General features: G+C 40.6%; 2 protein-coding genes and 2 pseudogenes across 2 annotated transcripts in view; 1 reads left to right on the top strand and 3 right to left on the bottom strand.

Annotated features, from left to right (window-relative positions):
* Positions 1-5973: 5973 nt before the first annotated feature.
* LOC122563831 (large ribosomal subunit protein eL8 pseudogene) lies at positions 5974-6730 on the bottom strand (annotated as a pseudogene).
* A 5543-nt stretch (positions 6731-12273) lies between these two features.
* Positions 12274-21370, bottom strand: LOC148141884 (uncharacterized; annotated as a pseudogene).
* Positions 21371-41423: 20053 nt separating this feature from the next.
* hsf5 (heat shock transcription factor family member 5) lies at positions 41424-137149 on the bottom strand. The gene is made up of 5 exons (XM_087977097.1): positions 136585-137149; positions 128975-129388; positions 102932-103029; positions 49625-50170; positions 41424-41432 (listed from the first exon to the last, which is right to left on the bottom strand). The coding sequence occupies exons 1-5, from the start codon at positions 137147-137149 to the stop codon at positions 41424-41426; spliced, it is 1632 nt and encodes a 543-aa protein (XP_087833223.1).
* Positions 137150-140067: 2918 nt separating this feature from the next.
* Positions 140068-144179, top strand: part of supt4h1 (SPT4 homolog, DSIF elongation factor subunit) — an 18433-nt gene continuing 14321 nt past the window's right edge. Inside the window, exon 1 of the mRNA XM_043718661.2 lies at positions 140068-140187. Within this exon, the coding sequence (XP_043574596.1) occupies positions 140116-140187 (72 nt within the window). The 5' untranslated portion in view covers positions 140068-140115. The remainder of the gene's footprint in view (positions 140188-144179) is intronic.

Here is a 144179-nt window from a genome sequence, read left to right as displayed (position 1 = left end):
TCGATGTTGCGCCGATCCAAGCCCACCTAACCTACACTAGCCCACTATCCTCCATATGCCTATCCAATGCCCGCTTAAATGCCCATAATGAGGGAGAGTCCACCACTGCTACTGGCAGGGCATTCCATGAACTCACGACTCGCTGAGTAAAGAACCTACCCCTAACATCTGTCCTATACCTACTCCCCCTTAATTTAAAGCTATGCCCCCTTGTAATAGCTGACTCCATACGTGGAAAAAGATTCTCACTGTCGACCCTATCTAAACCCCTAATCATCTTATACACCTCTATCAAGTCACCCCTAAACCTTCTTTTCTCCAATGAAAACAACCCCAAGTGCCTCAGCCTTTCCTCATATGATCTTTCTACCATACCAGGCAACATCCTGGTAAACCTCCTCTGCACCTGTTCCAGTGCCTCCACATCCTTCCTATAGTATGGCGACCAAAACTGCACACAATACTCCAGATGTGGCCGCACCAGAGTCTTATACAACTGCAACATGACCTCAGTACTCCGGAACTCAATTCCTCTACCAATAAAAGCCAGTATGCCATATGCCTTCTTCACCGCACTATTTACCTGGGTGGCAACTTTCAAAGATAAGGCAGATTGAGTCAATATGCTTGACATAGTAGCTTACGATTCCCATATTGAAACTGGGATATTTCCAACTTTCAATAACCTGCTTCAATTCTTTCCCATTAATGTTCTACCACATGCCCCTTTTCAAATTGTTATACCCTCTGCATCCCAGCATGTTGCCACCAATCCCCAAAATTGAGTTCTCTCCCATTACACCTGTTAATACCCCACCCCTTTGACCTCGAATTGACAGAACTCCAAGACTGACCATGGCTCACATCTTTCATCTACTTAGATAGATAACCCAAATGATAAGTGACCACACATGACTGATCTCAGTACAGTCCCCAATGGGCTTATCACAACACACCGGACTGCTTATACTGGGCTAACTGCAACCCACACCCTGACCAGCAGAGCTCAGGGTTCCCTGATCCTGGTGATTCTAAACAGCAGAGTGACCATAGAATCCTTACAGTGTGGAAAGAGGCCATTCAACCCATCAAGTCGACACTGACCCTTCAAAGAGCATCTCACCAGACCCTTACCCTATTCCCATAACCTCCCATTTACCATGGCTAATCCATCTAGTCTATACATCCTTGGACACTACAGATAACTTACAATTGCCAATCCAACTAACCTGCACATCTTTGGAAAGGAAACCAGAGCATCTGTCAGAAACCATGTAGACACGGTGAGAACATGGAAACTCCACACAGGCAGTCACCTGAGGCTGTAATCAAATCCAGGTACCTGGAGCTGTGAACCATCATGCCATCCTTGCTCAAGTGCCTGGGTTGATATTTGGGTTGTTCTTGATTTACTGTGCCAGGATCCCCTGACTGAAGAGTGTTACCCTTGACTTGACTGATGACTACTCTACTTGGTTATGAGATATGGATATTTGCTTGATTTACATGCAGTGTGTTTGCCATATATGCAGTTGGCACATGGTGCAGATATGCAATTGACATAACATAGTGATGCACAATAACCACCCCCTTGACTGATCACTGATAGCAAGCATGACAAGCTGCCTCATTTTGTAAAACATCAAAAGGTAATCCAGTCCCTCTCCCATGCAGCAAATGTCTTTGCTTTGCCTGGCCTCATGTCCTCTCCCATCCTTTGACCTGATTGAAATGCCCATGGCCAAACATCTCTTCTCTTGATTCCCATCAGGTGCTCAATAAGGCACAGTGTCACAGCACTCTTTTACAATGAAATTTTCTGCTTGAATGTTGTTAAAATTTTGATAAATTATTCAAGATAAAGTTTTCCAGTATGTTTCTAAAGTTCACTTTACAACTCCCAAGAAACAATGATCATTTAACATCCCTTTAAGTAATGCTTGAAATTATAACAAGTTTACTCCAAAACAGCTCAGTACCATTTGGAATAAATCAGTTTTTCTTCCCTCTATACTACCACTGCATAGCAAGAATAACTTTTTTGTGTGTGTGTATGCGTGAGTGCTCTGATTCAGTGAAGATACCATGTGCAAAAATTTTATTCAATATTTCCACTACCAGGAAAGGACCCATGTGGATAATGAACCAGTAATAAGCAAACCCAATAACAAGCAATGTGAAGAACATGAAGGGGGAAGGTAAGGATTAAATCAAAATAGAATTGGAGGGGGAAATCAAGCACTCCATCCGCCGCAGTGCCCTCCTCTCCCTGAAGGCATTCAGAGCACTGGTAGACAGCCCGTACCCTCTCTCCAAGGATACCCGGGCTCAAACGTAAATCGCAGGAGGAGCAGGCAGTCAGCAGAAATGAGCCCCTCCATGGACCAGTTTATAGCCAGCCTGGCCAGTCCCCCAATATGCTTGCACCCCTCTGCACTGGATGCCCTAAGATCAAGAGCATGGGGCTGAAGTGCAACCAAAAAGATCATAACATATTTTTCAGGTAACTAAAAAGGGAGTGCAAATGCCCACAACTAATATAGGAATAGGTTTTAGTTTAAATGCTGGGCATAAAATGTGAGCTGCATCTTAATTGTAATTGAGCAGTCAAATACAAAGAAACATAGAAACTAGGAACAGTTGCAGACCATTGGCCCTTTGAGCCCGCTTTGTCATTCAATAGGATCATGGCTGTTCATCCAATTCAGGATCCCATTCCCATTTTCTCACATATTCTTTGATCCCTCTAGTGCTAAGAATTAGATTTAACACTTTCTTATATACTTTTAAGTTTATAAACTAACTATTCAACAAGTCTCTAGTTGGCCTTTCTGAGCACTGTTTTAAGCTTCTTCAAAAGGGTGATATATTGTGCTAAACGTGAACTAACCCAGTGTTTCAGCTTAAGACATCCATTTTGGCACCTTTCCACCTCTTTACTATCTAAAGTATTTAGTTAGAATTGTCCTATTATATATATTACTGTTCAAAAAATATTCTACATCTTGTAACTATTTAGCAGACTAAACTATCAGATGATCTGATGAGTGTATAATAAAAAGCAAACAAACGTACAAAGTGAACAGTAAAACATTTTATAATATGCTGTTAATTACACAGAAATAAATTAAATACTGTACAATATATCAATAAATTGATTCTAAAATTGATATACATCTGACATATACATTTTATATTAAATAGATGATGAATGTAAAATAGGCCATCACATAAAAACAATACAACTTTTTAAGCAGAAATTAAAAGGTTAATACATAACCTAGATGGTTCTGTTTTTCTTCATACTTTTTATGGTATACAGAAAAGCAATTATCTAGTTTTGCAGTTATACTTTTCATGCCTATGTACTGCCTGGTCGAACTGAGAGAAGACAATGTTGGAAAGCAAAACATTTAATTGCTTGCTCCCATTGATATTTAGAAATAAATTTAACCATATGTGGCAGTCAGCAGAAAAAGTAAAAGCTCATGCTAGAAATGTGGAAAATATAACCAAATATCTATGGTCAAGAGGTGGATTTTCCCTGTAACCAGCTTTTTTAAAAAATATAATACAGCCTCAGAATATTGGTAAGTTATGAAAAAATCCACTGCTTCTTAATTTCAAGCTTCTCAATGCAACCAGAACTCTTGTATATGAAATGTCATTACATGATAATGATGTTGCAGCTGAGAAAGTATCCAGCTGTGTAATACTGTAAAATCATTTGACTCGAAAAATTTCAGTTTTTAAAACTCACAGCTATAAATATTAGTATGTGAAAGTTCCATACTCCTCCATATATTACTTTATACATTCAAAATATATTCATAGCATTGAAGTTACTTTTAGCGACAAATCTTGCTATGTAATAAAATTGGCAGGCAGGATAAATTCACCGCAGTTTGCAAATGGAATATATTCTTGTAACAATATTAATGGAAAAATTATACTTTACTTAATGATGTCATTTTCAATTAATATTTTTACTTTTTGCTTTTTAAGTTTTATATTATTCCATGTAAGGTCAAGCAAAATATAAATCTACTTCCAAGGTGAGAAGTGCTTTGCCTGCAGGTTCTGCTAATGCTGCTCTATTTCCATTTGATTGGATGTTACACAAGTGACAAAGTTTGATTCTCTTGTGATTATGTAATTACATTTTATTACAAACTTCTGAGAATGCAAGATAAATAAGTACTCTCAATGTAGTTCTGGCATAACTAAATACAGTACACATTGCAGTGACAATGCAGTCAGAAGAGAAGGGCAGGTATATTTGACTCATTTCTCATACTTCTAATATGGTCTATGGGAAATAATCCAATAAGTACTCTAGTTGAGATTACATTTATGCTTACTGCTGCATTTAAATGGCATCAATACATATTTAAGATACTTTTCATTCTTTATACAAAGTTATTTAATCTGATAAAGAAGTACAGGAAGCTGTTATTTTACATTAATAATAGAATGTTGTGCACAGATCAAATTCTCAGTTTCAAGCTACACACTATTTGACTAAAATGCAGGATTGAGAAAGCTGGATACTTACTATAGAAGTCAGATATTGTTTTTCAACTTAAACGACAAAGAATAATTCAATTAATGTATTATTAACATGTGGTGTTTGAAGCCTTTAAGTATAATTTCAGCTCTGTTTAACAGTTCTTTCAAATATTAGCTTAAATGCAACTTATAAAGTTTCTAAAATAATGCAAGAAACTAAATCATAAATCATAAAGCAGAATATTAAATGCTTATAAAATAATGTAGTAAGTATGACATTCAGGCAATATGAAGTAACCAAATGGCTAAGGTGAGAGTTGGGGAGAATGATTGGTTTCTGTCTCCCAAACACACATATCCTCTTCCTTTTGAAAGTGATCCTGGTTACATGCCACATCTACTAGAAGATGAAGATCTAGAAAAAGAAAACTATTATTAAATTGTTTAGAAGTCTCAAGATGTATGCTCATTGTAGCAATAAATAATTTGCATTAAGTTTACAAAAAATCACATTGGTTTACATATTGCCAAAGATGTAATTTTTACTTGCATCAAATTTTGACAATTCTACACTGATGTAAGTTTGGTCTCAGAATTGTTGGGATTGGGAACAGTTGAGTGGGATGTGTTGGCGTGTGGGGGTTATGTTGGGTTGTGTCCAGAGGGAGGTGGCTCGCAGAAAATATAGGCGATAACTTTGTAAAAATTGATTTAGAAAGTATTCCTTGATACACTTACAAGTGCTAACTATGAAGTTTGATTAGCACAGCTGAAAAGCTGAACACAAAATATAAGCATTTATATCATAGTCTGAATCTACCACCAGTAAGTAACCCAATCATAAATTACTGAAGATGAATTTCAGAAAATATACAAAATGATTTTCCAATTACAGTGGAGTACAACAGTCAATTTCTTAGAAAATTTAAATGAAAAAAAAAATCAATGTAAACAGTCACTTGGCAATAGAGAACTAAAGTATTGTTGAAAAAAGACATTTTGTCAGATGACATTGGATACATAATCTGAAAACCAATGTGGGATTGTCAGTTGGACTGTTAATATGCAGGTTCTCCTCTTTGCAGGTAGCAAGACACTGCACATACACTGCACCTCTTTCAATGTAACAAAACAGATGATAGCCATTTCTTAGTTAATTTCTCAGGGCAATGCCATGACTGATTAGAATCAAGTGGTCTTGTTTAAAATTTAACAAAGCTTGGCAGTTAGTTGCTGGTCATCATCAGCTGATATTTTCTCAATCAGAGTTGATTTGGAATCAATCAACACTTCCCACTCATACATTGGTAGTTTCTTTTTCCCTTCAGTTTGATATTTCTTGTGAATTGCCCTGATAATTTCAAGATGAAAAGCTGAGACAAAATTTGCCTCTTTTCAGCAGTAGTTTATTTTAATGAAATATACACAATCCTTATATACACAATGAGCTGAGGGGACATTGAGTTAGCCCAGTTTGGTTGTCAGTTCCTTAGCTTTGGCCTTCTCCAGCTTTGCAATCCAAGCCACAGTTTTGGGACCCACAATTCCACTGCCCCAATGATACAGATCTCATCAAAATATATGTTGCAGTTTGTCTGGATGGTTTCAATCAGTTTGGCCATTGCTCCATTTTCCTCATGGTTGATCTAAGCCGGGCCAAGGCAAGTGGCGGTTTTTCGATGCCCGAGACATTGCCTTTGACAATGCTATAAGGAACTTTCACCTTCCAGCAGACAGTATGCAGAAACAATGGAATCAATATCTTGTGCAACAATCACCAGTGAAGCTTCCTTACTGTCAACTGGAGTCTTGACAGTGTTCCCACCTGTTTGGAGAATTGCTGGCCTCTTTGGTGGAGAGTCTGCCTTCCAGTTGCCTTACACAGTGCTCAGACATTCCAGCTTAGTCTCAGGCCTGACTTTATGGACCGGCTTGAAGAGCTGGGTGGCTGCCTGCCTGTCCAGGCCTTGAGTGAACTAGTTAATTGTTGGAGGCACCTTGAGACACTTGTACAGAATGGCCTTTTAATGCTGAAGTTGCACATACCGAGGCCATTTCACAAATCGTGTCAGATCCCTCTTGGGTTGAATATCCTGACCAATCCCAAAGATTTTGGGCCTCTTCTTGAACAAAGGTTTCATGACCATTTTCATCTCATGTTTCCTTACAATGGAAGAGGGTGGGGAACCTTCTTGTTCTTGGCTTTCTTTCCTTTCTGCATGGCAATAGTTTATTACTGTTCTTGTACCCAAAAGCTTCAGCTTAATTGTTCAAACCTCCTCAAAGACATACAAAAAAGTAAAATTAGCAGAATTTTTCAAATCATCATTAAATCATCTGGGAGAAAAACAATAAATTGATTTACATTGAACAGAATTTGCATTTAAAATTCTGTGATCTCTTGCGCTGATCACAGCGATTTTGGCTGAATTATAGTGAATAGCCAGTACAATTGAGCGGAAACTGCATGCTGGAATACATATTTCTTTCATACCTACTGTATGTTGTAAGCTCATAGATCATATCTGATATTCCCATCTTTAAGGTGTGACCTGAACGCAGTTGGATGGAGAAAATGGTCAAGGCTCACAACTTTTCTTGCAGTAGTTTGTTTTTTCTTAGAAAAAAATAAATTACTATAAGAAAAGTTTATTGTAATGTCTTAACAAACAGCAGTACCATGTTTCCATTTTAAATCAGCATTTCCAAAGAACTTAGAAACTTCAATGCCACACTCCTTTCCTTAAAAAACTCACAATTTAACTCTTACAAGTTCCTAAGAGCTCTAAGAGCTCTATGCCATTCAATGCAGTCACTAATTGTCAAATGCTTCATTCCCCTTGATCATTTGGGCAGCTCACTACTACATTACTGAACAGCTTGTTTCTAAATTGCACAAAAATCAACCATACCTTTGTCTGCCTAACATTTTTTTCTCTCTGGGCTCCCTCTCTACCTATCCACTCATTCCTTCCCCCTCCAACCCCTACCATCAGCATATACGCCATCGTTTCCCAGCTACTATCAGTTCCAATGAAGGGTCACTGGTCTCGAAACATTAACTCTGCTTTTTCTCTACAGATACTGCCAGAACCTATTGAATTTTCCAAGCAACTTGTTATTGTAGTTTCTTAAGAAAACCTGATGTTTCTCTTCAGAATGATTGACAAGTTATTAAGAGTATCATGTGCAAAGATAAGAGAAAGAAATGTCTCATGATGTCCATGGACAATTTCTCCACTTGACCTTTTGCTAAATAAAAATCGTCCTTTAGCGTATGATTATAATTATGGCATTTGTGAGGCTAATAGAAATTAAATGTGAGGTGCTGCATTTTGGTAGGGCAAATCAAGGCAGCACGTAAACACTTAATGATAAGGTCCTGGGGATTGCTGCCAAACAAAGAGACCTTGGAGTGCAGACTCATAGTTCCTTGAAAGCAGAGTCACAAGTAGAGGGTAGTGAAGAAGATGTTTGGTATATTTATCACTATTGGTCAGTGCATTAAGTATAGGAGTTGGGAGGTCATGTTGTGGCTGTACAGATTTTGTTCAGGCCACTTTTGAAATACTGCTTTCAATTCTGGTCTCTCTTCTATAGGAAAGATGTTGTGAAATTTGAAAGGGTTCAGAAAAGATTTACAAGGATGTTGCCAGAGTTGAAGGGTTTGAGCTTTAGGGGGAGGCTGAATAGGCTGGGGCTATTTTCCCTGGAGCATCAGGGGATGTGGGTGACCTTATAGAAGATTATAAGGTGGGGTGAAAAGTCAAGGTCTTTTCCTCAGGGTATGGGAGTCCAAAAGTAAAGGGCATAGGTTTAAGGTGAGGGGGGGAAAGATTTAAAATACAATAGACAATAGACAATAGGTGCAAGAGTAGGCCATTCAGCCCTTTGAGCCTGCACCGCCATTCAACATGATCATGGCTGATCATTCCTAATCAGTATCCTGTTCCTGCCTTATCTCCATAACCCTTGATTCCACTATCTTTGAGAGCTCTATCCAACTCTTTCTTAAATGAATCCAGAGACTGGGCCTCCATGCCCTCTGGGGCAGAGCATTCCACACAGCCACCACTCTCTGGGTGAAGAGGTTTTTCCTTATCTCTGTCCTAAATGGTCTACCCCGTATTTTTAAGCTATGTCCTCTGGTTCAGCACTCACCCATCAGCGGAAATATGTTTCCTGCTGCCAGAGTGTCCAATCCTTTCATAATCTTATACATCTCAATCAGATCCCCTCTCAGTCTTCTAAACTCAAGGGTATACAAGCCCAGTCGCTTCAGTCTTTCAGTGTAAGGTAATCCCGCTATTCCAGGAATTGACCTTGTGAACCTACGCTACATTCCCTCAATAGCCAGAATGTCTTTCCTCAAATTTGGAGACCAGAACTGCATGCAGTACTCCAGGTGTGGTCTCACCAGGGCCCTGTACAGCTGCAGAAGAACCTCTTTGCTTCTGTACTCAATCCCTCTTGTTATGAAGGCCAGCATGCTATTAGCCTTCTTCACTACCTGCTGTACCAGCATGCTTACCTTCATTGACTGGAATACAAGAACACCCAGATCTCTCTGTACTACCCCTTTACCTAAATTGATTCCATTGAGGTAGTAATCTGCCTTTTTATTCTTGCCACCAAAGTGTATAACCATACATTTATCCACATTAAACTACATCTGCCATGCATCTGCCCACTCACCTAACTTGTCCAGGTCACTCTGTAATCTCCTAACATCCTCATCACATCTCACCCTGCCACCCAGCTTTGTATCATCAGTAAATTTGCTAATGTTATTGCTGATACCATCTTCTATATCATTAACATATATTGTAAAAAGCTGCGGTCCCAGCATGGATCCCTGCGGTACCCCACTGGTCACTGCCTGCCATTTCAAAATGGAGCCGTTTACCACTACCCTTTGTTTCCTATCAGCCAACCAATTTTCAATCCAATCTAGTACTTTGCCCCCAATACCATGCGCCCTAATTTTACTCACTAACCTCCTGTGTGGGACTTTATCAAAAGCTTTCTGAAAGTCCAGGTACACTACATCTACTGGATCTCCCTCATCCATCTTCAGAGTTACATCCTTAAAAAATTCAAGAAGATTAGTCAAGCATGATTTCCCCTTCATAAATCCATGCTGATTCTGTCCTATCCTGTTACTACTATCCAGATGTGCCGTAATTTCATCCTTTATAACAGACTCCAGCATCTTTCCCACCACTGAGGTCAGACTAACTGGTCTATAATTTCCTGCTTTCTCTCTCCCACCTATCTTAAAAAGTGGTATAACATTAGCCCCCTCCAATCCTCAGGAGCCGACCCTGAATCTAATGAACTCTGGAAAATAATCACCAATGCTTCCACGATTTCCCGAACCACCTCCTTCAGTACCCTGGGATGCAGACCATCAGGCCCCGGAGACTTATCAACCTTCAGACCTCACAGTCTCTCCAACACCAAATCCTGGCAAATATAAATTGCCTTAAGTTCAGGTCCTTCAGCCACTGTTACCTCAGGGAGATTGCTTGTGTCTTCCCCAGTGAACACAGATCTGAAGTACCCATTTAATTCCTCTGCCATTTCTTTGTTCCCCGTAATATATTCCCCTATTTCTGTCTTCAAGGGCCCAATTTTAGTCCTAACCATTTTTTGATCTTGCACAAAACTAAAAAAGCTTTTACTATCCTCCTTTATATTATTGGCCAATTTACCTTTGTACCTTATTTTTCCTCTGTGTATTTCCTTCTTAGTAATCCTCTGTTGCTCATTAAAAGCTTCCCAGTCCTCAGTTTTCCCACTTATCTTTGTTATGTTATACTTTTTCGCTTTTAACTTTATATGTTTCTTAACTTCCCTCATCAGCCACAGCCGCCCATGCCTCCTCCTGGGATCTTTCTTCCTTTTAGGAATGAACTGATCCTGCAACTTCTGCATTATACACAGAAATATCCGCCATTGTTCCTCCACGGTCATTCCTGCTAAGGTATTGCACCATTGAACTTTGGCCAGCTCCTCCCTCATAGCTCCATAGTTCCCCTTATTCAACAGAAGTACTGTCACTTCCGACTGTATCCTCTCCCTCTCAAATTGCAGATTGAAGCTTAATGTATTATGGTCACTACTTCCCAATGGCTCCTTCACTTCGAGGTCTCTGACCAATTCTGGTTCGTTACACAATACCAGATCCAGAATTGCCTTCTCCCTGGTCGGCTCCAGCACCAGCTGCTCTAAGAATCCATCTCTGAGGCACTCCACAAAGTCTCTTTCTTGAGGTCCAATACCATCCTGATTCTCCCAGTCTACCTGCATGTTAAAATCCCCCATAACAACTGTAGTAACATCTTTACGACAGGCCAATTTCAGCTCCTGATTCAACTTACATCCGACATCCAGACTACTGTTTGGGGGCCTGTAGATGACTCCCAAGAGGGTCTTTTTACCCTTAGTATTTCGCAGCTCTATCCACACTGACTCTACATCCCCTGACTCTAGGTCCCCCCGCGCAAGGGACTGAATATCGTCCCTTACCAACAAGGCCACCCCACCCCCTCTGCTCGTCAGTCTGTCCTTACGATAGCACGTGTAGCCTTGAATATTCATTTCCCAGTCCCTGTCCACTTGAAGCCACGTCTCAGTTATCCCCACAATATCGTATCTGCCAATTTCCAAAAGAGCCTCAAGCTCATCCATCTTATGTCTAATGCTTCGTGCATTAGGGACCTAAGGGGAAATTTTTTCACAGAGCGTGATGCGAATATGGAATGAGCTGCCAGAAGAGGTGGTGGAGGCTGGTATAATTGCAACATTTAACAGGCATCTAACGGGTGTATGAATAGGAAGGATTCAGTGGGATATCAGCCAAATGCTGGCAAATGAGATTAGATTAATTGAGAATATCTGGTCGGCATGGACGAGTTGGACTGAAGGGTCTGTTTCCACGCTGTCCATCTCCAAGATTCTCGTGAAAATTCTGAAAGATGTAAGATGTGATATAAGAAGCATGACCTATGTCTATAGTCAATTTGTTCCTGTGTCTATAGTAACTTTTCCATACCGGCACATATCAAAGTGATTCAAATAAATCAAAAAGCATTGGACAAAATCTAATCATTTTGATGACGAGACTAAAGATGACTGTAATTAGAATGTGGATAAAAATTTGGGAAAAAATGGGTTGGATGTAGAACACCATCAAAGATTTTGACTGAAAATGGAGGTGAATTTGCTAACAGTTGAGAAATGGTTAACTTGAATGCGGGAACCTGCAGTCCATTCAGGAACACTCTTATGAAAATTAAGCATGCTGTAATTAATGATGTAGTACATAAAATGGTGGATGATCAACCAAAGTGTAAACTGTACAAACTGCATGGACAGTTAGGCAAGGAATTATCCTCTGACGATTGGAGGATATTCACCTTACCAGTTTACTCATACATTCCCAAATTATCTGCTATTCTTTGTGATTATGATCCTTTTCCAGAAGTTACTACACATAGTGTTAGCAGGCTCGATGAGCTCAATTGTCTACTCCTGCTTCTATTTTGTACATTCTTCATGCTATTTTTCTGAACATTTAAAATATGTTGCATACGGTAATACTAGCTTTTTGTAAAGCTGAAAATCAGAAAATTTGCAGGGAGCTGATTTCCATCATATTAATGGAATCAATTCAGCTGACAGGTATACCAAAAAAGAGAATTATTGAGATTGAAATGGCCCTGGTAACAAATAGGCATTAATTACCAAACATGTCAAAGTTTATTCTTCATAATTAATTAGATTTAATTCTAAAGTCTTAGACTTTGAATAGCCCTTGGAAGTGTACAAGGCATCATAATACTTTTCTTCTGTGACCAGCGTCCTAAGGAATAGAATGAGCTGAAAATGTGTTGCTGGAAAAGCACAGCAGGTCAGGCAGCATCCAGGGAACAGGACAATCGATGTTTCGGGTATAAGCCCTTCTTCAGGAATGAGGAAAGTTTGTCCAGCAGGCTAAGATAAAAGGTAGGGAGGAGGGACTTGGGGGAGGGGCGTCGGAAAGGTGATAGGTGGAAAGAGGTCAAGGTGAGGGTGATAGGTCAGACTGGGGTGGGGGCGGAGAGGTCAGGAAGAAGATTGCAGGTTAGGAAGGCGGTGCTGAATTCGATGGATTTGACTGAGACAAGGTGGGGGGAGGGGAAATGAGGAAACTGGTGAAATCCGAGTTCATCCCTTGTGGTTGGAGGGTTCCTAGGCGGAAGATGAGGCGCTCTTCCTCCAACCGTCGTTTTGTTGTGGTCTGGCGATGGAGGAGTCTTTCTTCAAGGACCGCAATTTCCCCCCCGACGTAGTCGACGATGCCCTCCACCGCATCTCTTCCACTTCCCGGTCCTCCGCCCTTGAGCCCCGCCCCTCCAACCGCCACCAGGACAGAACCCCACTGGTCCTCACCTACCACCCCACCACTCTCCATGTACAGCGCATCATCCGCCGTCATTTCCGCCACCTCCAAACAGACCCCACCACCAAGGATATATTTCCCTCCCCTCCCCTATCAGCATTCCGTAAAGACCACTCCCTCTGTGACTCCCTCGTCAGATCCACACTCCCCACCAACCCAACCTCCACTCCCGGCACCTTCCCCTGCAACCGCAGGAGGTGCAAGACTTGCGCCCACACCTCCCCCCTCACCTCCCTCCAAGGCCCCAAAGGAAAGTTCCATATCCGCCACAGATTCACCTGCACCTCCACACACATCATCTATTGCATCCTCTGCACCCGATGTGGCCTCCTCTATATTGGGGAGACAGGCCGGCTACTTGCGGAGCGTTTCAGAGAACACCTCTGGGACACCCGGACCAACCAACCCAACCACCCTGTGGCTCAACATTTCAACTCCCCCTCCCACTCTACCAAGGATATGCAGGTCTTTGGACTCCTCCATCGCCAGACCACAACAAAACGACGGTTGGAGGAAGAGCGCCTCATCTTCCGCCTAGGAACCCTCCAACCACAAGGGATGAACTTGGATTTCACCAGTTTCCTCATTTCCCCTCCCTCCACCTTGTCTCAGTCAAATCCATCGAATTCAGCACCGCCTTTCTAACTTGCAATCTTCTTCCTGACCTCTCCGCCCCCACCCCAGTCTGACCTATCACCCTCACCTTGACCTCTTTCCACCTATCACATTTCCGACGCCCCTCCCCCAAGTCCCTCCTCCCTACCTTTTATCTTAGCCTTCTGGACAAACTTTCCTCATTCCTGAAGAAGAGCTTATACCCGAAACATCGATTGTCCTGTTCCCTGGATGCTGCCTGACCTGCTGCGCTTTTCCAGCAACACATTTTCAGCTCTGATCTCCAGCATCTGCAGACCTCACTTTCTCCTTAAGGAATAGAATGATCCCATCCATAGAACAATCACCCACACTGGGCACAGTGGTAACATGTTCTAGACGGGACTAATGAATTGAAAGATGTGATAGTTGTAGGATGAACAAAAATAGCTACTGATATGTTTAAATTTTGGTTAATTATTGAAGATGATGGCCAAGAAGTAAGGACGTGGACTGACAGAATGGGATGAAAGCCAGAAGTAAGAAAGTGCCGTGCAAGTAGTGATATTGGTCCACATCTTACAAATTTGGGACAGAATCCCTAATTCCAAACCATCTAGGCCAAAAGGTTACATACTTCCATCTGATTTATCATGCCATCTTCCAATCAAGGATCCTGCAGAACTCACATAGCACAGGAATTCTCACGAGGGCAGTAAAAAGAACTTTGATGGAAGCAACATTACTTTTGACAATAGTTGCCATATTCCAGTAATTAAAGAGCTACAGTGTCCAAAATCTCATTTAGAAGATTCAGACAGCAGGCAAATTTGTCAGGTAAGTGGGTGATTGAGTGGGATAGTAGGTGGATAAGGAAGTACTTTGACGGATGGTGAGGTTGTAGGATAGCAGTTGAATGGGGGGGGAGTTAAGATGACAGTGGATAAGGGAGTATGATGGCAAGTAGATGATTGAGGGCAAAGGGTGGTCGGTGGAGACTTATATTAATCATGAGCTACTCTTACTCCTTTTATACAAGTGAACCGAAATGTATTACTCATAAATGTAACCTTTTATTTGTGGTACACGACCAAATGTATTTTCTTTAAATTCATACTAATTCCTTGATTTGCGTCAGCCCACTCTGTTACTTTGCAAAGAACTGAAGTTAGTCCAATGTGTTTTGTCTTTCTCAAATCCGTGCTTAGCTTCCATTTATTAATTCAATTTTGCAGTGTTGATCAATTTTGTACCAGATTATTGCCTTCAAAGGTTCCCCTGCTGTAAAAACCTGCACAATTTCAACATTATTTCCATCAGCGACCTCGGACACATCACATCTTAACAGGTGAACTTACTACTTGGAAGTACTTCCACATCACTTATATTTTCCAACTATATCTTTACTGATATTGGCAGCATGCTCTTCTTTACTTAAGGTAGATACTAAATATTAATTTAATATCTGACCCATTCCTTTTGCCTTCACAAGAACATTTATTTGATTCTTGGATGGCCCAATTCTTCCTTTGACTACTCATTTACAATTTATATGTATGGAATACATTTTTGAGGTTCCTTTTATGTTGCTGGCTAATGAATTCTTATGCACTGTTTTTGACCATTTTACTTTCTTTCTTCCTCTGTACATAGCTTGGTCTTTTGAACCTGGCATTTATCTTAAGTCAGTTTAAGATTAAAATAAATCATAACAATCAGCTAAAAATGAATTCTTACCCATTTTTGGTTCTGGGTCAAGATTCATGCTTTGTCTGTGGCCACCTAATTGAGGCAGAGAGCACACAATATTTGCATGCTGTTTCTTCATTCTCAATGTTTCTATGTGTAGTAGTGTATAACTGGCAGCAACTAGACATAACTTTACCCCCGAGTCAATGAAGCTGATACTCCACATCAGAGGGGCAGTTGTAACCTAGTCGATAGCATTTGGAATAATCACATATTGAGGATGTTACTTTCTTATCCTTCTTCTGAATTCCCACTTCATACGTAATGCACCATCTTTTTCAAGCTGCAGATGGTATGATCATGGACATTTTGCTTTCCAACTTCCCCACCCCAACACTTGTGATATTTTGTTTTCAGATATGCAGAAACTGGCCTATTGGGCAGTCACCATAGAGGCTGGAAGGAAAGGGAAAGAGTTGTGCCACAGCAGTGATGAAAGATAGAAATAAGGCCAAAATTTGCACAATGCTATATTTCTTTACAAAGTCATTACAAGTATTCACCTACTAACCCAACAAACAAAGTTTAGTCTGTGTCCCTTCAAAGTGCTCAGTCAATCCCAGTTAAAGCTCAACACATGCATTCAATTAATTTATAATTAATAGATTCCAATATGTCCTGATATTTGAATTATGTACAACCAAAATTTTCAAATCTTCACATGCTGTACAAAACATTGAATTACAAGACACTATTCCTCTGACAAATTCCTTTATATGCTCTTATTTTTTTAAAAATCAGAATATTAACTATTTGCATCTATTCATTTACTTTAGACATTTCCGTTCTCTAGAGCACGGTTAAAAGCCAACAAAGTCAACCTACGATCTATTCTCACTCACACTTTCATTGTGCATATATTTCAAAATAAAGAACTATCTACTCTACATAACTTTAGTGCACATCTTTTCAGGATGTCACTCTATATATATTGCTTCCACAGTAGCCAATGTTTCAGGAGCTAATGTACTTTAAGCAATCCTTTTAACTTCCTTATATTCATAAGTTAAATGAAGACATTTCTGTACATGTACTGCACATAGTACTGACATTGCAATCTTACTAATGATATGTACAATTTCACAATAATCTTTCTAAAGCCTCTTTGCTAATAAAGTAAAGAATTCCATATATCTTCTTGACCACGTTATTGATTTGTACTGCTACCTTCAGGGATCCATGGATATTCACTCTAAGGTCCCTCCAAAATGTTAATACATATCACAAAAAGCAGAAGGTTTTGGTACAATACTGTGTGGACAACACTGGAAACAGTTTTACTTATGGAGGCGAGAGGCAGTGCTGCAGTGATAATGTCATTGGGCTAGTAATTCAGAAGCCCAAATTTATGGTCTGTGGACACTGATTCAAATCCCATCAATGTAACTTGTAGATTTTTTTTAAAAGGGGAAGGTCAAACAGAAACATTAATAATTCTATGGATGATAAAGGAGATATAAATGAAGGTAAAGAAAGAAAAATGTGCTTATGATGAGAGTCAGGTGGAAAATAAGGATTAAGAATATCAATAGTTCAGACGGGATGTGATAATGTGAAGAGAAACTATGAGAAAAAGACTGGCAGCCAACATAAAGTGGTGTGCCAAAAGCTTCTGTGGGCATTTTCTGGATTGAATAGGATTTATGTTTTGGTTTTAACAAGGGATGAAACCAATAGCTTATTTTGTGCTCTAAGCCACCTTTTCTTTATCAAAAGAAATAAGTGACTTTGGAGAAAAGGCAAGCAAATCTTTCAATGAGATAAGAGGTGGAGTTTAAGGCCCTTAATTACTGGTGAACCAGGTTTAAAAAGATTAAGGATTCGTTCTATGTTAATGGTGGCCTAGCTATTTGTTTTGACATAGTTCATAGTTTTACAAACTTAAGTAGACAGTTAGGAACATGCCCTAGAAATTGTACCATATTTTGAGAAGATTTATAGCTCAGGTTGAGGTTCTGGATGTTGGTTTGCTCACTGAGCTGAAAGGTTCATTTACAGACGTTTCGTCACCATACAAGGTAACACCTTCAGTGAGCCTCCAGATGAAGCACTGCTGATGATTCCTGCTTTCTATTTATATGTTTGGGTTTCCTTGGGTTGGTGATGTTATTTCTTGTGGTGACATCATTTCCTATAGTGATGTCATTTCCTGTTTTTTTTCTCAGGGAGTGATAGATAGTGATTGTTGATAGAGTCCCGGTTGAAATGCCATGCTTCTAGGAATTCTCGTCCTAGAAGCTTGTCCTAGGATGGATGTGTTGCCCTAGTCGAAGTGGTGTCCTTCCTTATCTGTATGTAAGGATACTAGTGAGAGGATCACGTCGTTTTGTGACTAGTTGATGTTCATGTATCCTGGTGGCTAGTTTTCTGTCCGTTTGTCCAAAATAGTGTTTGTTACAGTTCTTCCACGATATTTTGTAAATGACATTAGTTTTGCCTGTTGTCTGTATAGGTTCTTTCAAGTTCATTAGCTGCTGTTTTAGTGTGTTGGTGGGTTTGTGGGTGACCATGATGCCAAGGGGTCTGAGTAGTCTAGCAGTCATTTCCGAAATGTATTTGATGTAGGGGAAAGTGGCTAGGGGTTTCTGAATGCATTTTGTCTGCTTGCTTGGGTTTGTTGCTGAGAAATCATGAGACTGTGTTCATTGGGTACCCATTCTTTTTGAATACACTGTATAGGTAATTTTTCTCTGCCTTTGTATAGTTCCTCTGTGCTGCAGTGTGTGGTAGTTAGTTGAAGTAATGTTCTGATGGAGCTTCATTTGTGGATGTTGGGATGATTGCTTCTGTAGTTCAATATTTGGTCTATATGTGTTCTTTTCCTGTAGGCGCCGGTTTGAAGTTCCACGTTGGCTGTTGGCTCTACTGTGACATCTAGGAATGGCAGTTTGTTGTTGTTTTCCTCCTCTTTAGTGAATTTTATGACAGTAAGGGTATTATTGATGGTTTTGAAGGTTTTCTCTAATTTGTTTCTGTTTAGTGACGACAAAGATATCATCACCTTAGTGGACCCTAAGTTTGAATTGGATAGTTGGCAGAGCTGTTTGTTCAAGTCTCTGCATTACTGCCTCTGCTAAGAATCCTGATATCAGAGATCCCATGAGTGCTCCATTGGTTTGTCTGTAAGTTTTGTTGATGAAGGTGAAGTGGGTGGTAAGTCATAGGTCCACTAGCTTGACGATACTGTCCTTGCTGATGAAGTTGGTGGTGTTTGGTGTATGTATCTTTGGGTCTTCTAATAATGTAGTCAGTGTTTCCTTGGTCAGGTTGATGTTGATGGATGTAAACAGGGCTGTTATTTCAAAGGAGACCATTATTTCATTCTCTTCTATCTTGGTGTCTTTGATGGTCTTCAGGAATTCTTGGGTAGAGTGGATGAAGTGGCGTGAGTCTTCTACTAAGTGTTTTAGTCTTTGGCATAACTCTTTGGCCAATCTGTAAGTTGGTGCTCCAAGTAGCGAGGCAATGGGTCTGAGGGGGGGCTCCTGGTTTGTGTATTTTGGGTAATCCGTAGAAGTGTGGTGTGTTGTATCCGTCTGGTTTCATTTTTTGGAAGTTGGTCTTATTTATTTCTCCAGATTTCTGACGTTTTTTGAGTAGGCTGTGATTCGGTTCTCTAGTTGTGAGGTCGGGTCAATCGCCACTTGTAGGTAAGTGTTGGTAACTGCAAGTAGTGCATTCACTTTTTCACCGTAGTCTCTTTGATTTAAAATTACTGTCAAGCGTCCTTTGTCTGCAGGTAGGATTTTTTATAGTCTTTCCAGTGCTTTCCTTTCTTGTGTATTGAGTCTATTGCCTTTTTCCTGCTTAATGTGGGGGAGATACTAAATGAGTATTTTGCATCAGTATTTACTGTGGAGAAGGATATGGAAGATATAGACTGTAGGGGAATAGATGGTGACATCTTGAAAAATGTCCAGATTACAGAGGAGGAAGTGCTGGATGTCTTGAAATGGGTAAAGGTGGATAAATTCCCAGGACCTGATCAGGTGTACCCTAGAATTCTGTGGGAAGCTAGAGAAGTCATTGCTTGGCCTCTTGCTGATATATTTGTATCATCGATAGTCACAGGTGATGTGCCAGAAGACTGGAGGTTGGCTAATGTGGTGCCACTGTTTAAGAAGGGTGGTAAGGACAAGCCAGGGAACTATAGACCAGTGAGCCTGACATCAGTAGTGGGCAAGTTGTTGGAGGGAATCCTGAGGGAAATGATGTATTTGGAAAGGCAAGGACTGATTAGGGATAGTCAACATGGCTTTGTGTATGGGAAATCATGTCTCACAAACTTGATTGAGTTTTCTGAGGAAGTAACAAAGAGGATTGATGAGGGCAAAGCAGTAGATGTGATCTATATGGACTTCAGTAAGGCTCCTCATGGGAGACGGATAAGCAAGGTTAGATCTCACGGAATACAGGGAGAACTAGCCATTTGGATACAGAACTGGCTCGAAGGTAGAAGACAGAGGGTGGTGGTGGAGGGTTGTTTTTCAGACGGGAGGTATGTGACCAGTGGAGTGCGACAAGGATTGGTGCTGGGTCCTCTACTTTTTGTCATTTACATAAATGATTTGGATGCAAGCATAAGAGGTACAGTTAGTAAGTTTTCAGATGACACCAAAATTGGAGGTGTAGTGGACATCGAAGCGGGGAACCTTAGATTACAACTGGATCTTGACCAGATGGACCAATGGGCTGAGAAGTGGCAGATGGAGTTTAATTCAGATAAATGCGAGATGCTGCATTTTGGGAAAGCAAATATTAGCAAGACTTATACACTTAATGGTAACGTCCTAGGGAGTGTTGCTGAACAAAGAGACCTTGCAGTGCAGGTTCATAGCTCCTTGAAAGTGGAGTCGCAGGTAGATAGGAGAGTGAAGAAGTCGTATGGTATGCTTTCGTTTATTGGTCAGAGTACTGAGTACAGGAGTTGGGAGGTCATGTTGCAGCTGTGCAGGACATTGGCTAGGCCACTGTTGGAATATTGCGTGCAGATCTGGTGTCCTTCCTATCGGAAAGATGTTGTGAAACCTGAAAGGGTTCAGAAAAGATTTTTAAGGATGTTGTCAGGGTTGGAGGATTTGAGCTATAGGGAGAGGCTGTACAGGCTGAGGCTGTTTTCCTGGAGGGAGGACCTTATAGAGGTTTACAAAATTATGAGGGGTATGGATAGGGTAAATAGGCAAAGTCTTTTCCCTGGGGTGGGGGAGTCCAGAACTAAAGGGCAAAGATTTAGGGTGGAGAGGGGAAAGATATAAAAGAGACCTAATCGACAACTTTTTCACACAGACAGTGGTACGTGTATGGAATGAGCTGCCAAAGACAGTGGTGGAGGCTAGTACAATTGCAACATTTAAGAGACATTTGGATGGGTATATGAGTAGGAATGGTTTGGAGGGATATGGGCCGGGTGCTGGCAAGTGGGACCAGATTGGGTTGGGATATCTGGTTGGCATGGATGAGTTGGACCGAAGGGTCTATTTCCATGCTGTACATCTCAATGACTCTATGACTACCTATCTGATAGTTTGCTGGGTTTCTTCTGTAAGTTGGTTGTCTTTTAGTGTTCTTTCTAAAGCTGCTAAGAAATTTCCTTGTCTGCATCCTGGAAGTTGTAATTTAATCTTCTTATGAAGATGGCCTTTTCAGTTGTTAAGGGTCGGTCAGATAAGTTTTTTTATCCCTGCTTCTGTGTTGTCAGTGTTGTTACTTTGTCTAAGTTTGTCTAGTTTTTTTTTTCTGCAGATCTAGTTTTTTACATTTTCTGTGTTTGTCACTATCTAAAATCTTTGGTTTGTTGCATCTTTGGTTTGTCCATTCATGGTCTGTTGCATAAGTGAGTAAATATTTTGGTGCAAAATTTCCCAGTTGTATTTATGGAGTCTGTTGTGGGCATCATTAATCATTTCTCTAAGCATTTTGTGGCCGTTTTGCTCTGCTATTCATTTAGTTAGTGGAGTGTTGAGGGGAGGTTTGTATTTGAGACATTTAAGTAGTACCTGTTTTCTTAGGCATTCGTGCAGGAAGTACAGCTTTTTGCAGGTTGCGCTCTGTTGGATGGCATTCGTTTCCCATTTTCGGGCCAGCTTTAGTGTATTGCGCCAATAGAAATTTTATGTTTTTCTCCAGGGAGCAGATGGCATTGGAGGATGGTGGGGGGGTTGCGGGGTGGTTGGGGGTGGATGGGGTTGCAGTGTGGGTGGGGCAGATAGGATGGGGGCATGGGTGGACAGGGTTGGGAGGGCAGGGGGGTGGGGGCTTGCACATGGTGTGCTGCTTCCTAGAATCCTGAACGGGGAGCAGACTTCACAGAAAACTCCGAGCCCCAGAGGAAATCAATTAATCGAATAATCAATTATCCGAAAGAAATAGTGCCCACCCATCTCATTCGGATAATCAAGGTTCATCTGTATAGATCTTGCTTCAATGGTATCATTGCTTTCTATGATTCCAAAGAGCCATTCTCATTAAGACTCTGTCCCGACTAAGTGGTATTGTCATACATAGTCGCATTGGCAGGGTATCATTTTAGATTTACATGAACATTTCCTTTAAACACTTCAAAATTCAATCACAGAACTTCCTGTTCAGGGCTATTTATTTGGCAAATAATATCTTTGGTGCACAACATTTTTCCCTGTCCAAGGTGGTGATATATGGGCGACACAGAGGCACAGTGGTTAGCACTGCTGCCTCACAGTGCCAGAGACCTGGGTTCAATTCCCACCTCAGGCAACTGTGCGAAGTTTGCACACTCTTCCCCGTGTCTGCTGGGTTTCCTCTGGGTGCTCAGGTTTCCTCCCACAGTCCAAAAATGTGCAGGTTAGGTGAATTGGCCATGCTAAATTGTCCGTAGTGTTAGGTGCATTAGTCTGGGGTAAATGTAAGGGAATGGGTCTGGGTGGATTGCTCTTTGGAGGGTCGGTGTGGACTTGTTGGGCCGAAGTGCCTGTTTCCACACTATCAGTAATCTAATATACAATTAGCAGAGAAAACTTAAGGGGGGATAGCCAAATCTTCATTTTGTAGCTGTGACCACTTTGGATGTACACAAATCTGTTGAGGCATTTGAAGGAATATTTTATACTGTCCTCTAGCTTTCAAGTAGTTCAGATAAAATCATTAATATACTGTTTGGGATAATAACTTAATTTACATTTGCCATATAGAAAGCACAATGAATTGCTGCTCATACTATGGCATAAATTTGTAATTTCTTTGTAAAATCTTGCTTGTTATTTAAGGAACAGAAAGGGAAGTTAAGTGTAGATTGTGGGGAAGCCCAATCCATGAAAACAAGAGTAACACAGGTCAGAAGTACAACATGTGGGACTTCAACTAATTATTCTAAGCTCTGATTTGGTTTTATAATGGCAAAAAATATCTTATTATCTTCTATTCCTGTGCTTAACCCTGAAACCAAAAATATCAAGAACATCATGAATACTGTAACAATTTTTTTATTTTGATGGTTTACCTCTTTTGTTAAAAATTTCAGTTGCCTTTAAAAATTCGGTAACATGACTTATTTGTGCATAACCTACAATTCAAAATTTCTTACCTGGAGACTTGGTCTGCTGGCCACTGCTTCGTCGTTGCCTGGATTTGATAGGGGTAGAGGAAGTAGTATTCACTGCAATTGTATCTTTAGGTATATCATAGTCAGAAAGTAATGCTGAAATAATGGTTCTTGATCGGTCAGTAGTCTGGATAGAGTCCAAAGAGCCAGTCTGATAGTCAGTGCTCTGTACTGTCTGCAAGAATGAAGATGTTAATTTAGAAAGCCTAACACCATTAAAACATGAAACAGTGTCCTTATCTACCAAATGGTCTCCACTATATAAGTGTTAATTGACTGTTTTAATTGCACTCTTCATTATAATCAGTTTTAAAGTTCATTTCAATTCACCTTAATATTAAACAACTATCAGGAATTTCAAAGACCAAATAAAAATTTCCATGTAACTTTAAATACTGTACATGCAAGCAGCTGTCAGTACACAATACTACTTAGCCATAAACAATTTAGCAACATCTAAAGGCTAACATCTAACATATATAAAACGAAAGGCTGAGAAGTTGCTTTGTGTATATGTATTATCACATTAGGAAGTACTTCTGATCCTGGTGGACAGATCTTTAAGGGGTGATTTGGGTATACTATTTCAAATCCCTTCAAGAAGATCCCCTGGAGGTCATACTATACAACACGACATCAATACTTACATTGCAATCCAAATAGAAGATAGCAAATATGCAAAATTTTTCAGGCATCTCTTCTGCATAAGCTGACTTTTTTCACCACAAAATATGTAGTCCACAACATTTGCTTCTTGGTTACAGAATGAGAAGAAAATATTTCCTTATCGGGTGAAGAACACAACTGCAGGGACGCAAAAGTTCTGCTCTAACTGTGCAGTGCATCCATAATGATTTAGCAATCCTCTTGGAAAAGTATTTGTTTTAGAGTGGGAGGAATATAAGTGAATTGTTTAAAATATGTTTGAGTTTGTGCTATGATACTCTGTTTGCACACTAACAGTGTACATCGTTATTGTAAGAACACCAGGTCATGTGTGACTTTATAACTTCACACAAGGCTTTGGTTCTTGATTCTTGTTCAATTTATTGTGAAACAGTAAAAGATATTGATATGACTGAGATTGGCGAAATAGCAATTAATCTAAGTTTTTGAGGTCTTCCTCATATTCACCATTATCCTACTTTTCTGGTACTACATTTTCGTATGGAAAAAATCATAGTTTCACAAAACATTAGTTCTTATTTTTCTTAATAAGCTGGCTTGTGCCTCAACAACATTGCAAATTATAGTACTTTAGTAAGTGCTTCCTCCTACACTTGGTTATTAACACCCCAGTGCAAGATATTAGCCACCTTGATGAAAGGGCACTAAATCAGGCACTAATTGAAAGTAAGGTGGGGCATGTTGAAAGATTGTCATTTCGTTTTTCTGTACTGTCAACTGTGGGCAATGGGAAAAGAACGGTCTTAACAATGAAGGCTTGCTGAAGGATTACTGCAGATTTAAAAAGCAAATAACCTGACATTCATTCTAAGTGCCATTTTCTTCTTTTTCATGTCGAAGCAACATTTACACACCTATTTGTTCAGGCAATATTTGAAGTGTAGTTTGCAGATAAGCTGAAGCTGACGATTGTGTACAAGTTGCTGATTGGCACGTGGACAAGTGACCAAGTATTGATGATAAAAGCCATCAGCCTGTAAACAAATAGATAATTAATTCTCAGGAAGCTGAACAGCGGGGGACTGTGAACAGGGCAGTGAGAACCTATCAGACCTCCACCAGCTTAGGAGAGCTCTCTGTTCTCTGTAGTAAAAGCTACTTTAAACTTGAAGAAAACCAGTTCTTTTTCATTAGCAGTTGCTGTAAACTGTAACTTTTAATTAATTGGTCAGAGATCTTTTATACGTGTGAAGCAACCATCTGGTATCTCCTGCAAATCAGCAAAAGTATCCAGAGAAGGAAGGTCAAGCAGCAGTGTTCTGATTAGCACAAGAATCATCTCAGCACATTCTCTAAATTGAGACCACTGAACTGTTTTCTCAATTTTCCCTCTATCTGTAACACCCATTATTTTGTTTTCTGTCTGCGTATATGTGTAAAGGGGAGTTCATAAGGGGGTTAGAGTTTCAACTTATGTTCATAATTCATATGGTTCATTGTTGTTTTCGTACAGCTAGAGTCTATTTACTTGTAACTAACAGTAATTCTTAATTTGGAGATGCCGGTGTTGAACTGGGGTGTACAAAGTTAAAAACCACACAACACCAGGTTATAGTCCAACAGGTTTAATTGGAAGCACACTAGCCTTTGGAGCGACGCTCCTTCATCAGGTGATAGTGCAGGGCTCAATCCTAACACACAGAATTTATAGCAAAAATTTACAGTGTGATGTAACTGAAATTATACATTGAAAAATTGATTGTCTGTTAAGCCTTTCATCTGTTAGAATACAGTGATAGTTTCACTTCTTTCATGTGTAAATCACAAAACCTTTTTTTTAAAAAGTTGCATTCTCAGGTTAGCTGTTAACAATGGTGATAGCTAGACAATATGTTGAAGGTGTTGGCCCCCTGTGTTCTCTGTCTATGCCATGATGTTTAGATTGATTCTAATCTAGAAAGTGAGATAACGGAGTTTTACATAAATTCATGCAGTTTTTGAGCTCAGAGTTCTACATGAATGCTTGCAGTTTTTGAGCAAAGTACAAAAGTAGTACTTTGCTCAAAAGTACTACTTGAGCAAAGTAGTAATTCTTAAGTAATTCTTAACCTGGTGCTGTTTGTCAGTTATACTATAAAATTTTGTGTACTTCTGCAAAATCCTTAAATTTTGTGCTGAATCTGGAAATAGCAAAACTTGATTTTGGGTTCCAGTGAAGTAAAACAGTGTGAATAGATTAGGAGAGGAAGGAAATTTTACTGGTTAACTTCTGCATCTAGGTATGATTCTATTGCATTATCAAGATATCAGGACTCTACTGAACAGCAGATGTGTGAGAGCATCATCACTCTCAGGTTCTCCTCTAAGTCATATATGATCCAGACCTGGCGCTATATTGCTGTTCCTTCAGTGTCATTATGTCAAAATCTGGAACTCCCTCTCCTAACACCTCTGCGGCGTACTTACCAAAGGAAATTAGGTTTGGGTAATAGGTGCTGGACTATTCAGCGATGTCAAAATCCCATGAGCAAATTAACTTTAAAACTCTGGGTTCTTTCCAGTTCTTTCTCTTTGATAATGTGATAACACTGTTGTTTTTGGTAAATAGTAAGTTACAACAGAATTTTGAGTCAGCAATCTGTTCAAATTCTACCCTGATGAATTGTGAATTAAACTCAATCAAAAGAATTTTCACCTTCTTGGAAGTGGCGAGAACCATGGCTGGAAGTGCAAATAATCAAGTGGGTCAGTAACAGGAAAATACCTGCCACTTAAATAATTCAATTGTGAGCAGGAAAACTGATGATAGACTTTCCTGATTTACTGCCAATTAAGGCCCTTAAGTGATCAATCATCAATTATTTAATGGCTTCAACCTGTCACTGGCATAACTAAACTTGTACCAAATGAGCAAGAGGAAATCACCCAACCAGCAAATCGGGACGACCTATCTACTGAGTTTGGGATGGGATGATTTACCCCTGTTTAGCATGGAGGTGGGAAACAGGGTTGCTACTGAAAGCCAACTCTTTCCCTTGCCTCTCTCCTTTTCCAGTGACGCCCAAGCTGTGAATAGTCATCTCCCCGCGACCTTCCCCCTCAACAAAATTACTTGCTGTCCCACTGCCTTAAAGGTGTTACTGCATTGCTCCTCACAGTGTCTGCTGGCTTCTGATGTGCCTGCAGGTTCAAACAAAGCAGGGCATTGATGTTTTGGGATTTGATTGGTCAAGATGTATTCAAAGCTAATACTTGTATATTAGCACTTTAACTGGTGACTTGGTGGGTCAGGAGGCTGTCTCACTCCTAAAGATGCCTACTCCTACATATAGACAAAAATATGCAAAATTGAGCTGGCACCATAAAACTAACCATTAAAACTGTCGAAGTACTACAAAGGTCCAGCTCATTCACTAATGTAGCTGCACACCTATGAGATTTGGCATATGTTTGTCTCAAGTTCTCCATTGCCTTTAATAATGGGATGTACCCAGGAAAATATTGACTGTCATCTTAGCCTATTGTAGCTGACTCCTGTTTCTGTATTATTAGAAAGTAATACCTACCTGTAACTTACCTGGAAACTGTTACCATAGCTGGTTGAGATAATGGGTGGAATCTTATAGTGATCTAAGCAATGTGAGCAGTGGTGAGATGAGTGGCACAGTCAGGTGACAACTGCAGCGAGGCCTAACTCTATGCCAAGATCACCTTGCTCTGTCTTTTTTACTTTTGACAAGCAATGTGGTGAAATGTTTGGTAGACAGTGGTGAGATATCAGTTGACAAGGACTAACACTTGTGAAATATCTTGTTAATGCCACAATTTGCCTCATTAATGTTCAGCCTTCCATCTTACCCATCACTACCATCATGGCACCTTTCCAGTATATTTGGAGGCTGCTCATAAGGCACAAACTTGCATTGGAGGACACATCAGCAACCAACATTGAGAAAGTTGCAGCAGAGATACTTTATGCATATGGACAAGAATCAAGCTCAAGAAATGGACTAGGCTGCATTTCAGGGCTGCTCATATGCTCTTTTAGTGCTCTTTCATTTGTGAAAACTTGCATGCTTGCACCACCCATGCCAAAACTTACCTTGCCTTGCCATGCATTGGCTCCTCAGCCAGAGCCAAAGGCTTTCACTGCTGGTGTTTAAGAGGCATTGTAGCACAAAAACACAGATGGGTTGCTTGTCATGCTAGTGCTACAACTCACTGGAGAAGAGTGTTGGAAAACAGGCCCTGCTATTTCCAGAGTCATCTCATAAGTTAAAGATTTTAAACGTTCCCAATTTATCTGATTTTCCACCCCAAGTTAATAGAAAATGTAGGAAGAACCGAACAAGAGCTATGATTTATTTAACATTATTGGATTCTAGTGACAGTTAAATAATTATAACAGATAGAAACTCTGACATACACACACACAGACGAACAGGCAGAGGAGAACAGACAGATTCTGGACAGAGGAGAAAGTCTTTCTTTCCAGCTAAAGTTGTTGAGATTATCTTTATAACTCTTCTGCTGGTCAGCATGTTACATAAGTAGTCTTTCTATGGTTGCTTCCATTGGTTGGTGAGAGAAACAAGATGGCTAGTTCCCTTATAAAAACTCTTTGACTTATCAGTTAAAAGTTACACTTTTCAACAACTGTTGCAAGACATGTAAACTGGTTTTCTTCAGAACGGGCAGGTTGCTCCTGAGCTGGGAAATAAACTAAACTCTGTAATTTGTTCCCAGCTCCAAGCTGATGTTACCTGAGGTATAATTAGATTGCTATTGGCAAGCATAAAGGTCTATGTCATTCGTCCGTAGACTAGTCAACTTCTTGTTGCTAATAAAAGCTGCATTAGTAAGCCTCCTTGGCTAAAAATCATCGACAACTATACTGTAATTACTGCTTGTTCTAACAACTGTTTGAATGCTGGCTGCAATAGGAGTCAATTTGCTTACTATCTAAACTGCACCCACTCTTTCAAACACTTTTTATTTAAAACAACTCTTTCTCATTTCAGTTTTTAAAAGCACAGAGACAAAAAGACATGGTCCTTACACTCATTAGTACTGAAAGATCCTGGGGGATGTGGAAACATAATGGTGAATAACATACAAAGTGCAATGCAGCATGTGCTAGCTGCCTACATGACAAACACACTTCATGTTAATTGAACCAATGGCTAATTTGGAAATTGGTGGAGGATAATTCTTCATTAAGTCAAAGTGGGGGCTTCTGTTAGTCAGGGGGTCCCAGTATCAACTGTCACAGGTGCAGTCTGCATGAAGGCAAGGGACTCCAACATAGTCAGTTGTCTGCTTATACTTTCATAGTCAGGGTATCTGTCCCAATACAGTCTGGGGAAGTTTTCAGTGGTCAGTCCTATAGGGCCAGCACAAGTCAGGATACTCTCAAGGAACTGCAAATGCAGTAGTCAGGGTTTGCTCATTCATGTCTATGGGCTGTTCATAAAAGTTAGTCAGGGATCTGTTATGAATACATCCTGGATATCTGTTCATTGATCTTCCAGTACAGCTCTAGAGGTGGCCTATAGGAACATCAAGGGGATCCATGACAGAGGGGTGGCTGTGGCAAGGAGGTGAAAGCAAGCAGATGCATTTATAATAATGAACAAAAAAATGTAATGGGGGAGACTCAAGTTGACTGGGGGAGTTTGAAACAGCATCAGAGGGCATGGTAGGCAATGGGCGAGGGTTTGATTGTAACCACCATAGGGGGAGCATAAAAGAACAGGATGGGCGTCAGTAATGCTGTGCTTCGGGAAGCAAGGAGAGACAAAGTTGGAAACAAAGTTCAATATGGTGGTCTCCACACTGGGGAGTGGGTTTAAATGGTCTTTTGGCAGAAGGTGAGGTAATAGGAGACATATAGGCTGTCACTTGGGACCAGCTGAGGCCTGGTGCTAATGGTGTCCAGTGCAATCTGCATTGCCAGCCATAGTGTTCCCTTCTCTAGATGTGAGGTGTTCCTAGAAAATAGCTAGAACAGTGCTCAGGATGGACAGTATGTCAGTTTGATGATTGTAAGTATGGAATTCATGTTAGGTGAACAACAATAATTTGTACCAATAAAAACTTGAAGTATCTATTTGCAAAGTACAGTTATATTGGATTTGCAATCATTACATCACCCATTTCATGTGCATTCAGATTGAGGATGATTAGATGAGGCAGATGCTCGTCAAAGGTGAGTTACTACATACTTGCAAATTGATCCAGGTATTTCAATAATGTTGAAATTAGCATCAAGGTACAAAACACCAGCGCTGGGCAAATGGAAACCACTATTTGTTTCAACTCCAACAGTCTTATGTGAGCCACGCAAGTTTAAGTCCTCATTTATTATGTGAGCCAAGCGAGTTTGAATCCTCATTTGTCATATAAGTGTACCAATTATCTGTGCTGAATGCAGTTTGAAGTTCAGTGTTTGATGCAAGTATGAGATTGGAGGGATGGAGTTGTGCTCCTTTTTTGCTGACGGGAGATGCTCACTTAGCTGGTTTGGCACCTTTAGTAAGTTACTACTGCTCATGCTGAGATGGAATGTGGATTTCCAATGCAGACATGTCTTTAGTCAGTCATGTGCAGTATGTCTCACTGTGTGGTGAAGCGTGTTCAGCCCTCATTTGCAGGGAATGCTACCGATTGCTGTTCAGAGATTTAAGAAATGCTTTTGCTCCTTTTGTGTCCAATTTAGACCTTTTCATAGAAAATAGGAACTGAAGTTGGATATTCAACCCTTTGAGCCAGCTCCACTGTTCATTATGATCGTGGCTCATCAACTCCTTATCCTGTTCTGCTTTCTCCCCAATTCTTTTGATTTCTTTAGTCCTAAGAACTATATAACTAACTCCTTCTTGAAAACATTCAACGTTTGGCCTAACCAGCTTTCTGTGACTCTCTCTAGGTCAAGTAATTTCTCCTCCTCTTAGTTCTAAAGGGTCTATCTGTTTTCTTAAACTGTGATTTGTGGCTTTGGACTCCTCCAGTCATCGGGAACATTCTTCCCAAGTTTTCCCTGTCTAATCCTGTTTGAATTTTATAGGTTTCTATTAAATCCTCCCTCATTCTTCTAAACTGCAGTGAATGTAGTCCTAACCTATCCAGTCTCTCTTCATGTATCCATCCTGCTATTTCAGTTATCAGACTGGTATATCTTTGTTGTACTCTCTCCCATAGCCAGAACATCCTTTTCAGATAAAGAATTCAAAATCGCACAACACTCCAGAAACAAAAACAGAAATTGCTGGAAAAAGCTCAGCAGATCTGGCAGCATCTCTGGACAGAGATCAGAGCTAATGTCTTGGGACAAGTGACCCTTCCTCAGGCTGGTTTCACCAAGGCCCTGCAGCAAGACATTCCTGTTCCTATACTCATCCTTTTGCTATGAAGGCCAACGTACCATTTGGTTTTTGCACCTGCACGATTACTTTCAGCAACAGGTGTACCAGGGGACCTTTGTCTCATTGCATTGCCACTGAAGACAAGGAGCATTCATCTTAGGGAAAAATTGCTATTGCAAGCCTTCTTAGGATATGTGGGATGTGTCGGAGCCCAGAATTTTCTGTTCCCCTTCATTTCCTTAGTATGATGAATGTAAGCCCTGGAGTAAGGTGACTCCCATGGAGTGGGAGACAACCCTCCCCCGATGGCTGTGGAGGTCACTCAGCACAGAACATCTATGTGGCTGGTTCCTTCCAGGGAGTGACAGGAGGCCTCATCCGTGCATGGCCACAATGCCAGTACAGTCACCTGTGTAACAAGGTTTGTTTTTGCCCTCCCCCAGTGTAAAGTTAGTGCCTCAACCCAAGCAGCATGATTTGGAAACCTAGATTTTTTTTTCTAGGTATGGGGTGCTATTGTTTGCACACTTGGCACTGAGAGGACCATATCACATTGCTGTAAAGCTCATTAATAGGAGAGGGTCTATTCAATTTATTTTTAGGTGATCTGTGATCACTATAACCAATTCCTGGAGCTGCATGTCTGCTACACTGGTAGCTGCCATGACTTATAAAATGTGGGGCACTCTTGTCTACCTGGTGCATTTGAGGGTCTGAGGCCTGACAAGGCCCATTGATACTGTGGCTCATGACAACATGTGCAACCACTCTGACTCATAACACTGCACGTATTTCACTGAGGCTCATGGATGACGACTCTCACAACAGCATGCATTATGACCCCTTAATTTTTAACTTACCTCATCCTCCCTTCCTACCCTCTGTTCTCTCTATTCACTGGGACACACCACCTCTGCTCCCACATTACCACTAACTGCTCTTTCATCCTCTTTCTTCATACTTGTCTCTACCTTTGATTTGTTTGCGAAAATATTGGCCCACAACTGGCTGAATGGTAGACCTCAGGCTGCTTGCTCCTTATGAGGAGCAAATATTCAATTTAGCCTGAGAAGAACACAACTGTTCCTGTGGAGCTGGAGAAACCTGTAACCTTAATAGCCACTGGGATAGAATTGCCACCCCGTCCTCTGTATCCATCTGATCTTGCAGATTACACATTTTGGTGATGATGGCCTGTCCTTTCCTTAATCAATACCTGAGCTCTTTTCAGAAAGTTGACGAAAATGATAACGAGGTGTGCAGATGTTGAGTCTCATCAATCTCCTCAGCCTCCTTGGTAGAGTTTTGCCAGCTGCTTTTCCCTCTGGAGGCTATGTGGCAGTTGCTGGAGGTTGCTGTTCTTCTTGGTCTTGTTGAGTAGTAGTAATTGCTATCTTCATGTATTTGTAGTTGCATTAAAGCTAGCAGCACTCCAGCCACAGTGATCTGCATGCGAGATGTGTAAGCAGATAATCCATGGGGAGTGTCAAAAAGATAACAATTTTATTTAAGGAATTTAAGAGTTCTCACATCCATCAAAATAAAATCATATGTTATGCCCTCACACAGTGTGGCATGGAGAGTTCCTAAGGATGTCACTGTCATTCCTCAAGAAGGAGCTTTGAGATATGTCATCATCTTATTCAAATGTACGTAGCACAATCAGCTTTTATGCTACGTTGGGGCAGTAGAATTCTGTCAGTAATAATGCTACCCTTCTACCAACCCCAAAGAAAAAGCTCACTTCTATATTACATGCCATGTTATAACAGACTTATAGGCCAGTGTGTGAATGGGGTAGCTAAAAAGTGTTGGCTTCCAATGCTACCTATGGAATGTGTTTGTGAAATAAAAAGACCAGGTGCTACTTTTCAATGCCTTTGTCTGATTACATTGGCATATTTGACATGACAAGGAGGAAATTAGTGCACACAATGTAATGTTTACAAATGCCTGAGGCCATAATTTTTCATGTATTTTTCAACGAAGTATGGATGAAATGCAAATTGAGCAAAATGAATGACATTGCTGGATCAGTGGAGGCCTGATTACTGCAACTGCTCCTAGCAGAGACATAAATTCCAAAAGTTTTACACTGCTCCCAGAGGAAAAAAAAGTAGAAACATACTCAATCCAGTTTTCATGTTATATCAGCCAGTTTGTCTAGTTATGCAAAGTTCACTTTTGATTCAACAGGGAGAAAGTGAGGACTGCAGATGCTGAAGATCATGCCTGAAGAAGGGCTTATGCCCGAAACGTCGATCCTCCTGCTCCTTGGATGCTGCCTGACCTGCTGCGCTTTTCCAGCAACACAGTTTTCAGTTTTGTTTCAACAGATCAAGATTCCAACTTTGCTTGTATGAATGACTTTGCAGACACTGCCTGTCATGAACAAAACTCCCCCCGAACTTTTATGTTCCCTTTCAAGTGGCTGTCCCTGTGGCCCCTATGACCTTTCAATTTTACCTCTGTTTCAGTTACTATTATTCATTCATGTCTGAATCAATGTCCCAACATTATCCCGAGCACCTATAACTACAAGGACCCAGGTCCTTGTAGCCTCTACACGCTACCTAAGTACAGTTCACAGTCACCATGACCTGTGTGAACTTCACTTCCATAACTTTCCATCCCCTCTCATTCACTGTGAGCTCCTACCTTACAATCCCCAATTGTCCACTATCACCATTCCCTCAGTGACCCAGCACAATGAAGCCAATCCTCAGATTTAAAGTTGCTCACTGCCTATGGCCTGCTTCTTGACAATTAGTGAACAAATCTCCAAGACTGATCATGACCCACCCCTTTTAAAGTAATAACAAATTCCAAGAAGCATCACAGGAGATTTATAAAGCAAAAATTGATACCAGGCTAACAAAGGAGATACTAAGAATTGACAAAACTTGGTCAAAGAGCCATACATGAGGAAGTATCTTAGAGATGGCTAGACAATCACAAGAGAGAATTCAAAACACAGGACATTTTAGCAAGACAGCCATGACTGACTGCAGTCCATCTCCTGGACTGATGTCTCCCCACCTATAATCCCAGACTGGTTTCACCTGACCTGGAGGATAGACCACAGTCTAAAGCTGAACGCTGCAATTATTAGTGTACAGACTCACTTCTTACTTTCTGATATAGGGAAGATTATTGTGAAGCAACTGATAATAGATAGCCTGTGATACTGTCCAGAGGAACTGCTGCAGAGATATGGTAGAAATTGATATAATTCTTCTCAATGTACACTGTGGCAGGTATGGCTACAGTCACTGGATTGTCCCCCATCACCTCTACTTTTGCTCTTTCTCCCAATATTTTCCAGTCCAAGCATGCGAAGTATATTCCCTATCCATTTACCTCCTCATACATCACTGCACAAGATGTCAAATACTCGTCTGAACTTAATGTATTGCAGTTGCACCACACCGAAATACAGATTATGGCATCTTCCTCAAACGCTCATATTTCCTCAATATGTACAGCTTTCAATTCTCTGTTGCACTCTTACACTGACTTCTTTATTTTCTTCAACTGTTTAAATGTAGCTGAATGTGTGCTCAAGCAAGATACTTTATAATTCTGAGATTCTTGACATACCCCAGCATAACCCACAACATTCTACCTCAATAACATCATCTCAGATCCAGCCTTACTTTAACCTATTGTTGTAAACACTCATTGTACCTTTATTAAATTGAGTCTTCGTTATTCTAAAGTACTTCTACCTGGCATCCACCATTCTAATTTCCATAAACCTGAAGTCATGCAAAACTGTGCTGCCCACATCTTTAATTGCATCAAATCCCATTCATTCATCATCCATGTGCTAGCAGACTTAGAATACCTCCTGGTTAAATAATATCACAGTTTTAATCTGCTTTCTTCTAATTCCAGATATTTGGGAATTCCTAAGTTTATTCATTGTACGTTGGCAGTTGTGTTATCTGTTGCTAAAAAGTCCTGTGTTTTGAATTCTCACTTGAGATTGCTCTAGCCATCTCTAAGATACTTCCTCATATATGCTCTTTGACCAAGTTTTGTCAATTCTTAGTATCTCCTTTGGTAGCCTGGTATCAATTTTTGCTTTATAAATCTCCTGTGATTCTTCTTGGGATTTGTTATTACTTCAAAAGTACTAAATAAAGTTGCTGTTGTTCAGCATTTTCCAGGAGTTTGGCCTTTGTATTGAATGTTACTATATTGCCCAGTTTCCTTTTGGCAGGAAATGGTGATATGGAATGTGGGTGCTTGGGGCCAGTCATGCCTAAGAATTGAATAGCATACAATATCCAGAAGTCTCAGCTTTAATATAGGTGTGTGTGTGTGTAATGATGCCGACGGTTGATGGATGCTAGATTGCTTGAAATTGAAGCTAGTCCCTCATGGATCAAAACGTTTATCCCATATATTCCAGGTGTGGTCACAATCATTTCCATCTCCACTGTTATTTTCTGCACAACAGTAGGAAACAGCAATAACTCCTCAAGCAGTGAGTTTCAGGATCAGCCTCTTAACATTAACAGATCCCAAAATGTGAATATTCCTTTCTTTGTAGCCCTCCCTATCAACCCCATTGGTTTTGAACTTCAAGTCATAGATAGACTCATAGAGATGTACAGCATGGAAACAGACCCTTCGGTCCAACCTGTCCATGCCGACCAGATATCCCAACCCAATCTAGTCCCACCTGCCAGCACCCAGCCCATATCCCTCCAAACCATTCCTATTCATATACCCATCCAAATGCCTCTTAAATGTTGCAATTGTACCAGCCTCTACCACATCCTCTGGCAGCTCATTCCATACACATACCACCCTCTGCATGAAAAAGTTGCCCCTTAGGTCTCTGTCATATCTTTCCCCTCTCACCCTAAACCTAAGCCCTCTAGTTCTGGACTGCCCGATCCCAGGGAAAAGACTTTGCCAATTTATCCTATCCATGCCCCTCATAATTTTGTAAACCTCTAGAAGGACACCCCTCAACCTCCGATGCTCCAGGAAAAACAGCCCCAGCCTGTTCAGCCTCTCCCTATAGCTCAAATCCTCCAACCCTGGCAACATCCTTGTAAATCTTTTCTGAACCCTTTCAAATTTCATAACATCTTTCAGATAGGAAGGAGAACACAATTGCACGCAATATTCCAACAGTGGCCTAACCAATATCCTGTATAGCCGCAACATGACCTCCCAACTCCTGTACGCAATACTCTGACCAATAAAGGAAAGCATACCAAACACCTTCTTCACTATCCTATCTACCTGCGACTCCACCTTCAAGGAGCTATAAACCTGCACTCCAAGGTCTTTTTGTTCAGCAACACTCCCTAGGATCTTACCATTAAGTGTATAAGTCCTGCTAATATTTGCTTTCCCAAAATGCAGCACCTCGCATTTACCTGAATTAAACTCCATCTGCCACTTCTCAGCCCATTGGCCCATCTGGTCCAGATCCTGTTGTAATCTGAGGTAACCCTCTTTGCTGTCCACAACACCTCCAATTTTGGTGTCATCTGCAAACTTATTAACTGTACGTCTTATGCTCGTATCCAAATCATTTATGTAAATGACAAAAAGTATAGGACCCAGCACCGATCCTTGTGGCACTCCACTGGTCACAGGCCTCCAGTCTGAAAAACAACCCTCCACCACCACCCTCTGTCTTCTACCTTTGAGCCAGTTCTGTATCCAAATGGCTAGTTCTCCCTTTATTCCATGAGATCTAACCTTGCTAATCAGTCTCCCATGGGGAACCTTGTCGAATGCCTTACTCTAGTCCATACTGCTCTCCCCTCATCAACCTTCTTTGTTACTTCTTCAAAAAACTCAATCAAGTTTGTGAGACATGATTTCCCACACACAAAGCCATGTTGACTATCCCTAATCAGTCCTTGTCTTTCCAAATACATGTACATCCTGTCCCTCAGGATTCCCTCCAACAACCTGCCCACCACCGAGGTCAAGCTCACCGGTCTATAGTTCCCTGGCTTGTCTTTACCGTCCTTCTTAAACAGTGGCACCATGTTTGCCAACCTCCAGTCCTCCGGCACCTCACCTGTGACTATCGATGATACAAATATCTCAGCAAGAGGCCCAGGAATCACTTCTCTAGCTTCCCACAGAATTCTCAGGTACACCTGATCAGGTCCTGGGGATTTATCCACCTTTAACCATTTCAAGACATCCAGCACTTCCTCCTCTGTAATCTGGACATTTTGCAGGATGTCACCATCTATTTCCCTACAGTCTATATCTTCCATATCCTTTTCTACAGTAAATACTGATGCAAAATATTCATTTAGTATCTCCCCCATTTTCTGTGGCTCCACACAAAGGCCGCCTTGCTGATCTTTATGGGGCCCTATTCTCAGCCTACTTACCCTTTTGTCCTTAATATATTTGTAAAAACCCTTTGGATTTCCTTAATTCTATTTGCCAACGCTACCTCATGTCCCCTTTTTGCCCTCCTGATTTCCCTCTTAAGTATACTCCTACTTCCTTTATACTCTTCTAAGGATTCACTCGATCTATCCTGTCTCTACCTGACATATGCTTCCTTCTTTTTCTTAACCAAACCCTCAATTTCTTTAGTCATCCAGCATTCCCTATAACTACCACCCTTCCCTTTCACCCTGACAGGAATGTACTTTCTCTGGGTTCTTGTTATCTCATTTCTGAAGGCTTCCCATTTTACAGCCGTCCCTTCATCTGCGAACATCTGCCTCCAATCAGCCTTCGAAAGTTCTTGCCTCATACCGTCAAAATTGGCCTTTCTCCAATGTAGAACTTCAACTTTTAGATCTGGTCTATCCTTTTCCATCACGATTTTAAAACCAATAGATTTATGGTCGCTGGCCCCAATGTGCTCCCCCACTGACACCTCAGTCACCTGCCCTGCCTTATTTCCGAAGAGTAGGTCACGTTTTGCATCTTCTCTAGTAGGTACATCCACATACTGAATCAGAAAATTGTCTTGTACGCACTTAAGAAATTCCTCTCCATCTAAACTTTTAACACTATGGCAGTCCCAGTCGATGTTTGGAAAGTTAAAATCCCCTAACATAACTAACCTATTATTCTTACAGATGAGATCTCCTTACAAGTTTGTTTCTCAATTTCCCTCTGACTATTAGGGGGTCTATAATACAATCCCAATAAGGTGATCATCCCTTTCTTATTTCTCAGTTGCACCCAAATAACTTCCCTGGATGCATTTCCAGGAATATCCTCCCTCAGCACAGCTGTAATGCTATCCCTTATCAAAAATGCCACTCCCCTCCTCTCTTGCCTCCCTTTCTATCCTTCCTGTAGCATTTGTATCTGGAACATTAAGCTGCCAGTCCTGCCCATCCCTGAGCCATGTTTCTGTAATTGCTATGATAGCCCAGTCCCATGTTCCTAACCATGCCCTGAGTTCATCTGCCTTCCCTGTTAGGCCCCTTGCATTGAAATAAATTCAGTTTAATTTATTGGTCCTACTTTGTCCCTGCCTGCCCTGACTGTTTGATTCACTTCTGTTCTCAACTGTACCAGTCTCAGATTGATTTCTTTCCTCACTATCTCCCTGGGTCCCACCTCCCACCTTACTAGTTTAAATCCTCCCGAGCAGTTCTAGCAAATTTCCCTGCCAGTGTATTAGTCCCCTTCCAATTTAGGTGCAATCCGTCCTTCTTGTACAGGTCACCTCTACCCCAAAAGAGATTCCAATGATTCAAATATGTGAATCCTTCTCCCATATACCAGCTCCTCAGCCATGCAGTCATCTGCTCTATCCTCCTATTCCTGTCCTCACTCGCTCGTAGCACTGGGAGTAATCCAGATATTACTACCCTTGAGGACCTCCTTTTTTAAATTTCTGCCTAACTCGCTGTAATCTCCCTTCAGAATCGCAACCTTTTCCCACCTATATTGTTGGTTCCAATGTGGACAATGACCTCTTGCTGGCTCCTCTCCCCTGTGAGAACATTCTGCACCCTCTCTGAGACAGCTTTGATCCTGGCACCAGGGAAATACACCATTCAGCTTTTTCTCTGCTGGCCACAGAAACGTCTGTCTGTACCTCGGACTGCAGAATCCCCTTACACAATTGATCTCTTGGAAGCCGACGTATCCCTCGTTGCATTAGAGCCAGTCTCAATATCAGAAACTTGGCTGTTCGTGCTACGTTCCCCTGAGAATCCATCACCCCCTACATTTTCCAAAACAGCATACCTGTTTGAAATGGGTATATCCACAAAAAACTCCTGCCCTGGGTGCCGACCTCTCATACCCTTCCTGGAGTTAACCCATCTCCCCACCCAAAATTATCTAAATTTTCATTTAGCCACTTTAACTGCCCAGCCCCATGCATATTCGAATAAACATGCCAGATTTAGTAGTTAGCTTCCCCCCCCCACCCCAATGAAGACAAGGTGCTGCTTGCTGTTGATGATCAACCCCCTTCGCATTATCCCTTTCTCTTCAATGCTCTATCTTTTACCTCTTATTTTGTGTTGAGTTGTCCACTGGATAAATGTAATTCTCTCTGTATCCCAAGATACTGCTTACAATCACCACACTTAATTTCCCCAATTTTCTTCCTACAACAGTGCCTTGGTAATCATCCTTTGCCTTTTAGTGGTTGTGCCTCGAGGACTGTCCATGGCCCATTCCCTTGAGTAACATAGCCGAAGCCCTAAATGATAAACAACCAGACTTTTGACCATGCCCAACCTATATAGTCTGGACAGTTGGGCATGGTCAGCCCTGTGGGTTGAGTGCAACCAGTCCAGGGAGTCCGTTGAAGAATTATGCAGATATCAGTCAAAATGTCACACTGAGGGGCAGAAGTGTGCTGTAAATGGATCAGAGATGTGCCATGATGTAGTGAGGCTGATACATGTTAGATATTAATATCTGCAGACGTGATGTTTATGCAGGTGTCACTCTTGAATTGTGCCTTCAGATGTTAATGCCAGGTGTCAATGATGGAAGTTCAGAGAAGCAAGCAGCAAACTGGAATCACCAGGCAACCACTCTGACTTCCATGCCAGGAATTCCCCTGTTTAGTTTCTATCTGATGGCTGGGAGGCTAGGTGGCTTAGTGATCAGAACTGCTACCTCACAGTGCCAGGGACCCAAGTTCAATTCTACCCTCGGGCAACTGTCTATGTGGAGTTTACACGTTCTCCCCATGTCGGTATGGGTTTCCTCCAGGTGTTCTGGTTTCCGCCAGGTGTTCTGGTTTCCTCCCACAGTCCAAAGATGTGCAGACTAGGTGAATTGGATATGGCCAATGTAGGGTTACAGGGAAAAAGGGGTGTGTCGGGGTGGGATGCTCTCTGGAGGGTCAGTGTGGACACATTGGGCCATTTGGCCTGCTTCCATACTATTGGGATTCTATGATATGAATGATTTCAATGAGGCTTAGTTAGTAAGTTTGTGGGTGATACCAAAATTGGTGGTATACTGGACACTGAAGAAGGTTATCTAAAAGGATCTTGATCAACTGGGCCAGTGGACTGAGGAATGGCAGATGGATTTTAATGCTGATAAATGCAAAGTGTTGCATGTTGATAAGGCAAACCAGGACAGGATTTACACAATTAATGGTGGGGTCCTGGGGAGTATTGTCAAGCATACTGACCTAGAGGTGCAAATACAATGTTCATTGAAAATTGGGTCACAGGTAGACAGAGTGGTGAAGAAGGCATTTGGCATGCTTGCCTTCATCAGTCAGAGGAACATTAAGCACAGGAGTTGGGATATCATGTTACAGCTGTGCAAGTCATTGGTGAGGCCACGTTTGGACTACTATGTACAGTTCTGGTCACCCTGCTATAGGGAGGATGGTATTAAACTGGAAAGGGTGTGAGAAAGATTTGCAAGAATGTTACTGAGGAAGGTTTGAATTATAGGCAGAAGATTGATTGGTTGGGAATATTTTCCCTGGTGCATAGGAAGCTTAGGGGTGACATTATAGAGGTTTGTAAAATCATGACGGACACAGATAAGATGAATAATTGAGGTCTTTTCCCCAGGATAGGGATTCCAAAACTACAGGGCATAGGTTTAAGGTGGGAGGGGAAAGATTTAAATGAGACCTGAGCTGCAACTTTTTCACATAGGGTGACACATGTATGGAACAAGCTGCCAGACTAAGTGGTAGAGGTGAGTTCAATTACAATATTTAAAAGACACTTGGACAGGTACATTGATAGGAAAGGTTTAGCAAGATAGGGGCCAAATGCAGACTAATGGGACATCTAAGGCTATTGAGTAAAGTGCAGGGATTAACATATTAGCAAGGATGGAAAATTGGTTGGTTGGCAGAAAATAAAGTGTGTATAGGTGGCAAAATGTGATCAGTGAAATCCTGCAGATACCTTTGCTGTGTCTCAGTTTTTAACAATTTACATCAATGATGTGAGTGAGGAGATTAAAAGCACGGTAATTGAATTTGTGAATGACACAGATAGGTAAGAAAATATGTTATGAAGAAGATTTAGGAGTTGACAGATGTAGAATAAGTGAGCAAACATCTGGCAGATACAGAATAACTGGGAAAATGTGAAGTTGTTTACTTTGACTGAAAAAAGAAAAATGCAGATAATTACTGAGAGAACAAGTGTGAAACTCTAAATTGCAGAGGGATTTATGGATTCTACTGCATGAGTCAAAAAAAGCTAATATGCAGGTGGCATATTACGGGCATGGATAGGATAAATAAACAATGCCTCTTTCCTAAGGTGGGGAGTCCAGAACTAGAGGGTGTGGTTTAGGGTGAGAGGGGAAAAATTTAAAAGGGACCTAAGGGGCAACTTTTTCAAGTAGAGGGTGATGCATGTATGGAATGAGCTGCCAGAGGAAGTGGTGGAGGTTGTTACAATTGCAACATTTAAAAGGCATCTGGATGGGTATATGAATTTGAAGGGTTTACAGGGATATGGGCCAAGTGCTGGCAAATGAGACTAGATTGGGTGAGGATATCTGGTCAGCATGGGTGAGTTGGACTGAAGGGTCTGTTAATGTGCTGTACATCTTTATGCTCTAAGAAGGCTAATGGAATGCTATCTGCTCTTAAAGAAGGAATTTAACATTAAAAAAATGCATGTTATGCTTCAGTTACAGACGGCATTTTCGAAACTACATCTCAAACACCATAAGCAGCGTTGTTCTCCTATTTATGGAAGAATATAAGTGCAATGGAGCTGGTTCAGAGGAGATATCATGCCCTCTTGAACTCTCTCTTCAAAGTTCTTTTTAGCTCTACTTTATGGTACTTGCTGACTATCAGTTCCTGACTCACAACATTAACCTATTAAAAATATTAGCCACCATACTGAATAGGAAGGGAACTTGGGAATACTAGACAAGTCAGATCTCTGAGTGAAATATAGATAGTTCATACCTTGTTTTTATTTTTATTCAATATGGTGGCATTTCAATGAAGTATAAGCACACACAGCTGCAGATTTAGTTTTAGCAATAAAACAAAATTTATTACACAAAATAAATAAAAGTATAATAAATTAAAACAAACTAATGAAATATAACAGTTTGAAAAAATTCAAAACCTGTGGCAAAACAAAATCTCATCTACTCCTCAACACCATCATTTTTCAATTAATCAAAATCCAGAGAAATTTCCCTTCTGTATCATATCTGTAGGTTTGATGTAACTGCCTCTTCTCAGTTTTAGTCCTTTGAACCGTGAGGCCATTTCCCTGACTCATCACTCAACTGATAGCTTAGACCTTCTCAGTTTTATAATAACTTGCAGAGTTCTAACCATACACTCCTGGTCTGGAAGTTTCACAAACTGAACTCTTTCACTAAAGTAACTTATTTCTTTAATTGTGTCTAATAAACTCCTTTCCTAGGAAGGACTATACTTGTATTTGGCTTTGGTCAAGATTTCTTCAAACTGAAATCTTACAAACTAACTAAATAATACAAATTGTTCATCTTAGATTCTGGTAAAGCCAATGTTTTCTCTCTCTTGTCATAAGGCCCCACAATATAAATTAATTATCATTATCCTTCCAGGAGTCCATGCAGTCATTTGGTCTCTGATACATATTAGTTTGAAATCGTGATTTTGAAAAGACTGACCAAGTTAATTTTCAAATATTTATTAATACATAAATCATACTTTTCACCACAGATAGTCACCAGTTTAGTGGGAATAGGTCCAAGAGAGCAGAAAGTTTTATCAATGACCTTCCCCCAATTAAAAGGTCAGAAGTGAGGATGTTTGTTAATGATTACACAGTGTTCAATGCCATTCATGACCCTTCAGAAATAGTCCATCCCAAATGCAGTAAGACCTGGATAATATCTGACTTGGGTTGAAAATGACCATAGTCAAAAAGTGTGGTGCTGGAAAAGCACAGCCAGTGAGGCAGCATCCAAGAAGCAGGAGAGTCGATGTTTCGAGCATAAGCTTTTCATCAGGAATGTGGGGCAGGTCCAAGGGGGCTGAGAGATAAATAGGAAGGAGATGGGGTGGGGGGTAGGTAGCTGGGCATCAGATAGGTAGATGAAGATGGTGGAGTGGATAGGTGGGAAAGAAGATGGACAGTTCAAGAAGACAGAACCAAGTTGGAGTGTTGAATCTGGGATAGGGTGGGAGGAGGGGATTTGAGGAAAGTGGTGAAATCAACATTGAAATTATGTGGTTTGAGGGTCCCACACATTATGACACCGATGTCTGGCAAGTGCAGTCCTCACTTTCTCCTAGTTGAAAATGACCATCTCTAACAAGAGAGAATCTAATTATTTCCCATTGAATGCCAATGGCATCACCATCATTGAGTCCCCTATTATCAACATTCTGAAGCTAACCACTGACCAGAAGCTGAATTAGATTAACTGACTATGAAGTTGCCATATAGATACTGTGGCTATCAGACCAGGTCAAAAGCTTGGAATCTGACAGTGAATAACGTACCTTCTGACTCCCCAAATCAGGTGCATTCAACAACACTCAAGAAGCCTGACATCATCCCAGGACAAATCTTGCTTCATTGGCTTTTCACATAAGCAAATATTCACTCCCTCCACCATCAATGGGCAGTAGCAGCAGTGTGCAGCGGACTGTAAAGGGCCTGTTTCCATGTTGTATGACTGACTCATGAACAAGGTGAGCTTCAAAAGGGACATGGGGAGTTATTAAAAATAAACAAAGAATCGGGAAGAGTCAGAATAGGGGAAAAAATGAGGAAGAAGAAATCATTGCATTGGTATGGCTAGATGTACAAAGAAAAGGGAGTGATGTGGCAGAGGTAGTTGGATGGATGATTTTAGTGTTGGTGACAAAGAAGTCCATGATTATGCTGTTGTATTCACATGTGTCAACACCTAGTTGGTATTTTCAATAAAACAATTAATTGAATCACTGGAAATCTAACTTTATATGAGTGGCATGGTAGGAGAGAAGGAGTGGCAGTGGCAATGTCTTAGACTTGTAACCATGACATCCAGTCTAACGATTTTAGTACATGGGTTCAAATTCCATCATGGCAACTTATATTCAATTAATTAATCTGGAATATAAAACTAGTCTTGATAATGGTGATCATGACAGTTACCATTGATTATGGTTACAAATCCATCTGGTAGATGAATGCCCTTTAGGGAAGAAAATCTGATGCACTTTCTTGGTTGATACAATATGCGATTCCAGGCCCACAAAAATGTGCTTGACTCTTGAGTGCCTTCTGTAATGGCCTTCCAAAGCTGTCAGTTGTATGTGATGTCCACAAAACCTGATAAAAGGAATTAACCCAACTGGCATTAACCAAGGCATGTTGTGCAATGGAATACTCTCAGTTTGCTTGGATGAATGTAGCTCCAATGACAATTTAGAAGTTTGATATTATCCAGGTCAAAGAGGCCCATTGCCTGGTACCCTATCCAACATCTGCAACATTCACTTCCTCCATCGCTGATATGAATCAGTAGCAATGCATATAATCTACAAGATGCACTGCAACAAGCCATCAGAATAGCTGTGACCTCCACCACCTAGAAAGATAAGGGAACATCACCATGCAAGTTTCACTCCCAAGCCACACACCATCCTGACTTGAAATTATACTGTCATTCCTTCACTGCTAGGCCAAAATCCTGAAACACTCTCCATAATAGTACTCTGGGTGTACTAATACTACATGGACTGAAACATTCAAGAAGGCAGGTCACCACCTTCTCAAGGGAAATTAGGAATGGGCAACAAATGCTCACTGAGATAGTAACATCCACATTTGGGATTTGAGAAGAAAAGGTTGATTGAAATGCAGAAGGAATGCGATGGGTGTTAGAATGCTAATGATGTCACAGCTAACAATGAGTGCACAGGATTTGCTTTGTACCATCTTATAGGAGATGCAAATTAATATAGAATCAACAGCAACCTTTAAATTGATATTGGATAAATATTTGAAGCAGGAAATATTGTATTAATATTAAATGAATGAGGCAATGACTCTACTTCGTTTTTTTTGAACAAGCAGGTACTTGTTTCAATTTTATGGACTGATTGTCCTCCTTCAACTTGTTGTCAATTAGTTGTCAACTAATCAAATTTAGTGTTGTTAGAAATGCATTAAGTAAACACTGTGTTTATGCAGGCTTAAAGTACAACTTATGCAGTGGTACGTCATACAGAAGTTTTCTTCTGTTTGAGTCAGTATGTTACTAAGATTTCAGTGACTACAGTGAAATAACATGGAAACTGTGGGAACTACACTATATATCTATCAAATCTGTGAAGAAATGATAGGTAAGCAATGTTTTGGATCGTGAAAATAGATTTGAACTGTTTTTCTGTCCTGTACAGAATGTAAGCACAGAAGGCCATATTTGTAAATTAAGCACAACAAATTAAAGTGGGAAATACAAGAGAAAGAAATACAAGAGTCTGCCATACAGTTAACTCAACATTATTACAGATACACAGCTCTTTCTTGAGACTTTTCCTTATCTGGTTAACGTTCTATAACTTTGGGCTGCATTACATCAAGCACTTTAAGGAATTCACTGCACTTTAAGAAGAAGGTGGCATGGTGGTTTGCACTGTTGCCTCACAGCGCCAGAGACAAGGGTTCAATTCCCGCCTCAAGCGACTTGGCTGTGTGGAGTTTGCACATACTCCCCGTGTCTGCGTGGGTTTCCTCCGGGTGCTCCGGTTTCCTCCCACTGTCCAAAAATGTGCAGGTTAGGTGAATTGGCCATGCTAAATTGCCAGTAGTGTTAGGTGGAGGGGTAAATGTAAGGGAATGGGTCTGGGTGGCTTGTGTTTCAGCGGGTCGGTGTGGACTTGTTGGGCCGAAGGGCCGGTTTCCACACTGTAAGGAATCTAATCTAAAAAAAAAGGTCACTGATCTTCTCCACCTCGTCAGCATCTTCTCCAATACCTCACACTCTATCTCTGCTCCTATATCCACCACCTACCAAGGCTCATGCTTTACTACTCACTTTAATCCCTGCAATATTTTCCCCCACTTGCTGTTACCCATACCAACCCTTGACATCACAAATTCTGCACACCTCAATGGTGCCAAACTCCTCACTCAGGAAACCTCCCGCCTGCACCAGAAGTAATAGCTGTGCCAATGACTTTCATCTCCCTAATACCTACCTCTCACTTATTCAACAAAGAAAGCAGACCAAAGTAGGGCAGAAAGACTCAAGATGGGTGATGGACTGCCCAACATTCAGCTGTGCCCAGTAAAAACCAAAAGGACTGCAGACGCTAGAAATCAGAAACAAAAACAGAAATTGCTGGAGAAGGGTTTCAAGCTCAGTGATGCTACCAAACCTGCTGAGCTTTTACAGCAATTTTTGGTTTAGTTTCTGATGATGATCACAAACAAGATGCTCGTCATATGAGTAGTGAAGAGCTGAATCAAAAACAGAAATTGCTGTAAAAGGGTTTCAAGCACAGTGATGCTACCAAACCTGCTGAGCATTTCCACATGGTGAGCATTTGACTGTGAGCATCATTTCTAAGTCCCTACACTAGAGTCAGACTTGACTAGACTTTCTATGCCAAGATCCCCTAAGCAAAGGCTATCCCACTTGACTTGACTGCTGCTAATAACCACTATGAGTTTTCTTAATTTATGTATCACAAAGCAACATACAAGTAAGATGAGCCTAGTATGTCTGGCTGAGGGGACAAATATAAAAAGACAAAGCAGTGCATGGCAGGGATGCTGTGAGCATCCAGGTAAGCTCAGAATAACTGTGCATTTTGACAAAAAGCAAAGAGCCTGGAGATATAACTTGGTCCAGTCCATGAGCTGGTGACATTACTGCAGAATTATAATTAATTTTGCTGGTACAGCCTGAGATGCAGCACTGAAGTGCAAAAGAATCCTGTGCATAGATCAGAGATGCGATAAGGATAGTTAACACCTGGCAATTTTCAGATGCCTAACTCCTTGGATATGACTGTATGTGTGTGGCCAGTGTGCTGTGATGTTGGTGCTCAGTGTCCAACATGAAGGTCATTCAGAGGTAGAGGCTAGCTAAAGTTGTTAGTTACCTACTCTGGATTCAGCTTTTCATCAAAGATAGATCTTTTTGAGCCATGTGCTATTTGTACAACAGTTTCAACGAAATCCACATTCAGAGATGGAGATAATAAAAGTAGAAAATATACATTGGATTATTTTTAGTTTTATTTCTGGGGCAGGGTATGTACCTGTAACATAGCTGTGTTTGATTCAATGCTCCTGCATCTTACTATCATTACCTGTTTTGCTTTTAGTTTTTCAATATTTGCACTTCTTTTAATTTTACTGTTCACTATGATAGTGATGAACACCCATATTACACCTGTGGCAATACTCTGTTTGTAATGGAACTAAGTTTCTTCATGCATAGTAAACATCAGTAGTGAAGTCAGCATTTGTTCCCTATTCCTAATTGACTTTGTGAATGTGATGGCGAGTTATCTTTTTGCGCTGTTGCAGTCCCTATACTGTAGTGTAGGTAGATCCAAAGTCTTTAAAGAAGGAAGATGCGACGGTATGAAATTATATTTTCACGTTCAGTTGGTGTATATTTTGGAGGGGATTTGTAGGTGATGGGTCCCAATGTTTCTGCTGTTCCCTGCCATCTAAGGGGTAGTAATTGTGAAGTTTGGATGGTGTTATCTAAGAGCTTTGGTGAGTTGTTGCAATGTCTTGGAGATGGTACACACCACTGCCCCGTGCCTCAGTTTTGGAGGGAGTGAACTTTTAAGATGGTAGATGGAATGCTGATCAGGTGGGCGGCCTTTTCCTGGATAGTGCTGAGCTGGTTGAGCACTGTCTGAGCTGCACTCATCAAAGCGAGTGGAGAGCCATCACACTCATAATTTGTGCCTTTGTGTGAATAGGCTTTGGGTAGTCAGGCAGAATATTAACATTGATTTTCCTGCTCCTCGGATGCTGCCTGACCTGCTGTGCTTTTCCAGCATCACTCTGATCTAGACTCTGGTTTCCAGCATCTGCAGCCCTTGTTTTTACCCAGAATATTAATATGACCAATTTCTGGCCTGTTTCAGGTCAATAGTACGATGATGATGGTAGAAGACTGAACAATTATAATGATTTTTCTCTTGCTGATGATAGTCATTTTCTGGTACTTGTGTGATGTAAATTTTGCTTGCCACCCATCATCCCAAACCTGGATGTTATTTTGGTTTTTGCTGCATGTGATGAGGTGTCAAGGCTATTATCTGCTTTTATTACTAAAGAATAGAATGGAAAGACATTTAATCTTATCCTTTGAGGTTTTGACAGCAAGGCAATTATTAACTTCTAGTGAAATCTCCAATATCTGCAGATTCATAATTGGTACTACTGCATATAAAACAGCTTCATGTATGATCTTATTATAGTGGGAAAGTCATTGGTAAAACAGCTGAAGATGGTTGGGCCAGAATATTACTGAGGGCTCCCTGTAGCAATGTCACAGGATGAGATGATTGGCCTCTAACAAAAACAATAAACTATCTTTGTGTTGAATTTGATTCCAACAAGTGGAGGCTCTTCCCATTTACTTCAGGATAGCTAAGCCACACTTTTAGTTATATATTGCCTTGCTGTCAAGGGAATTCATTTTTACATCACCTTACCAATTTACTTTGAATAGATGAATGCCTCCATTTGGTAAATGAGGGAATCATATGAATACAATAATTGTTCATCTACTATTTCTGATAATTGTTTTAACCCTAATTATGTTAATCTGTAGAATGAGCTGAAGGTACTCTCTTGGATGTTCTTTCCTGCTTAATTACTGGAACCACAACAACCATAAATTAGGCTTACAAAGAAAATGTTGAGTGAGAACTTGAATGAGGGAAATTAAATGCCAACTTTGTTTCACTGTTAATGTGACACTTTATTTTTGTATTTCATTGATTTTTGCTAATACCAATAAAGATGCAGAGTAATTTAATCCTGTCCTTTCAGACTTCAATACCATAGTGATTATCAATTTCTCATGATATCCCACATGATCTTGTGTTCAGATTAGTATTTGCACAATATATATTCATCTTTTCAAACAAAAACGTCAAGATTAACATTTATTATGAAAGATGACTGCGTTTATAGCTTTCTCATGATATCTTGTGATGATAAAGTTTACCACTGTATGGATGTTAACTATTAGACTATCTACTGCTGCCGAACATGATAAAAGCTGTTCATTATTTGCTAGCTACACTATATAGCTTATTTTATTTATCAATTATAAATATATGTTTATTGTTAAACTTACTCTTTCAGAGTTGGATTCCGGCCCATCCTCAACAAACACTATAGGATGGAGAGATGTATTGTGACACAGCTTGTGCATCTCTCCTTCTGGTGGGCACTGCTCAGAAGGAACTGATTCTGGAACAATGCTCATAGTGGTTGTACTTTCAGATGGCTGTTTGGTAGACGAGTGCACACTATCAGCTGCTGAAGGCAGTGCACAAGTAAGCGGCCGGTTTCCTGCTACCACAAATGACTTAATCTCTGAGACTGTAGAGGTGAGAGACTCAATTTCAATAGACTGAACGGTGGCTGCTGCATTGTCTGTATATGTTGGAGTGCTGGTAGCCTGATGAGTGCCCTGTGATTGTTGAATTTGTGTCGGATTCTCTACAGTATCCATTTTCACCAACTGAAGTTTTGGAGATGCCCTTAATTCATCCACTATCTGAAAGACAGTTTCCAAGTTAACTTCAGACTTTTTGGATTCATCTGTAGCAGTGCAGTGCCAGGCTGCTGCATTGCTGTGTAGAACATCAACAGGGTATGAAGACTGCATGGCAGCATTCTGAAGAGTAAGAAAGTTGAAATTTCTAAGTCTGTATGCAATATAAATTTGGTACCAAAAATACTGTTTCCATATTTCTTTAAAGCAAACTGAAGAAGTTTCTCACTAACTAGATTTGTACATATTTCTCTGATAATATGAATAGTCATTTTAAAGCATAGAACTTGAGTATTGCTGCTAAATGACAAAGTTTGTTGAAGCCTTGCATCTTGCACTTTGAGAACAATTCAGAAGATTACAAATTCAAGTTTAAAATCAACATTTATGCAGAATGAGAGGTCTGTGATGATTGATTGGCAAGTGGATTGTAATTGGGAGAAATGTTGCCGTAGCAAATGAACACACTATTGTTGATTGACAGTTAGCCATCAAGCTTTGTTTAAAATTTAAATCAGGCAGGCTGATTCTGATTGGACAAGGCATTATCCAAAGAATGAACCAGAAATTGGCAGTCTCATATTTTGTCACTTTACCTGACAAAGGAGCAGTGCTCCAAAAGCCTAGAATTTCAAATAAACCTGTTGCACTACAACCTGGTGTCAGGTGACTTCTGACCTATTTTGGTGAGTTGGAACAGGCACAGTGCATGTATGTTATTTCTATACACACAGAATCAGGCCCTGTTTATTAATATATGTAGTTTCCAGCGCATGCATGTGCACCAAGGCCAACGGACAATCCTAAATTATTTGCCAGTATAATTCTCTACACATCTAAGACATACATTTGCCTTCGCAATACATTCGTATGTGCACATTTCCTGTGTGCATAACCTGACTTCCTGTTGTTATACTTCTGTCAAGATTTACATGATCCTTTTTTGCATTTGCCAACCAACAGTGATCTCCTCTCATGCAGTATAAATGTTGTTTTTTTCCCTTGAATGGTATTCTTGTGCCTTGTCATCTACACACTGAAAAGCCTCCACAAATGTGTTTTTCCATCAATATATTTCTCTCTATTAATGTACATGATTATAAATCTTACATTTGTGTGCATTTCCAGTCTGCATAATTTAATATTCTGTTATCCACTGTTGTCAAGTTTTATATCAGTATTTTTGTATTATAAACATTTATCTTGTGACTTTTACCAAATTTTAATCAAGTAAACTTGTTGTGCTGCAAATGATCGGTAGGACCACTTGGTTCCTCCAAATGATGCAAAATGCTCTCCAAATTTGTTTTAATTCCTTTATCCCTAACTTCAAATGAGATTTTAAACAAACTATAATAAATGCATCTTATAAAATGATGGAATGCATCCATTTAAGTAATTTAATGCCTCTTAATGCCTTCATCAATGTTTGTACTTCAAGCTCTTTCCCCCAAAATAAGATTTGATATTTCTGTTCAATGCTGTGAAATTGTGAGCTGAATGTGGGGACAGCATGTGTAATGTATTTAAATTCCCTAGCTTGGTATCAATACTATTCAACATTTTATATTCATAATATTTACTGTTTTCAAACAGTTTCAACTAGTTGTTCACAAAGATTACTTGAAGAAGAACAAGAGGACAATATTCATCAGAGGCTCTGGGTAAGTGGTTTTTCAAATCACCCAGTCAGTAAAGCGCACATGTTCAGAAAACTATGCTTGCATGACATACAGATGGAGTGCTGAATTGGGAACTTGTTTCATGTGTCAAATCTGATATGTATTTTTCTAATTTAAGTATGGATTATGGATCAGATTCTGACCATAGAACTAACAACTTTCAAATTACTAAAAATTCTGAAGTGAATTAAATATCCAGATTAAAGAAGGAGTTGTCTTGTAATGGTAGTTGTCTGACAATCAGTTGAAAGTAGTTGGTTCAATTGCTGTTTATTATTGTAGCAGAAGCTAAAGTAGTTAGCGAGTCAGCAGAAGTTCTATATAAGAAGTACAGCTTTTATTTCATAAGTTCAGTAAGTGGCACATGGTCAGGAGCCTATACCTGAGTGAGATGTAGACAGAATGTGGAATTAGATAATTCATTCATTAGGAAATTCAGTGTATAGTGGTAAGAGGGGCTCAATCTTTCTTTTAAAATCAATCTCCAGTATTAATGTTTTTATTTGTCAGCTAGGGAATTGCACATTTCTATTACTTTACTTTCATGTATAAACTATTAAATCATTAACTAATTAAATAAATTTAGTAGGATGTATCAGTACCAACAAAATTTATTGGCCAGATCTATTCATACTGGTAACTGGATGTAGATTTGCTCGCTTAGCTGGTAGGTTCCTTTTCAGACATTTCGTCACCATACTGGGCAACATCTTCAGTGTGCCTCTGGATGAAGCACTGCTGATGATTCCTGCTTTCTATTTATATGTTTGGGTTTCTTTGGGTTGGTAATGTCATTTCCTAGGGTGATGTCATTTCTTGTTTATTTCCTCAGGGGTGGTAAATGGGGTCCAAGTCAATGTGTTTGTTGATAGAGTTCCAGTTGGAATGCCATGCTTCTAGGAATTCTCGTGCATGTCTCTGTTTGGCTTGTACTAAGATGGAAATGACTGCCAGACTACTCAGACCTCGTGGCATCATGGTAGCCCACAAACCCACCTACACACTAAAAGAGCAGCTAGTGAACTTGAAGGACTCTATACAGACAACAACCAAAACTAATGTCATTTACAAAATACCGTGCAAGGACTGCAACAAACACTACATTGTACAAACAGGCAGAAAACTAGCCACCAGGATACATGAACATCAACTAGCCACAAAATATGACCCTCTCTCACTAGTATCCTTACATACAGATAAGGAATGACACCACTTCGACTGGGACAACACATTTATCCTCGGACAAGCCAAACAGAGACATGCATGAGAATTCCTCGAAGCATGGCATTCCAACTCTATCAACAAACACATTGACTTGGACCTGATTTACCAACCCGTGAGAAAAAGAACAGAAAATGACATCACCATAGGAAATAACATCACCTCAGGAAATGACATCACCAACCCAAAGAAACCCAAACATATAAATAGAAAGCAGGAATCATCAGCAGTGCTTTGTCCGAAGGCTTACTGAGGAGTAATTTTGGTCACAGAATTTTGGTCACAGATACCTAGTATGGTGACGAAACATCTGAAAATGAATCTCCAGCTCAGTGAGCAAACCTACATCCAGAACCTCAACCTGAGCTACAAATCTTCTCAAAACTTGCTAATACTGTAGCATTTTCAACAGCAGAACAATTGACTAATAAATAAAGAAATGTTGGGGCTGCTTCAACTACAGCAACTATTATTCACATTGGGACTAAGAACATATGAAAAAACAAAAATGTAGTCCTACAGTCAGAATTTAGGGATCTATATGGAAATTAGCAGGTAGGACTTCAAAAGTAGTAATTTCCAAATTACTTCCACTGTCACCTGCAAGTGAGTAAGGGGCAGGAAATTAAAACTATGATGGATGACTAGAATTTTGTTGCATGTAGGAGAGTAGGTTTTAGGACTGGGGGAGATGCGACCTGTACAGGGAGGGTAGATTTCAGTTGAAACAGCCAAAATGTGTTTGGCTTATGGGATGTTTAGCTTGTTGGGGAGTATTTAAACTAATTTGGGCAAGGGCCAAATGATGAATTCAGTTGGGATAAAATCAGGAATGAAAACGGAAAGCAGAAAATTAGCTCACGAGTCTGAAACACAAAGGAAACAAAAACTAGATTGAAAACAAATTCATAGTACTCCAGGTATTTGTTTAATTGCAAGGAATATAGCCAATTAGGCAGATATAGCGACAGCTCAGATAGAATGTGATAGTATAGTATCAGTTTTTACCGAAACATGGTTTAAAAAAGTACAGAAGTGGAAGCTTAACATTTTTTCCAAATAGGAATTTCAGAGAAGATAGACAGTGGCGAAGAAAGGAGGAGTAATTTTGGTCACAGAAAAAATAACAGTTTTGAGGAATGAATAATATGTTCGAAGGATCATCAAATGAGGTCATATGGATTCAGCTAAGGAACAAAAAGAGGGCAGTCGCACTAGTAGACATGGTCAGAGGGAGAGAGAAGAGCAAATGCAGAGGCAAATCGCTGAACTGCAAACCAACAGGGCAGTAATAGTACAAGATGTTTACTCCTCCTATCCTGAGATAGTCTCAGTGTAAAAGAAATTGAAGGAGCAAAATTCTTGATATCTGGTTGTGAGTAGGAAATGAAACTGGGCAGACGGAAGGACTGGCAGTGGGTGAGCATTTTTGTGGTAGAGCTCATAATTCAGTTAGTTTTAACATGATTAGGGAAAAAAACAAAAGTTATAACTGGACTAAAGATTGGGGCAAAGTTAATTTACTAAGATAAGGAGAGTTTCTGCAAAAATGGACTGGCAACAGCAACTTGAATGTAAATCGGTGTCAGCACACTGAGAAGCATTCAAGGGGGAGATGCAAGATGTTCAGAGTAAACATGTTCCCACAAACAGAAAGGCTTGAACAGCCATATCTAGTGGCCCTGGATGTAAAGAGACTTACAGGATAAGACAAATCAGGAAAGAAAAGCTGCTGTTTGACATTGTAAACTCAATGGCCTGAAACATACTTTTTTGGTTAAATGACAGTTTCCAGTGGTTTTCATGGAGGATTTCTCTCTATGAAGCCTCATGAGATTTCTTGCTACATCTTATCAACCATGCCTCACCCCTACTTGCCATTTGCGAGATATCTGCCAAAAGACCAGCATTCCATCTTTAAAAGGCTACTATGCATTCAGACAAATGATGGCACTTCGATGTTGCTTTTCAATGGCAACATAATCGCAAAGCAGCCACAACACCATGTAACTCATAGGTGGCACAGCTGACACTTCATTACACAAAAAAACCCTCCATTCTCTTATCCTAGTATCTGTTTAACAACCAGGTCACACAGTTACTTGTCTTTAGCTATACCCTGTGTAACCACTACTTCTAAGTCACAGCTATTCTCTCCTCATGCCCATTGGGTGCCTGCACCTTATCAATGGACAGTAGGGGAATATCACATACAGACTTCCGACTGGATAATTCCAAAGATGGGCCTTTATTTACAGACAACAAAAAAACAACAAAACAAATAGATGCTGTAGTTTGACCCCACAATGCAAATCAAATATTAGCATGATGACCAATGATATTTTACAGTCCACAGTTGCTTGCAGAATCCAGCTCATACCTGATGAAACTGGGTGTTAAATCACCCTGATTACCTTGAAGCATTCTACTCAACCTAGCTCTGCCAAGCACAAGAGTTTTCTCCTCCTCAGTGTACGCATTCTCCTCCTTGAAAGATTGCCCCCATTCTGCAGTTCCTCAGTTCTGCAGTTCAAGACATTGCCTCAGTGCTTGCTTCAATTGTGCAGAGCATAGCACACTAAGATGTTGTGGCACATTGCCCAGCTGAACCAAGTACTTGAACAGCATCATCAGCAGCCCTACCGTCTGCTCCACCACAGCTGTGACTAAAACGTGGGATGCATTACATCTGCATCAGCCAGAGCATTGTGCAATCGTGTGATCAGCCGTGGTTGCACTAAGTAGCACTTGTTTCCCGATAATCAGCCTTGTAAGAGTCCAAACCTCAAAAACACCAGGTATGAGAGAGTGCTCCAGGATGTAGGATGGCAACTACTAGGAAACTGGCAATTCACTTTAATGAAGTGATGTGCAGGTTTCTGAATCCTACTGATGAGCTACAGTACTGACCTCATCATGGGAAACAAAATGAACCAATGTGATCTTGCACAGATAGCATTTGGGGAGGCACCAGGGAGGATGGCCTCAGGTCCCAGCATCTGTCATAATCTGCGTCCTGTGACATATGGATCCTGTCTGATAATGCCCCTTGTTCAACCTCAGGAAATGGACTTGGGGAGAAAATCTCAGATCCTCCTGTGAACACAATGCATCCTGGTGAGCCCTGTAACTGCGACCTCTGCTTGAGCTCGATGCTTCTCGCTGCTGCTCTTGGGCTTCCTATCAGATATGATCCTCCAGCATCCATTTTCACCTTTTTTAGGAAGGCAGACATAGTGACCAATATCTCACTTATCCAACTCTTACTGGCAATGATCTACACTGGCAACATAAGAAGCCAAAGAGGTTCTTAGCTCCGAAAATAGTCAGTAGTGACATACCTTGCAGATGAAGGCTTTCATGTTGTGCAACACACAGCATCCTGATAACCAGGGCCATGTCTCATTCAGCTTCACCTCAACTCAAAGTGCTGTGCTGGCTGAGCAAACCACACATGACAGCAAAAAGTGAGTGCCTGCTGCATTCCAACTCATTCATATTTGCCCCTTCATTACACAAGCGTTCAACAGATGTGGAGCCTGCATTTTCACTCATGAAACTGACACTGACTCCACTCACTCTCGGCATTTCCCCAGTCATCTTCCATTTGCAGTTAGCATCTAGTGAACAACAGTTGATGGCAGAAAATGCGGCTCACAGTGAGCACAGATAGCAGCAGGAGCAGCTGGTCACCAGATACTCACTGCAGAACAATGCCTTGTTTACAGCAAACTACCCCAGCAGCCCAATTCCAGTCATTCCCTTATCCAAAAGTGCAGACCCCACTAAATTGTACATTGCACTTTTTCTCCTACTTTCTTCTTTGCCCTGAGCTTTGACTTTACACCTTATTAATATGCACCATCGTCCTGTACAATTCCAAGTATAGATCACAGAGGTGATCACCATACCCTCCAGTATTTTACTGTATGTCGTCATTATATCTTGACTTATCCATCAGTTATCCTCTTCCGCAACTCAAAAAACCACTGCTTTCCTTCCCTCAAACTCTTGATAGTCTGAACTTCTTTTGGCAATGGGTTCCCCCATTTATCCCTACAAGCCACACTTGCATTCTCCCTACTGCACAACACAAGGATTCTATGACTATATTCGCTCCAGACCTCTGACCAACTTTGACAAACATTCCCTAGACATGACTGATGAGCTTCCCGTCTTTGCAGCACTACCACAGATGATATATAATTTCCCTGACCGCTTGCAATGGCCCTTCAGGACTGCCTACTCCCAGGCTATAGTTGAACATATCTCCTGTGACTGGCCTGAACAGTGAACTGACCATGGATAAATCCTGGATTGTGTGCGCTCTGTGCACATGACTGATAGTACCAAATCTCCTGACCAACAGCAATCCACATTTGAATTGAATGAGGACTACTTTCCACCTACATTCCAATGTGACCATTTGAATGTATAAACATGGGTTTGCTGTGCAGGCAGCTGGCAGATGCTGTAGATGCTCAATTGGTGTCTTAATGCATGCAACAGCATGTTGTCCCTTCTTCAGACAAATTCCTACCTCACAAACGAACATGTCTGTACATCAGTATTGATAGCCTTTAGACTCAGGCTTTAAAGTATTAATGCTCTAACAGGCTTGGTATAACAAGTCAATTCAAGGCAGGGATACTGTAAACATCTAAGTTAAGCACTAAGTGCACCACAGTTTAGAGAGCAGGCAAGTAGATCTGAAATGTAGCTTAATCTAAGCAATGAACTGGGTGCTTGACCAGTCAAAGTTTCTATCAAGCAGCCTTTCAATGCTGTTTTTTGATGCACCCCATAGTACGTTAGTTAACCAATGAGTTTTTTAAAAATACAGTGATAATTTCATGGTCGTTATTATTGACAGTAGCCTTATAGTCCAAATATATTAACTGAATTTAAATTTCATTAGCTGCTTTCGAGTTGTAAATACCAACAACCTGGTATCTGGATTACTGGTCCAGCAGCAATACTACAACAGCTTACATTAGAGAATTAGATTAATCAAGGCTTGTCGGTATGATGAGCTACTTTGATGAACTGCTGCAGTCCTTGAGGTGCTGGGACACCCACAGTGCTATTAAAAGGGGAGTTCCACGATTTGAACCAACAACAGTGGAAGACTGGCTCTATAGTTCTAAGTCATGGTGGAGTGTGGCTTGAAGGACAACTTTCTGGTGGTGATGGTGATACCTTTGTCCTTTTACGTGAGTTTGGAAGGTACTGTTGGAGGAGCCTTGGTGAGTTAAAGCAGTGCAACTTATGGATAATGTACACTGCTGCCACTGTATATCATGCTGAAATGGGGGAATATACAAAGTGGTGGATAGGAAACCAATCAAGTGTGATGTTTTGTCCTGGATGGTATGAACCTTTTTGAATGTTGTTAAAACTGCACTCATTGAAGCGAGTAGTGAGTATTCTATCTTGACTTCCCTTGCAGATAATGGACAAGTAATGGGGAAACAGGAGGTGACTGAATTCATAACTCTGATTAACAAGCATAGATTGTAGAGTTGGATTAAAGAGTAATTTACTAATTGGCGAAGTTGTCATTGTAGTACTACAATAAATCTCTATAAAATGTATCAATTTTACTTTGGGGAATGATAGAATGGTTTAAAAATATTAGCCTCATCAAGTCTGTTAGAATGAACAATAGAACTAAAAGAAATTGAAATGTTGCAGGTTGGACATCTTGAATTGTTTCTTGATTGTGTTATGACTACATTTCAGGCCAATAAAATCTGACAGGAAGAACAGTATATGCAAGAAGAAATAATGAGGTCAATTGGTAATCTGACACTGTGTTCAAAAACATAAGTAAAAATGAGGGAGAAGAAAAAAACGCTGACACGTTTGAACAATTTTCTTTAACAGAAATACAATAGACAGCTTCTGAGTTGAGTGAACTGTATCAAACAATGTACTCAGAAACTGAATCAGAACCCATACCTGAAAGTTATTATTTAAATGACAAAGTGCTAATGAGAAATTGGAGGCCATCTCAAATATCAACTGATGAGGAACAAATGGCAGATTCAGATGGCAATTCCATCAAGGTAAGATCTCTTAGCACTGTCTTAAGACATTGTTTAACACCTCTATCTAAAACTAGAAGGGGAAATCACTACCTTTTAGCAGTTGTGGATCCTTCAAGATTTCTTGAAGCTGGGCCTTTGGGAAAAGCTACAGCAAACATATTTGTGCAGATGTTACTTCAATATTTTACAAGATATGGATACCCAAGGAAATACAACCAGATCAAGGTTAAAAGTTTATCTCATAAAAATCCACAGAAATAATGAATAGTTTGGAAATCAAACAAGTTATGTATTCAGCTTATGATCCCAAGAAGCACTAAGAAAATGGAATCAAACTTTAAGAACTGTGATTACAGCTTATTGTCAGAAAGGATTGCGACAAAGGAATTTCCTTGTTACTGCATGTTATGAGTCTCTAATGAGTCCACAGAATCCAGTCATTTTAAACAAATAATGGACATAAGGTGGGAGGATCCCGTCACTTAATTAAAGAAGAAATATCAAATAAATTTCAAAATACACTTCCAACATATGTTAAACATAGCAGGAAAAGTTAAAATGTGAGAGTTGGCCAAAACACACTTAAACATGGATGCATAAACAATGAAACCTAGACTAGATTAAAAATGCCAAAACTTGTAATATCATCCAGTGAATATGCAGTAACTTATCAAGTGGAATCTGATTACAGCCATGCCAGCTGAGCAAGAAGTATTAAGAGGAGTTAGGGGTCAATCTTCACCGAAATCAGGCTGTCTGGAAGGATATTGGTAAGATAAATCCTATCTATCTTTTTTCTGATATTTGTAAATCAATAGATCTTAACTAGTGTTTTATATAATGTGTCTTTTTATGTAATGAACTTTGTTCTTTTGTTAAAAGTACAATGACATTCTCTTGTGAATATTTTCAGTGACTTATCCCCAGGGTGAAAGAAAATGAAGAAGAATAAAAAATATGGTATAGCAATCCAAATTTCAGTCTGGGATCTGTCTAGACTAGTATTACAATTAGCTGGGATTGATGACTCAAAGGGAATTATTGTTGGAGTCTATAATCAAGAATATGGTAAAAGATCACTTCAAAGTTTAAGTTAATCAGGGAGAGTCAGCATGAATTCATGAAAGGTAGGACATGTCTGACAAAACTCGTAGTTTTTGTTTGAAGAGGTGACAAATGTGGTGAATAAAGGCAAGTTGATGGTGTTTGATACAACCCCACAAAACAGACTGTTAGCTAAGATAAAAGCCCATTGAAATGAGGGCAAATTACTGACATAGCTAAGAAATTGGTTCAATGGCAGGAAACAAAATTGGATTAATGGGTAAGTACTCAAATTGGCAGAACGAGGCTGGTGATGTCCTGTAGGGATCTGTGTTGGGGCTTCAATTATTCAAAATATTCATTAAAAACTTGGATAATGGCATAAAAAGTCAAATATCCAAATTTGCTGATGACACAAAATTGTCATGATGTGGAGGTGCTGGTATTGGACTGGGGTGGACAATGTCAGAAGTTACATGACACCAGGTTATAGTCTAAAAGGTTTATTTGAAACCAGTAGCTTTCGGAGCACTGTTCCTTTATCAAGTGGAGTGACTTCATCTGACAAAGGAGCAGCACTCCGAAAGCCTATGATTTCAAATAAATCTGTTGGATTATAACCTGATGTTGTGTAACTCCTGACCTTGACACAAAATTAGACAGCATTTTATATAGAGTTGACGACAGCATAAAATTGCAGCAGGATATTTATAGATTGGGCGAATAGAATAAAATAGAAATTTATTGTCACGTGTACTTTTACACAAAAAATACAATGAAAGATTTAATAATAGCCCAACCATGGGGCCTACATCAATGACAGAATGTATCACATGTTAACTAAAAGCAAACTAAATATGTGTAAATATTTAATACATAAAATTTTATTCGTCCACAATAAGTCCATGGTTTATGATGTAAATTTAATCATTGTGAAATGTTACTGAATGAGTTTAGATCAGTTTCATGTGATTACACTATTGTTAACCGCATGTTAATATAACTTATGCAATATCAAATGGCATTATTGTAATACTTGAAATTATGCTTTGTGCGATTGAAGTGAATGAAATTTAACAATTTTGATTTCCAAATTTTGTTAAACCTCTTGTACTTCCCAATCATATTCCAGATAACCTCAATGATATGAAAAAACAAATAGACAAGAACAGGATTCCTAATGGAGTCTTGCTAATGAGTTAGACTATTGCACAAGAAAATGAAAACATTTTACCAACTTCCTCAGTATGGACAACTGTAGAAAGAAATGAAATGTTGCAAGAGGACCTGCAGGACACATTTTTCAGAAAGTGTTGATAATTGAGATGCACTGATTCAAAATAATGTAGTTAAAGAGCCAAATGCTGTCATCACACCACACAATTACTCAAATATACGTAGAAATGTAAACAACTATCAAAAAATTACAATTGTATATATTTGTGCCTGTCAGGTACAAATTATTTCTCAGGCACTTTTTGGCTTCAACCATTTGAGCATTTGCAAATAAGCCAAAAGGTTGGGTCTACGCAAGTAGTGGAACAGATTCTACTTGCAATTTGAGATTGTACAGTTGATGATGTCTTGTTACTGGCAAGCATAGTTTTATGCCATTAACCAAGACGCCAAACAACTTGTAACAAAAACCAGAGTGAGTCCTTTCATTTGCATTCTTCTAATGAGGAACCTGAAGAAGCCAAGACAAACATATGACTTAGTTACTACACTTGAAATCATATTTCAAGGCACCAGACAATTCCCAACCTGAATTTTTAATAAAGGAATTCAAAATCCAATAGAAATAAAAAATATAGTTTATAAAATAACATTCAAGTTGATTGTTTTTCCATCACAAAATAGTTTCAGCAAGTGTTGTGCCCTAAATATTCGGACTACTACAGTTTCAAATTCTTGGGACTTGGTGTGGCAAAACTAGATTCCTTGAGCACAATGGTGGGGATGACATTCAGTGCAGTGTTCTAGAAATAAAAACTTACAACTTCTGCAGAACAATTACAATCAAAAGGATTTAACACTAATTGCAATGTTAATGTGACTAATTTTTTAAAAAATTGCTGAATGACAGAGATGTAAATGACCGTAAATAGAGGAATTACAAATAAACAACACAATAGCAACTGATCCATTAAACAAATGCCTTAGTCAATTTTTACTTTAAAATAATTTTGTTAGCAAAAGGGATGTTGTATCAGACAATGGCACTGCTCTGAATATTTCATCATCCAGCACAAAACAAGTTACAAATGTACCATTAAAACCCACCACTGAATGATCTGAGTAAGGCTGCATCTATGCATGGGAAAACTTATCAAGTCAATACACACTGGAAAGAAAGTTACTTTTAACATCAAAATCTTTTGATTTTCAATGTTAAATAATACTGAAAAACAATACAAAATTATAAAATGTGAAATCTTTGAATATTTGGAGCCCATGTCCACAATATGCAATCAAGCACGATCCAAATTGATCATTCACCATTTGGTGAATGGGCAAAGCTGTGGCAGATAAGTTTTAATATAAGCAAATGTATAATTATCCATTTCAGACCAAAGAAAAATTACAGTATTGTTTAGAGGACACAAAGTTAAACACAGTGAATGTCCAACAAGATTTCTGGGTTCAGGTACACGGCTCTTAAAAATGCCATGAACGGTGCAGAAAATAGTCAAGGAGGCAAATGGATTGCTGGCTTTTGTATCTAAAGAGCTGGAGTATAGGGATGTAGATGTTATGCTCCAGTTATACAAAAGCATAGTTAAGTCCACTTAGAGAACTGTGAGCAGATCTGGGCACGACACCTTAGGAATGACGTTTTGGCCCGGGAGGGAATTCAATGCAGGTTTACCAGGATGATACCTGGTCTTTTGGGGTTAAGTTATGAGGACCATTTAGACAAATTAGTCCTTTATTCTCTATCTAATTGAGGTCTTCAGGATACTAACAGGGAAAGACAGAGTAGATAAAGATAAACTGCTTCTATTGGTTGAAGATTCTAGAACCAGATGACATAGTTTAAAAATTAGGATCAAGCCATTCAGGAGAGATGTTAGAAAGCACTTCTACATGCAAAGAGAGGTGGAGCAGAGAAGTGGAGGTTTAGAAATCCCTTCCTCAAATAACAGTTGATGCTAATTCAATTGTTAAATTTAAATCTGAGAATTTGTTTTTTATTGAACAAGGTTATGAAGGGATAAGGGTCTAAGGCGGGCAAATGGAGTTAGGCCACAGATCAGCAATGATCTTATTGAATGGCAGAGCAGACTCCAGGGGCGAATGGCCTACATCTGTTCTTATATTCCTATAATTATTGATATTTGTGTATGAATTTTGTTTTGGCAGGGTTCCCAACTATCTTTGGTATATATTATTAATATAGATATTAATGTAAAGGGGCATGATCGAGGAATTTGCAGTTGACAAAAAAAAATGGCTGTGCAGTTGATAGTGAGAAGAATAGCTGTATACAGTACAAAGAAAGCAATGGGCTATTCAATTGGACAGCCAGCCAGAAAAAGGTGAAATGATGCACTTGGGAGGTGAAGTAAGGCTAAGGAATAAACAAGGGAGAATACTGAGAGCTGTATCGGAAATAAGGTACTTTGGAGTGAATGCCCATACTTCCTTGAACGTAGCAGCATAGGTGGTTAAAGTGGTTAAGAAGGCATAGCGAATCCAATCCTTTTTTAATTGAGATGATATGAAGTTGGACTGGGTTGGACAAAATTAAAAATCACATGACACCAGGTTATAGTCCAACAGGTTTATTTGGAAGTACAAGCTTTTGGAGCGCTGCTCTTTTGTCAAGTAGCTAGTGGTCCAGGATCATAGGACGCAATTAAAAGTAAAAGATCAAATAATCATACAACTGATGCGGGTTGCAGGTTTCGATTGATAATATGTAAATCACAGAACTTCTTTCAAGTCACATTCCCGAGATAACTTGAGGTTTTATTTTTTAAAAAGTGACATCTCAGCTCAGACAATACATTAAAGGTGTTAGGTTAGAGTCTGTCTGTATCCCAACCTTGAGTCAGATTGGTACTATCTCCAAAGTAGGAATTGATAAAATGTAACATGGAATGATAAAATATAACATGGAAAAACTGCCGACAGATAATGTGCTTTTGGACAAAATAAGATGTATCTGCAAATACAAATTCATCCCATTGACATATATAGATATATATGTGTGTGTGTGTGAGGGAGTGAGAGTGTTTGCGTGTGCCTGTGTGTGTGAAAGAGGGGGAAAAGAGCATGTGTGTGTGCACGTGCTTGATAGAGTGCATGTGTGCGTGTGACAGAGTATGTGCCGGTGAGACGGTGTGTGGGTGTGTGTCTGAGAGCATGTGCATGAGAGAGGGTCTGTGTGAATGTTATCGTGTGTAAGAGTATGTGTATATGTGTGTGTATATGTGTGCTTCTGTGCAAGTTTATGTGTGAAGTGTATAGTATAGTGGGTATGGCATGAACCCAAGATCCGAGTTGAGGACATCCTCATGGGTATCGAACTTGGCTATCAGCCTCTGCTCAGTTTGCATTGTGAGGCCCGAAGTTCACCTTGGATGACAGTTGCCTAAAGATCCGAGGCCGAAAGTCCTTGACCACTGAAGTGTTCCCCACTGGGTGGGAACATCTTGTCTGGTGATTGTTATGTGGTGTCTATTCATCCATTGTCGTAGTGTCTGCTTGGTCTTGTCAACATACTGTGCCTCAGGGCATCCTTGCCTGCATTGTACGAGATAGACAAGGTTGGCTGAGTCACAAGAGTACCTGCCACACACATGGTGGATGGTGTCCCCATGTGTAATGGTAGTTTGCAAGTCAACAATCTTATATGTCTGGCAGTGGTTGCCATGACAGGGTTTATGGTGTTATGTTTGATGTTGTTCTGAAGGCTGGGCAATTTGCTGATAACAATGGTCTGTCTAAGGTTTGGCGGTTGTTTAAAGGTGAGAGGTGGAAGCGTAGAGAAGATCTTGGTGAGGTGCTTATCCTCATCAATAATGTGTTGCAGGCTGCGAAGAACATGGTGTAGTTTCTCCGCTCCTGGGAAGTACTGGACAACGAAGGGTACTCTATCGATCGTATCCTGTGTCCATCTCCTGAGGAGGTCATACAGTTTCTCACTGTGGCACATCGGAACTGGTGATTGATGAGTTGAGCATCATATTCTGTTCTTATCAGGGCGTCCTTCAGCACCTTCAGGTGTCCGTCGTGTTCTTCCTCATCTGAACAGATCCTGTGTGTGTGTAGGGCTTGTCCCTAGGGGATGGCTATTTTAATATGTTTAAGATGGAAACTAGAGAAGTGAAGCATCATGGGGTTATCTGTGGGCTTGCGGTAGAGTGAGGTACTGCGGTGCCCGTCCTTGATGGAGATGTGTGTGTCCAAGAATGAGACTGATTCTAAAGAGTAGTCCCTGGTACGTCTGATGGTGGGATGAAACTTGTTGATATCACTGTGTAGTTGTTTCAGTGAGTCCTCACCATGGGTCCAGAGTAAGAAAATTTAGTCAATATATCTGGAGTACAGAGGAACCTTGATTATCCAAACAAGATGGACGGGCAGTATTTCGTTCGGATTATTCATTATTCAGTTAATTGATTCAATGCCTCTCCTCTAGGTCTTGGAATTTTCTGAAGTTTCCTTTCTCCTTGCTCTGCCTGCCTTGTTCCCTCTCTCTGTCTCAGGGTTTGTTTCTGAGTAGACACACACTTGTGTGTAAGGGACCTGCAGGATTGCTAAAGCCTCCCGCTCCCCCCGCACCTCCCTAACCCCATCAGTTGAATGGGATTGACACAGTAAGCACTTGCTAAGTCAGCTCCCCGTTTAGGAGACTATGCAGCAGCACACAGCGCATGAGACCCTGCCCCCTTGACCGCCTCCATCCTTTCCCCCTGACCAACCCACCCAACCCCCATCTGCCCTCCCAACCCCGCCTCCCAACCCCGTCCAACACTGTCCCCCTGCCATCTTCCCCTGCCCCCGAGAGCTTTCCCCTTCTGCCCCCAACCCCTCTCCGGGGCAGCTGGACTGGACACCAACAGTAAGACTGCTGCTGCCTTTGGGGGGGGGGGGGGGGGTGAGTCTCAAAACAGCACACACACACGCAGCCACACACACAACTTTTCATTGCAACTTCTTGACAGGTTCCACCTTTTGCTGGAGAGGTTATCTGGGAAGGGGAGTTTAGGGTACACCCCTGTGTAAAACTGCAGGGAAAGTGTTGGAACAGAGAAGAAGAGCAAGAGAGAGAGTAAGAGCGGGCAGTCAGTCATTTGACGGTTGCCTGGGCTCCCATTGATGTCCAGGATGGTTCTCAGCAGCATTTCAGTAAACCAAGTTTATTTTTAATCATTGTAAACAAAAGACTCAATCAGTGTTGAAACACCTCTTTGAGAACTTCTTCGGATAATCCGAAATTCAGATAATCGAGGTTCTTCTGTATAGTATTGGTTGGAGGTGCTGTGCAGCAAAGAATTCTTGTTCAAACTTGTGCATGAAAATGTTGGCATATTGGGATGCAAATTTGGTCTCCATGGCTGTTCCATCTTTTCTCGATGAAGAACTGGTTGTCAAAGATGATGACGTTGTGGTCGAGGATGAAGTGGATGAATTGTAGGATGGTGCCTAGAGATTGGCAGTTGTTGGTACTGAGTGCTCAGACTGTTGCAGCGATGCCTTTGTCATGGGGGATGCTTGTGTAGAGTGCCAAAACATCCGTTGTAACAAGGAATGTTCCTGGGTTGACCAGTCCGTGGGTGTTGAGTCTCTGTAAGAATTCTGTAGAGTCGCGACAGAAGCTGGAGGTCCCCTGTACAATGGGTCAATGGGTTTCAAGATATCCTCGACATAGCCAGAGAGGTTCTCACACAGGGTCCCACTGCCTGATACGATGGGACGTCCAGGTGTGTTGGCTTTGCGCATGTTCAGAAGGCAGTAGAAGTCCCCTACGTAAGAAGTACATGGGATGAAAGTGCATATGGTACTTTGAAGGACTGGATTACAAGTCTTGATCAATGTATTTAGTTCACAGGTGTGTTCTTGGGTTGGATCAGCTGGTAATTGCCTGGAGTGTTCCTGGTTGTTTAGTTGTCAGTATACTTCCTTGCAGTAGGCTATTCTATTCTGAATGACAATAGCTCCTCTTTGGTCTGCTGGTTTGATGATGATGTTGCGATTGGTCTTGAGAGCTTAGATGGCGTTGCGTTGTGACCAGGTGATATTTTGTTCTAACTTGAAAGTACTGTTGATGAATCTGGCATTTACACATTTCCTGACAGTTTGAGCAATCATGTCAAGCCCAGGGCAGCAGCCTGGGTTTATTCAATACATCACATCAGTTGTATGACACTCTCATCTTTTACTATAAATTATGTCCTATGATTCTGCCCCACTAGCTACTTGATGAAGGAACAGCACTTCGAAAGTTTGTACTTCCAAATAAACTTTTTGGATTATAACCTGGTATTGTATGATTTTTAACTTTATTAATTGAGGTACAAGAATATCATCTGTATTGAGGTAAATAATCCAAGAGCAATGTGGTAGGATAGATCTATATAAATCATTACCTTGAACACATTGAGTACTGTGCAGAGTCTGGACACCTCATTACAGACAGGATGTAATTGCACAACAGAGGGTACACAAGAGATCTCCAAAATTACAAGATGTGGAAGTGAGTAGCTGAAGAGGTGGTTACGTTAGAAACTCTTGTACCATTTTTTCCAATATATTCATATTTATAAGCAGACAAAATGAGACAGTTTTCATCATGCTAACGAAAATTATTTAGAATTTTTACACCATTTTTGGTGTAACTGCCACATTTAATTAATGTAAATGTGTTTTTGCAACTAGAGACATGTAAGTGGTTTCCCTTCCCAATTTGCTACCACCACTAAACACTCCAATCCACCATCTTCCTACTGCTAGCATAAAGATAAACTTGATGAATCTAAAGAAAATTGAGAATTTTAACTTGTTTTTTGCAATGGTAACAACTTTTCTCAGTTATAATTTTAATAAATTGCTTACAAAATGTGGACTTACTGCTCACTGATTTTAGCAGAGAAACCAGAAACTTGTTCTAATGAAGAGCCACCGGAACTCTTTTCTCCCCACAGATGCTGCCAGATTTGCGGAGTTTCTCCAACAATATCTGTTTTCACCATACTGTTACATGTTCAATGTGGCTTGTACTGAGTCTTTATTAAAACTGCTTGTGAGATGGCTGTCTGCAATGAGTGCATAATAGCAGAGGTCACATGGCCATAGCAAGCCAGATGCACATTGGTACAATTTTCATCAAACAACCCACTCTTCGTAAAAAAAATACATGCACTATCATTTACATCAAAAGTTACCCATTATGCAAACAAATCTTCTCATGCATTTGCTCACAGTTTTTCCTGTTAGTCACTTTTTAAAAATCAGTCTCTTTACACTTGTGGCTTGCGTGTGGTAAGCAGTTTTTTCCTTCAATATCGTCTGAGTGGAATGATGTGGTGTTTGGTTCTGTTTCGAAATTTTCTCAGTTGATTCTGCTGACTTATGTTTTTCCCTTCATTTTCTTTAGCTGTCCAGTATTAGCCATGCTCAGCAAAGTAATCATTTCATTTTTTAACTTTGTAATCAAGTTCCTTTTTAATCCTGCAGTCAGACACTTCCTGTCTAGCACTCTTTATTTGTTTGTTTGTCAATTGAAATGGCTTGCGAAACATTATAGGTGTCAACTGGCATAAACAGGGTTACCAGTCAGGCTTTATCTTGTTTTTTTCTGAGTCCCTTTCGACTTGTTACAATTAACAAGAATGTCAGATCTTCAGTCCTGTCTTTTCATTGTGCAAGAACTAATTTGTCCTCTCAGACCTTAAATATATCTCTGAGGGTTCCACTTTTGGATCGAGATCTGGTATACTGTAAGCTTAAACAAGTCTATGAAGGATGCAAGTTTGCTCGCTGAGCTGGAAGGTTCATTTTCCGACGGTTCGTCACCATACTAAGTAACACCATCAGCGAGCTTCTGGTGAAACACTGGTGTTAGTGACCTGCTTTCTATTTATGTATTCAGGTTTCCTTGGGTTGGTGATATCATTTCCTGTGGTGATGTCATTTCCTTTTCTTTTTCTCAGAGGTTGGTAAATGGGGTCTGAGTCAATATGTTTGTTGATAAAGTTCCAGTTGGAATGCTATGCTTCTAGAAATTCTCGTACTCGTCTCTATTTGGCTTGTTTTAGGATGGATGTGTTGTCCCAGTCGAAGTGATGTCCTTCCTCATCTATACGTAAGGATACTCGTGAGAGTGGGTCATGTCTTTTTGTGGCAAGTTGATGTTCATGTATCCTGGTGGCTGGTTTACTGCTCGTTTGTCCAATGCAGTGTTTGTTACAGTTCTTGCAAGGTATTTTGTAAATGACATTAGTTTTGCTTGTTGTCTGTATAGGGTCCTTCAAATCATTAGTTGCTGATTACCATGAGGCCAAGAGGTCTGAGTAGTCTAGCAGGCATTAGAACGTTATTTCAATGAGCCACCATACACTGCAGCACAGAGAAACTATGAAGAGCAGAAGAGAATCACCTAGACAGCGCATTCAAAATAAACAGGTACCAATGAACACAGTCCGCCAATTTCTCAGCAACAAACCCAAACAAGCAGACAAAACACACCCAGAAGCCCGAGCCACTCTCCTCTACAACAAAGACACCTCGGGGATGACTGCCAGACTACTCAGACCTCTTGGCATCATGGTGGTCCACGAACTCACCAACACTCTAAAATATCAGGTCGCCACATATGTTCAGGAACACCACCCACACCCTCCATCTCCTCCAAGACTTTTATTTCCCTGGCCCCCAACACCTCATCTTCACCATGGACATCCAGTCCCTGTACACCTCCATCTGCCATGATAAGGGCTTCCAAGCCATCTGTTTCTTCCTCTCCCGACGTCCCCACCAGTACCCTTCCACTGACACTCTCATTCATTTGGTTGAATTGGTCCTCAGCCTCAATAATTTCTCCTTTGAATCCTCCCACTTCTTTCAGATGAAAGGGGTAGCCATGGGCACCTGCATGGGACCCAGCTTTGCCTGTGGAACAGTCCACCTTCAGCAGTTACACCAGCACCATTCCCCAACCTTTCCTCCGCTACACTGATGACTGTGTCGGCGCCACCTCATGCTTCCATGAGAAGGTTGAACAGTTCATCAACTTCACTAACACATTCCATCCAGACCTTAATTCACCTAGACCATCTCAGACGCCTCCCTTCACTTCCTGGACCTCTCCATCTCCATCAACGGTGACTAACTCAACACTGACATCTTCTACAAACCCACTGACTCCCATAGCTATCTGGACTACACATCCTCCCACCCTGCCTCCTGTAAAAATGCTATCATTTATTCCCAATTCCTCCGCCTCCACTGCATCTGCTCCCAGGAGGACCAGTTCCACCAAAGAAAACACCAGATAGCCTCTTCTTTAAAGACTGCAGATTCCCCTCCCACTTGGTTGATGATGCCCTCCAGTGCAGCTTATCCACTTCCCGCACCTCCACCCTTGAACTCCACCCTTCCAATCGCAACAAGAACAGAACCCCCCTGTCCTTACCTGCCACCCCACCAACCTCCATATACATAGCATCATCCTCCGCCATTTCCTCCACCTACAAACAGGCACCACCACAAGGGATATATTTCCCTCCCTAACCCTATCCACTTTCCGCAAAGACTATTCCCTCCACGACTCCTCGTCAGATGCACAGCACCCCCCCCCCCCTTCCTGGCACCTTCCCTTGCCACCGAAAGAATTGCAAAGCCTGCGCCCACACCTCCCCCCTCACCCCTGTCCAAGGCCCCAAAGGAGCCTTGCATATCCATCAAAGTTTTACCTGCACTTCCACATGTCATTTACTGTATCCATTGCATGTAATGCGGTCTTCTCTACATAGGAGAGACTGGATGCCTACTCACAGAGCGCTTTAATGAACATCTCTGGGACACCCGCTCTAAGCAACCCCACCGCCCCATTGGCCAAACACTTCAACTCCCCCTCATCCATCACCACTCCCTAACCACCCGATGCCTGGGGGAAGAACGTCTCATCTTCTGCCTCGAGACCCTCCAACTCCATGGCATCAATATGGATATCACCAGTTTCCTCATTTCCCCCCCCCCCCAACTTATCCCAGTTCTAATCTTCTATCTCAGCACTGCTCTCATGACCTGTCCTACCTGTTCATCTTCCTTGCCATCTATCCGCTCCATCCTTCTCTCTGACCTATCACCTTTTCCTCCACCTGTCACACTCTCAGCTACCCTCCCCCCAGCCCCACCGCCCTTTGGCTCACAGCCTCATTCCTGATGAAGGGCTTTTGCCTGAAATGTCGATTCCTCTGCTCCTCGGATGCTGTCTGACCTGCTGTACTTTTCTAGCCCCACACGCTCGACTTTAACCTCTAGCACCTGCAGTCCTCAATTTTGCCTCACTGATGATGCTACTTAGCAAGGTGATGAAACCACTGAAAACGAACCTTCTAGCTCAGCGAGCAAACTTACATCTAGATCCTCAACCCGAGCAGCAAACCTTCTCAAAACTTGCTAACATCTGTGAAGCTCATAACATTGAAAGGAAACATCCATATCTCTGGCACTTCATATTCTTTGATATTGTTGTTCTGCTGTCGTCATTGCAACAATCACAAATTAATTTTCTCCTTTATACTTGACATTGTCAATATGCTGTAGGTTGAAATTTTCATCCAATATTTTAGTATCTACACTAGATGAGCTGGAATCATTGTCTGACAACTGTGACAAATATCTTGGCAGGCTTTTCTTCTTCTCAGCTAAATACTTGGTGAAAAGTGGTTTAGATTTCGAAAGTTAAATGTTTTCCCCACACAGGACATGGTTTCTCTGCAATATCTGCAACTTGACATGGTCAAATGGTCACTTTACGCCAGGAGCACATTAGTATGATTCCATCCAAGCACATAGGTAAGATTTTCCTGGAGCAGGCTTGTCATCATAAAAGGAAACTGAACAGGACAGAATGGAGGACAGAGTAGTACAGTGGCATTTCAGGTGGATTGACTCCATCAGATATTACCTTCAGCAGACCATACAAATAATGCTGTTTATACAAATACACTCATATGAAGCTAAGTATAAGAAGTCTATAGTTCACAAAGAAGTAGTTAGGGAAGTTCTGTCACCAATTGATGAGGACCTGCAGTCACATCTGTCTACAGCTCTCTCTCCCTTTCTCTTTCTCTGTGGTTATGAAGTTGACAAGTGTCTTCAACTTTGACTACCAAGTTCATAGTGTGACCAGCTGAGGAAGGACAAATTGGTTCCCTTTTTAACTCCTTCCCCACTTGGTTGGCTATAACAAAGATTTTTAATAATTTTTAGCACACAGCTATAAAAACCCTTCGATTAAAACACAATATTCATCATAATTAAGAATCCAATTACTCAATCCTTGCATGAAAGAAACGGAAATTACTTGCCATCCCTAGGAATTATAATTAACGTGACATTAAACATGCACATAATCATAGATGTAAAGTTTAAAAAGGGAAGTGTCTCGTACAAAAAGGTGGATGAAAGTAGACAATTTGCAAAATAAGTCATTAAAGTCCTTAAAGTGTTAGCTTTTTACATCATACCACATCTTGATATCTTGAATCCTTAGCATTGCACAAATATGATGATATCTGTTGAGTTCTTGCTGACTGGATGTTTTTCCAGTTTGCTTCATATTTGGGAACAGTTTTGAGAGAGACTAAGGGAAACAGTGAGAGAAAAAGCTTTCTAGTTCTGTTGTTACAAATCCATTTTTTTCCTTCTGCTGTGTCCTCAAAACAATTGCCTGAAATATCTCATTTATGTATGTCTAGTTTTAGTGTCGTCCCTAAATTGGACAACCTGCTGGCAACTTAGATCCCAAAGTATGAAATTTCCAGAAAGGTACAAATTAAACAGAAGATACAGATGAGAATGAAGAGGTTAAATACTTTTAATGACATGTTAATTTCAGACTAGGTCTTAATTATTATTTATTTCATGAACTTGGCTCAACATGGTCAAGGAAAAGGCCTTGCTTTTAAAATTGTACAATAGAAGTCAAAAATTAATAGTTTTTTTTACCATTACCATAATATTTACTCCGGGCAGCTATGTGGAACCTTGAATATCAGTCAGGATATAGCATAGGAATAATGTCAGATGACTGGCACACTCTGTATTCATCATCATTGGAATCACTGCAAATGGTGGGGCCATCAATTTTATTGCATTGATGTCCTTCCCAAGATCTTGGCTACAACTGATGACACCACATTATTTTATAGCTCTGACATGAAAATCCCTCAACTGACTCAACAAAAAGGTACTCGAATCATTGCATTGTGTATTGATTTTGTGCAATTGCATAAAATATACATTTAGTTACGATCTATTTATCCTTAAATATGAAAGCAATGGAACTAGAGGTAACATTGATATGATTAGGTAATTAGATGGGATCTAGGAAACAACAATAAAGCTAACTGATATGTACTTCAATCGCCAGGATAAGACTAGTGGCACTCTTTGGGTACCTGCACTCAAGCCACAATTTTTCATTTGGCTTTCAGTGAGACGGAAGAATGTTTTGATGATGCCATGTTTCAGTATTTCTGTTTAGTGTCAGTTCTGACCAGACCAGTGCCAAAAAACTACCCACTTAGTTGCCCATTACAGATAGCTGCATTTTATGGACCAACTTCTAATGTTGGCCTCTCCCTGAAACTTCTAACATGCAAAGATGGGTAGGCTGCAACACAGCGCAGGGGAAATGAAGCCCATGATGCATAAGGAGCTGAGAATGCTCGAGGAGCTGAGAATGCCCCTTAAGGGCAGCAAACTGCAAGGTCATATTTTAAAGAAAGTTCAGTTGTATTTCTCAGCATTACATCAATTTTAATATTTTTCCTCTATTTCTTTAATTTTTCAATGTTTTTGTTATTCACCAATTGTAAATTTAATGATTGTTAAATTTCTTTTAGAGATTTAATGACTCTAGACTAAATCTTACTAAAAAGTTGATTTATTGTCAATTTCAGAAAGTTTAATAGACAGTTTCTTTACAAGTTCTAGCAAGTTATCTCATGCAATTTTCTACTGCTCACCTCATTTTGTACGCATTACTCCTCTGTGACACTGTGCTCTTGCTATTGTGCAGTCACCAGCAGCAGATGTACTTTCTACTGCCAGGACTTTTAGGCATTTATCCCATATTTAAGCCTAACTGTACACCAAGTCAATTGGTGCTATCATATTATACAATTCCATGTGACTGGCTGCTTCCATATTGAAATAACTGCATAGAGGCCAGTACTTTGTTACCTGGTCACTCTTTATGTACTTGTTCACAGTACACTGGCTATGGCCAGCCAGCTCATAACCAATTCCTGAACTGAGGAAATTCCAAATTTCCTGTTAATTTTTTGTTTAAGTCTTCTTGGAACAGGGGGAAGAGAACAAAGTAAACTGTTCTCCTCAGTAGGAAACCCAACAGCAGTAATAACACACTGTGTGGTACAGACAGCCGAAAGGTCAGTCCCCTTCTTAACACAAACTGAAGAGTCCTTCAACACTGGTCCAGCTCCCACAGAGCCAGCTCTCTGAGTGAACAGAACCTCTGATCGTTCTGTTTTTTCCCTTTTCTTTTTTTCTCTTTCTTTAAGTTTCCTTTTAATATTGATTAGACAGTGCCTCCTGATTGGCCCAGGTTAACAATCCCATTCAAGGACCTCATTGTCATCGAGATCCACTGGTTCCAATCATTACATCTCTCAACCGATAGGTCTGGAGTTATAGGCCTGATCTTTCTCTTTTAGCTTTTTAGAGTCATAGAGATGTACAGCATGGAAACAGACCCTTCAGTCCAACCCGTCCATGCCGACCAGATATCCCAACCCAATCTAGTCCCACCTGCCAGTACCTGGCCCATATCCCTCCAAACCCTTCCTATTCATATACCCATCCAAATGCCTCTTAAATGTTGCAATTGTACCATCCTCCACCACATCCTCTGGCAGCTCATTCCATACACATACCACCCTCTGCGTGAAAACGTTGCCCCTTAGGTCTCTTTTATATCTTTCCCCTCTCACCCTAAACCTATGCCCTCTAGTTCTGGACTCTCCGACCCCAGGGAAAAGACTGCCTATTTATCCTATACATGCCCCTCATAATTTTGTAAACCTCTATAAGGTCACCCCTCAGCCTCCAACATTCCAGGGAAAACAGCTCCAGCCTGTTCAGCCTCTCCCTGTAGCTCAGATCCTCCAACCCTGGCAACATCCTTGTAAATCTTTTCTGAACCCTTTCAAGTTTCACAACATCTTTCCGATAGGAAGGAGACCAGAATTGCATGCAATATTCTAACAGTGGCCTAACCAATGTCCTGTACAGCCGCAACATGACCTCCCAACTCCTGTACTCAATACTCTGACCAATAAAGGAAAGCATACCAAATGCCACCTTCACTATCCTATCTACCTGCGACTCCACTTTCAAGGAGCTATGAACCTGCACTCCAAGGTTTCTTTGTTCAGCAACACTCCCTAAGACCTTACCATTAAGTGTATAAGTCCTGCTAAGATTTGCTTTCCCAAAATGCAGCACCTCGTATTTATCTGAATTAAACTCCATCTGCCACTTCTCAGCCCATTGGCCCATCTGGTCCAGATCCTGTTGTAATCTGAGGTAACCTCTTCACTGTCCACTACACCTCTAACTTTGGTGTCATCTGCAAACTTACTAACTGTACCTCTTATGCTCGCATCCAAATCATTTATGTAAATGACAAAAAGTATAGGACCCAGCACCGATCCACTGGTCACAGGCCTCCAGTCTGAAAAACAACCCTCCACCACCACCTCTGTCTTCTACCTTTGAGCCAGTTCTGTATCCAAATGGCTAGTTCTCCCTGCATTCCATGAGATCTAACCTTGCTAATCAGTCTCCCATGGGGAACCTTGTCGAATGCCTTACTGAAGTCCATAAAGATCACATATCCTGCTCTGCCCTCATCAATCTTCTTTGTTACTTCATCAAAAAATTTAATCAAGTTTGCGAGACATGATTTCCCATGCACAGAGCCATGTTGACTATCCCGAATCCTGAAGAAGTGCTTATGCCCGAAACGACGATTCTCCTGCTCCTTGGATGCTGCCTGACCTGCTGCGCTTTTCCAGCAACACATTTTTCAGCTATCCCGAATCAGTCCTTAAGGTTTCTGTGAGGTTTTAGCCCCTGGTCCGGTTCCTTTGATTCAGGCTCTGACACAGGTGGCGTGTACCAGAGTGTAGCCCATCTCTTGCATCTGGAGCAACTCTGGAGGGTTTCCTCCTCTTCTTCTGGCATTGATGGTATAGGATGCATCCATCTTGGACTCGAAGGTTTCCTCGACACTAGATGCAGGGGGAGAATCTACAGTTTTTGACAAGCCTTCTGACTGTTCTGAGGGGCCAGTTATGTTTTGCTTCTGCCACATTTGAGAGATCATAGCTTTCAGGTGATCCATGTGTTTGTTCAGGACAGTATCATCTACCTGAACTTGTAAGTCATGGGACCTGACCTCACGTTAACCTTGCTTTGAACCCACACAGGGCTCCAGCACCAAAATTCATCCCCTGAATTAAATTGTTTCTCTTGCTTAGAGGAGGCATGTGATTGACATTGGCATTCCTGTTACTGTTTAACGCTTCCCTCTCCAGAAATGTCAGGTTTAGCCTGGTCCGGAGTCTTCTCCCCATTAGCAACACAGCTGGAGCTATCCCTATTGTTGCATGTGGGGTGCTCCTTTAAGCCTGCCTTCAATGTTTGAACAGTTCTTTCCACTGGACCATTGGACAAATAGATGGTAAGGAGCTGTCCTTATGTAACAAATGCCATTGCACTTTAGGAAATATTCAAATTCCCTGTTGGCAAATGACATCCCGTTGTCTGTGACCAATACTCCCAGAGGTCCGTGTATCGCAAATGGTGCTCACAGATTCAATTGTCATCCCTAAGTTTGCCAAATGAACTTTATGCATGTCCAATCACTTTGAATGGGCCTCCATAATGACCAGGAAGGGCAAAGTTAAAAAATCACACAATACCAGATTACAGTCCAACAGGTTTATTTGGAAGCACTAGCTTTCAGAGCGCTGCTCCTTCTTCAGGACAACCACCTGAAGAAGGAGCAGCGGTCCAAAAGCTTGTGTTTCCAAATAAACCTTTTGGACCATAACCTGATGTTGTGTGATTTTTAACTTTATCTACCCGAGTCCAACACTTGCTCCTGCCCAAAATGACCAGGAAAATTGAGCCCATGAAAGGTCCGGTATAGTTGGCATGCAAACAAGTTCAGGGTTACCCAGCCATTCCCAACAGTATTGGGGTGCTGCTGGTTCCAATTTTTGTCCTTGTTGGCATTCTGGACACAGCCCAACTAATGCAGCTATGGCAACATCCAAACCTGGTGAACAGTCATAGCTTCTTGCTAGTATGTTCATCTTGGAAATCCCTGGATAATCATGGTGGAGTTGAGTCAGCATCTGACAGTGACCTTTACTCGGGACAATCACCCTTGCTCCTCATAGTAATATTCTGCCCTCTGGTCTTGCTGTGTCCAGAAGGATTTCAATTCTGGTTGCCGTGGCCCTCTCTTTCCCTCATTATCACCAGCTGTTTTAATTTTGCTAGGACAAGACCTTTTTGTGTCCACAGTCAGATATTGTCAATGGTGACTGGAATGGTGTCCAGAAAGTTTAAAACCTAAAGGACTCTTCCAGGGGAGGCATCACCAGTGGAGTATCTGCCAGTGGTAGGAGACACAAGGTATTTGCATTTGCCATTTGGCTTCCTGGACGGTGTTCTAACTTGTGCTTGTACCCGCTGAGAATAAGGGCCCAAAGATGAATTCTACTGGAAGCTATGAGCGGCACCAACTTGTCTGCCTTCAGTGGCCCTAGTAAAGTTTGTGATCTGTTATTATGCCAAATTCCCATTCTTAAAGGTACTAGTGGAATTTCCTCACTCTAAAGATGACCACAAAACCTTCTTTATCTATCTGGGCATAGTTGCATTCAGCATCAACCAAAGTTCAGGAAGCAAATGTTATTGTGCATTCTTTCCATGTGGCCACCAGTGAGCCAAGACTACCCCAACACTATACAGGGAGGCTTTGGATATCAGCACAACTTCTCACTTCAGATCGTGGTGGACCAACACCTTTGATGATAACAGCTGTTTTGCCACATCCCTAAAGGCTGCTTCTTGGCTACATAACCATTTTCAATAGCAGGTGTAAGTATGCCAAGATGGAGGCCAGGTTATGTATGAATTTTCCATGATGATTCACTGACCCAAGGAAAGACTTCAGCTCCAGTATAGATATGGGAGCCAGGGCTCACTTTATCTTCTAACAGGTATAACCCAGCTTTGTCGACTCTGTAACCCAAGTAGGTCACTTGGGGTGCCTGGAATACACATTTTTGCCATCTAAGGTGCACTCCTGACTGGGAGAAATATTTAAGCACTATGTCCAAGTTTTTCAAGTGCTCTTTATTGGTCTTACCTGTTATTAGTATGACATCCAGATAAATGGTAACCTAGAGTGGCCCTTGTAAAATGTTTTCCATGGTCCATAGGAAAGGGGCACAGGCTGGTGATACCCCAAATTACAGTCTTGTATATTGATATAAACCCTCATGGGTATTAATTTTGCGTACTTCTGAGAATTGCCGTGACTTATGTCCAGCTTCATAAAAGACAGCCTCCACCCACCCCCAACTTTGTGAACAAGTCCTCTGTGTGAGGGACTTGGTATTTATCCAGCTGCGAGAAGTGGTTTACCATTTGCTCAAAATCCTCATAAAGGCAAACTAAGCCATTAGGCTTCACAATCAGTACAACCAGTGCTGCCCATTCTGCAAAACTGTATTTGTTTGATGAGACCTTTTTTCTCCAGCCTCCTGATTTCTGCCTGCAAGACAAATGGCACCCCAGTAGGACTTGCAAAATTTCAAAATTGCTTCCTGGTCAAAATGTTAAGTGCCTTTGATTGTCCAAGTACTTCTTGGAAAAACTCCTGAGTATTTCACTGGGACATCATTGAGACAGCCATTTCCAATCAAAAAACTTTAAGCCAATCTAGGTGAATCTTTCTTACCCAATTCTGCCCCAACAGGCTTGGGGCCAAGCCTTTTACTACCATCAGTGGTAACTGCACCACACTGCTTCTCATAGGAGACTGGAGCCAAAGGCGTAGCCTTAATCTGCAACAGTTCCCCGATATATGTTCTCAATCTGACTGAGATCTTGCACATAATTAAGGTTTAGGATTATAAGCGAATCTTGTAAAAGACAGATTCTGCAACCTCAGATGTAGCTGTGTCAGTAATGACCTCCATGGGAATTGGGTGACCAGTTAACCAAACATTCATTTTAATCGGTTCAGATTTGGATGCCCCTAAGCAATTTAATTGTTCAACCCCACATGTAGGGGGACATTCTACGTTGTGCACTTTCCTGGTTACCAGCCTATAAGTTTCTTACTCAAGTCAAGCCTTGTAGGACTCATTTGCTCTCCGGAGTCTGCATTCCAGCAGCAATTACAATGGCTTGCCAGCCCAGATCCTGAAGAACTTTTTAGTCACTTGGCTGAGGATTGACTTTGTAGTGTGGTTCTGCTGTGGGCTGGCCTAAGGTCCCCTCTGCTGAGGATATGCCCTGTCTGAGGTTCTGCAATTGCATACACTCAATTGGTTTTCCCCAAGCTCAGTCAGATAGGTGACAGATCTCACTTCCACTGTGATGCACTGTAGCTCCCATGCTCCATTTGCCACATTTTCTAATGGCAAAGCCAGTTGTAGTGCCGATTTGAAGTCCAGTTGGGATGAAGGTAGTAGGCAATTCTGCATGGTTACGTCACTAATCCTACATACCAAATGGCCTCTCAGCATTCATTCAAGGTTAACCCAAAATCGCCTGCCTCTGCCAGTTGTCTCAATCTCTTCAAAAACACAATATGGATTCCTCCGATTCTCTAACAGCCAAATAAAATGAATGGCATCTCAGAATTAAAGGAGGTTTGGGGTCATAATATTCCTTACCAACTGGAAAAGCAAAACCCCTTATAATTGAAAATACCGCAAGCCGTCAGGAGGATTATTTGTTGCTTTTCATTTTGCCTGGAAAAAATATTGCATTATTTCCTCATACTGGGCCAAGTCTTCAACAGCAGGATCAAACCAGTTAAGGTTCCTAAATTAAGGCATGATGCCAAAAATGTTTATCCCATCTCTAAGATGACTGTCACAAGCAATGTTTTTCAGGCATGTGGTATTTTGTCCCATGGCCACTGAAATATCTGCATAGTAGTCAGTATCCTGTCACTAAGTCACCCTTTATTTACTTGTGCACAGTACACTGCCTGTGGCCAACCCCTGAATTAAGGAGATTCTAAATACCTCATTAATTCTTTTTTTTTAGGAAAACACCCGGGTGGCCAGTGACAAGCACTGCCCTTCACATCAAAGGGCAGTGCTGTGTGATCAAAACAGTGAAGGGGAGGGTAGGGACTAAATCAAAATAGAATTGGAGGGAGAAATAATGCACTCCACTCCCTGCGGCGCCCACCTCTCCCTGAACAACTCCACGGTGTTGGTCGACACCGCGTGCTCCTTCTCCAAGGACACCCGGGCCCTAACGTAACCGCGGAAGAGGGGCAGGCAAAATACTTCATTAATATTGGTCAGCTAGTACCACTTGATTGGACCACGTTACCAACCTCAATCAAGAACGCCATGATCAATGAGGTCCACCTGGTTCCAATCACTACATAAGAAATAGGAAATATTGTATTGTTAGGGGATTGTGTAACAGAGTCATCAGCCACGATCACACAGTAGCCCTTGTCTCCCAGTAACCATCCTTGTAAAGCAATCAGCCTTAAACTGATGCAGGAACATGAAGGAATTTCCAGGGTACCTGACATAGATATCTGTTAGTGGTACTGATGATCACAGATAACTTGTACTTTGATTGAATAGAATCCTTTTCTGTTGATGAAGTCAGCTGTTATATATTTGTGTGTTCTCAATGTAATGTACCTGGGCAAAGCAAACTATGTTGCCAAATTGTATAACCTGAGCTGCAGCAATGACCTCATCACAGGGAAACAAGGTGATAGTTGTGTGATCTGTCACAAATTGCATTATAATAGCTTTGTTGCATTGGTGAGTTGAGCATTGAGAGATCCCACATAGGTTCCCAGTGGATCCTTGGAAGCAGCCAGTCACATACAAATTTTGTGCAATTGTCATCTTGAGGCCATTGTAAGAGAGTGGTCATCCACCCCTTCAAGTTTCAAATCTTGCTCCAGCAAATAGCATTATTCTGTGGCAACACTCCAGGACATCCTCAGACTGCAGTGGCAATGCACCTCACTCATCTGTCCTCTATAACTCTTGTACCTCCTCTCCATATCATGAGGGGACCTTCAGCTACAACCTCTTCTTGTGAAAGTTGCTGGCAACGCTGCAGGTTTGTACTGACACATTTGTTCTTCCTCAATTTTTTTACTATTTTGCTAAATCCTGGCCACAGTGATTATGACTCTGGCTGTGATTGAATTCATTGGTCATGATTCCAATTGACATGGGTGAAGAATATCAGAAACAGAATTCGGAGTAATGTGAGCAGTCAGCTTTCACATAACACATTATTGACAATTAAACACATTTTTCTATACATTGGAACATGGAAGGCTCTGGCAAGAAGCTATTGAATGCCTCTAAATTGACTTTTGCTGCAGTGGACTGACATAGTGAAAGGGCCACTAGTCAGATGCTGCCTGAACTGCTGTGCTCTTCCAGCACCACTAATCCAAAAAATAGTGAAAGGGCCTCACATAACTCACAAATTGAGACCACATACTCAGACCGTTCACTCCAGCATGGTTGTAGCCATTTTCCATTTCCATTGCCCATTTGCAATTTGGATGAAGATGGAAGGCAACACAGATCAAGATTACAGAGTGAATATCAGGCTCAGACTGGTCTTCTGGATGATCCCCAAAATACCTTCATGTTTCTTTCTTCCTTGCATTCCCTGTTGACTCCATTGGTTCTTAGCTTCCACATGTTTCCACTCAACTTCTTCACTTACATCTTCAACTCCCCCAACATTACCTCCTGAGCCTTGGACCTGTAGATTCGCCACGCAAACCATGTTGATGCACTGTCTGCTCAAAGGCAGGGTGGCAATGACGGTCAATTATACCCCTTCTCTCAGTCACCACGTTCTTCAATGCACAATCATCTCCTACCCAAATATGTTCACAACTGTTCTCTGCTGTGTATCCCAGAATGCTGCATTCAATTCCAATAATTGCCTTCTCCAACACAGCAAACAGTCATGCTCCTTGATAACTTCTATCTGATTGATCTCTGTGCAGCTTCCCAACTGATGTACTGGTTGCATTAGACCTGTGAGAGTCAACATGGCCCACTTTCTACATTACAGTAATATGGAATCCTGAGACCTTGCTCATTGTAAGTGGCTGATTGAACATGTCCAAAATTCTGGGCTGAGATCAGATGCTGCCCTTAACTTACTGTGGTAACGTCCCTTGACTGATGACTCTTAGCTTGACCAAGATTGCTATCCTTAGACTTTGATACATGACCGTTTGTTGAAGCACATGCAGTGTGTTTGCCATATAAGCTACTGGCAAATGCTGTAGGTACTGCAATGATGTAGCATGTTACTGTACAGCAACACACCTATCTCTTTCACTGATCACTGCTGAGAGTTTCACAAGCAGCTTGGCTTTGTGTCTGTGCTGAAAGGCAAGGCAAGGCACAAGGACTGTAAGCCTGTATGTTCTGAATCCAACAGTGAAGTGTAAAACAGGCAAGACAAGACAGAGATGTTATGTGTATCAAAGTAGACATAACGTTAGTGAGTACTAAGACAGAAAGTGAAGAATGCCATGGCACATCCTTTCTGTTGCATGACATGGGTGCTCATCCTTGCAAAGTGGTGTGACAGTAGCATTGCAATATTAAGACATCAAAGTGGAGAACCACATTCCAAGTTAGGCTGAAAGGTGCCATGGGAATGTGGCAAAGCTAGAGGCCCAGAAGAGCAAAGGGCCAGCTGGAGTTGCATGTTCTGGTTTTTATGCTGAGAATTGTCACTATCTAGTTTCTCTCTGCTGTATCGAGGAGTATGTAATTCTATATAAATGAGGCAATATTAGATACTAATAAGATGTAAATACTGGCAAATAGGCCTCTTACCACTCACTGGTGAAATTATCTTCTTGCCATTAAAATATTGAATGGTATTTCAGACATTTTTTTCCCATTCTTCCGATCTCGCCACATTTTCCCAATGACTTGTTATTTTCAACTTTGTTCAAAAGGCTGGGAAAGTTCAACCCATTGTCACTTAAACATTCTAAAAGTAATTAGTTTTTCTAATTTTACATTTCATCTTATTTAATAATTTGTAATGAATAAGTGTGGTGGATGAGGGAAGGGGATAGAGTGGCACATGGATGGTGTCACATGTGAGTAGGATGGCTGGTAGTTACCAGGCTCCTGAGGACCAACAGGTGGGGTGCTGAGTACAGGGGATTGTGCCTCTTCAGCAGATTTTGAGATTGTTGTACCCCCATAGCAGCTGCTGACCTATCCATGGAGGCAGTTATGTTCACGTGAGTTGCTGCACTGAGCAGCTTTTGAGCAATTAGGGCCATTGCGTCCCATATACATTCTGCCACTCCTGTTCCTCCCTATGCACATGGATGAAATCCCTGAATTCTGGCACTATCAGTTACGTTCCTACCTGGGGCTGAGCAGTTAGCTGGTGTTTGGCAGCTTTTTGAATGCCAAAAGCTTTGGGCTTTTCTTTCTCAGTCAGTTGAGGATCTATTGCAGTGAGGTAATCAGCAGCTTGAGCTCCTAACCTTTCTAAGACTGACCATTCCAATGAGGTGTCGGTATCTGAGCTGGTGGGGAATGCAGGAGGTAGCCTTGCCAATGCTTCCTCCATAGGTGCAAATTTTCCATAGGTGGGAGTAGGCTGTCTACCACAGAAGTGGAGACATATTGATGGTAAAGAGAGAGAGAGAGAGAGAGAGAAGGCAGCACAGTCACTTGTTAGAAATGGTGTGCAATGGATGGCACTGACAATTGAGTAAGTGTGAGAGTTGCAGATAATGAAAAGTTCTACTCAATTGGGACATGGATGTTTCAGCATCTCTATAGGAGCAGCCCTTGCCTTCTCCTGTAAGAGACAGGATTTTACCCTCATATTGGGTGCAGAGCCTAATGTTGGGCACTCCTTTACCCATATGGGCTCTCTCTGTCCTGCTATGGACTGGTTTCACATCTAATGAGATAAATAGAAGAAGTGAGTGAGATGGCAATGATTGGCATGATTGTTGGTGCAGGTGGTGTGGTGTTCGAGTTGGAGTGACTAGGCAGTGCAGAGTGCATGCAAGCTCAATAGTGTGCATTTCAGAGTGTTAGAGAAGGTGAGAAAAGACGTTTCAGGCAAAAATGAGAATGGCATAGCATGATGGGTGGGAAGTGGGTGCGGTAGAGGAGATAATGTGAGATAGCAGAGAAAAGAGCTGGGTGTTGCGCGGGCATAATGAAGAAGGCAACTGACCTTTTTACAGCATCGTTTCCTTTGTTCTGTATCTTGAAATAACACTGACCCAGCTGGTGACCTTGGATCAGGTTTGCTGGTTCTGGTGGCATGACCTTTTTTGCTGTCATCCTGGAACAGGACTTCTCTGCTTTGCTCCACACCCTTGACCAGGCCCCCCCAACGTCTTCTTGCAGAATTGCTTAGTGAATATCCCCTTCACCAACATTTTCTGCAAATGTCCTTGACTGAGCTGGGCAGCTTGACCAATTGCACTATGGTGTTTTTTCAAGATGGTGTGGACACTAGGAATGTCACTCTTTTAGCAGATACCTACTGAGTGTCGAGTTGTTCTAGAATGTTGTGTAGTAAGATGAGGCCAAAATCAGATGTGATGGATGCTAGAGGGGCATAGTAAATTGTTATTCAGACAAGTAAACTTATTAACCAGAACGAAAGTAGAGTGAAAATGATGATGAAGACAAACTGGTCCAATTTGTCTTGTATATTTCAAGAAGGAGCTCCAGTATACTCAATACATTTGTTTCCAAGTATTACTGCTTTTTTTCGTGCAATCACTCCAATATGTAGTAGCAAACCCAGGAGCCACTGTCTTTCACCTAACGATCCCATATTGTTTTCCCTTTGGTTTTTCTGTAAGTGGAATTACAATTTTTATTTTACGTTATAGGAATATAGATAGATTAAACAAGTGAGCAAATATCTAGTTAAAGAAATACAATGTGGGAATAAATAAGTGCATTATCTAAACAATGTAAAATTGTGGGCCTCTGAGGAAGCTGGATGAGTCACAAAAGGTCTGCTTTGAAAATTAACATATTGGACATTTTAGGACACATAGCCATAGCCATCATATTTTGAGTGGAATTTCAATGTGGACATACAGGCACAGAGGTAGGGACAATAGCACTGCACTACATGACTCTAATTCCAAGAGGTTAGTGCACAGGTACAGCAAGTAATTAGGAAAGCTTTTGGAATGTTATAATTACATTCCAAGTGGTAGGGGTATGGGTGGGTTTCGCTTCGGCGGGTCGGTGTGGACTTGTTGGGCCGAAGGGCCTGTTTCCACACTGTAATCTAATCTAATCTAATCTACATGTGAGGGAATTTGAGTACAAAAATATGAAGGTTCTGCTTTGGTTATGCAAAGCATTGGTAAACCATTTCTGGAATACTACATATAGTACTGGTCCTTATTTAAGAAAGGATGTAAATGCATTGCAAGCATTTCAGAGGTTTATTAAACGAATACCTAAAATGGATAGGTTGTCTTATGAATAAAGTTTGGACAGGCTACTTTCATTTGCTGGAGTTCTTATACTGTTCTAAGGCAATTTATTTGAAATATACCATCCTAGAGGATCTTGATAGGGTGGATATGGAAAGGATATTCCATGTAGTGAAATAATTTAGAACTAAGTATCTGTTTAAATGCAGAGGAAACAGAGTCTTTATATATTTTTAAGACTGAGAAAGACAGATTCTTAATAATAAAAGGGGTGAAAGGTTATCTGAGTGTAGGTGGGAATCTGAGTGTAGGTCGAGTAATCTTATACTCTTAATTCGTGTATTCATATGTTTTCTGGTCTGTTTCCCCAGGCTGTTGCTATCATAATAGGAGAGTTCCTTAAGAATTTTAGGGCCTAGGTTGTTGTTCTTAACTTATTCTTTCCAAATATGAATAATTGGAATTCTTAACCGCTGTAAATACTAAATTAATACTTGTATTGGCCTATGTTACAGCAGAAGTAAATGCTCATGTAGCAGTAAAGGAAAGATAATAGTATATTGAATAGCATTAAAGTGAATAATGAAGAGATACATAAAAGGATTGAAGCACAAAAAGGTAAAAAGTCAGTTTGTCTACGTAGAAGGATAAGGGAAGCAGTTCTACGGAAACACAACAACCTCTAAGTTCCCCTTCAATACACATATCATCCCAACTTGGAGGTATATCACTGTCATTTCTTCGTCATTATCGGGTCTCAACCCTGGATCTCCATACCTAACAGCACTGCAGGAACGTCTTCACCATATCAACTACAATAATTCGCTAAGGTAGCTTGTTTCCACCTTCTCTCAGTCAATTAGGAATTCCCAATAATTCACCCACCACTTCCATGTATTCTTATGCAATGTCATACCTATCCCTCATACCTACTTTCAACAAATTCCCTCCATTCATCCATAACATTACAATGATCCATAGTTCTTTTCTTTTAGAAGAGAGCACATATATAAGTGTGAAGCAGAGAATTAGGAGTTGGGAGGTCATGTTGTAACTGTACTGGACATTGGTTAGGCCACTTTTGGAATATCGTGTGTAATTCTGGTCTCCTTCCTATCGGAAGGATGTTGTGAAACTTGAAAGGCTTCAGAAACGGTTTACAAGCATGTTGCCAGGATTGGAAGGTTTGAGCTATAGGGAGGGGCTGAATAAGCTGGGGCTGTTTTCCCTGGAGCGTCAGAGGCTGAGGGGTGACCTTATAGATGTTTAGAAAAAGATGACGGGCATGGGTAGGGTAAATAGACAAGATCTTTTCCCTGGGGTGGGAAGTCCAGAACTAGAGGACATAGGTTTTGAGTGAGAGGGGAAAGATTTAAAAGGGATTTAAGGGGTAAAAATATCACACAAAAGGTGGTGCATGTATGCAATGAGCTGCCAGAGGAAGTGGCGGAGGCACAACATTTAAAAGGCATCTGGATGAGTATATGAATAGGAAGGGTTTAGAGGGATATGGGACAAGTTCTGGTAAATGGGACTAGATTAACTTAAGATATCTGGTCGGTATGGACAAGTTGGACTGAAGGGTCTGTTTCCGTGATGTACAACTCTATGACTCTATGACCCTCCAACTCAACTGTTAAGTAAGGACAGCTGGTGCTGTAAATCAATGTGCCTGGTTATCAGAACTGAGAAGATGAGAGCTTTCCAGCTCCTTGATAGCATGATTAAATATTAGAGAGCTACATGATATAAAATATTCATTCATTTTGACATGATTGCCACAGTGAGTGATATTCGATCAAGTGTACAATGGTAACTTCAAAAGTCCATAGTTCCACAGTACTTGTGCCTTTTTTTTAATATTTCTCAAGGTTTTCTTACATTCTTTATCAGGTGGTCTGATTGCCAATAACAGCTTCTCAGTGACAGTCACATTCTTCAAGGGAACTGTCACAGAAGTCATTAAGACCATGCACCATCAGCTCAAGCACAAAGGGGAATCAGTAAGGCAGATAAGTAATTTTCACTTGGTGATGCTAACATCACAAACAAGCAAGAGTGAACGGTGGAGAAATGGAAAATGGTGGAAAGTCTGTATCAGAGCATGCAGGATGCTCCAAGTTCTGCTCAGTTTGATACAGATGCTGTTCAAAGGAGGAGGGGGGTCAATGGAGGCACATCATGCCTGCTTCTGGAAAGACTGCAGGAGTGTATTTCAGGCATGAATGGTATGAAAGTAGCCCAACTGCATGAAGCATCATATATGGAAACCATGAGCAATGTAGGCCTTCATTTATGGACTTGGCGAAAGTGAGGACTGCAGATGCTGGAGATAAGAGTCGAGAGTGTGGTGTTGGAAAAGCACAGCAGGTCAGGCAGCATCCAAGGAGCAGGAAAATCAACGTTTTGGGCAAAAGCCACATGCTGCATTGTGTCCCTGTGCATAGTACAGTATTCAACAGGTGTCCACCTTTACTAAATTACATTGATCAAGAGTATCTCAGAAGTCACGACAGTGATTAGAGTAGCCAACTTTCATCTCTGCTAAAACCACAGAGATTGCACCATCAAGACTGCTAGGAAGAGAAAGCATAATAAACTGTAGGTGCTCAGTGGCAAGTGGAAGGGCAAGTTTATCATTGTTAGAATCTTAAGCTTCTGTTTAATATGGGAGCCACATAAATATTACTCTTTTGCATCATAAGCATCTCATCGATTCTTAATTATTGATTGGAAGTGACTTTTCAGTTGTGTGATAATGAATGAAAAGACATGACTTGATGCCAAGTAATAGCATTCAATGAAGCAGAAGTTTGGTTGTGTTTTCAACATTGCTTTTTGAGAGTAGTATTGGGGACTGCGAGACAAAAGTTACATTTTGTGGGAAAAAGATCTGCCACCCTGCCCACCCACAACATAGCTACATAAAAAACAACAGAAGCTGCCTGAAAAACACAGAAATTAAGCCTGCCAACACATACAGAACACATCCACAATGCCCCAGTCTTGGCCAAACAGGCGAACAAAAAAAACAGATATTGCCAAGCTATTTCCAGACCAGAGAATATACTTCCCAAACAACCTTCACAGTAAAGCTCCCAGCCCCGATTATTACTGCGGTCCCAATATCCTAAGGGCAGTCTAATTTCCCATTGAAACCAATACTGCATAAACAAAGAGGTAGAGCAAGAGACCCTGGAAGACTTCGTTCACAGGAGGAACACAATGGATACACCTGAATGCCAGGAGAAGGGACATTTACATATATTCACGCAGACAGGAAATACAATGAAGATTCCTCTAGAAGACATTCTCACCCACTCATGGAGATGGCTAGAATCTCCTGTGTCAATTACAAATTGAATTGCTACTGCCGGACGTTTGATTAACTTCCAATCAGTTTATTCTTATTTTAATCATTTTACAATTTTCGCCATTGTGCTGTATCTGCTTTACAATTATCACCTTTGTGTTGTACCTCGATAAAGCATGCCTGTACCTTCTGTTCTGGGAAGAGCATTCTGGCCATCTGTGCAGAGAATCAGTTCTGTCTCAGCCTGGTCAATTTCTCTTCCACAATATCACTTTGTTCAATAAGCCGCTTATCAATTTCACCACAATCCTTATTTGTGGTCTCTGATCTATTGGGCTGAATTTTCCCAACACATTTGTATGTAGTTGTTAGTGAAATCTAAGTGAACCTTGCAATGTACACCACTGGTGATCATTAACCATATCATCAGTCTTTCTCCAACTTTCCTCATTTTCCTTAGAATAAGGTGAGGAAGTTCAGTGTGCGCTATTCCTTACTCAGATCCAGACCAGACAGCACTCCACTGCTTTGCACAAAGCAATATATCATGAACATTCCAGAGATGCTACCTGGTCTTTACTGAAGGACAACTTCAGATTGTCCAGGCACATAAGTTATGCAGCCACTTGTCAATGTCTTGTTTGATGATACATCTGACAAAAGAAATCACAGTCAATAGATTTCTCCTGGAGCTCATTACCTAGACTTCTTGGACATATCATGAAAACTGCCATAGTCACAGAGATGTACAGCATGTAAACAGACCCTTCGATCCAACTCATCCATGCCGAACAGATATCCTAACCCAAGCTAGTCCTATTTGCCAGCACCTTGCCTGTAGCCTTCCAAACCCTTCCTAATCATACACCATCTAGATACCTTTTAAATGTATTAATTGTACTAGCTTCCACCACTTCCTCTGGCAGCTCATTCCATATATGTACCACCCTCTGTGTAAAAAATTAGCCCCTTAGGTCTCTTTTATATCTTTCCCATTTCACCCTAAACCTACACCCTGTAGTTCTGGACTCCCACCCCAGGAAAGAGACTTTGTCCATTTTCCTATCCATGCCCCTCATGATTTTAAAAACCTCTATAAGGTCACCCCCTGAGCCTCCGACATTCCAAGGAAAACAACCCAAGCCTATTCAACCTCTCCCTGTAGCTCAAATCCGCTTACCCTGGCAACATCCTTGTAAGTCTTTTCTGAACCCTTTCAAGTTTCACAACATCTTTCCGATAGGAAGGAGACCAGAATTGCATGCAATATTCCAACAGAAGCCTAACCAATGTCCTGTACCACCACAACGTGACCTCCCAAATCCTGTACTCAATACTCTGACCAATAAAGGAAAGCATACCAAATGTCGCCTTCACTATCCGATCTACCTGTGACTCTACTTTCAAGGAGATTTGAACCTGCACTCCAAGGTCTCTTTGTTCAGCAACACTCCCTAGGACCTTACCATTAAGTGGATAAGTCCTGCTAAGATTTTTCTTTCCAAAATGCAACACCTTACATTTATCTAAATTAAACTGTGCCCTGTTTGATACAAGTGATTTATCTAATTGGCTTGCTTTCAGGCTATATGTAGGGGAATGGGTCTGGGTGGGTTGCGCTTCGGCGGGTCATAGAGTCATAGAGATGTACAGCATGGAAACAGACCCTTGGGTCCAACCTGTTCATGTCGACCAGATATCACAACCCAAACTAGTCCTACCTGCCAGCACCCGGCCCAAATCCCTCCAAACCCTTCCTATTCATATACCCATCCAAATACCTCTTAAATGTTGCAATTGTACCAGCCTCCACCACATCCTCTGGCAGCTCATTCCATACACATACCACCCTCTGTGTGAAAAAGTTGCCTCTTAGGTCTCTTTTATATCGTTTCCCCTCTCACCCTAAACCTATGCCCTCTAGTTCTGGACTCCCCAACCCCAGGGAAAAAACTTTGTCTATTTATCCTATCCATGCCCCTCATAATTTTGTAAACCTCTATAAGGTCACCCCTCAGCCTCCAACGCTCCAGGGAAAACAGCCCCAGCCTGTTCAGCCTCTCCCTGTAGCTCAGATCCTTCAACCCTGGCAACTTCCTTGTAAATCTTTTCTGAACCCTTTCAGGTTTCACAACATCTTTCTGATAGGAAGGAGACCAGAATTGCATGCAATATGCCAACAGTGGCCTAACCAATGTCCTGTAACAGCCGCAACATGACTTCCCAAATCCTGTACTCAATGCTCTGACCAATAAAGGAAAGCATACCAAATGCCGCCTTCACTATCCTATCTACCTGTGACTCTACTTTCAAGGAGCTATGAACCTGCACTCCAGGGTCTCTTTGTTCAGCAACACTCCCTAGAACCTGACCATTAAGTGGATAAATCCTGCTAAGATTTTTCTTTCCCAAAATGCAACACCTTACATTTATCTAAATTAAACTGTGCCCCGTTTAATACAAGTGATTTATCTAATTGGCTTGCTTTCGGGGTATAAAATTAATTTTATGAAGTTGGAGGCCATGCCTGTGGGGGACCTTATAGAATATCCAATCTTGGGGATGGAACCCATTTCCCTTTCAGGTGGTCACAGGGAGGTTTCTTATATTTAGGCATTTTTATCACCCCGGACTTCAATCACTTATATAAAGCTAACTTTTTGCAGTTGCTGAAGATGATTAGACAAGACATTCAGCGCTGGGAGGATCTTCTGATATCCTAGGTGGGTAGAATAGCTCTGGTCAAAATGAATATTCTTCCTCGCTTATTCTTTCCCATCCAAATGCTCCTTTTGATGCTACCTTGGCAGACACTATCGAGGCTTTATAATTGGCTTGGATCTTTCATCTAGCATCATATGCGGCCTTTTATTAAGCTTTCCAAGTTGCAGCTTCTGCAGGGGATTGGAGGTTTGGATTTCCTGGATTTTAAAAAATATCAATTGAGTTCCTTACGATCCTATGTGGCTGACTGGGCTTGCCAGGACCCGTGGTCAATCTGGTTGCACATCGAGACCTCCCAGGCAAAATGCCCCCTTGTTAATTCATTGTTTCTGGACAAGATGAGGACTGTTATGGACCATTGCAGAAACCCAATTGTCCTTAACATGGTTAAAGCATGGGGAATGATGCTACAAGGTGATGGCAATTTACAAAAAACCTCACCTTCCATTCCCATAATAGGAATGTTAGGAGTTCGGCTGGGGTCGATGGTCTCTGGCTTTAAGCTCTGGGAGTCTGGAGGAGTTTCCTGTTTGGGAGATTTAATTGACGGGAAGGTCATGATGTCTTTTGAGCAGCTGATTCAGAGATATGAGCTATCTAGGAGGGACCTTTATCGTTACTTTCAGGTTAGGGATTTTATAGAGAAAAAGCCAACACTGATTGTTAGTCCCTGTAAGTTAGTCTCTACGGAGAGGAGAGTGCTTCGGTCTACGGGGTGCTCTCTTGATTTGCACCCTATAGTTTGTAAGTTTGCAGATGACACCAAAATTGGAGGTGTAGTGGACAGCAAAGAGGGTTACCTCAAATTACAACAATATCTTGATCAGATGGGCCAATGGGCTGAGAAGTGCTAGATGGAGTTTAATTTAGATAAATGAGAGGTGCTGCATTTTGGGAAAGCAAATCTTAGCAGGACTTATACACTTAATGGTAAGGTCCTGGGGAGTGTTGCTGAACAAAGAGACCTTAGAGTGCAGATTCATAGCTCCTTGAAAGTGGAGTTGCAGCTAGATAGGATAATGAAGAAAGCATTTGGTATACTTTCTTTTATTGGTCAGAGTATTGAGTACAGGAGTTTGAAGGTCATGTTGCAGCTGTACAGAACATTGATTAGGCCACTGTTGGATAATTGCATGCAATTCTGGTCTCCTTCCTATCAGAAAGATGTTGTGAAACTTCAAAGGGTTCAGAAAAGACATACAAGGATGTTGCCAGGGTTGGAGGATTTTAATTATAGGTAGAGGTTGGAGCGTCAGAGGCTGAGGGGTGACCTTACAGAGGTTTATAAAATCATGAGGGGCATGGATAGGATAAATAGACAAAGTCTTTTCCCTGGGGTGGGGGAGTCCAGAACTAGAGGGCAAAGGTTTAGGGTGAGAGGGGAAAGATATAAAAGATATCTAAGGGGCAACTTTTTCACGCAGAGGGTGATACATGTATGGAATGAGCTACTAGGGCAAGTGGTGGAGGCTAGTTTGATTGCAACATTTAAGAGACATCTGGAAGGGTATATGAATAGGAAGGGTTTGGGGGGATATGGGCTGGGAGCTGGCAGGTGGGACTACATTGGGTTGGGATATCTGGTCGGCATGGACGTGTTGGACCGAAGGGTCTGTTTCTGTGCTGTACATCTCTGCGACTCTATTTATACTGCTATTCATGATCATCTTGTTCTTTAATCACCACCACATGCAGAAAGCCTTGGACAACACACAGGGTTGGGCTGACGACAAGTGGCAAGTGACATTCATGCCACAGAATTTCCAGGCAATGACTATCTTCAGAATGAATCTTCCCTTGATATTCAATCACATTACTATCACTGAACCCTCCCACCATCAACATCCTGGGGATAACTACTGACAAGAAGCTTAACTGGATCAACTACATAAATACTATGTCTACAAAAACAGATCAGACGTTGGGAATTCGGCAGTGAGGACTGCTAGACTGCTCCAAAACTTGTCCATCATCTACAAATTTGAAATGTGACATGTTCTCCACTTGCTTGTATGAATACAACTCTGGCAACAGTCAAAAATATTGATATGACCCACAGCCCTTAATTGTTAACATATTCAGTACTTGAAACATGCACTTCTTCCATCTCTGATGCACGAAGGAAGCAGTATGTACTATCTAAAAGATGCACTGCAGCAACTCACCAAGGTTTCTTTACCTTCCAAACCTGTGTCCTTACCTATAAAGAAAAAGGTACCAAGTTTGCAGAAGCAATGCCACCTGGAAGTTCCTGTCTAAGTCTCTTACTGCCCTTTCTTCAAACTGTACTACCATTTCTTCAGTAATTTTGAAATTTTGAAAGCCTTGAAAGAAAGCTCTGAATCCCAAGTGAACATAACTTATTGAAGGTGCATGTTACATGTTAGGGCCCAAGATGAAGAAGATTGCTTTTGTCATTATGTGACTTTACTAATGCAGCTCACAGAATCCCATGATTCATGTAACTAAAATATCTAATTGGGGACATTATTGTATTAGGCATAAGAGAACAGTGACATATGTCTACAAAGAGAGGAGAAAATGACCCTCGGGAAAACAGTCCGCACGTACAGAAGTACTAAGTATGTAAATCAGCAACTAGAGCATGTTAATGGCAGAACAGACCAGGTCTTGTATATGATGATAGATAATCCTGGCATAAATAGAAGAACAATCAATGATAAAGACCAGGTTGGAAGTTCTGTAGAGGATATCACTCAAATGAAGATACGTTCAGTGTGAGGAAACTGCAGGTATCTGAGTAATTATGCACACATATATATAGGCTCAAAAAAAGAGACCATAGGTACAATGGTGATCAGTGGATACATATAAGCCAAAGATTCTGATGAATCAGTCTACACCATACAACAGGTTCATTCTGTCAAATCTACAGGCAATAAACTGTTGGAATGATGTTTGTAGTGGGAGAACAACAGGTGTCAGATCAGTAATGGTGCATGAACCAACATCATGATCTCCACTGACTTGTGCTAATTGGTGATCCAAAGATCAAGCCCTCAGAGTAAATTTGAAGCTATACAATGGCATCATACTTCTGCTGAGAGGATAGGTTAATCTCTCAACCCAATAACAATGACAAGAACAAAAATCTGGAGTTCCAGATCATGAATGCTACTTGTCTCAGTTACAGCAAGTCCAAAGCTTGGAAGACAACACATAATATGCCAAAAGCACATGCAGCATGTCACAACATTTTAAACCTTTGACCACAGAACAAATCAAGAGGTGTGCAACCATATGTTTAGAGGGTTAGACTGTCTTCCTGGAGAATATACTTCCTGAAGTAAATGAGAGTGCATGATGAATTCAGCATCTACTGAGGAAAGTTCCAATTACTCTCAAGGCTAGCCTGAATGATGAAATTGAGCAGCTGCAAAATAAAGGAGTAATTAAGAAAATTAAACTCTTACAGCGTGGATTAGCAAAATAGCAACAGTTAAACAACCTGAAAAGTTGCGAATGTGCAACAGCTCAAAGGAATTAAATGAAATGTTGAAGATTTCTCATTAGTCCATGCCAGCCATCTGAAACAAATTTGCTACATTTTGCAGATACGAAAGCCTTTAACTACTCAGATGCAGAGGATGGTTACTGGCAAGTGAAACTGGATGTAAATACCAGCTTTCTAAATACATTCTCATCACCATTTGGAGATACAGCTGGTTTCACATGCTTTTTGACAATCCCATGGCTCCAAAGAATTATCAATACGGACAATAAAAAAAGTTGGGAATTATAATGGATGATCTGTACATTTATGAATGTGGAGACACAGTGAAAGAAGTCATTGTTGACCATGATCATAGTCTAGTATAACAACCAGATAGAGCTGGCCAGATGGACCTCATTCTGAACAATAAAATACTGCAATTAGAAGTGAGGTATGGATGTCACATACCAACAGCAGAAGGTCTTCCCCCATATTCTGAAAAGCTGAGAGCTGCACTTTTAATTTAGCAAACAACAGATATAAAAGCAGTGTAACCATTTGTTGATTTCTAGTTTATTGTTGGCATGGGAACTATTATGTCAAATCATTGCCAAGGACTGGAATATTGGAACACAAATGAAAAGCACTGTTTACAGAAATCCAGCAAATAGCAATGACAACATCTGTGCTGAAATGCAGTGATGTATATGATGAGGCCGCCCTGCAGCACGATGCCAGAAAGACAGGTCTTGAGTAATCCAGATACAGAAAAGACATGCAGTTGCATTTTCAACCAAGGCATTGACGCAAATAGAACAAAACTATGCTCTGATTGAAAGAGTGATTGGCCATTGTTACTATTTGTGCGGTTTCTCCAATATCTACTTGGAAGAGACAAAATCAGGCAGGTCCAACAACAAACCACATCAAAGCATTTTCCTCAATCCACGAGCATCTGCTTCAAAGTGTCTAAAAAGATTGTTACTTTGGTACAGATACACCACTTAGATATAATATACAAGAAAGGGATGCAGGTATATATTGTTGACATCCTGATAGGAGCTGCACGCTCATTGCAGAAAGTAAAGATTGCCATGACTGAGCGTGAACTCTTTCCAGATCCACCATGAAGCAGCAGCTCAAAATGTGCTGGAAGCTATCAACCCAACAGGGACATTAAATATAACAAATAAGGGCTTTACTCAAATCAAGTGAACTACACATCAAGATAGAATTCTCCAAATGTTGCAAGAATTATGGATGAAAGGATGGCACAAAAACATCGAGAGTTGCTATAAGAGAATCAGTGTCCTGTTATTCAGAAGGAGTAGACTCATTATTCCTAAGGAGTTGAAAAGAAAGATGTTAAAGTACATCCATGCAAGCCACCAAGGAATTGAGTCAAACCTGAGAGAGGCAAGAGATGTACTTAATGAGACAAACAAGAAGAATGAAATCAAAGGTCAAATCAGCCAGTGCAGTGCTCATAATGAAGTAAGCTAGAAAGTACATGACAACCTTAAAAGATCATGGATGAATTCAAGAACAAACCTCTTCATTCTCACAGAAACTACTTATATCATTGTCATAGACTATTATTCTAACTATGGGAAATAGAACAGCAGACTACAACACTACAAATGGGATTGTCAAATGCCTGAAAGCACAGTTCAGTCATTATAGTATTCTCAATATTATGATGGTCAATAACAACCCTCAGCTACACAAGTGAAGAAATCAGCTGCATCATAAATGATTGGACAATTGAACATTGTACATCATCTTCACATTGTCCACAGCCAAATGTAAAGACTGAGATGGAAGTGAAAATCGCCAAGGAATTAAAGAAATTAAGCAAATGCAGTACAGATGTACACAAGGCAATTCTCTGGTAGAGAAACACACCAGACAGGATGAAAAGTAATCCAGAGCAGAGATTAATGTCACATACCCAAAGTACCCTTTGAATAGCTAAAAAGCTACAAAGCCAGAAGCAGTAACAGGAATGAGAGATAAAACAGATGAATGGCAGAAAACTACATATCGTTTTGACAAGACTGTAAGACCATTGTCAGAGTTGAGCATTGTCGACCTAGTCAGGATACAAAATATTTTCATCTGAGCAACAGTCAGCCCACGTGGCAACTTGGAACCTACACAGAGCAATTTTCACCTCTATAGTTTAAGTGAACAGCCAGATAAACCAGCTTAACTTTAGGCACATGTGCAAAAGTGGAGAAGCTATTACTCAGTTTTATGTATCTCATCAGAATTGGTGAACTCACTTCCTTACAGACCACAGTTTGACCAACAGTCCTGAGGTCCACAGATCCTAACTATGAAAATGGAACATCAGGAACAACGGCAAGTCAATACCATGGGAATAATAATCCCCATGGCAGGAAGATCACCCAGATATTAGCCAATGATACTGCACATACAACATTAACAGATCAGCAAAATTTAAAGGTGTTAGATAGAATCTTATAAAGTCTTGAATGATGCCTATTATGGGAGAGGTATGGCAGAATAATGTGAGAAGTACTGCGAGGTCCATCTTGACATTAAACAACTCACTGGATATTTTAACTGAGTTCTGGAGAGATTATCATTGGGTTGTGGTTAGTTATAAGACCATAAGACATAGGAGCAGATGGATTATTGCTTGTTAACCATCTTATAAACTGCACATCTCACCTCATTAATTTGCAGTTTTTTATCAGGCTGTCATGAGCAAACTAGATGGTCAGAACTCTAGACATGGATATCAGTGTGGGTACTCAGCTTGCTGCTCACTCCAAAGTACCTCCACGTTGGACCTCAACATCTTGGTACAGGTTTCAGGGAAACCAGCCATGGACATTGCTGTCTGATGTCAAGATTAGAGTGGTGCTGGAAAAACACAACAGATCAGGCAGCACCCGAGGAGCAGGAAAATTGACGTTTCGGGCAAAAGCCCTTCATCAGGAATCATTCCTGATGAAGAGCTTTTGCCTGAAATTTCAATTTTCCTGTTCCGAGGATGCTGCCTGACCTACTGTGCTTTTCCAGCACCACTCTAATCTCCAGCATCTGCAGTACCCACTTCTGCCACTGCCTTCTGATGTGCCAGCCTTAAGAACCATTATGCCACATCTCCAATCCACATACAGTATGCTTCTACATTTCAATCCTGCACCTTGGGAGACAACAGCAACTATCATTGTAATGCTTCAGCAAGGACACTTTGCACTTAGGACATACACCAGCTCATGGAGGGACCAGGTTGTGTCACTGGGCTGTTTCTTGTTATCTTAGCATTCACTCACTTGGAGCCTACCTGGAGGCTCACAGCATCCCTACTTTCTTTGGTTTTAACTTTTTTTTTTAACCTTAGTCTTCTCTTTAAAATATCAGGCTTAAAGTACGCTGCATTGCCATACCATTCAGTGCAGACACAAAGCCGTAAAATTTGTCATCGCTGTCAGCAGTCTACAGTCTCTTCAGTCAGGGGGTCTTGCACAATAAGTCAAGTGCAATCTCTGATACCAGTTCAGGGCTTGGATACTACAATTTGAGGCAGCAGGGATCAGGATCCTCTTTTTGTAAGGGGCAAAGAGCCAAATGTCAGGCAGACATCTTCTCCGGCCCTATACTACTCGCTAGAATAGTTGGATAACAAGGACACTGATATCAGACTTCTAATGTTGACTTTAGCTCCGCCTTCACCACCACAATTCCACCCAAGCTCATCTCCAAAATCTGAGACCTAAGACTCTGCTTTCCCCTCTGCATCTGGATCCTCAACTTCCTGACCCACAGATCACAATCAGTAAGGACAGGGGAAAATACGTCAACAATTATCGTCAACACCGGTGCTCCATAAGGCTGCATACTCGGTCCCTTATTATACTGCTCCATGGCCAAATTCAGCTGTAATTCCATTTATAAATTTGCTGATGACACTGCCATAGAGGGTTGGATCTCAAACAACAACGAGACAGAGTACACGAAAGAGATAGACAGTTTAATAGCATGGTGTAAAGACAACAATCTCTGGCTCAATGTCAGCAAAATGAAGGAGCTGGTCATCAACTTGAGGAAGTAGCGTGCAGGAGATACCCCTGTCTATATCAGTGGTGCTGAGATGGAGTTGGTTGAGAACATTGTGCTGCTGAGGTCTATCATGATTGAATAGTCAGCAAGCAAGTTGGTCTACAGATAGAACACAAGTCAACATCATGCTACACTGCATGAGATAATCATCAATGCGTTTGTTCATGATGGTACTGAAGAAATTCAAAAACACAGCCTGTTTGAAAGCAGAAAAATCCTTATTGAAAGGTCAGGTTAACTCACATGGGAAAGGCAAGTGATCAATATGTGTGCCATATTGATAGCAAATAACCACACTAGCATCTTGTCAGAATGCTGACAAAATTCCCAAATTTAAATTGGGATATTGAATACCACATAATGGAATTCAAAATTTTTAACCAGTTTGGAGATTTGGGAGTGTTCAATGCAGAAACATTGGGAACAAAGATTTACATGGACTTAACATGTGAGCATTATGAGCTAAAGGTAGAAAAGACCTCTAAAAGATTTGGATCATGTTAGGAAACCAATTCAGTGTCAGGTTAAACTTTGTATTCATTGACTACAATTTATGTAATTTAGACAGAAGTCCACAGAATTCATAAACCACTTCATGTGCAGAGACAGGTAAAAGAGCTCATTTTGTGACTTTTCAAGTGGGGAACTAACAAATTGAATTGCTAAACTGTGATCTCATTCAAACCCATGAAGTTTTCAAGAAATATTTGCTAGATACACTAAACATTTATTGTCTCAGAGCTAAAGGATTGATGTGCTTACAAATTGATCATTATAGGTCTACAAAGCTTCCAGGTCATAAGTACAAGTGCAGCAAACATGAAGAACAAAACACTTCAATTTTCTCTGAATTCATGAAGCTAAAATCTCAGCTCTCTACTTTGGAGAAAAAAATGAAATTTTGTGTAGAAAAGGCTGCACAACTAACTCAGGATAAATGCAAAGTTGAGAATGCCATTGTGAGAATGCTGGCATCTTTGGGGGGCACATTCACTTAGCTCATAGATATGACTAAAGAGCTGAAAGGGAAATAAAAAGAACAGAATGAACTACCAGCTCTGTATAATCAATCATATCACAAGATTGCCTGTGTGTTGAAAAGTCTAGAGTAACATAGAACAGATCAGGCTCAGCAGGAACAGCTACAGAAATGTTGGTTTGAGCTCCAAGCAATACTATAGAAAATGAGAGACCTGCAAAATCAGATGGAAATGCACAGTGCTCATAACAAGGAGCTGCAAATCATTCATGACACAGTCCTTTTGAGAAATAAATGTTAATAATTATATTCTTCAGAAAGAGCTCAAGCAGGATATAAAGGAAATAAAACAATCACTGAAGAAGCATGAAGAAGTGGTCCAGGCTTCAGAGGAGAAGAAAGAGTTGGAGAAGATGTATAGTTATTACAGCAGGTTATGACCAAGAAAATAAACGTATCTAACAGAACGTACCAATTTGGTAGAATTTTTAAAAATGCAAGGTGTAAAATTAGAAACGTTAAAATGAGCTGGAAGCTATTAAGGAACAAAACAATATATGCCAAGAAGATTTGATACATTTGAAACAGCTTGAGCAGCTAGATCATTCTGTATCTAACCTGGAACAGATGTTGGCTGTAGCGCATCAGGATAAGCAATTCTGGAACAGCACCTGCATTAAATCCATGAAAGAAAATCTTGACAGAAATAGGAACATCAGGCAACATCACTGATGACTGTGGAAATCAACAGCACCTCCAGACAAAGTCACCATTACATAATTTGGGCATATTAACAACTACTTATACAGGCTCAATAAAACACTTGTGAATTTTTTGTTTTAGAAAATGATTCATGGAATTGGGGCATCACTTGTAGAACGAGTACTTATTGCCATCCCTTCTTGCCCTTGAGAAGGTGATGATGAGCTGTTTTCTTCAAATGCTCCTGTATGTGTGTTGTTGATACACCAACAATTTTGTTAGGAAGGGAGTTCCAGGATTTTGATCCAGACACACTGAAGGAACAGCAATACATTTTCATGTCAGGATGGTAGTGGATTGGACAGAACCTTGCAAGTGGTTGTGTTCCCATGTATCTGCTACCCCTATCCTTTGAGGTGGAAGTGGTTATGTTTTTAGCAGGTGCTCTCTAAAGAGTTTTGGTGAATTTCTGTAGTGCAACATCTTGTGGAGCATCTACTGTAGATCTACTGAGCATTGGTCATGGACTGACAGGCTGTTTGTTGAAGCAGTACCACTCAAGTGGACTGCTTTGTCCTGAATGGTGTCAATTGTAAATAGTTAAATGTTATTTTGCAATAGGGCCGCATGGTGGCTCAGTGGTTAGCACTGCTGTTTCACAGCACCAGGGACCTGGGTTCAATTTCCACCTTGGGGGACTGGCTCTGTGGAGTTTGCACACATTCTCCCCGTGTCTGCGTGGGTTTCCTCTGGTTGCTCTGGTTTCCTCCCACAATCCAAAGATGTGCAGGTCAGGTGAATTGGCTATGCTAAATTGCCCATAGTGTGAGGTGCATTAGTCAGGGGTAAATACGGATCTGGGTGGGTGACTCTTTGGAGGATTAGTGTGGACTTGCTGGGCAGAGGGCCTGTCTCCATACTGTCAGGAATCAAATCTAATTTAATCAAAAGAGGGGATTGTTTTTTGCGTATATTGCTTTTGAGGATTCCATTTGCTGTTTGCCTGCAATGCTGTTATCTTGCCTGTGAGTTAGACTGCTTTGGATTTGCAAGCTGCCTAGACAGAAATCAGTTAGTGTGTTGTAATATCTGCTTCATAATTTGTAATGAGGCTTAATGTCAAAAAAGAGTTAATTAACCTCTGATGAGCAATTGATTATTACATCATTATCATTAACATAACACTGTCCGCCAATTAAAAGTGATGTAAGTGGAAACAGGAAGAATTATATTGCAAGCAGTTCTGTCTGCATATCCATGAAGTATTGATAAGAATATCATCTAATCCAATATTGTACTGTCCAAGAATGATCTGACAAGTTTTAAGCAAAACTTATGCTATTATATTAATTGCGAAACTAGGTCTTGACACAAATTTGGGAATTCCACAAATGAGTAGATCTGTATCTCCGTAAATATATTAATGTTTAATATGTTTGAATCAAATTCCTCCATCACCACTTAAATGGATACATTAAGCAATTAAAAATAAATAAGTTAATTACTTAAAAAAGCAGAACAAGTAAAACGAAGTAAGAACAAGAAATGTGCATTATTCATTGTATTATATAATTTACAACCACTTCTGATCCAATACTGCGTCAACTACAGAATTTTCACTGACTAAACGCACCTGATAATAGTTGTAGTTAGGATAAGAAGAAGTGTTTGTGTTAGGACAACCTGTCATTGGATCCAGATGGGAGTTAGGAGGACAGCATTGCAAGACAGCTAGAAAAAGAAAACCCAGATCAGTAAAATGCTGTAAAAATGTCATGTGACAGTTTTCATAAGAGTATAATTCAACAAGTGAAGCTTAAAAAAATTAAATAAAGATTATTTTCATAGATCATAATGAAAAAAGTGTGGGTATCGAAGTTATTTGTGAAACAATTTAACAGACACTGAGAGAAACATCGCAATAACATGCTGATATTCACATGCTCATTTGGGGATTACAGAAAAATGCCAGGATAATACCCAAGGAATTTGGCCATTTCTGCAAAGATTTAGAGATTCTGGTAGGATAGAACACTAAGAAGTTGTAACATTTATATATTCATACACAATAAAATTAATTCATTCAATGACACAATTTGTCATCTGCTCAAGACGTTTCCTTTCATTCAATCTTGGGGGGTGGTTGCTGATCTAAAATTGCTCTTGAGAAGTTGGTGGCAAGCTACCATCTTAAACTAAAATAATCATTGTGCCAAGGATACTCTGGCAACACTGTTACTTGGGGGTTCTACAGAATTTTGAATCGCAAGGATGAAACAATGACAATATATTTCCAAATAAGGATGGCATATAATTTGAAGGGGAAGATTTAGTTGCTGGTATTTACATATTGTTGCTGTTCACGTTCTTCTAAGTTACTTTAGGATTTTGGAAGGTGGTACTGTGATATGAAGCCTTGGTGAGCTATTGCAGTACATCTTATAGATGATACATATAGACACTATATGTATCTATAGAAGCTAATGATGAATAGATTACTGCATAAGACAACTTGTGGAATGTCAATTAAGTGGATCACTTTGTCCTGGATGGTTGAGTTTTTTTAAATTGGTTGAAGGTACACTTCATCCAGGCATCACATTCCCAATTTATGTTTTGTAGATCATGGAAAGACATGATCTACAAGGCGAGGCAAGAGGTTTACCACTCATCACAGAATGTTGAGTCTCTGACCTGATATTTTGGCCACAGAATCTAAGTAATTGGTCCAGTAAATTCCATGTCAATGTGACCCCAAAAATATTAATAATGAGAAAATTAGATTACAATCATGCCATGGAATTTCAAAGTTAGATTCTCAGTTCTGAAGAAGGGCCACTGGACTCAAAATGTTAACTCTGCTTTCTCACCTGGGTTGGACAGGCTGGACTTGTCTCTACGGGTGTTTAGAAGTGTAAGAGGTTACTTGATGGATGTGAGCAAGATTTTGAACTGCCTTTATAAGCTTGACGTTGAAAGGGTGTTTCCTCTAGTGGGTCAATTCAGAACTAGTAGTAACTGTTATACAAATAGAGGTCACTGATTTAGCACAGAAATGAGAATATGTTTCTCTGAAGAGAGAGAAACCTTGGAACTCTGCCTCAAATGCCAATGTATTAAGGGTCCTTGAGTATTTTCAAGACGATAGTGATAGATTCTTGATAAGCCGGGGAATCAAGGGTTTTTGTGGTAGATTGAAATGTGGAATTTGAAACAAAAACAGATCAACCATGATGTTATTGAATGGCTGTGCAGACTCGAGGGCCGAATGGTCTACTTCTGCTCCTATTTCATGTATTCATAAATGCCTATTTCTCAGTATTATACATTGATGCAATTAGCCCCTATAATGTCAAGTTATATTACTTTGGCTTTGCATTTTTGGAATCTAAGTATTTTGTAAAGTGAACAGCAATTTCTTTGCAATTTGATGTCCTCAGCCTTGAATTTGAAATTGACTGAATGCCTGTTACCTTGTACTCATGTTTCTTCAGTGTCTCCCATGAAGCACTGATGAATGTTATTGCAAAGAGGAGAGTTGTGCTCTTACATCTTTCTGCAAGAAAACATCTTCTCAGAGGCACAGCCTGGATGTTGTCAGTAGGTGGGGAGTCATCCACAGAAACATAGAAAATAGGGGTAGGCCATGTGGCTCTTTCAGCCTATTCTGCTATTCAGTATGATCATAGCTGATCGTTCAATTCAGTACCCTATTCCTTCTCACTCACATCCTTTGACTCCTTTCGCTCTAAAGACCGTATCTAACCTCTCTTGAAAACATTCAATATCTTCCTCTCAACCTCTCAGTGTTTTGCAGAGAATTTCACAGGCTCGCCATTCTCTGGGTGAAGAAATTTCTCCCAACCTCAGTCCTAAATGGACTACCCTCTTTTCTTAAACTATGAGCTCTGGTTCTGGAAGCTCTAATCATTGATAACATCTTTCCTGCATTTACCATATATAGTCCTGTTAGAATTGTATAGGTTTCTATGAGAGTTCTCCCTCATTCTTCGAAACTCCAGTGAATATAGTTCTAACTGATCAAGTCCTCTCATTCAGAAGACATGAGTAATTAAGTCATTAAAGTTGCAGGACAGGTAGAGAGAGCTGTTAAAAGTGCTGTAGCTTTATTAATAGGAGCATAGAATACAATATCAGGGAAAGTATGAGGAACTTATATAAGACATTGGTTAGACCTTAGCTGGAGTATTGTGCAGTTATAGATGCCACACTAAAAGAAGGATGTGAATGCATTGGAGAATGGAAAGAGGTTTGTGAGAATAATTCCAGAGATGAGACACTTCAGTTACAAGGAAAATTTGAAGAAGTTGAGACTTTTTCTGGGAGATGAGAAATTTAAGGGGAGGTTCTCTTGACATTTTCAAAATGATGACGGGTCTGAACAGAATAAACTGTTCCTGCTCATAAAAGGATCAAGTACCAGAAGAAAGCAAATGTGCGGTGAGAGAAAACATTTTCACACACAAGTCGCTAGGATCTGGCATGCAAAGCCTGGAAGTGTGGTGGAAGCAGGTTCAATTCAGGCAATATAGCATTAGGTTGGTTCTACTTAAATAATAATGTGCAGGGTTACAGGGAAAAGGCAGGTGATGGAACAAAGTTAAAATGCTCAAACTGCTAATTCATAATGGGACAAATGGCCTCCTACTGCACTATAACAATTCTGTGACACTGAAAGCATTTTAGTAATCTACTAAGATTTTCAAGTTGAGTGACAACAGACACCAAGATGGCAGGCTTCTAACTGTGTATACAACAGTATATACACAACCTGAATAGACTGAATGTCTATAGTTCTCTTGAACGTTATTAAGTCAAATAAACAGTTGCATCATTGAATCATCAGCAGTGGTCACATATAGAGCACAATTAAGCAGGGGCATCACTGAGGAGTGCAACATATCATGTAAATGTCATGTTGCATTAGATGAAGGAAGAGAGCCTTCGGAAATCTTTTGCTCTTATCCTGTAGGAGAAAGGAGTTCATAATCAAAAGGAAATTAATTAGGCTTTGAATTGCAAGGATGAAGCAATGACAATATATTTCCAAATAAGGATAGCATATAATTATAAGGGGAAGATTTAGTTGCTGGTATTTACATATTGTTGCTGTTCGTGTTCTTCTAAGTTACTTTAGGATTTTGGAAGGTGGTACTGTGATATGAAGCCTTGGTGAGCTATTGCAGTACATCTTATAAATGGTACTCATAGACATTACAAGCTAATGATGAATAGATGAATGCTTAAGACAACTTATGGAATGACTGATTGGAGTCATACCTGGCAAACAGGAAGATGGTTATGGCTGTTGGAGGTCTCAGCTCCAGGACATCTCTGCAGGAGCTCCTCAGGGTAATGTCCTAGGCCCATAATCTTCAGTTGCTTCATCAATGACCTTTCCTCGAATATAAGGTCAGAAGTGGGCATGTTCACCAACGAATGTTCAATGATCAGCACTATTTGCAACTGATACTGAAGCAGACCATATCTAAATGCATCAAGATCTGGACAATACCCAGGCTTGGATTGAAAACCACTTGTATCACACAAACACAAGGCAAAGACCATGTCCAGTGAGAGACAATCTAACTATGGCACATTGATATTTGTAACTATTCAGTGTTCTCATAACCATTGCTATATTGTCCTCCAACAACATCCTTGGGATCATCATTGACCAGAAGCTGCATTAGAGTAGCCATATAAATACAGTGGCTACACGTGTAGGTCATAGATTAAGAATACTGCAGTCAGTAACTTACCTTCTGATTCCCCAAAGCCACAAGTAAGGAGTGTAATGGAATACTTCTACTTGCTTGGATGAATGCAGCTCCAACAGCTTGACATCATCTAGAATAAAGCAATCTACTTGATTGTCAACACATCCATGCCCTCCATCACCAATATTAAATAGCAGCAATATGCACCATCTACAAGATGCACTGCAGAAATACCAAAGCTCCTTAAACGGCACCTTTCAAACCCACAAACCCTATCATCTAGAAGTACAAGGGCAGCTGGCACATGGGAAGACACCATCTATAAGTTGCCCTCCAAGCCACTCACCAATATCTTGACCTGGAAATTTAACACCATCCCTACACAGTCATTGGGAAAACATCCTGGAATTCCCTCCCTCACCACATTCTGGGTCTTTCTACAACACATGAACTGCAGCATTTCAAGAAGGCAGCTCACTACCACTCTCTCAAGGGCAAGCAGAATTGGGAAGAATTGCTGGCTCAGCCAGTGTGTGAGGTTTTTTAAAAAATAAAAATAGATGAAGGGCATAGAAATCATTCCTCTACAACGTATTCCATGGCTCTACACCAGCTGTTATCTATTGAGTTGACTGTGCTGAGGCATACGGTGACTGGGCCGAATCCATCTCCACTGTTTCCTACTGGACAAGCAGTGGTCCACAAGTCGCTGGACCAGCTCAATCACTGCCTTCTGCTTTAGTGGGCAGAGATATGAATTAGGCTGCACAGTCACATCATCTCTTTATACTACCTACAAGCAGAGACAAATTAGCTCAGCTGGGCCTTAGTCAAATTTAGAACAGGGATGTCTTCTGTGAAGCACAAATTATGAGCATGAGACAAAGTGGAGTCAGCTGTGGGCATAATCCTTTAGAAAAGAGAGGAGAATGAATCTTGGCTGTCACACTCAAAGAAAGTATGCATGAAGCATCAAAGGCATCCCATTTCAGTGGTATTTGAGATGTTGCAGAGTCATGGGCAGACAATGGAACAATCCATGTAGCACAAATGCCAATAAGTGTCATGTTTTGTACACATGAGTTCCTCCACTGAGTGAGTGGCAAACCTTTTGGTGAATCACATGCAGCTCCAGTCTAAATAGTTGTAGGAGCATTGAGCTGAAATATATTGTTTTAGCTCATGAGGGTATTGTACTGGAAGTCAAGCCCCGTCATTCCCAAAGTCATCACAAAAGTTAAGGATGCAATTACAAGTAATTAGGCTCTACTAAAAGGCATATAATTATGATTCATTAGCATATAAGTCTACTAATTGAAACTTTATTTTCCATATAAACTCTCCTTACACAGAAAAACACAGACAGTGATAAAATAAATTGGTGTTATGATTGGAGGAAAGTCTGGAAGGAGTTCAGTGGTTCTTGTGATAATTCATTTGACTCTTCTGCTGGTCAGAACATCGTTTCTCGGTTATCCTTGTCTGGGTGCTTCCACTGGTTTGTAAAGGGTACAGTGTCTGATTCACTTATAAAAGACTTCACAACTGAAAGTTCCAGCTTACAGCAATGGCTGAGGGAAAGGTAAACAGATGTTCTTCAGGCTTGGGGTAGTTTTTATTGCAGAGAACAGAGAGACCTCCTGAGCTGGTAGAGATCCTAATGACCTCTACATCTTGTTCAGCTGCCTACGAACCAATCACATAGTTGTTAGCAAGTAGAAAGCTTTGCCAGTAATTATCGTCACTAGTCCACAAAACAATCAGCTACTTGTACCAACCAAAAATCCATTTATACACAAATCCTGTGATCTGCAATCAGTCTGAATAAGCAGCTGTGCAAATGGTGCTTACAATGAATGTCAGATTACTTGATTTCAAAACATGCAGTACCCTTCAACAATTCATGCTTTATAAGACAGTTCTTTTCTCATTCCTTCCACAACTCGAAATACAGGAAAATTAAAAACATAGCCTTATCAGATATGAAGGACATTAAGAGGAGTGAGGCAGTTGAAGCGGAAGATAAGGTGGTCACTTGTAAGCAGGCACCAGTATCTTCCCATGTGTTCTTTGTCATTCTCACTCAGCAAACAATCCAAACTGCATGGCTGTAACAGAAGAAGCCTCACAAACAGAAGCAAAAACAAAAAGCTAGCTGCCTCAGCCTCATCCTCAACTACTGGGAATGGGGAATCCTGGATAACGTAATTAAATGCACTTTATGGATCACTTGTTAATATTTGTGGAGTTTGTTCACTGCCTTTTCTTTATTATATTAATGATTATGTCAATGAGCAGACTTAGTGTATTATAATTAAATGAAGTCAAATGGGCCATGGAGTGAAAGGTTACGATTTGAGTTTCATGGGATATCAAAGTCTATGTTGGGGGAAACTATTGGCAGTGGTACCCTGGGTTTCATTTAAACTGGGTGGCAGTAGAATTATGTTATGCATCAAATGGATAATTTCAATTAGAAGGTGAAGGACACAGTCATTTGTCATGATGGTTGGGAACCGCTCAGACGAAATGTTGCAACCTTTGCAAGCATACTAGTTTGCTGATCACCATGAATCCTTGGAGGGCTTGGCTGACCATCCTCAATGACTAGAGAACCTACTTCATCCTCCTATTCTTTGTCCTGTCTGTCCATCTCTGAAGAAGAAGAGCATACCAGGTCCTCTTAATCTCTCAGCTCAATGCCTCTTTGAATACTCATTGTCCAATGTACAGCAATGGCTATTATATGAGACATCCCAGTTAGCTCATTCTAGGTCACCACTCAACTGGTCAATGTAATGGAAGTGTAATTTCAAGTTGTCAATAGTATTTTCAATTGTTAGTAAATAACTTTGCTTGAAGTGCCTTTCTGCATCTGTTCTTGAGTACTGGAACAGAGTCAGAAGCCATTTCTTTTTTGAGTTTAACAGTTACTTGCACACGAACATGAACCTGAAGACTTACAGCAGCAGGGTCTCTTGGAGGCTACAGCAACAATGACGGCTGTAAAGTGGAATGCAGGCTTGCAAGATACACTTCCTTTGAAACATACTAGCTTGACATTCATTGAGTGGAAGTATTTCCCATTCAGGAAGGTGACTGATTTGTTGGCACTTTGAACAGCTATTAACCATCGCAAATGTAATACCTTCTATTTTTGCATTGGCTCATTTGTCTTAAAATATTTGCAGTCCCCGCTGTTTGAATTAGGATGTAATTAACCCACCTGACCATGTGATGCACTGTCTGAACACAAGATACCAACCTGGTCTACAGCTGATCTTTGGAACAATTAGGATGCACAGACGTTCAGCATCACAATGACGCTGACGACTGCAAATGGGGGACTACAACATCAACTGTAAAACCTCAAGTCAATGTGGTCCAGAGCACAAATATCTGGATAGACAATTTTCCTACAGCACAAGCACTCTATCATTTTGTAGCTGATTCTTAGGTGGCAAACCGGCATGGCACAGTGGTTAGCACTGCTGCCTCACAGCACCAGAGACCTGGGTTCAATTCGCGCGTCAGATGACTCTCTGTGTGGAGTTTGCACATTCTCCCCGTGTCTGCGTCGGTTTCCTCCGGATGCTCCGGTTTCCTCCCACAGTCCAAAGATGTGCAGGTTAGGTGAATTGGCCATGCTTAATTGCCCGTAGTGTTAGGTGAAGGGGTAAATGTAGGGGAATGGGTCTGGGTGGCTTGTGCTTCGGCGGGTCGGTGTGGACTTGTTGGGCCGAACAGCCTGTTTCCACACTAAGTAATCTAATCTCTAAATCCTATGTTGTATGCAATACTTTCTTCGCTTGCTTCACTCTGCTTCACCTGATTAGAATAAGGCATTTACTGATGTTTCTCCTTGCTACTTTCTGTAATATGGAGAGGTCCGCTCCTATCTCAGCAGCCTAATCTGTTCTTCATTGGTGTAAAGCCAATAGCCTCACATCGCTCTCAAGAGCCCAAGCGCTCACTCCTCAGAAATTGAAGCTTGTCAGCATTAGCAACAGTAACTCTGTGCCACCATAAACATCTGACTGTGATTAGCTGTATCTCCAACATAAAAGCTCCATTTAAAATCACCAAGCCTAGATATAATTGTTTATGAAATTGGGATTGAATAAATAAATTCATACCAGTTGCTATTTCAAACGCTCAATAGAAAATGTACCTGAAGATTAAGTAACAAAACAAAATTAAACATTTAAAGCAAGATTTGCCATTCAATAATATCATGGCTAATCTAGTTGTAATACTCAAATCCACAAACATATCTACTTGTTTTATGTATTCACTCGTGGAACATAGGTATCTCTGGTTAGCATTTATTGTCTGTCCCGAGGTATCCTTGAGAACGTGGTGGTGAGCTGCCTTCTTTAACTACTGCAGTACATTTGGCGCAGGTAAAACCACAATGCCGTTAGGGAGGAGATTGCAGGATGTTTATCCAACAACAGTGAAAGTACGACTATATATTTTGTGGTGGCTGGGAGGGGATTTTTAGGTGAAGTTCCTATGCATTTACCATCTGTTACCTTCTGTTTTAATTCTCAGTTGGTTTTAGCTTTTAGTTTTATCCTTTTACCCTCACTACAAATTTGAGTCATAACTGTTGGTTGTCTCTTAAGATTCATAGTTTCTCTGCCTTTCCGTCATGGTGTGATTATCATTCACCATATCAGTACTTTTCTCTTTGGCCTTGACTCTGTTCTTGATTGACCACATTTTTCCAAATTTAATCCCTGGCCCCCACTGTATACTTTAAGATCCCTTCTATATCTCAGAAACAATGTTGGCAAGAACAGCAATCCCGGCATAGTTCAAGTGGATTCTGTTCCATCAGTACAAATTTCAGTGGTCATGGATTAGGAAGGTGCTAAGCATCTTTGACAAATTTATGCAATGCACCTTGTAGATAGTACACAATACTGCTGCTGAGTGGGGGTGGTGGAGTGACTGAATGTTTGTAGATGTCAAACAGGCTGCTTTTTGGTTTGAAACTTATTGACTGTTGTTGAGACTTCACGCATTCAGGCAAATGTGGAGTTTTCCTTCACATTCCTCACCTGAACCTGGTAGATAGTGGAAAGATTTGGGATCAGGAGGTACGTTACTTGCTGCAGCTACCCTGATGTAATGTCTCTCTCTTTCAGAATACATAGATCTCTCTCTCTCTCTCTCTGTCAGGACACGTGCATAGACCTCTCTCCTATCATTTCTAATTTTTACCCAAACTATTTTCATCTCTCAGTTGCTTTTAGCTTTTAGTTTTATCCTTTTACTCTCACTATAAATTTGGGTCATAACCGTTGGTTGTCTCTTAAGATTCATACTTTTTCTGCCTTTCCGTCATGGTGTGATTATCATTTGCCATATCAGTACTTTTCTCTTTGACTTTGACTCTGCTCTTGATTGACCACATTTTTCCAAATTTGATTCCTGGCCCCCACTGTATAGTTTAAAATCCCTTCTACTTCTCAGAAATGTGGTTGGCAAAAACAGCAATCCGAGCATAGTTCAAGTGGATTCTGTTCCATCAGTACAAATCTCAGTTTCAAATTGGAACCCACTTCAACCTCATTGGTCTTTGAGCAATGCAATCTTCTCTCTGATCGGATTTGCCCTATGCCAAAAACTGGATCAAAAATCTTCTCAAAACTCACTGGATCTATTAGACAACACCCACAGTTTAAACAGGCCCAGCGTGGAAACAGGCCCTTCGGCCCAACAAGTCCCGCCAAAGCGCAACCCACCCAGACCCATTCCCCTACATTTACCCCTTCACCTAACGCTACGGGCAATTTAGCATGGCCAATTCACCTAACCTGCACATTTTTGGATTGTGGGAGGAAATCGGAGCACCCGGAGGAAACCCACACAGACAGAGACAGAATGTGTAAACTCCACACAGAGAGTCGTCTGAGGTGGGAATTGAACCCAGGTCTCTGGCACTGTGAGGCAACAGCGCTAACCACTGTGCCACTGTGCTGCCCATCATGTGCAGTCACCTACATGACCACAGATGTGTAAATCATGACCTACCATCATTCTTTCCCAATCCAGGTTCCAGGTTCAGAGATGGGATTTCCTGAGTAACTGCCGCAAAGCCAGCTTGGTTCTAAGATATAGACCAAAGTTTAGGTCTAGAGTAGTAACAACAAAAATTAAAAGGCCATAAAGAAAGCAAGCAAAGTTTTGCACTGTGACTAATCTTTGGAATGGTAGGATGAAAAACTGTGATAATCAGCTTCTGTAGAATATTGGTTATATCAAATTTACAGTGCTGTGATTGATCTGCTCTTCATATTTAAAAAAGGTGATAGCAGTATTGACAAAGGTGCGAAATAATTATTTGAATGATATCAAAACTGAAAAGCTATACCTGGGGGGAGATTGAACAGGTGGGAACTCTTTTCTCTAGAAAAGACTGATGAATGACATTAAAAAAGTCTTAAAGATTGTGCTAGGGTTTGTTGGTGTAGATTTGAAGAAGATGTTCACAGGTTGGTGGAACAGAACCAGAACCATAAATACATGACACTCACTAATTAGTCCAATAGAGAATTTAGGGAAAAGCTCTTTACTCAAAAAGTAGTTAGGATGTGGAATTACCACAAGGAGTAGTTGAGGTTAATAGAGAAGCAAGTAAAATGGCACAGGGAGAAAGCAACAGAAAGATATCAGTGGCGTTAGTAGAAGCAGGATTGGAGTAAGCTCTTGTGCAATATTACAATTACATGGGCTTGTTAGACCAAATAGATTGTTTCTATGTTGTAAACATGATGTAAACATAATTAGATAATAAAGTTGTAAATAAAGAATTGGGACAAATATTATCTGCATGTGTACTGAAAATATTACATTGTCATGCAATGTCTCCAATATGTTTCTTTCTTGTTTCATTGTAGTATAACACTTTTGTATCAACTTCTTTTCCTTTATAAATTCCTTCTTCCACAATTAATCAAGTCATGGCAATTCCCTTCCCTAGCCATTGAGGGGGTACTGCAGTGCCACAATTTTATGATTTCAACACATAAAAATTTCATTTATAGCAAGTTTCTGTTTAAAATTTAAATTTCAATCATGTAAAAAAAATTGGAGCTAAGCAGGTGATTAAAGGTCTCAAGCTATTGGCTACTTTTTATTATCATAAAGAGTGGTCCCACGACATGACTGCATCTATGCAAGATATTCCAGGATAGAAGCCTACTAGATATAGCCCATTGCCAAGTTAGACTGCGAATGATTGGCATGCTCCATATGTGCTCTAAATACATTTTTTTAGGTGTTTAGCAAAAAAAAGGTCTGAAGAAATTTAGTGAACAGCCATTTAAACAGACTGGCAGCCATCTGACAGGTAAGCTAAAAGTTTAAATTTACCAGATTAAGGGGTCCTAAATTAGACCACCAACATCCTCTCAAACACAAAGTGCTGAGAACAGACATAGTTCTGAACACTGGACTTAATGTGTTACTGTAAATAGCTATGATCCAAGCTGATATTATTGCTGGACAAATCAGATCTGAAGTCTGGATTAATAAATTATTTCTTTTTATTCAACAAGGTGATCTTTCAATGGGACACAAGCACACAATGCTGCAGATCTGGTTTCAACAAGGAAAAAGAAGTTTATCATGCAAAGGAAATGAAGACTAAATACAATAAACCAAATTATTTATTTTAAAAAAATGTTAAAGATTTTAAAATATAACTACATTTATCTCAACAGCACCTATTTAACTCAAACATCAGGGAGAACCTCTTCTCTATCACATCTAGATTTGGCCTGTTGCTTTCAAATCCCAATCTTGAGAGTTTACTCGCCTCTTCCTAGAGTATGACTGAGCTTAGACTTGCACAGCTTTAAACGTCACATCCAAGGTTCTATTCAAGCACTTTCTGGTTTGGAACCTCCAAATTAATCTCATAACACTGGGGTAACCTATTTCTTAACAATCATAAATTGTGTCCTTTTTTTTCCAGTTGAAACATTTTTACACATCTAACTTTCACCAGGACTCCCTGAATGAACTGAAAAGCCTTCCAAACTATGGGTATTTCTCTAAGTGAAAAAAATTCCTGATCCTTCTAACTGAAAGCAAATACTTTTCGATAATTACTTTGTCCGCTCTATGTTTCAAGTTTACAAAGATCCTGCTACCATTGCTTTTTTTTGACAACTTGCTTTTACTGGCCAAAATTAGACAAATTAAAAGATCGAACAGCAAGGGAAAATAATTGGTTTTTCCTAGCCACCTGCCTAAACATTTCTTCCAGTTTTATCCCTCATTCTGACCAGAATGTGTAGAAGACCAGGGCTGCATTCACCAGCATCAAAGATTAATGTAAAATGTGTTGTGTATCTCCATGTATAGACATGATATACTGCTTTTTAATAGGAGTGAAATTTCTTTAGAAAAAGACACAGCACACATTGTAAATGACCATTGATCATATAATACTCAGTTCAAATAGAATGGGAAGACTTGCTGCACTGTTGACCTTTGGAAAGTTCAGTGATATGAATATTCAATAGATTTTACACATGATTAAAGTTCAAGATGTTTAAGTAGGGAATTGTGAACCAGAACTTAGAAGTACTTTTCTTTTGGGACTGAGTGAGAGGAACTGGAAACTAATTGTCTATTCCTTGAGACTACAGAGCAACATCATCCTCAGCTACTTGATCATTTTAAAGTATAATAAAATGTCCTTTTGGCCTTAGTCCCAGATATCTTTCAAATAACACATTTAAGATAATGGAAATTGTTATTCATCAAAAATTATATTAGGTGGATGGGGTGACGTAAGAAGTGAATCATCAATGGAAAGAGTAGGCAACAGGAATTATTATTAGAATCAGGAATTATCAGATGGTAATAATCATAGATAATTTTAATCCACTTTTTAAAATTTATTCTAGAGATAGGTCAGGATTTATCACCCTTGATTGATGGTGGACTGTCGTCTTTAACTGCTGCAGTACATTTGGAGTAGGTAAAACCGCAATGCCATTAGGGAAGGAGTTCCAGGATTTTGACTCAGCAACACTGAAGGAACAGTGAGATACTTCCAAATAGGGTGGGAGTGGTTTGGATGGGATCTTGCAGATTCCCAGATATCAGCTATCCTTGTCCTGCTAAATGTTAGTGGTTGTGGGTTGGGAAGGTGGTATGTCAGGAGCTTTGGTGAATTTTGCAGCATATCTTTTGGATGTACACACTACTGTTCCTGACCATTTATGATGGGGGGAGTCAATGTTTGTGGGTATGGTGTCAATGCTGTTTTATCCTGGACTATATTGAGTTTCTTGAGTGTGTTGTAGCTGCACACCATGACTAGGAAAATGAATTGTTGTCTTTTATTTCAAATGGAACTGAATTTAAAAATAGGGAAATCTTGGTAAAACTACACAAGGCATATTGGGAACACTGTGAACAGTCTTGGTCCCCTTAGCTAAGGAAAGATATAGTGGCAGGGGAGGCAATGCAGAGAAAATTGATTATGTTGGTCCCAGGTATAACAGGGATATTATTATGAGAAAAGGTTGAGTAGTTGGTTTGTGTGTACTTATTGGAAGAATGAGAAGTCGTATTGAAACATTTAAGATTCTTGGGAGGGTTGATTGGTTTGCTTCACCTCATGGGAGAGTTTAAGATCAGAGTAAGGGGTTGTCTATTTGAAACAGAGATGATAAGGTTTGTTTTCTCTCAAAGGGCTATCGAGACTGGGCCAGAAAGTACACTCAAGGCTGAGACAGATTTTCACTCAGTAAGGGAATCAAAGGTTATGGAGATAAGGCAGTAAATGAGAATTATCAGATCAGCTTTGGTCACAATGAATGGTGGAAAAGCTTGATGGGTCTAATGGGCTACTTCTGCTCCTGCATCTTACGTCTTATTGACACTAAATTAACTTTTACTGAGATGCAACTGTACCCCTTTGCTTTATTAATCTTATTTGAATTAAATATTGCTAAAAGGAGACCAGTAGTTGAAGATTTTTGTCTTGCATTCATCAAACTAAGATGCAACAAATAAACTTAAAACAATTTAAGTCTATAACGTTTTATATAGCATGAGAAGAGGGTGCAGATCGGCTGAGCTATAATTACTGTGGAGGTGCAGCAAGAACCATCAATTTTACATTTAAGACCAGGAGGTAGATTCTGATTAATCAGGGCATTGCTACTGGGATGCAGCAAAATTCAGGTGTCTCCATGAGCCCTATTTTCAAAATGGTGCTATGAAGATACAAATTTCATTTGCCTATATAAAACAAGATACTGCTTACTTCAGCATTTCTTTGATGACAACCTCCTGTTTCTGAAGAAAATCACTGAAGGATTAACTTCATAGTTGCAGTGTGAGATAATGGGTGGCACAGTGGTCAGCACTGCTGCCTCACAGCACCAGGGACCCGGGTTCAATTCTCATCTCGGGCAACTGTCTGTGTGGAGTTTGCACATTCTTCCTGTGTCTGCGTGGGTTTCCTCCCACAAAGATATGCAGGTTAGATGAATTGCCCATAGTATTAGGTGCATTAGTCTGGAGTAAATGTAGGGGAATGTGTCTGGGTGGGCTGCTCTTCGGAGGGTTGGTGTGGACTTGTTGGGCCGAAAGGCCTGTTTCCACACTGTAGAGAATCTAATCTAAAATAACTCCCTTCACCTATGGTTCTAAGTTTTGAGATACTTTCCCCTTCCAGTGCCAAAATTTGGTTGCTCCATTTCAAAGTCAAATTTGACTGCAGGATGGATTTTATTAAGCTATGTGAAGAAATACTTTAAAACAGCTGCAGCTTGAAATATTGTAAACATGTCATCCACATATTGGATGTAAGCAAATGACAGGTCCTTCGTGGTATTTCCATTAAAGAGGCGCTGCTCATGGTAATCAACAAAGATAAGATCATGAGACCATAAGAAATAGGAGCAGATGTAAGGCCATTCAGCCCATCGAGTCCACTCCGCCATTCAATCATGGCTGATGGGCATTTCAACGCCACTTACCCGCACTCTCCCTGTATCCTTTAATTCCTTGCGAGATTAAGAATTTATCAATCTCTGCCTTGAAGAGATTTAACATCCCGATCTCCACTGCGCTCCATGGCAGTGAATTCCACAGGCCCACCACTCTCTGGCTGAAGAAATGTCTCATTTCTGTTCTAAATTGACCCCCTCTAATTCAAAGGCTGTGCCCACGAGTCCTAGTATCCCCGCTTGATGGAAACAATTTCCCGTCGTCCACCCTTTCTAAGCCATGCATTACCATGTACATTTCTATTAGATCTCCCCTCAACCTTCTAAACTCTAACGAATACAATCCCAGGATAATCAGCCATTCATTGTATGCTAAGGCTACCATTCCAGGGATCAGCCGTGCAAATCTCTGCTGGACGTGCTCCAGTGCTAGTATGTCGTTCCTGAGGTTTGGGGCCCAAAACTGGACACAGTATTCCAAATGGGGTCTAACCAGAGCTTTATAAAATCTCAGTAGCACATCATTATTTTTACATTCCAACCCTCTTGAGATAAATGACAACATTACATTTGCTTTCTTAACCACAGACTCAACCTGCAAGTCAACCTTTAGAGAATCCTGGACTAGGACTCCCAGATCACTTTGTAGTTTGGCTTTATGAATTTTCTCACCGTTTATAAAATAGTCCATGCCTGCGTTCTTTTTTCCAAAGTGAAAGACCTAGCATTTGTTCACATCAAATTTCATCAGCTATTTCTTGGATCACTCTCCTAAACTGTCTACATTTTTCTGTAGCCTCCCCACCTCCTCAGAACTACTGCCTGTCCACCTAACTCCGTATCATCGGTGAACTTCGCCAGAATGCCCCCAAGTCTCTTTATCCAGATCATTTACATATAAAGTGAACAGCTGCAGCCCCAACACTGAACCCTGTAGGACACCACTTGTCACCAGCTGCCATTCCGAAAAAGAACCTTTTATCACAACTTTCTGCATTCTGTCAGACAGCCAATCCTCAATCCATGCCAATAGCTCACCTCGAACATCATGGGCCCTCCCTTACTCAGCAGCCTTCCATAAGACATTGTATCAAAGGTCTTTTGGAAGTCTAGGTAGATAACATCCACTGGGTTTCCATGGTCTAACCTACTTGTTAACTCTTCAAAGAATTCTAACTGGTTTGTCAGGCACGACCTCCCCTTACTAAATCCATGCTGACTTATTGCAATTCGACCCTGCACTTCCAAGAATTTAGAAATCTCATCCTTAACAATGGATTCTAGAATTTTACTTACAAACGAGGTTCGGCTAATTGGCCTATAATTTCCCATCTTTTGTCTTGATCCTTTTTAAACAAGGGGGTTACAACAGCAATTTTCCAATCACCTGGGATTTTGCCTGACTCCAGTGATTTTTGAAAGATTACAATCAACGCCCCGGCTATTTCTTCCACCACCTCCCTCAGAACTCTAGGATAAAGCACATCCGGGCCAGGAGATTTACCAAGTTTTAGACCTTTTAGCTTATCAAGTACTTTCTCCTTTGTAATGGCCACTATACTCAACTCTGCCCCTTGACTCTCCTTAATTTTTGAGATATTACTCATGTCTTCCACTGTGAAGGCTGACTCACAGTAAGTTCTTCAGCTATTTCCTTATCTCCCATCACTAGCCTTCCTGCATCAATTTGGAGTGGCCCAATCTTTACTTTTGCCTCTCATTTGTTTCTTATGTATTGAAAGAAACTTTTACTATCATTTCTAATATTACTGGCTAGCTTACCTTCATATTTGATCCTCTCCTTCCTTATTTCTCTCTTTGTTATCCTCTGTTTGATTTTGTACTTTTCCCAATCTTCTAATTTCCCAGTGCTCTCGTTTTCTGTGATACACTTGCTGAATTCCTTCATCAGCCATGGTTGGCTAATTCCTCCCCCTCCCGGGTAATCTTTCATGTCTTTCACCTCTGTACTGTGTCCTCAATTAACAACAGCTTGGCCTAGAGGGGATCCCATGGCAATACCATTTATTTGGGCTTACAGAGTGTTATGGAAACCAAACTCAATTGCACAAGTTGAGGTTCATGAGGTATGGGTCACAGATTTAGATACAGGTGATATGCCTAGATTCATGATATAGTGACACAATACAGATACCAATGACTTCTTTGAGTGATATGTTTGTCGATAAATTGACAATGTTGAATCAGCACATGGACATGATATTGCTTGCAACATACAGCTCATGAAGGAACCCTTCACTGTTTATGTGGAAATCTAAGTTAAAACTAATGGCAACAGATCACAAACCATTTGGCCAATTTATTTTATGTAGTGCCAGTCATACACAGAATAAGACATAAGGGGACATCACTTTTGTGTATCTTAGGTAGTCGAGAGTGTCGTCCTGGAAAATCATAGCAGGTCAGGCAGCATCCAAGGAGCAGGAGAATCAATGTTTCGGGGATCAGCCCTTCATCAGGAATGATGAATCTCCAGCATTTGCAGTCCTCACTCTCTCTATGTATCTTGGGTAGCCCACATATGTGTGCACAAAGTGAATTGTAAGGACAAATCCTATCATATGTATCACCAGGCAGGTTATCACCCTTATCAACAAGCACTTCCAAGCCTATGATGCTTGAATCAATCAGCACTCTATTCTCATGCCATATGAAATGTCTCTTTTTTCAAGTCTATTTATTGCATTCTAGTTTTGTAATCCATAAAGACTTCTAGTGTCCCTTCGGCAATGTTTAAGTTCTGTACTGCTAAGTATTTTTCACATAGTTTTCATGTACTGCACTCAGATTGCCTCTTAGACCTGTCTTTCAAAGTTGAAAATCCCAGGTTCATTCAATGTTTCTTTATAACCTAGAAATCTGACGTCTGGAATCAGACTTTTGACGACTCCCTGTATTTCTTCCATTCCTTGACTACTCATTTGTGACTCAATTACCAAAAAAACTTAAGATGTGAAGGACATGAAACAGTTAACTTCAATGCACAGAATGAATGAATCAAGTGAAATCCATGATTGATTTGGATTTGAATAAATTTGTTTTAAGGTGAGAGCGGAAAGATTTAAAAGGGATCTGACGGAAAACGTTTTCAGGCAGAGGGTGGTGCATGTATGGAATGAACTGTTGGAGGAGATAATGGAGATTGGTACAGTTACAACATTTAAAAGGCATCTGAGTAGCAAGGATTTAGAGAAAAATGGGCCAAATACTGGCAAATAGGATGAGTTGAACTGAATTGTTTCTGTGTTGGATAACTCTATGACTCTATGGCTTAACATCAGAGCAAAACCACAAATTAACTGCAATTATGATTCATGATCAGGATGTCAAGAATGGAATGAGAATTAACTCCTGCACAGGTTATGAACTAAATGCATACAGTGGGAGTATTCACATTATCATTTATCTTTGTAGTTCTGTAGAACTTTGGAGATTGAACAACCAACAAAAAAAAAGATACAAGAAGAGAGGAAATCCAACAGGCTGTTAACTGAATTCATATCTGGGGCCAGCTATATGACAGTATAGCTGGGACACTATAAGGAAGGATGATGTTAAAGTATGGTCATGCAGTCAGATGAAGAATAAGAACTGGTCATTTCCTGATGTGGGCCAACAATCAACACTAGTAACGATCAGCTTTTAGAGTGAGTGTAAATTTCAGTCAAATCATACAAACACATCCATATTTTCATGATGCAGTTGTATAACGGTGCGGCCGCATCTGGAATATTGTGTGCAGTTTTGGTCGCCATACTATAGGAAGGATGTGGAGGCACTGGAACGGGTGCAGAGGAGGTTTACCAGGATGTTGCCTGGTATGGAAGGAAGATCATATGAGGAAAGACTGAGACACTTGGGGCTGTTTTCATTAGAGAAAAGAAGGTTTAGGGGTGACTTGATTGAGGTGTACAAGATGATTAGGGGGTTAGATAGGGTTGACAGTGTGAACCTTTTCCCGCGTATGGAGTCGGGTATTACAAGGGGGCATAGCTTTAAATTAAGGGGGGGTAGATATAGGACTGAAGTTAGGGGTAGGTTCTTCACTCAGCGAGTCGTAAGTTCATGGAATGCCCTGCCAGTAGCAGTGGTGGACTCTCCCTCTTTATGGGCATTTAAGCGGGCATTGGATAGGTATATGGAGGATAGTGGGTTAGTATAGGTTAGGTGGGCTTGGATCGGCGCAACATCGAGGGCCAAAGGGCCTGTACTGCGCTGTATTCTTCTATGTTCTATGTTAACAAATAAATTACAAGCAGAACGAGGCCAGTTACCCCTCCAGCCTCCTGCACTATTCAATAAGATCACAGTTGATCTGTTTTTTCCAAGTTCTTAACTACCTTTCAATAACCTTTCAACACCTTGTTTATATTGAATTTATCTACTACTGTTTTAAAAATATTGTTAAACCCCACATCCACTGCCTTCTGAGGAGGCATTTCAATGACTCACAGCCCTTAAAGGAAAAAGGTTCTCAACATCTTAAATGAGTGACCACTTAATTTTAAACTGTGATGCCTAGTTCTCAATTCTACCACAAGATGAAACAATTTTTCCACACTTTATCAAACACCAGGGACTCTTATAGCCCAGTGATAGTGTCCCGACCTCTGGACCAAGCAATCTGGGTTCAAGTCCCACCTACTCCAGACATGTATAATAATGTCTCCAAACAGGTTAATCAGAAAATATCTAATCTAAACTACAGTGCTACAAACCTGGTTTGTATAACCTTTACCCAAAAGATAATCTTCCTATTCTAGGTGTCGATGCATCAAAGCTCCAATGTACATCCATTCTTTGTTAAACAAGTAACCAATACATAGTACCCTAGATGTGGTCTCACCGATATCCTGTAAAATTGAAGCATAACATCCTGACTTTTCTGTTCAATTTCTATCACAACAAGTTATTAGATTCTATCAGCTTTCCAATTTGCTTGCTGAAGCCAGATACTAATCTTTTATGATTGATACCCAGATCGCTCTGCACCTCAAAGCTTTGCAATTTCTCACTATGATGCTACTGCTTTACTTTTCTAGCCAATACAGACAATTTCACATTTTTCCACATTACATTCCATTAGCCAAATATTTCTCTAGTCTCTTAACTTTATCTTCTTTTTGTCCTCTTCACAACCTACTTTCCCACCTTTCTTTATGTCATCTGCAAATTTAGCAACTTTAGTCCATTCATCCAAGCAAATTGATAGAAGAAAAGAAAAAGCCCAAAGAACTGTGGATGCAGGAAATCAGAAACAAAATCAGATATTATTGCAAAAACTCAGCAGATCTGGTAATACCTGTGGTGAGAAAGTAAAATTAACGTTTTGAGTCCAGTTCTGAAGAAGAATCACTGGACCTGGAATGTTAACTCTGTTTATTCTGCATAGGTGCTGACAGATCTGCTGAGTTTTTCCAGCAGTTTCTAATTTGTTAGAAGATCAAACCTCAGCAATGATCCCCATGGCACATCATTTGCTAATGTGGGCAATAACCATTAACTAAAATGACCTTCCTATGCCTACTCTCTGTTTTCTGCTGGTAAGCCAATCATCTAGCCATGTCAATATGTAAACTTCTAAATATGTTAACCATATTTCATCTTTTTTTTATGGATTGAATTGAAAAAATGAATTTTACAACAAAGGACTGCTGTACTTAAGTAACTTAATGAAATCCATTGTAAGTTTAGTTTACACTATTGCTTTCAGTTAGAGAGGGGAAGGGATAACTAGACAACACAGCGCCATGTATACAGAGTGAGATTTGGGCCGCAACAAGTAGTTGATTGGTTTCTGAAATTCTAGCCAGTTGTGGATGTCAACGATCATCAAACTGTTTGATGAGCTTCTGCATAGGTGAACAGCTTGTAGGTGCAAATAATACATTGGACTTCTAGAGGGGGATGTGTTGTCCTTCTTCGCCAGTAAAACACATGAAGCTAAAGGAAGCAAAATATTTTCTGCCATCAGTTTCTACAACCTGCTATTTTTAGCCAATAAGTTAGAGACTTTATAATTTGTGCCTTCAATGAAGAATTGAAAGAACCAAAGGAAAAGATCTGAAGTACTTGGGAAACAATAAGAATATCCCATCAAATTGTGAAGACTGGAGACACAGAATTATTTCCACAATTTTGTTATTCTCTCGGCCATAATGACAAGGTATATTTTAGGTCTGTATGAGTTTTAACTAGTAGTTTCAAGGGTGGCATGGTGGCTCGATGGTTAACACTGCTGTCTCACAGCGCCAAAGACCCGGGTTCGATTTTTGTCTTGGGTGACTGTGTGGAGTTTGCATGTTCTCCTTGTTTCTGCATGGGTTTCCTTTGGGTGCTCTGGTTTCCTCCCACAATCCAAAGATGTGCATTGGTCATGCAAAATTGTCCATAATGTTAGGTGCATTAGTCAGGGGTGAACATAGGGTGGGGGAAATGGGTCTGAGTGGGTTGCTCTTTGGAGGGTCAGTGTGAACTTGTTGAGCAAAGTGGCCTGTTTCCACACTGTAGGGAATCTAATGTTTGTTCATTCCTGCAGAGTATTTTGTATATTACCTTTGTTCTGCTGTCTGTGGGTACGGGGTCCTTTAAATTCATCAGTGGTTGTTTTAGTGTGGTTACATTGGACAAACCGGCAGGAAACTAGCCACCAGGAAATATGAGCACCAACTTGCCACCAACTGACATGACCAACTATCACTGGTTTCCCTACTCACAGATAAGAGGGACATCTGTTTAACTGGGACAAAGCATCCATCCTGGGACAGGCCAAAAAAAGACACGCATGGGAATTCCTAGAGGCCTGGCATTCAGACTGGAACTCCATTAACAAACACATAGATTTGCACCCCATTTACCAACTTCTCAGAGACAGAACTGGAAATGATATCACCCATCACAACAAACCAAGACACATAAACAGCAAGCGGGACAGAAAACTAGTGTTTCTCTGGAGGCTCATTGATGATGTTACCTAGCATGGTAATGAAATGTCTGAAAACAAACCCACCAGCTCAGCAAGCAAACCAACAATCTGTTCCCTTAAGGAGTCTATGATCATTGTCCTTAATTAACCCACACGTTATGTTTGCTTAATTCTATTCCAAATGATTGCTTCCAGAAGTTTTCCCCCTACTAAAATTAAACTGACTGTTGCATAATTACTGGCTTATCCTTACACCTTTCCTTTCAACAAGACATATGGTGGGATTTTCCCAGCCATTGAGATGTATGTGGAATGCCGAGAAATTTGTTTAAATCCTCTTTGTGATCCCAACCTGTTCTTACTCCTTCTTTAACCACACTTTTACTATTACAAAAGGTTTGGGGAATTTTCTTTAATATTATCTTCCAGTGTATTTTCATAATTCCTTTTTTGCTTTTCGTATTTGCTTTCGTACCCTCTATCTGAACCTCCTATATTCAGCCTGGTTTTCAATTGTATTGTGTACCTGATACTTACCATTAACATTTTCTTCTTTGTATTAATTTCCATTTCCATTTCAGAGAATATCCCGAAATCATCTCTTTTTTCAGGATGCCACCTGTTCTTCCTATTAACCTCTCACTCTACTTTATCCAGTCCAGGTCTTGCACCATATATATGTTAATACACCCTCAGTTAATTATTATTGCTCTAGACTGTTCATTGCTCTATTTCACCATCATCCTAAAGCTTAATATACAATAATCACTTTTCCCTAAATTTTCTCCTACTGACACTTGATCTACTTAGCCCACTTCATTCCCAAGAACCATGTTTACAGTGCCTTTCTTGTTGGACTGGACATATGCTGCTGTAAAAATTTCTACTTCAACTAGGAATATGTGGCCGTCTCTACCCTTCACACTACTACTATCCCCAACCTCATTTGGAGAATTAAGGTTCCCCCAGTATAATTACTCAATAATGTTTCCACCTCCCTATAATTTCCTTGCAGATTTGTTCCTCTAAATCTTTCCCACTAGTTAGTTTAGGCTGAGCAATGTATTTGCTCCTTTTTTTGTTCCTTAGATTTAACCAAATTGATTCTGTCGTTGATCCCTCTGTGGCATTTTCTCTCTCCATCATAGCAATGCTCTCCTTAACTAATATCACCAGCCCTCCTTTTTCAACCTTTCCTGAAAATCTTGCATCCAGGTTTATTTAGCATACATTCTGCCTTTCCAGAGCCAAATCTCTGTTATAGTCATGACACTACACTTCTACATGACAATCAGCACCTGTAACTCACCAATCTTATTTACTATATCTGTGCATTCATGTATAAGCTTTAATTTCTCCTGTATTTTGAGTCAATCTTTTCATTTGCTATCTCTATTCTAGTATCTCTCCTGGTATTTTTGTGCATCTTATATGATATCTCTCTTGGTCCCTATACACTTCCAATTTAGTTTAAACCCTCTCCAACAGTACTGGAAAAGCACCCCGCAAGGAACTCAATCCCAGCTTTATTCACATGTAACCACTCTAACTTGTACAGATATGATCTAACCCCACATCTAGTTTCAACATCTCAGTAACCTAAATCTTTCCCTCCTGCTTCATCTTGTCTTATATTCCAGTTTCTGGGCTCAGTTGTGCATGGTATTGGGGGTAATCTAGAGGCCACTACATTTCAGGTGCTGCTTGCTAAATTTCCACCTAATGTACTAAATTCTGACTGCAGGACCACATCCCCCTTGTAATCTCTGTTGTTTAGTACCAATGTGGACCTTTGGATGATCATTCTCCCCCAGAAGAGTGTCTTGCAACTGCTCTTTGAAATCCTTGACCTTAACAACATACCATCCTTTAACTATATCTATAATTGCAGAAACACCTGTCTGTTTTTGCTAGATAACAAATCCCCTATCACTACTGCTCTTCCCATTTTCTTCCTTCCCTCCTGTACAGCTGAGCCACCTGTGGTGCAATGGACTTGCTCCATCATACTCTTCTGAGGAGACATTGCCCTTATCAGTATCCATGATGGAAAACCATTTAACAAGAAAAATCATCTCAGAGAACTCCTGCACTGTGTGCCTGGTTTTCTTGGGATCACTGGTTGTCACCTATTCATTGTATGCCCTATGTTTTGATGTAACCATCTCCTTAAATGTGCTATCCAGGTAGTCATTTGCCTCATGGATGCACCCGAACCCTAACCTCCACCGAAGTGCGAAACCTGGAGCTCAAATTTCTGTAGCCAGTGACGCTTCCTGCACCCTGTTCGCCTTGTCACAAAGTGTCCAAGATTCCCCATACACTACAGAATGACAATCTGCTTGGCCAAACTGCCTACTCTATCTTACGCTTACTTCTGGACTATTTAGGCTAAATTGGAAATTAGAGAGTAGTGAGTAGAATTACTCACCAATCAGCTCCTTCTCCTGTGCCTGTAAAATGCATACTTAAGGGTAAGAACCAAATCCTATAGGGTGAAAAAGTAAAACAAGCAAAGTAACAGTTCCTTTCCTTGCTCACATTGCTCCTTCAGCTCACCAAACTCCCAACATTCCATTCAAACTGCAACCTGTGCTAAGTAACACTGAGATGCTACTTACATATAATGTGAAACATGGAAGTGGGAAGAGAACAATATCTTTTACAGATTTACTAGATGTCCTGATCATGTGAATGTTCTGGCTCCATAGTTACTGCTTTGAACTGGTTAAATATGTTGAATGTTGATCTTACTAAATTACCTAATTCTATTTGAATTTATGTCTTTGCTATTTCAATATGATTCAGAGTATCATGTATTGCTTATTTTTCCTTCCCATGTATTTTACATCTTTAAATTACTCTCTACCCACTGCTACATTAAGATCAATTAATTTTCTATTCTGAATGGCCACCTTCATTCCCACTGGAGTTAAGCCATTATGACATGAAATTTAGAAGCATTTCTTTCAGTCAAGGAATAATGTAATGTTTGTAGTTGTTTGATTAATTCACATTTTCAAAGCTTAGATGTTTAGATTTTTCTTGTCTAAATCTATGAAGGAATTAAAGGTGGGTAAACTGAGTTGAGGCACAGATCAGCAATGATCAAACTAAATAGTGGAACAGACCTAGTAGCTGAATTATCTATCTATTCTTTTATTCCATTGATCCTCCTAGTTTGATATCATTCACAAATTAGACCAATCTATTTGAATTTCTAAATCAAGTCACTAACATTCTTAAAAAAAAATAATTCCAATCACCAAGTTATTCTGCTTATTAATGGTCTTCGCCCTGGCCTAACATCTCAAACAAGTAGACATTGTTTTCTATTCTTCAGCCAGGTTTTTAATCCACTTCCAGGATTGTCTTTAAAGCTGCACACTTTGGATAATATCTTAGTATTTTTTCTTGATTAGGCACAACTTGGTATTGATTCACAGATATCATATCATTAAAGATGTTAAGCTGACCAATCCAGGAGATTGCCTTTTCTGAAGCCATACTAATTCCTGTACACTACGTTATATCCACAATCCTCAAATTTATTCCAATAAACAAATTCCATTATTTTGGATGGAATTTACTTAAAATTTCCTTTTGTCACTCTTTTTCAACATGGATAACAATGATAGCCTGCAGTCAAATTACCAGTATGTCTCCGAACCCAATGATTTCCTCATAATATCTGTCAATGTCTTTTAAATCTATTTGCTAGTTTCATTGAGCATTCTGAGCTGAGTATCATCCATCAGCAGGAATCAGTGCAATTTAAATTTACTTTAAGATATCGTTCTCACATGAACATAGAAACCAAAATAATGGATTCTGTATAAAACTTGTTATAGATCAAAACGTGTATGATTTAGTTCTTAATGAGGTTACTGATCATTCTCTGTCAGAATGCTAGATGTTGCTGGGGACCCCAAGAATACATTTGAAAATGAAGTGAGTGAAAACTGAAATAAAAACAAAATAACCAAGGAATCAAAAACATGTACCTGTTGGATAGAAAGCCTGATGATATTGTGGTGGAGAGGTAAGGTAACCAGCATATTTCTGACTAGTAGCTCCAATCTCTTGTGATCCTTGCTGAACATGGACATTATTTGGATTAGGTTGCAGTGTATAGGTGACTTCAGTTGGAAATCGTTGTATGACAGAAAATGGAATTGCTTTCTCAGTAAATGGAGATGAAGATGTTGTATCCATTTGTCCAGCTACCAGTCCAATTGAGCTATGCCATGTACGTGGTGGAATAGGGGTTCGATCTAGACCTCCAGTATTAGAACTTGACAAACTTTTAATTGACACTGTATGTAAAGGACTTTGATTGTGGGAAGGTGACATAAATGGGTATGGGGACAAGCTATCTCTCCGAAATGTTCGTTGAAGTTGTCCAACTGTCACAGGCCCTGAATAAAGCATAACAAAGGAGACATATTATATGGTTGCCCAATACTTATAGACAAATAAGAAATCATTGCTGCATTTTAACATTCCATCTTCACTATGTCAATGAAGTCATAAATGGATTAATATCTGTACTGAAATAACTGACAATAGAGTACAGAGGTATTAAGCATTCATCTACAAACATACTCATTTAATTTCTAGATTATACTACATTGTGTTAAATACTTTCTACCATTAAAATAATCAACAATTCAATTCGCTAAAGTGTCAGGTGTAAGCAGAATGATAAATCATGTGGACGGTCATAAAATTTGATAGATTTTAGCTTTATAGAGAAGCTAGGTCTATCATTGACTGATCCATATATTTCAAAATGGAATTTATGACTGTTGATTGAAGATTCCGTTTTTGTGACAACCCTAAAATCAGAGAGATTCTAGCATCTCATTTTACATCCACTAAGCACTGACATGTCCACAGTATTTTATATAACTAGTGTCATAACTAAATTAAACCTGGGATTGGGAAACACAGGGATTTTGCCTTTAATTTCAGATACAGTACAATAAAATTACTTAATTCCTATGGTTCTGTATTCTGCATTAGAAAAGTTAATGAAAATTACAATCTTTGGAGATCATGGCCCCAAAATATTTAGTGTTTTTATACAGTTTTGGTGCAAGAATGATTCAGCTGAAATCACTGAGGAATCTCAATTACTTCAGGCAAGTGTGCATAGCCATTTTGGAAGTATCACTGAAATCGTCAGCTGATAACTCTGGTGTGGTGTCTGGGGTAGGACCATGTTGTTTAGTTCTTCCAATTCCAGGAGATAGCTTTTTACTCACATGAGAAAGAAGGCTGATCTTTAAATATTTTGGTCTTCAAAAGTCTAGGTCATTTAGCTAGTTTGGATCCCATTAATGCCCCTGTGTGCTTGTAGAGGCCAGTAAACTATCATTCTTTCATGCTCAGACAGTCGCTATGATGCAGAATCTCAACTGAGAAGAAGAGGTGAGAATTTCAAACTTACTAAGTCTGATCAGCATTGCAAATTGCCTGTTGGGGTGGCTAAAAGATTTGGCTCCAAAATTTGACTGTATTTTCAGTTACTAATGTCTTTTTCAGTCCAAAGTGATGTCTACATAGTTCTCCTTCTGACAACACAATTACAAATGTGGTAAGGATGGTAATATGAGGGAAACTGACAGTATGTTGAATGGGCAAATTGTGATAACAGCAAGTGTGTAACATTGATTTGATGCTATCTGTGCTATTCCCAATCTGAATGTTGCAGCTAATGTCCTTTCTTAACCTTACATAACTCAACATTTATTCATCAGCAATAAAGATCCTCACCAGAACTATTTAAAAAAGGTCATTTTTCAGAGAGGGTGGTGCATTTATGTAATCAGTTGTCAGAGGAAGGAGTGGAGCCTGGGACAATTACAACATTCAAAAGGCATCTGGATGCATATATGAATAGGAAGGGTTTAGAGGGGTGTGGGCCAAGTGCTGGCAAATGGGACTAGATTAATTTAGGATATCTGGTCGGCATGGACAAGTTGGACTGAAGGGTCTGTTTCTTGCTGTACATCTCTATGACTCTATCACTAATTTCAGGGTAGTTCTGCTGGTAATTATTCAATTAGCTCCATTGGACTAACTGGAAAGTCAGTTCAGTAGTCTTTACTTCCTGGTTCCAATATTGAGATGATTCTTCTTAGCCAGGCCAATGGTCTTCTGTTGTGTTTATCTAAAGGGTTCCACAAAGGATTTGTACGAAGCATAGAGTAAATGGTTCGCTTATAAAATGAGTCCTATTTATTAATTCAAAAGTTACGTTTCAAAATAATTGCTGCAAGAATTCAAGTTTCAAGCTTAATCTGTTTTTTTACTGCAGAGAACAGCTAGACACACTTATCTGTATTTCTTTCTCTGTGTCTATGTCTCTTCATTAGTTTTGAGTTCCCATCTCCTCAGGTGGCTGAGAATTGATCTACTTCATTTGTAAACAATTCTTCAGCTCCTGATCATCTGCCACAAAAGCAGAATTCTGAATGGCTGTATTTTAAAGCAAAAAAACCTTTCTGGAAAATAAATGTTTTTAAAAACAGTTCTTTCTCATTCCATAGTTTTTTTTTAAGATATAAAAAAAAAGTTCATGGTTCTTATGTTATCTTAGCAAAACCAGCCTTTTGCTATTTTAGAACTTTTATTTTTGGCCATCCTAATCCATTATCACATTTAACTTAAATTTATGTGATGAAAGGTAATCATCTCCAACATATTCCTCTACTATTTCACCTTCTACTGCCTGGGCTCAATTCTGATTATGTTCAGAACTGTCTCCACCCTTGATGGACTTTCTACACACCAACTAAAATATTCACCTGTATGTAAATTAAAAATGTTATTTCCTCCCTAACTTGTACCTTATAGATCATACAGTTAATATCTGGGTAGTTAAAATTCCCTACAATTACTGCCTTATAATTCTTACAATTCTCTGAAATTTGATTACATAGTGAGTTTTGAGAAGATTTGTAGCTCAGGTTGAGGTTTTGGATGTAGGTTTGCTTGCTGAGCTGAAAGGTTCATTTCCAGACCTTTTGTTACCTTACTAGGTAACATCTTCAGTGGACCTCACGCGAAGCAATGCTGAAAATTCCTGCTTTCTATTTATATGCTTGGCTGTCTTTGGGTTGGTGATGTCATTTCTTGGAATATGATAGAATATTCTACATGCTTATCTTTGCTCTCAGTTCATATATCTTATTCTATCTTATTCCTTGGACTCTTATAAAATTACATTCAACACACATTCTATTTAGCCTTGCTAAACTCATTTCTCTCATATGTTAGCCTATCTTCCAAATTCACTTACTCCCATTTTAACTTCTACTTCCACCTTAGCTTCTCTCCCCTCTGAACTACATTGTGAATCCCATCTCCCTGCCAATCTAGTTTAAACCTGTCCAACAGCATTGGCAAACCTATCCATTAGGATATTAGTCCTATTCCTGTTCAGATATTGCCTGTCCAATTTATACAGATCCCACCTTCACCAGAAAAAATCTCAATGTCTAAGGAATATAAAATTCCCTCTCTTGCACTATCTCTCCAGCCAGATTTATCTGCTTTCTCATTCCATTCTTTTGCTCATTACTGTGTGGAACCTGGAGTAACACAGATATGATTACCTTTGAGCTCTTGCTTTTCAATTTCATACCTAACTCTCTCTAGGTCTGGATTTCTATTTCATCCCATGTCACTGGCCCCAGCATGGTCCATGGCCTCTGGCTGCTCACCTCCCCCTTCAAAATACCCTAAATTCATTCTGTGATATTCTTAAAGTTGGCAATTTGAAGACAACATACCACCTAGGCGACAGTTCTTTGGCTGCAGAAGCGCCTGTCTACTCCTCTCACTAATAAATCCCTGAACACTCTTGCTTTTTCTAATTTCTTCTTCCCCCCGAGCAGTTTGACCCTCAGAGTGCCATAGCCTTGACTCTAGCTGGCTTTACATAGGAACTGTCATTCACATTGTTTTACAAGGCTGAAAAATGATTCGCAAATAAGATGCAAAACGGTGAATCCCTCAGTGTCTGTCTGGTTCTGATCTTCTATCTGGTAATTAAGCATTCTCTCATTGCCTGCAATTCCTTAAGCTGCAGGATAATTGCATCCTGAAATGTGCTATTCACAAAACTCGCAGCCTCACAAATGTACTTTGTGTCCCCAGCTGCCTCTCAAGCTCCAAAACCTGCATTTTGAGTTGCCACAGAGTGGCATCTCCTATACACTTTTTAAAAATTCATTCATGGGATAAGGGCATTACTGGCTAGGTTAGCATTTATTGCCATTCCTTAATTGCCCAGAGGGCAGTTAGGAGTCAACCACATTGCTGTACATCTGAGGTCAGATGTAAGCAAGATGAGGTTAGAATGGCAGTTTCCTTCCATAAATGACATTAGTGAACCAGGTGGGTTTTTCCAATGATTGATAGTGGATTTTCTTAATTCCAGATTTTTATTGATTTCTTTTTCGACTTTCTGCCACAGTGGGATTTGAAACCAATCCCAAGAACATTACCTGGGTCTCTGGATTAACAGTCCAGCAATAATGCCACCAGGCCATTGCCTCCCATCAAACATCAAAGATTTCTCATAGGACAGATTTCTCATAGGACAGGTTGAGCTCTCCAGGCATACCTTAATTAAATGCAGTATTGATCCTTTGCTTTTATTTTATTTTTGCTGCTACTTGGGTATAAACTAGAAAAATCTTATTCTTTTTTATATTCCAAGTCCCATGGAGATCTGCCACTGGTTGTCTACTGCGAGGATCCTTACTTTGTCTACTTATCTCAGAGATGCTGACTACCTACCTCGAATCTTCATCTCACCTACTCCTCTCATGATGTTGACTGCCCATCACAGGGTGCTCAGTCTTCGTGGACATAATTTCTATTTCCTTTACGTTGCTGCTTGGCAGGAAGGATGACACACAGGTGATATAGAGAAGGAAAAACTGCTCAAAAAAGGAGGAGGATAAGGAGGGAAAGGCGCTCTGTAATGGACTATATAAATGTAAGGGTATTGAGGGAGCAATTTTTCTCCTTCACCTCAGCACAAAATCATGCATCAGATTGTTCAACTGTGAGAGGTGTTCACTGAAATCTACCACCCACTGGAGCTTCAAAGCTTCAGCCACAGTGGAGTTCAAGAAGGGATAACCAGTGGCTGGAAAGGTGATCTTGTCTGTTAATCTTTGTGTGTTGGGCTTCATCCAGCTGGAGCAAGTGAGAATTTCAAAACCTCCCAGTTCTTTTCCACTGGACATAAGGAAGTCCATTGAAGTTTTGTATTCAGAGAGAAAGCACATACTGCATCAGGATTGTAGGCAACTCTTTGGGGCTGGGGCACTACTTTAAATGTAAAAGTTGAGATTGTTATCCTACAAATGTGTCACTTCTTTAATAATCATTTGATGTGTAACTTAATCAGGGAACCATGCAGGTCAATGCCTGGTATCATAGAGTCGTAGAGATAGACAGCATGGAAACAGACCCTTCCTTCTAACCAGTCCATGCTGAACATAACTGATATTCAGGCAGTGCACTGTCCCATCTGCATTAGAACTACTGGAAAATTGATAGGTGGACATTGGGCAATAAAGAATATCTGCTAGCCATATAACTCAACATGTTGCAGTGATGTAGGATCATATACATATAACAAAAGCCATGATCAGGATTTTTCTCTCTGTGGAAGTGGTAGGGGTGTTGGGAAGGGCAAATAATTGGATGGGTTATCACCAGGGAGATACATACACCTGTCCCACCACCTCAGAAATTAAGGTCTGGATGGGAATGCTCACGGCAAATACTTCCAAACCACCATCAATTAAGATCCTTCAGTGATTAATTAGCTACATATTGAGCTGCAATTATCTTAGATTATAGATATGAAAATATACAGATTGTCTGACTGGTAAACCAGGATGGATAGGCTATTAGTTTAGAGTGTTCCCTCGATCTACACTAATTTTGCAATATGATCAGGTTCAGCCAAGAGCAGGTGTCTGGCCTCAGAGACCAAGCCCCTTACTTTGCTTCTGACCTCCTGCCTGTCTCTCACAACCCCAGAAATTTAAACTCCCAACATTTAACTTTCTCATCTCTGATCTTCCACCTGGGGATACCAACAATGCTGTCCTAACCTGACATTAGCCACAGACTTTGTTCTGAAGATGCTGGCCTCTGACTGGCAAGACTTCCTAGGCCAGATTCGTATTCTGATAGAAAGCCTTCTGGCAGCCAATCGGTTGGCTGATTGATGTTAGATCAGGCTTTTTCACAAACCAGAAGTTTCTTCTCACTGAACTTCCTTGCCTTCAGAACAAAAGACTTATGCTTTCACGAAAATGTGAGTTTGGAGATCATAATCAATAGATCTAATGCCTCGTCACTCTGGAGAAGCTCTACTGTACTCATCTGAGCACATGCCACAATTTAGGCAAGGTGCACACTTACACCACCATGAGGAACAGCCCTTGCCTCCAGATACAATCAGCTGATCTTCCTTCTGGCTAGGTTGCCTATGATTAAGTCTGAAAATGTGTTGCTGGAAAAGCGCAGCAGGTCAGGCAGCATCCGAGGAGCAGGAGAATCGACGTTTCGGGCATAAGCCCTTCTTCAGGAATCGAACCATCAAACTGCTGTACGAGAGTGCAAACCCAATTTTCCAATCTATTATCCCAAAGCTGACCTCCCTTGCTTGTTAACCTTTGCAGCATAGTCTTAGCCACAATGCAAAAAGCCACCTCAAAATAAATTACTTTCTTTTCAATAGAATTGTCACTAAGATTGTCGCCATCAAATAAGCTGTCTCTGCCTTTTTCTTCCACTCCCCTAGCCTACCAGATTGGCTAAACTTCCTTTACAGATTTCTCTGCTCCACCCCTGACCTTACACCTTTAACTGGCTTCTCTCTTATGTCTCCTCATGATGTTTTAAAGTTCATGTTGACCATGACTCCCATCTCCTGATCTCTCAACTCTAGTCCCAATAAACATCTGAACACCCTTCTTCATTCCCTCTGTCAGCTGTTATCATTAAAAGCTCTCTTTCTTCATATACTGGCTCCATCTCCTTCAAATCTTGTTGTCATTGCTCTCCTCAAAGACTAACCAATGGGTCCATTATCTTTGTAAACTACAGCCCAACTTCAAACTTCCTTTTCTCTCCCAATTTTGCAGTGCATCATCTTGCCCAAAACTCCATATTTGAATTTCTCCAATTAGGTTTCCAGGGTTGTCACAATTAACCAAAATCACAATATTATGCTTAGTGAACATAACAAAGGTAAATAATTCCTCCCCATCCTTTTTGAGCTGCTTGCAATCTTTGACATAGTTGATTATATCATCTTCTGTTAATGGTTCTCCATCATCCATTTGGTGTGACTGCACTCTGCTGGCCTCATGCTTAGCTAGCTAACCAGAGCCAGGGATTATACACAATTGCTTATTTGTGAACTGTTGCACCATTCTCCCTATAGTGTCCTCTCAAAATTATATGTCCTAATATCTTCTGTGGGGAGAACAACTTAATTTCTCTGGGATGTTCCCTGGGGCGTTTCAAAGACATCTAAATACAAGCTGTTGTTGACATCAATTTCCCATCCTACCCAAACTATCAGAGTCTGTAGCAATGACTCCATCCCTACCATGTCGGTCCCCTTTAGTCTGGCCAATGGAGTCCATGGAGTTGGTGAGATATCTCTGGAAACGGTTGGGTGGTCTGGTGTTGACCTGGAGCCCAGCTGCCAGCTTGGCTTTGTTGGCGCTGGTTAGCCTTTTCATGTTGATCAGCAGCTCCGGGTGGTCCTGCTTGAAGCTGGGGTTGTGAAAATGGTGAAGCAGCCCATCTCCTGCCCCCAACTCGCCCGGCACCGGGTGCTCGCCGCTGCCCTGCCCCATCTTTCGGAAACCGTACAGGTTAAGCTGGCGGATGAAGCTGGTGAAGTTGGTGGTTTTGAAGAGCAAGTCGGTGTCGGGCTCCAGGTTGGCCCCGTTGCTGACGTTCTTGATGGGGGTGAGGAGCTCGGATTCGAAGAGTTGCTGGTCGACGATGAGCCCTTCTCCGCGGGGGTCCCAGCGGATCGAGCGGTACCGGGGGCTGTTGACAATACGCCACAGCTTGGCCGGGAAGTTGTTGGGATTGATCGGAGTGGAGAGCAGGAACTCCTCCATTTCATGGCTCACTACGGGGCTCATCGGGGGAATCGATCCGACTGATTGATGAAGCATAAAGAGGAACTGGAGGAGCTGGTTGGAAACCGAGCACTCCTCCTAACATAGATATCGATCGATGCCAAACACTGTCGGGTTCCGATGCCGATCGATCCCTTCCATGGAACCGTTAGTGCGCGTTCCCGAACTGCTGTTTAAATTCCAATTCGGCCAATCAGTTTCCGAGCTCACGCTCGCGCCCGGCACACGCGGTCCAAACGCCCGCCGCACGCGCCGTCGCACGCAGCCCCAAACACCAGCTCGGCCCATGGCGCATGCGCCCGGCGGCAAAGCTGCGCGATCATGTGGGAGCTGCGTTGTCCCCATCCACCAAAGCGCATGCGCCAGGTGTTCCCCGCCCCCACAATCCCTCGTGCGTGCAGTGACCGGTGGAGCATATGCGCCAGCTGAAGGGTCGCATCCCTTCACCAGAAGTCATGATTTGGAGATGCCGGTGTTGGACTGGGGTGTACAAGGTTAAAAATCACACAACACCAGGTTATAGTCCAACAGGTTTAATCGGAAGCTTCCAATTAAACCTGTTGGACTATAACCTGGTGTTGTGTGATTTTTAACTTTCTTCACCAGAAGGGTATCCTTCTGAACTCACAACACGAGGTGGACATTGGACAAAGTATCTTCCGATTGAGGATCCACAAGGACAAATAGCTGATGTTCATTGAACAATCTCTTGTTACTGTATTGTCTGTAATAGCAGGATAATTTGTAATAAGTAGACGCATAATAAGCATTTCGATGTGTAGTTCGAGTATGGGAAGTTCGTTCCCATAATTAAGAAATAGACGATTGAAAGACAAAATTGATGACAAACCCAGACATCTTAGACGTCAGTTTTTAAGAGAACGGGAACAAAAAGATGTCTAAAGTTGTCACTTAAAATTTCACTTGCACTGGAAAGTCTAAAAAGGTGGTAGTTTTCCACAGGAAATTCAATGGAAGGCTATTTAAGTGAGATGTTTAAATTGATTTTCAATCATATAGATACCTGGTTATTCGAGCATCTTGTTAAAGCTGAGCGGTTTCCTTTACAAATCAACAGTAATTTTTTTTATCCACTTCTTCCTGGTATAATCCGACAGAAAATCTTCAGAAACAATAATAATAAGTGGACACTTTTGGGAAGAAGTGAGGTGGATTAACCACTTCCTCAGGAAATGATGAAGCAGTCACCTCAGGAGCATTCGGATGAAGGAGCTCATAACTGTCTGAAATGACAATCAGTGTGAAAAAACTCCCCATAAATCTTTCAAATATACCTAAGTGGTTGCATCCTTTATTAAAGACGATGTCAATTTATTAATTTAACTGTTAAGACATTTAAATGATCGTTGCATGATAAAATTATGACTGATAGTCACGTTATTATTATACTGTTTATTTAATTACAATAATATGCAAGTTTTTTTGTCTACCTGCACTTTTTAAATCGGTCAGTCCGTTGATTTAATGGCAGGAGTCTGGAACACCCTGAGGCATGTGCGTAATATACATTTGCTAATTGTTTTTGGCGGGATGGCAGTGACAATAGGTTTTATGGTGATTGGCAGATTGTTTGGGGGAGGGGGGGAGTACAGAATTTTAGGGGAGTCCAACAATATTATCCTGGTTTTTGGAATTGGGATGGAGATGGGAAGAGGTTTGAATAGTTTGGGAGATAAGGGATGGTAGGGAAACTGAATGGAGAATTGGGATGACATTGGGATTGGACAGAATTTGGAGGAATGGCATAGGACAGGACCTGCATAGTGGATCATCAGAGAAAGGAGAAATCTCATAGGAGGGAACGTGGGACAACATGGTGCGTAGGAGGTAGGAATGCTTGGGTAAAATCAGTACCCTAGAGGGCTATGACATATGGAGCTGATGAAGCGGAAGTGGAGTGTGGTGCTGGAAAAGCACAGTAGGTCAGGCATTCCTAATGAAGGGCTTATGTCCGAAACGTTGATTCTCCTGCTCTTCAGATGCTGCCTGACCTGCTGTGTTTTTCCAACACCACACTCACGACTCTGATCTCCAGCATTTTCAGTCCTCACTTTTTTCTCCCTGATGTAAGAGGAAGTAAATGAATGAGGAAGGATTGGTATGGAAGGGTCCGGGTGGCTGCCATGGGAGGGTTGGGGCAGTATCAGAGAAATGGCATGCAGTTAGACATGTAAAGGTTGTATGTAATTCGTTAATATGTGAGGATGTGAAATACATGGAGATAAGATGGGAAGAGGAGCTGCATGTTTGGAGTGAAAGACATGAGGGTTGGTTTATATGGTATGGAGACAGCATGAGGAGGGACAATTTTATGGTAAGTGGGGAGATTTCATGCAAAACATTGACTTTAATGATGGAATTTGGAAAAAATGGTAATAAGGGGTTGCAAGGGACGCATTAAAGGAATGGAAATTTGGAGTGGGGTTGCAAAGGAAGGTAGGAGTGAAATGGAGGGGATGGGAATGGTAGAACTGAAAGAAATGGCACAGTTTTGAGGTCAGAAGGATTGCAATTAAGCATGAACTAGCATGTAAATAAAAATTCAAAGAATTATTGCTTCAATAAGTATAGTAATTGTTTTACGGGGCACTTCCAATACTTAGTAAATTTTCCTAGTTTGGTATCTTAAGGAAGGTGTATTGTAATATAAGAAAATACATATATAAATGAAAGGTGTAAATTGAAAATGGCTGTAATATTTATTATTTTTAAATGAGAAATGCGCTGCTAATGGTATCGCTGTGTTGACAATACGTATGACAGTAGTGAGTTCTGAGTCAACGTTAGTTAATGACAGCGCCATCCTTTATATTGCGGTCAGTGCAGGTATTTTGCGCAATGGTGCGTCAAGTCTACGGAAGTGACGTTAATAATATGGCGTAGACGGAAGTTTATTTGGGAGATTGATAAAATTTTCATGAGTGATGGCAACGTTAGAGACAGTGCCTAAAGATTTACGGCATTTGCGAGCTTGTCTGTTGTGTTCGTTGGTTAAAGTAAGTGTGGATAGAGGGTTTGGTGCTCACTACTTCATTTAGATCGCGCTAGCTCGTATTCTGAGCGAGTGAAGCTTGCTTTAATGTCCTCAGCGAGGGCTGATTGTTGGTGAGGCTCGGTAGCTTGCAGCTTCCATTGTGAGTTGTATGGGGGCGTTTTAACTATACTTTCCGTACCGTTTATACGCTGTCAGAGGACAGAATTCCAAACGGCTTCTGTGCGTACCAAAAAAAGTTCAGCTCCAATAATAATGTACTAATGAAAACTAGCCTCCACTGAGGGTTTGACGTTAAATCTACTGCCTCCAAGTAATAAGTAGGGCCTTGGGTACTGTTATAGACCAGCGAGACCTCTGGATTCGTGTAGTTACTCTTTTGAAGTTGCATGTAGACAGGGTGGTTAAGAAAGTGTTTAGCACGCTTGACTTTATTGCTCGTACCTTTGAGTGTAGGAGTTGGGATGTCATGTTGAGGTTGTTCTGGACATTAGTGAGGCCTCGTCTGAAGTACGGTGTCCAATTTTGATTGCCCTGTTATTTAGCTAGAGAGGATTCAGAAAGGATTTACAAGGATGTTGCTGGGAATGGAGGACTTGAGTTATAAGGAGAGCTGGATATGCTGGGATGCTTTTTCACTGGTGTGTAGGAGGTTGAGGGATGACTTTAAAAGTATATAAAAGTCATGAGGGCATAGATTGTGTGAATTGTCAAGGCCTTATCCCCAGGGTAGGGGACTCCAAACCTAGGGGGTGAGAGGGGGAAAATTTAAAAGGGACCTAAGGGGCAACTTTTTTTATGCAGAGGATGGTGTGTGTGTGTGTGTGTAATAGGGTGAACTGCCAATGGAAGTGGTGGAAACTAGTACAATTACAACATTTTAAAAAGCATCTGGATGGGTACATGAATAGGAAGGGTTTAGAGGGATATGGCCAAATGCTGGCAAATGGAATTAGATTAACTTAGGCATGTCTGGTCGCATGGACTGAAGAAAATAATACAACTGAATGAATTATGGATGCTGTAAATCAGAAACAAAACTGGAAATTGTTGGAAAAGTTCAGCAGCTCTGGCAGCATCTGTGATGAGAAATCAGTTAACATTTTGAATCCGGTAACCTTTCCTCAGAGTTAGACCGACTTGTCTGTTTCCACGCTGAATATCTCTGTAAATGTCACTAAATGTTTGGAGGGATATGGGCCAAAGATAGATAAGTGGAGCTAGTTTACTTTGGGATTATGGTCGGCATGGACTGATTTGACCAAAAGTCTGTTTCCATGGTGTGTGATGATGACTCCCTGACTAAATATTGGAGAAAAATTCTGTAGTTGAGTACGTTACTCTTTGAAAATTTGAAGCCAAACGCCTTGTGTATGGCATAGAATGGAATTGCAATGTGTATGAACTTGCTATTAATTGAAATGCTGTTCTCATTATCTCTCTAATTGTATTCTTTGTTGCAACTGTTTCTTTTAGTGATAGCACCAGCTTTTCAGTCAAAATTGAAATCGACCATTTTATGCCTAAAAGGATGGAATGCGTAGTAGGAGACACATCAATGTCTTTGACCCTATAAATGCCATTTGATCATTTTAATCTAATGTCTTGAATGTGGATAAATTACCTAGACCAAATGGACTACACCCTGGAATTTTGAGGGAGATAGCTGAAAAGGTAATGGCGGTGTAAGTGGTGATCTTTCAGGAATTGCTAGAATCAGGAAGGTCCTAGAAGATTGGAAAATTGCTCGCATGACACCTCTCTTTAAAAAAAAACAGAGTAAGGCAAAAGATGGAAAATTACAGACCGATTAGCCTAACCTCAGTCACGGGTAAGATCCTGGAATCCATTGTGAAAGATGAGATTTCTGAATACGAGGACATGTATGGCAAAATAAGGCAAAGTCAGCATGGGTTCATCAAGGGATGGTCATGCCTGACAAATCTTCTAGAATTCTTTTGAGGAACTAAGGAGCTGGTTAGACTAAGGAGAGCCAGTGTATGTTATCTACTTTGAATTTAAGAAGGCTTTTGAATAAGTGGCTTCACAGGAGGCTACTGAGTAAAATAAGGGTCCATGGTGTTAGGGGCAAAATGCTAACGTGAATAGAAGCCTAGCTGTTTGGCAGAAAGCAGAGAGTAGGGATAAAAGGGTCCTTTTCAGGATGGCAGACGGTGACAAGTGGTGTTCTACAAGGCTCAGTGTTAGGACCACAACTTTTCACTTTAGACATTAACGATCTAGATGAAGGAATAAAAGGCACTCTGGCTAAGTTTGCAGATTGGTGGAGGGGCAGCTAGCATTGAGGAGGTGGGAAGCTGCAGAAGGATTTAGACAGGCTAGGAGAGTGGGCAAAAAAGTGGCAAATGGAGTACACTGTGGGAAAGTGTGAGGTCATGCACTTTGGTAGGAAGAATAAGGCATGGACTGTTTTCTAAATGGGGAGAAAATTCAGAAGTCTGAATTGCAAAGAGACTTGGGAGTTCTAGTCCAGGATTCTGTCAAGATAACCTTGCAGGTTGAGTCAGTAGTTAGAAGGCAAATGCAATGTTGGCATTTAGTTTGAGAGGACTTGAATGTAAAAGCAGGGATGTATATCTGAGGCTCTGCAAGGCTCTGGTCAGACCACATTTGGAGTATTGTGTGCAGTTTTGGGCCCCATATCTCCGGAAGGATGTACTGGCCCTGGAGGAGGTTCATGGGAATTGTCCCAGGAATGAACAACTTAACATATAAAGAGACCTTGGAGTGCAGGTTCATAGCTCCTTGAAAGTGGAGTCGCAGGCAGATAGGATAGTGAAGAAGGCGTTTGGTATGCTTTCCTTTATTGGTCAGAGTAGTGGGTGGCACAGTGGTTAGCACAGCTGCCTCACAGTGCCAGAGACCCGAGTCAATTCCCACCTCAGGCGACTGACTGTGTGGAGTTTGCACATTCTCCCCGTGTCTGCGTGGGTTTCCTCCGGGTGCTCCGGTTTCCTCCCACAGTCCAAAAATGTGCAGGTTAGGTGAATTGCCCATGCTAAATTGCCCGTAGTGTTAGGCGAAGGGGTAAATGTAGGGGAACGGGTCTGGATGGGTTGCGCATCGGCAAGTCATAGCGTCATAGAGATGTATAGCATGGAAACAGACCCTTCGGTCCAACCTGTCCATGCCGACCAGATATCCCAACCCAAACTAGTCCCACCTGCCAGCACCCAGCCCAAATCCCTCCAAACCCTTCCTCTTCATATACCCATCCAAATGCCTCTTAAATGTTGGAATTGTACCAGCCTCTACCACATCCTCTGGCAGCTCATTCCATACACATACCACTCTCTGCGTGAAAAAGTTGCCCCGTAGTGCTCTTTTATATCTTTCCCCTCTCACCCTAAACCTATGCCCTCTACTTCTGGACTCCCCAACCCCAGGGAAAAGACTTTGTCTATTTATCCAATCCATGCCCCTCATAATTTTGCAAACCTCTATAAGGTCACCCCCTCGGCCTCCAACGCTCCAGGGAAAACAGCCCCAGCCTGTTCAGCCTCTCTCTGTACCTCAGATCCTTCAACCCTGGCAACATCCTTGTAAATCTTTTCTGAACCCTTTCAAGTTTCACAACATCTTTCTGATAGGAAAGAGACCAGAATTGCATGCAATATTCTAACAGTGGCCTAACCAATGTCCTGTACAGCCGCAACATGACCTCCCAACTCCTGTACTCAATACTCTGACCAATAAAGGAAAGCATACCAAACGCTGCCTTTACTATCCTATCTACCTATGACTCCACTTTCAAGGAGCTATGAACCTGCACTCCAAGGTCTCTTTGTTCATCAACACTCCCTAGGACCTTACCATTTAAGTGTATAAGTCCTGCTAAGATTAGCTTTCCCAAAATGCAGCACCTCGCATTTATCTGAATTAAACTCCATCTGCCACTTCTCAGCCCATTGGCCCATCTGGTCCAGATCCTGTTGTAATCTGAGGTAACCCTCTTCATTGTCTACTACACCTCCA

Source organism: Chiloscyllium plagiosum, unplaced genomic scaffold (assembly GCF_037043375.1).
Source record: "Chiloscyllium plagiosum isolate Xiang-an unplaced genomic scaffold, Cpla_swu_hap1 HiC_scaffold_31, whole genome shotgun sequence".
NCBI classification, from domain to species: domain Eukaryota; kingdom Metazoa; phylum Chordata; class Chondrichthyes; order Orectolobiformes; family Hemiscylliidae; genus Chiloscyllium; species Chiloscyllium plagiosum.
This window is presented reverse-complemented; position numbering and strand designations above follow the sequence as displayed.

What these genes read in the sequence shown, in the direction of transcription:
- hsf5 (XM_087977097.1), bottom strand. Translation starts at nt 137,149, where the DNA reads ATGGAGGAGTTCCTGCTCTCCACTCCGATCAATCCCAACAACTTCCCG. An exon ending in TACAGACTCTGATAGTTTGG is followed by an intron (nt 129,389 to 136,584) that starts GTAGGATGGGAA and finishes TGCTTTATTCAG; the next exon opens with GGCCTGTGACAGTTGGACAA. An exon ending in CTAACTACAACTATTATCAG is followed by an intron (nt 50,171 to 102,931) that starts GTGCGTTTAGTC and finishes CTTACTCTTCAG; the next exon opens with AATGCTGCCATGCAGTCTTC.